The 144,179-nt window shown below is 30.9% G+C and overlaps 9 protein-coding genes across 13 annotated transcripts; 2 read left to right on the top strand and 7 right to left on the bottom strand.

Annotated features, from left to right (window-relative positions):
* Positions 1–9,734: 9,734 nt before the first annotated feature.
* On the bottom strand, positions 9,735–11,412 carry LOC113867068 (E3 ubiquitin-protein ligase CIP8-like). The gene has a single exon (XM_027502029.1). The coding sequence runs from the start codon at positions 11,255–11,257 to the stop codon at positions 10,193–10,195; it is 1,065 nt and encodes a 354-aa protein (XP_027357830.1). The 5' UTR covers positions 11,258–11,412; the 3' UTR covers positions 9,735–10,192.
* Positions 11,413–12,184: 772 nt separating this feature from the next.
* Positions 12,185–16,558, bottom strand: LOC113867066 (WPP domain-interacting tail-anchored protein 1-like). 3 transcript variants are annotated; one of them, XR_003505130.1, is made up of 5 exons: positions 15,900–16,558; positions 13,837–15,056; positions 13,218–13,323; positions 12,458–12,564; positions 12,185–12,343 (listed from the first exon to the last, which is right to left on the bottom strand). XR_003505130.1 is itself a non-coding variant. In XM_027502025.1 (4 exons), the coding sequence occupies exons 1-3, from the start codon at positions 16,444–16,446 to the stop codon at positions 13,243–13,245; spliced, it is 1,848 nt and encodes a 615-aa protein (XP_027357826.1). In that variant the 5' UTR covers positions 16,447–16,558; the 3' UTR covers positions 12,377–12,564; positions 13,218–13,242. The 3 variants fall into 3 exon arrangements, 2 of the variants coding, with proteins under 2 accessions (XP_027357826.1, XP_027357828.1); XM_027502025.1 differs by lacking the exon at positions 12,185–12,343 and having other exon boundaries at positions 12,377–12,564; XM_027502027.1 differs by lacking the exon at positions 12,185–12,343 and having other exon boundaries at positions 12,377–12,564; positions 13,837–15,041.
* A 12,106-nt stretch (positions 16,559–28,664) lies between these two features.
* LOC113867067 (ATP sulfurylase 2) lies at positions 28,665–34,085 on the bottom strand. The gene is made up of 5 exons (XM_027502028.1): positions 33,360–34,085; positions 30,371–30,776; positions 29,927–30,187; positions 29,499–29,585; positions 28,665–29,017 (listed from the first exon to the last, which is right to left on the bottom strand). The coding sequence occupies exons 1-5, from the start codon at positions 33,929–33,931 to the stop codon at positions 28,883–28,885; spliced, it is 1,461 nt and encodes a 486-aa protein (XP_027357829.1). The 5' UTR covers positions 33,932–34,085; the 3' UTR covers positions 28,665–28,882.
* A 15,481-nt stretch (positions 34,086–49,566) lies between these two features.
* On the top strand, positions 49,567–53,402 carry LOC113867547 (amino acid transporter AVT6A-like). Its single transcript, XM_027502938.1, has 6 exons — positions 49,567–49,609; positions 49,714–50,180; positions 50,343–50,495; positions 51,069–51,272; positions 51,808–52,273; positions 53,001–53,402. The coding sequence occupies exons 2-6, from the start codon at positions 49,751–49,753 to the stop codon at positions 53,128–53,130; spliced, it is 1,383 nt and encodes a 460-aa protein (XP_027358739.1). The 5' UTR covers positions 49,567–49,609; positions 49,714–49,750; the 3' UTR covers positions 53,131–53,402.
* Positions 53,403–56,207: 2,805 nt separating this feature from the next.
* LOC113867326 (amino acid transporter AVT6B-like) lies at positions 56,208–61,169 on the top strand. Of its 2 annotated transcripts, XM_027502582.1 has the most exons (6): positions 56,208–56,415; positions 56,780–57,230; positions 57,345–57,497; positions 58,225–58,428; positions 59,224–59,689; positions 60,735–61,149. In XM_027502582.1, exons 2-6 carry the CDS (start codon positions 56,798–56,800, stop codon positions 60,862–60,864), a joined length of 1,386 nt encoding a protein of 461 aa, XP_027358383.1. In that variant the 5' UTR covers positions 56,208–56,415; positions 56,780–56,797; the 3' UTR covers positions 60,865–61,149. The 2 variants fall into 2 exon arrangements, with proteins under 2 accessions (XP_027358383.1, XP_027358382.1); XM_027502581.1 differs by having other exon boundaries at positions 56,413–57,230; positions 60,735–61,169.
* Positions 61,170–61,717: 548 nt separating this feature from the next.
* On the bottom strand, positions 61,718–85,977 carry LOC113867060 (protein furry homolog). 2 transcript variants are annotated; one of them, XM_027502016.1, is made up of 17 exons: positions 85,694–85,977; positions 85,474–85,592; positions 85,259–85,304; positions 85,045–85,117; positions 84,864–84,921; positions 82,990–83,085; positions 81,645–81,762; positions 81,307–81,573; positions 81,122–81,223; positions 75,757–76,114; positions 75,534–75,647; positions 72,634–73,262; positions 72,273–72,469; positions 69,402–69,609; positions 68,604–68,728; positions 67,580–68,348; positions 61,718–66,376 (listed from the first exon to the last, which is right to left on the bottom strand). In XM_027502016.1, the coding sequence occupies exons 1-17, from the start codon at positions 85,787–85,789 to the stop codon at positions 63,317–63,319; spliced, it is 6,435 nt and encodes a 2,144-aa protein (XP_027357817.1). In that variant the 5' UTR covers positions 85,790–85,977; the 3' UTR covers positions 61,718–63,316. The 2 variants fall into 2 exon arrangements, with proteins under 2 accessions (XP_027357817.1, XP_027357816.1); XM_027502015.1 differs by having other exon boundaries at positions 67,580–68,350; positions 68,609–68,728; positions 75,787–76,114.
* A 7,824-nt stretch (positions 85,978–93,801) lies between these two features.
* On the bottom strand, positions 93,802–97,766 carry LOC113868003 (receptor-like protein EIX1). The gene is made up of 2 exons (XM_027503552.1): positions 94,411–97,766; positions 93,802–94,019 (listed from the first exon to the last, which is right to left on the bottom strand). The coding sequence occupies exon 1, from the start codon at positions 97,751–97,753 to the stop codon at positions 94,415–94,417; it is 3,339 nt and encodes a 1,112-aa protein (XP_027359353.1). The 5' UTR covers positions 97,754–97,766; the 3' UTR covers positions 93,802–94,019; positions 94,411–94,414.
* A 39,378-nt stretch (positions 97,767–137,144) lies between these two features.
* On the bottom strand, positions 137,145–138,392 carry LOC113868157 (receptor-like protein EIX2). The gene is made up of 2 exons (XM_027503731.1): positions 138,164–138,392; positions 137,145–138,094 (listed from the first exon to the last, which is right to left on the bottom strand). Exons 1-2 carry the CDS (start codon positions 138,390–138,392, stop codon positions 137,145–137,147), a joined length of 1,179 nt encoding a protein of 392 aa, XP_027359532.1.
* Positions 138,393–138,470: 78 nt separating this feature from the next.
* Positions 138,471–140,654, bottom strand: LOC113867670 (receptor-like protein EIX1; the record flags this gene model as incomplete). The annotated part of the gene is made up of 1 exon (XM_027503093.1): positions 138,471–140,654. A coding segment is annotated over exon 1 (2,184 nt), but the record flags the coding sequence as incomplete, so codon positions are not given.
* Between the last annotated feature and the right edge of the window lie 3,525 nt (positions 140,655–144,179).

Genomic DNA, 144,179 nt, shown 5'->3' with positions numbered 1-144,179 from the left:
ATGAAGTCCAAGAAAATTAGTGTTATCCGAGATGAAGGGATCTGGATAGCCCGTGATTAATATTCCTGAAAAACATAAATAGTTGGGTTAATTTATGATTAAGCTCAAATGTGAACATAAAAGCATCTATAGTAAGATATCTAAGAGAGGGGTACAACTAGGGTACCCACCCTCCGAAACCTTTATCAGCCATCCATAAACTATTTTGAACGTGAAAATTTTGACAAAATAAGACTTTCTTTCTATATTAATATTTTTTTTCCTCTAAAACTTCCACTGATATTATAATTAAATTACCCCAATAAATATTTTGACTCTGCCCGCACTACAATTATGATATTTCATTCGAGTTGACATAAAATTAAAATAAAGGATGAACTTGCATTGTTTAGTATTTAAAAATAAGTATTTATATGGGAAACCAAAAAGAGTAAGTATTTATTTTTACTCCTTCAAATTATAAGTATCCATTTTAATTATTGATTTTTTGAAAAGTTTACTTTAATATCTAATTTTATTAAATAACATTTATTTTAGTTATTTTTTATACAATAATAATGAATAAATAATAAAGTAAAATAGTAACTCTTTAAAAATTAAAAACTAAAATATAATTAAGAATTAAAATAATTAACGCATGAGGGAATAAAATAGATATTTATTCATTATATGGATATGCATATCAAAGACTAATGTGTCTGAAGTATATTTCCTCTCTTGAATAGGACAAATGGGTAGTGAGAACAAGTGAAGGTTAAGCTAAAGCAAAGGAGAAAGCTAAACAAAGGAGCATAAGCTTGAGAGACCCTACATGATTTTCAAACCCATAATGATTGATGAAATAATGATTCTCAGTCCCCACTTAGCCTTATAAAATATCATCTGTACTATAAGGGAAGCAGCGTTACTCGGTAGAAATTTTGAACCAAAGCCTCTCTCAAGAGCCACACACAAAGCAAGATTTCTAGAGGAATGAGAATGAGTGCTGTCCTTCACTGCCAATGGGACACTACTAAGGAATCAAAGGGCTCCTTCTCCATTAACGAAAATGACAACTTTGATTTGTTTCTTTCTCTTCCACTCTGTCTATTGCATGTTTTGCCAGTGATGTAACTCCAATTCATGATCATGGTAAAAATAAATAAAACTAGAAGATGCTTTTGCAAAGTAATTTCACCCAAAACATCTCTAAATATGTTATTCACTTTAGGTCATGACTTTATAAAAAAAAATTACTTTAATATATACTTGTATAAAATATTATAATATTTCATTCACTTTATTTTTTTTATTGCTATTAAAACAACAAAATGAAAAATGACTAAAGAAAATAAAATTTCACAATATTGTATAAAATTAAAGAAAGAACAACACTTGTATTCTCATATATCAATGCCACATTTATTTAAAATTTTATTTCACTTCTTTGTATAGATTGCCTATAAGGGTAGAGACAGTCATCAAGATTCCAGGGTTCACTGTAAAAAGCGACAGCCATTTCAATTTTAACCCTTTAAAGATACTTTTAGCATTATGAAACATAGCACGACCACAAAATTTATTCCCACCAATCATAGAGCGCAGGAAGGATCGATATTAACTTTAATTAGAAGCTCGAGTAAAAATTTAATCATGCAAATGTGACATAAATAACCAGGCATGCATGAAGTTTATGTTTTTAATATGGATACCATATATATTGGACGACTCTTTGAAATAATAAAATAAAACCACTTTAACATGAATAAGTTTAAATGAGGCAAATTACTGATTTTTCACCTATGACTCAACGACAAAAGCACATACCAACAAAATAAAAACTCAAAAAACGACGTATGCAATCAGTGGGTTCATTACGAATATTCTTGACACACTTCAGCATTGAGAGAGTAATAGTTTAGTAGCGAAGAAAGGAGAATATGATGTGATATTTTTCTTATCATATTTTAATTTTAGTGTTTGTTTAACTAATAAAATTATCTTTTTTTTAATTTTTTATTTTATTTTAGTGTAAATTTTATTATTTAAAGGATAAAAACTAAAAATAGACAACATATAATGTATATATATTTTTATTTTGTTATAGATCAAATATAAAATAAAATAAAAATATACTTTATTTTCATCTTATTATATCCAACTCTCATTTTATATCATTCTCTGTTTTATTCTCTTTAGTCTACCAAATAGCTCTTATTATTGTTCCTTACATGAACTTCCTTTATACTAAATTACACTTCTTTATTTTTTTTCTTTTTGCTATTAAAAGGGACTGAATATCCACCAAATAAAGACTACAAAGTCAATCTAGGAAAGGTAGAACTACAAGAATACAAACTCAAAACGAGAAAAAGAGAAGAGGGAGATAAAAAACTGAGATAGTAGAAAATAGAGATTTAAGCTTAATTTAACAAAAAAATCAAAGCAAGCATTAGTTTCTCTATAGATAATGGGATAAAAATAAATGGCATATAAAATGTTAATTAATTTTTACTGATTCAAGTAATAAAATTATAGTTTTAGATACAAAATTTGAAGGGTGCAACCGTGAAACTTGGCCCTTTCCTTTTATTTTCTTTTTAAAATTATATGTAGACTTTTAATTTTCTATAAAAGAAATATCATTCTTGCATTATATAATTATATATCATAGTTTTGGTACATTTAGTTCTTCCTAGATATCTTTTAGATTTATTTATATTTTCTTCCTAAAGAGATCGTTGAATTATATTACCTTTCTATCTAATTTTAAAAGTTATAATCATAACCCTCTAATTAAAAAATATCTCTCCTATCCAAAAAAAAAAATGCTAAATTTAAGTTTATTTTAATATAAATAAAAATTTTAATAGTAAGTAATTATATAAAGAACAGACAGTTCTTCTCTTTACAGCTTTCAAAGCCGCCAATTAATAGTTAACTTATTATTGATTTAAAACATAAGAAGATGAAATGAATTATTAAAAACACCCTTATTTTTTGTTAAAAATTAATCTTGTGGGCATAATAATACCAACTTGTTACTATCGAGAACATCTTAAATTTGTATCATATGATAATAAATGAATAAAAAGGAGTTTATTTGATAATATCAAATACGTTAAAAGCTTATAGAAGCAACTTATCAAAATAAATTAAAAAAGAACTTATAGAAGTAATTGAGCTATTTTTAAAGCTTAAATAAGTTTTTACAAGCTCTTTTAAACTCACTTCCAAAGTTGACAATGCCTTCAACCACCAATCCAATCGTACTTTTTAAAAATAAAAACACGTTATAATAAAAATGTATGATTAAGATCAATTTTAACACAGATTTTAATTTTACGAAACAGTTCAAAATTAATTCTATCGAAGTTAATTATACTAAACCTTAAAATTAACTTTCATGTTTTGTGACAAGCTGTCCTAAGCTCATAGCTTGAAGGAGTGTCAACTTATATTTGTTACCGTCTGTGTTATATTCAAAAGGGAAAACGTATCACACTTGAAAATAATATCAAGTTGGCTATCCTCACAGGCTAGAGAGATGATTGGAATGAAAATAACGCGTGATGATCAGGTTGAGTCCATTCAATTAAAATTATTGGATAAGGTCTATGGACCATGTTCCTTTGGTTACCATTGGCACTGAGTTCATAAAGGAGTGGATAGCCATTGTGATCATTTAAAGATATAGTTGACATACATACATCACTATGTTATTATTTTATGAAACAATATCGAATTGGTCCTTCAAAATAATTGAAATCATCATTTCCTCCTTTAAAAGTTAATCTAACAATCTTATTATAACCATTATTTGAAAGATATTAATTAGTAAAGGATTAGTAGTATTTTATTATAAAAATTACACCAAAAATATATTAAAAAATACAGTAAAAATGCATTAATATCCCTTTTTGATAAAGCTAGTTTTATTTTTAATTTGTTAACTAAGGTTCTTAAAGCATTAGCTAATATTTGTCTTAATTTAATATCACTTTAAGGACTAGTTTAACAGAAAAATGTGACAACCAGTTTGATTTATTTCACATTAGAATAAAATAGATAAGTTGAAATGATATACAAGTGATAAAATAATAATATTTTGAGTTAAATGTAATGTCTAACGCATATATTTTAGGCATTCCCATCATTTTGTGACAAAAAATAAAACATGATCATTCTTGTATGAATGAATCCGAATATCCAAGTTCATCCCTTTGTAGCCAACTCCTTCTAATTCAATTGTAGGTTATCCTTTGAGGTAAGGATTTTGTTGAGGTTGGTGGTGTATTCTCTGATCTGCCTTGGAATGGAAAGAATCTCCCCTTACCATAAACTTGTTATCTGAAAGAAAAGAAAAAGTGCATTGATGATGTTATTGTTAAGTATATCTTTGGAGTCCTAGATAACGTAGCTGCATGGGGTCAGAAAGTTGGGTTGCTGCTTTTGACTATCACAGAGCCAAATGGCCTCATGACTAAGAGGTTTAGCGGAGTGAGTTCAAGGCCTTTTTGTCTCCTCCTTTTTATTGCTCTTTATCACACGATCATTGCTCTCTTTTGCTTTGATTTGTCCTTCATCTTTCTCTTTTCTAATCTCAGCTCAGAAGATGATAAATTTGACCATCTAATCACTGATTCCATTCAAGCAAGAAAGAAAGAAGAAAAAAGTTGGCTCTTTTTCTCACTTATCAAGCACAATTTTGAGCTTTTGCTGAGGTATTAAGGTAGATTAACAACATTTATGAGTTTCACATTGACTTAAATAATATGTTTAATGTAATATCTTATTCTACTTAATGCGAAATATATATATATATATATATATATATATATGGTCCATTTAAAAGGCTTTCCTATGTCATTAAAGATCAAAAGATTAAATCCCCATAACTAAACAAAGTAGGAATGTTTCATGGTATCACATTGTCATTAAGAGCAACATTAACAGTGCAACATTGCTCAAAAAGCTTAACCTCACTAGCATTGCTTTTATTTTCTCTTAACTATCAGAGTTTATAAAAAAAATTCAAAACAATATTTACATCTCACTTCAGGTTTGTTTCTACACGCAACGGGAGTAAAACATGGATATACCCTTTTATAAATTTCAAAGTAAGCAATTTGAACAATATTCTAGTTAAAGTTGGTTTAAGCCTGCATGTTTCTCAATGAAAATACTAACAAAACATTATTATTAACAAAAAATAAAAATTATGGGAGTCATATTTTTAATTTAGGCATAATTTTGATAAACTTTTAGAAAATTCTTATATATAGAAAGAAAAAATTAGTATAAAAAATAAATAAAAATTCTTTCATAAATTTTATGCTTATCTATTTTGTTAAAAAGTTAACTTCTCTAAAATTTGAAAAAATATTTTATTTTTAACTTATAAAAAGATTTATTTATTTTTTATATTAATTTTTTTTCTCCTATAAAGACTTTTTTTAAAAATTTATATCAACTGAGCCTCAGTGATTTTCTCACATAAATTTTTTAATTTTTAATTAATATAAGATAACGTGTTAGAGATTATTCTTAGCACTCAAACATGAGAGATAACAAGTGGCATTATTGGCAATTATTGCTGGGGTAACACAGTACACTCTGATTCATTTAGCAGATCTTCTGTTCCCCTTTAAATTTTGACTGTTATCTGAATGCTTCCACCAAGAAGTGCAATTTGTTAGCAAAAGGTAATTAGTAAAGGGAGCACCATCTATCACATTTTTCATCTGCTTTTTAGTGTTGGATTTCTCTCTGCCACTACAGGGAACCTAAATGATTTGATTTGTACTTTTGTCTCCAACACAAATATACTTGAAATCATGGTTCCATTTCTTTTGTAATTCCAGAAACTTGAACTAAATTACCCATGTTTTGCTGCCCTGAATCACAGAATCAGACAAGTTCTCTCGTGCGGTAAATTTTGGAGATGTTTTATGCTATATTTGGATTTGCCTTTGCAGTATACGCTAAAGCATGCTCAGATATTATAAACATCAAAAAATTTTGTTTGATTGTTTTTAATCAAACATGATTTTTTTTTATCTGAAATGCATGTTTGTTAAGAAGTTAAAAAATGTAAGTAAAATTTATTTCATAAAATCAAAATCATATCAAAAAAATTTTACAAGCATTCATACAAAGACAAGGTATAGTAATGTTATAATAAATTAAATGGTTTCTCTGTGATTCAAAAATAGGAGGTAATGAGTAATAAAAAAAATTAAAACTTGTATAGAATACTAACTTCTATTGCCCAATTTATTGTTGAAAATTTATAAGTAATAACTAATTGACTGAACTAAAACTGTTTGGTTAAACTAGTTATGTAAATATAATTAGTTAAAATGTGTTCAATGACTAAAAAGAGATGTTAGGATTCTTTTGTGTGAATATAAATTATTTAAAATATTAAGAGTAAAACAATTATTGGAATAGCTTCTAATGAGTCAAAATATACTTAAACTAGCTTCTTTTAAAGTAGTTTTTAAAAGTTATAAACTCTATATAAGTTTCATTTTCTTTTACTAATCACACAACTTTAATTTACTAATTTATTGACAAGAAAAACTATAAGTTTGATTTACCAAAGACAACCTTAATTTATCAATATTTTTTACCTCTATTTTCAATAATAAAAAAATAGTGTATTAATGCCTTAACTAAATACTCTTAGGTGACAGAACTCATAATTTAAAAAATATGTAATGCAATTCTTTAGAAACAAGAATGTGAAAAGTGAACACTAAAAATAAAAGCAACAATTGACCAGTTCTTCTGGACATCCTGGCCTACCTCATAAATGATTGATTTTAAACTATAACGGTATTAACACCATGTTTAATTGGTGAGAGTCATTTCTAGTGAATGAAAATGGAATCTTCATTTTAAATTTTTTTTTGAGTACAGAAATAAGAGGATCACTTTATTTTACTTTTATGCCTATACACTTTATTAACCAATAACTAACAAAGTAAAATTAATATATACTTTTTTAAAATTAAATAGAATTAACTCAACCTGATTTTATTCATTAAATTAATTTTATTAATAAAAGTGTACTAAAACCAAATCCATAAGTTTTCTCTACCAAATAAAATCCATTGCTTTCGTCCCTATTTTTATCCCATGCATTAGGTCAAAAAGATTCTGAAATTAATTAAGTAAAAGTTGATAAAGTACACCACTAAAGGTTTGTGTGTATTTGTGTTTCAACATGCATTCATTGAAAATCGCTATGGGAGATAATCAATTTTATTGGAAGTGAAAAGAAAAATTGCTATCATCTAACGTACATTAGATTTCGAGATAAAAGCATAATGATCATTTAATTTACACATTTCACGCTCGTGTCAACATGTTATTGGGCCATCTTTGAGTGTCTTTTCAAAAAATAGACATCATCATGTCAGTTTGAGGGTAAGGATTGAAGGGTAACTTGTTTGGATGTTTAATATTAAAAGAGAAGGATAATAAGAAGTTTAAATATATAAATGATATTATTATATTTATATTTATATTTTTTTTAAAAATAAAAATAAAAAAAGTATCCGATGATATGTTTTTAACACACTCCGAAAGAATATACAGCTCTAGATATATTGTGTGCCCCCTTCCGTTGGATCAGAAACGGTTATATTGAATTTTTCAATGGGTTTTCCTGGAACGGACCACACAAATAGAAGAAACTACCAAGTACATCATCATTCTAGAAGAATGATTAAGCAGTTTCATACAGGATTCAGTAAATGGTTTCATTCCTTATCAACATATTTAAAACGTGAAAGTTTGAAACCTATGTGACAATAGAAAGAAGCCTTTGCTCAAATCAAAGATTGAGATTTGGCAACAGAGCACAAATAGAGACTAAAGTCCTCACATTGAGTCCCAAACACAAGAATAAACTCGGACAGCAAGATACATCCTAGCTGCACATTTGTTCATGCCTAACAGATTGTAAACTCCAACTTTCCAAAACTAAAACTAATTATTGTATAAGTTATGCGAAAAAAAAAAAAACTAGATAATATTGGAACAAATTATAAAACATCACCCCATCCTCTAGAATAATTCCAAAATTTTTTATGAACAGACATCTTATAGTAGCTTTGCCATCAACCAGAAATCAGCGAGAAAAGCCTTGGACTAAAAGGATCAATCTAACTATTTTCCCAGCATAATGAAGTGAAAACACTGGATAATCAGATGTAAAGCTGAGAGAAATTAAATAAAAAAAAAAAATGATTGAAAATGAAAGAATACAAAGCAAATCTCTCTTGAGAAGAATGCTGACAACCTGACATTCATGAATTAAAATATAACCAAACGAGCAGTATCTCAATGCCAAGCTCAGGGAAAATATCCATAAAATAAAGAAAGTTTGAGGATGAACAGGAACTGCAAAGGATTCTCTTTGTTGCTGAGAAAACTAGGGAAACAATTAATAAGAGCAACAGATAGTGCCACAAGAAAAAGAGAGTTTGAGCACATAACACACCTAGGGTGGAAATCAATATCATCATTTAGCACCCAAGTCTTCTATGCCTGTTCGACAATTAGGTCAGGATCCTATAACACTAATCAATAGGAAACTAAAGAATACCTCCTACAAAGTAAACATCACACATATTCTGTAGTTAGTCAGATGTTCAGAAAGCCTTTAAGCTGTAAAATTAGATAAAACCAAGTAAACCCCAAGCATTTCTCCTTCTATGTTAGTTAGACGTCCAAAAATATATGCCTAATACTGAATTTGAGTCACAACTGTGATATCAAACTACACATAAAAACAAAATATAAGAAGCCTTATAATGCGGAGAAGTCAACTCAACTAAGATTAAGGTCAAGTATTGAAAGAGTGTTAGATGTCAAGTGTTAATCTGATGTACAGATACAAGATACTACAAATTGACATACATAAAGATAAAATTCATCAAACTCTTGTGACATAAGCATTAAGGGTATGTTTGTTTGCATTTTAAAAAGAGTTTTCTCTTTTTAAAATCTAAAAATACATGTATTTTATATTTTTGTGCAGTATGTCTCCATTTTGTTTTCTCACTATTTTGATTTCTCTGTGCATGTGTTCAGATAGGTACTCTCATGTTGTTCTTTCTTGCTGTATTTTCTTTTTTCTTTGATGGTCCTTGACTTGACTTTTGTTATTGATTTGTGCAATTAGCTTTAAGCTATGACTTCAGATAACTGATTATGATTGTCTTTAATTTGAAGTAATCTTTTATTATTTTTGAGCATTCATATATGCGGTAAAAATATTAATCAGTATCAACATAGTGGCCATACAGCTTTCTGCTATCTCACTATAGCAGTTTTGGAGTTGGCCATTCTGCTTTGCTATCCAAGCTTGGTAACTATGGTACTACAATAATATGCATACATACAGCTTTTGGATGGAAAAAGAATAACGGCAAAACTCATGGTCCATGCATCTTGCAGGCCAGGAATAGATATCCAAATAATATGTATGCCCAGGATAATTAAGCAGGCTCAATAAAAAGAAAGTAAAATCTTTGTGAACATATTGAATAACATTTTTCATTATACAACATTCAACAACCAAACATTAAACCTTATCCCACTAAGTGAGGTCAACTACACGGATCACATGAGACACCGACTAGATTAGTCAAAAACCAAAAGTTAAAAATATTATTAATCAAAAGATAACATTTTTTTTTATACAAAACAGAAAAAAATAAAGGGAACATAAATGAATAAGAACCACATTAACTTATAAAAGAAATTATAATACCATTCAACTATGGAATAATAATATACATTTTTCCATTTCCAGAGAAAAATAACCCTTTAGGAAAAGGACATATGAAAAAACAAAACTACAGATATACAGATAGCCAACACTATATACATCATCATTCCTACCCCCAGAGATGCATAAATCCAATAATTATAACATGTTTATAAACGGAAAGTAGGAAACACTAAACCATTAACATGATCCTTCCTGTGGTACACTTTAATTTGTTGAATATAAACTGAGTATTGACAGGAATTCATCTTGAGTATATCCAGAGCATGTAATATGGTATGAAACTTATTCCAAAACCACCACAACATGAAAACTAATTAAAAAAGACTTGTTCTCATCATCAGTTGGATATGAGACAAAGCAAACAGCTATTTACATGAACCGGAGCGTATAACCTGAACCAACAAGTCAAAATTGCATCTGTGCTGCAAGCTCCAACAGATCATGAGCAGCCCTCCGGACCTTCCTCTGCTCATAATCCGGATCATCCGTGGGCAACTCAAACCGACAAACAGGACACGTATTGCGAATACTCAACCACGGCAAAATGCAGTCTCCATGATAACAGTGCGAGCAGGGCAACCTCCGCACCTTCTCCGCAGACAAAATCTCATCTTTGCAAATGGCGCATGCCACATTCTTCCCCTGCAACTCCTCCTTCGTCAATTCCACCAAGGGGAGATTCTCCACAACACTTTTCGCAGCGGGAGGACTACCCTTCAAGGCACTCTCATTCTCAAGAAACTGCCCGAAAAGAACATCGTACTCAGCTGTGTATATATAACCATCTGGTACCGCTAAATACGAATCGGCATTGCCCTCGTGTTCAACCCCACCATTCCTCTCCAAATTGTTAACAGCCAAGAGAATTTCCCATTCAAGGTATCTCAACGCTTCTTCGCCAGGCTCCAACTCCTCATCGTCATCCTCGCCACCATTTGTAAACCCCGACGCCACCGATTGGCCGTCAATTTCAACCTCATCAACCACCACGCTCAAATCTCCCCTCTCATTCACCCTCTCCTCTACCTCCTCCCACTCAAAACCCTCATTCAGGGTCCTCTGATCCTCCAAACAGAGACTATCCCAACACAATCGAACATCGAAATCATCAAACCCACCCCCAGCCCTATCATCATCACCACCAACATCAACCTCACCTTCCTCGCTACTCGAATCCGAATCGGAACCGAACCCAACAACCCTAAGCCCACCCGAATTATCACCCACCGAAAAATTAAAAGCCCTATCTTCGTTATTTTGGGTATTGGTCCGAAACCCTAACCCTAATTCCCCGTTGTGAAGATCGCAAACGACCCCAGAAAAGGGGTTTATGTTAGTGTCGTGGCAGCAACAAGAGCGAGAACGGTCGGAAGAGCGAGTTTCAAAGAGATCGGTGACGAAGCAACTCACTGAGTCGGAATCGGAATCAGAATGAGTGGATGCGAAGGGATTTGAGGAATGATGAGACATGTTTCAAATCGAATTCAATACGATTCTGTGAATCTTTTTCTTCTTCTTTTTCTCTTTGTGTGTGTGTGTAGTTTGTGAATTTTTCTTCTTTCTTGTTTGTGTGTGTGTGTGTGATGTTGCCTTTCACGTTGTTGCCTTTGTCGTGACCTGAGACTGAAGAGTTGCAGCAATTCAAATACTTTGAAAGTTGGGAAAGAAATGTTAGTAGGTGAGGTGAAACCTTTGGTGGGTAAATGCCAAACCCCACATGCTTCAATCATTTTTTTTTTAATTTCCAGTAAAAATTTTGAGTGGATTACACAATTTTTTTAGCTATAGTTCGATTTATTATTCTTTTACTCTGATTTAAAAATTGATAAATACAAGTTATAATTTGGTTAGTTTTATTACAGAAGAGTGTCTTAATAGCTGACAATTTCGGTTAATAAAATGAAGATTGTGTAAAATTTTATAGCTGACAATAAAAGTGTTTAAATTATTCTTTCGTTAAAATTGATATTATTATGTTGATACTTATAGTCGGTGATTTTAGACTTTTATCTGTTTTTTCTATCTCATATTAGTATTTTTTATTTTTCTTAAATTCTTTATCATTTTAGAATGTCAAGAAAATATTTTTTTAATTTTTTTAATCCTACCTTTATTGATTGAGAATAGTTTTTATCAATCTTAATGCTTGCTTGCTTAATATACTCGACCAATAACGCAACTTGTTTTTGTCAAACATACTAATTACTTAATCAGTTGGTCATGTGCTTCATTATGTTACTGATTCATCATTCATCCAAGTTCATTATGTATGAAATCCATTTGCTCGCAAACTAAATGAGCACAGTAACAAATTTACAACATTGCCACAAAATCCTCAAGGGAAAAGGAGGAAAAATTTTATAAACAAAATCAAATAATTCAGACACTTGATCCTACAGTACAACAAGTTTTAAAAAGACAGGTCTAGCCTGAAACCATTTGTTACAAGAGAATTGATCACATATTCTATCTACCACTAAAATCCATCATAATTCTTGAATCCCTTAGAGCTCAACACTTAAAATTTATAACTCCAAAATGCTTTGTATGAAATATCTATAAATAAATAGAAATAAAAAAATTCCGGTTAATAATTAATAATACATAAACAGACAACAAATTTCACATAATAGAAGTACAAATCAATTACAGATGAGGCGAAAACTTTACAATATTTGAGATGAAAAGTCAAGAACAGAATCTATTCTCTTCATACTTCTGGCGCAGAATAACTTCATTAACTATAACAGATAATTTGTTTTCGAAGTCCTGTTCACCTAAGAAAGAAAAGGTAGGAGTAATAATAAGAATTTCAATCTTTAGTTTATTTGAATATTTAAATCCTTTATCTTAATGCCATTGCTTGCATCTGTAAAATGTAATAAACGTATATCATAAATGATAATGTTATTTTATTATTTTGGTCTTTCATTTGACATAATATTAATATACATGTTAGCTGGTAATCTTTTACATGCAGTACTTAGTGTAGTAGAAAAGAAAAAAAAATTGAAAAGGAACTAACAGCATAGTCTAAAAACATTTGAATAAGTCTCTGGATTAGTCAGAATCAGGAACTAACATACATCTGGTGGGAAGAGAAAGCCATTATAACCCAAAATTAGAGTCAACATTTTTTTTAAAAAGTATATAACAACGAACATACAATTTTCCATTAATAGCATGCATCTGAACCTCTGATTAACCAATAACTAGGCTCCAGATAACAATTTTTTTGTTCTTTTGTATATACTATAAATAGTCAATATTGTCCTGATACTCATTTTAGAACACAATATTCCAGTAAAATGGAAACAGACTATTTTTTAAGCCAATTAATCTTTTAAATTTAATTGATTTAGAGATTCTTACCATTCAGTCATTTACATGATAAATCAAACTGCAAGTGAAAAAATTTCAAGGTTCCAACCTCATCGCCTGTGGTTGTAGTCTCACTAGCTTCTCAAGAAGGGTGCCTTATAAGTCTGCTTTAACTTCACTATCAAAATCTTGTTCTCACTTGCGAGGGAAGATAACTGTAGATAAAACAACGTTTTCAGCAGGCTAAATAAAAGCACAACTAAGTTTTTAACCTATTCATCAGTCTATCTTAGCTATGATTTTGAGTTCTAAATACTGAAAGGATCTTAAAAGAGAAAGTGGAAAATTCAAAGGAAAAAAATGCTTGGTCTAGTCAAGCATATACCGTGCTTATGCACATGAACACAAATACATGAAAGTAGTAAAATGACTAAAATCATTCACAAAGATATGGAAAAGTAGGCATGTAAACTATATGATTGATGCAGCCATCCTTACCAAGGCATCCATTTGTTTATAGAGGTGAGGATGTGTATGAATTTTTGTGAAATCTTAGTAATCAAAAAAGATCAAAGAGTGAAGACAAGTGACACACGCTTGAAACAGTATGACAAGGGATTTGAAGGAATTGAGTCCTAGAAGTCTATAAGCATGCTCAGATAGGACAGGTTAGGAAAGATTTATGATTCAATTAACCTGAAATAAATTTTCTCTATCTTAGTAATTACCTGCTGCTTAAGACGCTCTCTCTCAATGGCTAGCTGTTTCAACAATGTTTTCAAGACTTTGGTCTGCTTTCCAATGTCATTTGCCGTTGCCATTTTCGCTTCCTCTTCTCGATGCAGGGAACCCTCCAAGCTTTCTAATCTATTCTTCAAGAAGCTGAGTTCCTCATTTAGCTCAGCGTTAGATTCAGACAATATGATACAATTCTCCTCTGCACTGTCTACCCTATTCTCAGCTTTAGAAACCTTTGACTTAAGATCCTTTATTACATTTTCCATATCTCTAATTGTGGAATACAACATTCTCTGTTTCTCCTGACTAGCTTTAGCAGATGCCACAGTATTCTGCAATTGTAGATTAGATTCTTTTAGCTGCTTCTCGAGCAAATCCACTCTCGTAGATGATCCTCCACCACCTTTCAAAAGAGCCAGCTCTTCAGTGAGTTTTGAATTAGTCTCAGTCAATAACTTACACTTTTCTTCTGAACTATTAGCCCTACTTTCTGCATTAGACACAGATTCTTTCAGTTCACCAATAAGATTTCCCATGTCTCTTACTTCAGAACACATAACATTATACTGCTTTTGATATTCATCAGCACAGGCCTTCACATTCACCAGCTCAAATTCAGATTCTTTTAGCTGCTTCTCAAGTGAAGACACCTTATCACTTAAAGTGAACACATAAGAATTGGCAACAGTTAGTTTATCTTCGGCATCTTTCAGGTTAGCTTTTGCGTTATTTGTCTGACCTAGATGAGAGCCATTTATTTCAGCAGCGCTGCTTTCAATCTTGTCAATAATAATATCTCTAACTTTCAAGTTTTCTAAAACATTTTCAAGCTTGGCTCGAAGCTCAGATTCACGATGACTTAAACCAGTCAAATTGAACTGAGAAATCTGGAGTCTACCCAACAGGCCTTTTGAAATTCCCAACAGAATCTCACGTGCATTGTCTGCCTCAAACCATCTTTCCCAAACATCAATGGCTTCTTCCTCCATGTCAACAAGCTCTTGCTCTAAAAAGAACATCCTTAGTTTTAGAGTTTCCTGAACTTCTCTTGAATGATGGATATTTTTCTCAAGATCTATTTCTCTTGCCAAAGATTTCTCAAGCATTTGCAGAATATATCTTTGTTGCTCAACTGTTTGAAGTGTTAGCCCGGTATTTACATTCAAAAATTTATCATCCTCTTTGACGATTTCACCTGCTTCACAGTTATCTGTGGTCATCGAAAATGCACCAGTAAAATAAAAAGAAACCTTTTATAAAAAAAATGCAGACTTATTCACATAAATTTATTCTTAATCAAGGAACAGAAATTTTGAGCCAGACAGTTCAATGTCCTCCACAGAACTTACTTACTTACTTCCTTCCATTCTTTTTTATTTTTCAATTTTATAATAAAAGTAATCCTAAAGCAAAGTTCTGGCTGCTTTTATAGGATCAATTTCACATGGAAATAGACGAGAAACTCCAGATAATTTAGGACAGAAATAAAAGAACGCCCTTTTTTACAACTTCATGAAAACATAAAATTTGTAAAGAAATGTATTAGAAACTTGGAATATTATGAAAATATTCAATATTATCTAGTTAGTATCTCAGAATATCTACCTCCTAGGGTCAGTTTCCTATTTCCTCAATATCTCTTAAGATTGATTACCATATCTCCTTATTTCATGATTTGTTTCTATTTATTTGGGATCATGATTAGTATAAACAAGGGTTAGTGGTCTAACCTTTCATGAACATACCATCACATCATAGTTAGAATAATTATAAATCATCTTACCTATTACGCCAACAAATTCTCCTAATTACTAAATGGAGAAACTGTTAAATATTTTTTTATATTTTCAAGATATAAATGCATATAGTTGTTCATTTAATACTTAGTTTATAAAGGAGGAGGAGAATTATTAGGAAGATCTGTAGGAGGACATAGCAAAACTCATTTAATATCAAATTCATAGTATTTTATAACTATTCTTTCTACTATCTCCCTCTACACCTAAAACCTGATAATATCAACAAAATAAATAAAATGAGATCCCCAGCATACCGTTTTCTGCCTTCTTAAAAGAAGACAAAGCCCTCACAAAACTAGCTGATTGCATCTTAATTTCATTAAACTGCTCTTCAGACTGCTTCAACTTTTGTTCAGAATCAAGCAACTTGTCTTCCATTGTCATGAAAGCCTCTCCCAAGTGAGTGCAAGAACACACTCTCTCTCTAACTTCAGCAATCCAAGCTTGAAGACTGTCCAAGAATCCTCCCAACTCTCTTACCTCTGAATCCAACACCCCACGTAACAGATCAAATTCCACACCCTTTTCCAAAGAACCAAGCCCCGTGTGATTCTCCTCCAAATCCAAGGACTCAAATTCACTCTCCATGGTTGCAAGATGCATCACAAAAATGCTCAAGTTGGAAACTTTCTCTGAGAAACATGCCAAACTAAAATCCAGCTTTGTAAGTATTGTACTGCAAACAATGCCCAGATCTCCCACTGCATCTCTATTTGATAATGAAACAACACCTTCAAGATCAACATTGACATCACAAGTAGATGATGTAACTGCTTCAAGTTCTGCACTTTCAGTGCTCATTCTAACACCCCACTTACTATAAAATAAAAAATTTAAGATTTTTAGCAGTCACAAAGTGGATCCAATGAATTTGGGTGAAGGGATTGGGAAAAAGAGAAATTGAAACAAAGTTACAGAGTTTAGAATGTGGAGGCAGAATCAGAATCTTCCAAATTACAATGTGTTTTCGGAGAGAATAAGAAATTACATCCGTTGATCAGATCTATAACTTGTATTTCCATTGACAGTTACACTCCCCTTAACGCAACGTTTTGGGTCTCAAGAGTGTAATTAGTTTTTTTTATAACGGTTATTACTTCTTCCGCTTAGACATATGATTCAGTGTTTCAAAATATTTTAAATTTTAATGCTTATAAAATTAATTTTTTAAATTTTCACGTTTTTTAAAAATTTCTTCTATTTAAATATAGAGACTAAAATAGAAAAAATAATTTTATGGGAATCAAAATCAAAATATAATATATTTTGAAGAACAAAATATATATTTAATGCTACTTTTATTTACCGTTATAGTTTTTATTTATATGAGGATTGGTCAAAATATTTATTTAAACCATTTTAGCATGGTTTGCTTTCATTTTTAAGAAGAATTTTTTTTAAGTATTTTGGTAAAAACAACTATAAAAGAATATTTCTTTGCAGTAAAACAATACAATGATTCAATTCTAATAATTAATATAAATTTTGGATCTTTTTTTTTTCAAACTCATTTCTTCACACTTTCTTGTGTTATCTTTGGTTTATTTTGTAGAATTCCTTTAATAGCTTTATAAAAAATAAAAAAAATTGTTAATTTAATTAACAATTTTAAATTTGTCAATAATTTATATTTTTTTTTCAAAATTAGTCTTAAAATTACTGGAACTTATTTCTCTGAATCTCTTTCCACTAATTAATTCATCTTCACTTTATTTATATCAGTAACTTTTTTTTAGATTCACTTTTCTAAACTGAAATTTCAATTTTGAAAATAATAAGCCTCCACTTATTGGTACCTTAATATTTTTTAACAAAAGTCTGGCCAAAAGCATAAATAATATTGCAAAGAAATATTTTTTATTTTTATTTTTTATATTATTGAATATTCATATAAAATGATAAAAAAATAATTTCAACTACTTGTAAAATCACAATAAAATTTTTGACCTAAAGTAAGCATATTAGTTAGTTTTAATTATCAGTAATGTTTAAAAAATATGACACATAGAGAGAGAAATGAATTTGTTTTGTGTTTTTACTAGTACTTGAAATGATTTTTTTATCATTTTATATGAATATTTAATAATATAAAATAAAAAATAAAAAATATTTCCTTACAATATTATTTATGCTTTTGGCCGGACTTTTATTAAAAAATATTAAGGTACCAATCAGTGGAGGCTTATTATTTTCAAAATTGAAATTTCAGGATTAGAAAAGTGAATCTCAAAAAAATTACTGATATAAAAAAAGTGAAGATGAATTAATTAGTGGAAAGAGATTCAGAGAGAAGTAAGTTCCAGTAATTTTAAGACTAAATTTGGAAAAAATATATATAAATTATTGACAAATTTAATTTTAAGATTAATTTTAATTTCTTTTTTCTTAATCATTACTCGAAGTTGAAAGAGAAGAAAATTGTGAAAACCACATGGCCAACCAACCATGCATTGTCCTCTCCTTTTCTCTCCCATGTTCACTGTGTTTAAACCCAAAATGTTAACATTTACTCAATTTTAAATTAGGTTAAATATAAAATAATTCCAACATTAAATTATTTATTTTGTTTTTTACTTTGTTATATGTCCTATTTTTATTTTTTTATAAATATATTTTTTTAATCCATCTTACTAACATAGTTTACTAAATATTTGTCACATCAATTTTTTATTGGATTATATTATTGAGAGACAAGAATAAAAATTTGTAAAAATTTAAGAAATAAAATTAAAAAATTCAGAAACAAAAAAAAAAAGCATTTAAATATGTAGATGAATTTCATATTCAAGCCACTCAAAGTTTATTAGTATCTAGATCATAGTAATATAGAACTTGATTTCTTAATTCAGGTTAATTTGGTCAATATACATTAATGCGGCCTGCATGTTTGTACTGGAAGAATTATAGATGTTAAAAATTGATATAATAAAATTTACTATTTTATATTTATTTGTGTCTTTTTCTTGATATACATTACATGAGTGTATTTAGTGATGAGAAATAGAAAAGAAAGAAAGAAAGGTGAAAAATGTAACAAATAACATAGAGTGATGATAAAAATAGATTCTAATAGAAAAAATGAGACAAAAAGTGATATATATATATATATATATATATATATATATAATATAAACAAAATAAAATTGTGAGAAGGAAATTCAATAACAATAAGTTTGTATAAAAGATAATTAATTAACTTGATAAAAGTTTGACGAAATTAAATGTGTTAATTTTAGAGAGTAATATTATTTTACATTTAATTTAGATATGCACTCTACAAATTAAAAAGTAGTGATGTTATAATTATATAAGGCGTCTTACCTGAATACCCACAATATTAGAATAATATTACTCAATTTTAAATTAACTTAAATATAAAATAGTCTCAACATTTAATTATTTATTTAATTTTTGTCTTATTTTTAATTTTTTTATAAATATATATTTTTTAATCAATCTTCCTAACATAGTTCAATAAAAATTTATCACATTAATTTTTTATTAGATTATATTATTAATAGAGACAACAATAAAAATTTGTAAAAATTTAAGAAATAAGATTAAAAAAATCAGAAACCAAAGAAAACAGTATTTAAACATGTAGATGAATTTTATAATCAAGTTTTTCAAATTTTATTACTATCTAGATCATAGTAAAATTAGACTTGATTTCTTAATTCAGGTTAATTTGGTCGTTATATACTAATGCTTGTGTCATACATATTTATACTTGAGGAATTATAGATGTTAAAGACTGATATAATAAAATTTATATTTTTATTTTTGTCTGTGTCTTTCTCTTGATATACATCACACTAGTGTATTTAGTCATGAAAAACAGCAAAAAAAAGAAAGAGAAGTGAAAAATGTAATAAATAACATAGAGTGATGATAAAAGTAAATTCTAAGTGAAAAAATGAGGTAAAAAGTATATATATATAATTGTGACAAGAAAATTCAATTACGATAAATTTGTATAAAAGGTAAGTATTTAATCTGATAAAAGTTTGACTAAATTAAATGTGTTAATTTTAGAAAGTAATATTATTTTGCACTCAATTTGGATATGCACTCCACAGATTAAAAAGTTGTGATGTTATAATTATATAAGGTGTCTTACCTAAATATCCAAAACATTAGAATAATATTACTCAATTTTAAATTAGCTTAAATATAAAATAGTCACAACTTTTAATTACTTATTTTGTTTTTTTCTTATTTTTAATTTTCTTATAAATATATATTTTTTAATCCGTCTTCTTAAAAGAGTTCAATAAAAATTTATCACATCAATTTTTTATTGGATTATATTATTGATAGAGACAAGAATAAAAATTTGTAAAAATTTAAGAAATAAGATTAAAAAAATCATAAACCAAAGAAAAAACCACTTAAACATGTAGATGAATTTTATATTCAAGCCTTTCAAATTTTATTAGTATCTAAATCATAGTAATATGGAACTTGATTTCTTAATTCAAGTTAATTTGGTCGTTATATTCTAATGCTTGTGTCATGCATATTTGTGCTGAAAGAATTAAAGACTCATATAATAAAATTTATATTTGTATCTTTGCTTGTGTCTTTTTTTTTTATATACATCAGACTAGTGTATTTAGTGATGAAAAACAGTAAAGAAAGAAAGAGAAGTGAAAAATATAACAAATAACATAGAGTGATGATAAAAATAAATTCTAAGTGAAAAAATGAGGCAAAAAGTGATACACATATATATGGTTGAATATATATATATATATATATATATATATGTATATATATAATTGTGACAAGAAAATTTAATTACGATAAATTTGTATAAAAGGTAATTAATTAACTTGATAAAAGTTTGACTAAATTAAATGTGTTCATATTAGAAAGTAATATTATTTATGCACTCTACAAATTAAAAAGTGGTGATGTTATAATTATATAAAATGTATTACCTGAATACCCAAAATATTAAAAATATTACTCAATTTTAAATTAGCATAAATATAAAATAATCCTGACATTTAATTACTTATTTTGTTTTTTTGTCATATTTTTAATTTTTTTATAAATATATATTTTTTAATCCGTTTTCCTAAAATAATATTAAAATAACATTACTCAATTTTAAATTAGCTTAAATATAAAATAGTCCCAATATTTAATTACTTATTTTGTTTTTGGTCTGATTTTTAATTTTTTTATAAATATATATTTTTTAATCCGTCTTCCTAAAACAATTCAATCCAAATTTATCACATCAATTTTTTATTAGATTATATTATTGATAGGGACAAGAATAAAAATTTGTAAAAATTTAAGAAATAAGATTAAAAAAATCAGAAACTAAAGAAAAAAGCATTTAAACATGTAGATGAATTTTATATTCAAACCTTTCAAATTTTATTAGTATCTAAATCATAGTCATATGAGACTTGATTTCCTAATTTAGGTTAATTTAGTCGTTATATTCTAATGCTTGTGTCAGGCATATTTGTGTTGAAGGAATTAAAGACTGATATAATAAAATTTACATTTTTATTTTTGTTTGTGTCTTTCTCTTGATATATATCACATTAGTGTATTTAGTGATAAAAAATAGTAAAGAAAGAGAGAGAAGTGAAAAATGTAATAAATAACATAGTGTAATGATAAAAATAAATTCTAAGTGAAAAAATGAGAAAAAAAAATAATGTGCATATATATGGTTGAATATATATATATATATATATATATATATATATATATATATATATATAATTGTGACAAGAAAATCCAATTACGATAAATTTGTATAAAAGGTAATTAATTAACTTGATAAAAGTTTTACTAAACTAAAAGTGTTAATTTTAAAGAGTAATATTATTTTGCACTCAATTTGAATATATACTCTACAAATTAAAAAGTAGTGATGTTATAATTATATAAAGTGTTTTACCTAAATATCTAAAATATTAAAATAATATTACTCAATTTTAAATTAGCTTAAATATAAAATAGTCCCAACATTTAATTACTTATTTTGTTTTTGTCTGATTTTTTAGTTTTTTTATAAATATATATTTTTTAATCCGTCTTCTTAAAATAGTATTAAAATAATATTACTCAATTTTAAATTAGCTTAAATATAAAATAGTCCCAACATTTAATTACTTATTTTGTTTTTGGTCTGATTTTTAATTTTCTTATAAATATATATATTTTTTAATCTGTCTTCCTAAAAAAGTTTAATACAAATTTATCACATCAATTATTTATTAGATTATATTATTGATAGGGACAAGAATAAAAATTTGTAAAAATTTAAGAAATAAGATTAAAAAAATCAAAAACCAAAGAAAAAAGCATTTAAATATGTAGATGAATTTCATATTCAAACCTTTCAAATTTTATTAGTATCTAAATCATTGTAATATGGGACTTGATTTCTTAATTCAGGTTAATTTGGTCGTTGTATTCTAATGCTTATAACATGCATATTTGTGCTGAAGGAATTAAAGACTGATATAATAAAATTTACATTTTTATTTTTGTTTGTGTCTTTCTCTTGATATACATCACATTAGTATATTTAGTGATGAAAAACAGTAAAAAAAGAAAGAGAAGTGAAAAATGTAATTAATAACATAGTGTGATGATAAAAAAAAAAAATTTAAGTGAAAAAATGAGGCAAAAAATAATACGCATATATATGGTTGAATATATATATATATATATATATATATATATATATATATATAATTGTGACAAGAAAATCTAATTACGATAAATTTGTATAGAAGGTAATTAATTAACTTGATAAAAGTTTGACTAAACTAAATGTGTTCATATTAGAAAGTAATATTATTTATGCACTCTACAAATTAAAAAGTAGTGATGTTATAATTATATAAAGTGTCTCACCTGAATACTTAAAATATTAAAATAATATTTTTCAATTTTAAATTAACTTAAATATAAAATAGTCCCAACATTTAATTACTTATTTTATTTTTGGTCTGATTTTTTAATTTTTTTATAAATATATATTTTTTAATCCGTCTTGCTAAAACAGGTCCGTACAAATTTATCACATCAATTTTTTATTAGATTATATTATTGATAGGGACAAAAATAAAAATTTGTAAAAATTTAAGAAATAAGATTAAAAAAATCAGAAACAAAAAAAAAGCATTTAAACATATAGATGAATTTTATATTCAAAGCTTTCAAATTTTATTAGTATCTAAATCATAGTAATATGGAACTTGATTTCTTAATTCAGTTTAATTTGGTCGTTATATTCAAATGCTTGTGTCATGCATATTTGTGCTGAAGGAATTAAAGATTGATATAATAAAATTTACATTTTTATCTTTACTTGTGTCTTTCTCTTAATATATATCACATTAGTGTATTTAGTGATGAAAAACAGCATAAAAAGAAAGAGAAGTGAAAAATTTAATAAATAACATAGAGTGATGATAAAAATAAATTCTAAGTGAAAAAATGAAGCAAAAACTAATATGCATATATATGTATTGTGACAAGAAAATTTAATTACGATAAATTTGTATAAAAGGTAATTAATTAACTTGATAAAAGTTTGACTAAATTAAATGTGTTAATTTTAGAGAGTAATTTTATTTTGCACTTAATTTGGATATGCACTCTACAAGTTAAAAAGTCGTGATGTTATAATTATATAAAGTGTCTTATCTGAATACCCAAAATATTAGAATAATATTACTCAATTTTAAAGTAGCCTAAATATAATATAGTCCCAACATTGAATTACTTATTTTGTTTTTTGTCTTATTTTTAATTTTTTATAAATATATTTTTTAATCCGTCTTCCTAAAATAGTATTAAAATAATATTACTCAATTTTAAATTAGCTTAAATATAAAATAGTCCCAACATTTAATTACTTATTTTGTTTTTGGTCTGATTTTTAATTTTCTTATAAATATATATTTTTTAATCCGTCTTCCTAAAACAGTTCAATACAAATTTATCACATCAATTTTTTATTAGATTATATTATTGATAGGGACAAGAATAAAAATTTGTAAAAATTTAAGAAATAAGATTAAAAAAATCATAAACCAAAGAAAAAACATTTAAACATGTAGATGAATTTTATATTCAAACCTTTCAAAATTTATTAGTATCTAAATCACAGTAATATGGGACTTGATTTCTTAATTCAGGTTTATTTAGTCATTATATTCTAATGCTTGTGTCATGCATATTTGTGTTGAAGGAATTAAAGACTGATATAATAAAATTTATATTTTTTTATCTTTACTTGTGTCTTTTTTGGAGAGATAAGTGGGTAGGAGGGGTGCGATTGTGTGAAGCATTTCCGCGATTATTTGCAGTGGCGAGAAATGCTGAATCACGTGTATTGGAGAATGGTTTTCATGATGGCACTAGATGGGTTTGGAATGTTAGTTGGCGAAGAGGACTTTTTCAACATGAGATCTCGAGCTTTAATCTTTTGTTGGAGCTTGTGGATGGAGTTTCTGTTAAGTTACTACAAGAAGATAAATGGGTATGGAGGGCAGATTCTTCAGGTTGTTATTTAGTGCAATCTGCGTATTCATGGCTATTTGAACTTTTTGGTGGTCCTAATAGTGTAGATCAGTGTACGGCAGATGCCTTGCAAAGGCTATAGAGAGGGAAGGTCCCTCTTAAGTGTCTGGTTTTTTCTTGGCAATTGTTGTTGAATGCACTTCGTTGTAAAGGTTTATTGATTGACCGTGATGTTCAAATTGATGATATAACTTGTTGTTTCTGTCATGGTTTGGAGGAACTTCCAACTCATTTATTTTTAACGTGCTCAGTTTCATCTCAAATCTGGTACTTTACTACGCGTTGGCTTAGATTCTCATTGGTTTTGCCTTCAGATTTATCGACTCATTTGCTTTCTTGGGTTGGTGTTTGCTGTAGTAAAAGAGAAGGAATATGCTTATTAATTATTTGGGTAAGTACAGTGTGGTCTTTGTGGTTGCATAGAAATAGAATTATATTTTCCAATGGTGTTTTGGATGAGAGGGAAGTCCTAGATTCTATTATTCTGAGATCCTGGAAATGGTTATCACTTGTTGGTAAGGGAGAAGCTATTATGTTAGCTGATTGGTATTTGAACCCACGAAATTGCATCTGTCTTAATTTTGCATAAGTATATTTTTGCTTTTTATTTCTTTGAGTAAGTAATTTTTTGTGTATATGGGTTTTGAGTTCCCCTTGAACTCTTTTTAATAAGATTTGTTTTGCCTATAAAAAAAAACATCTAGTGTATTTAGTGATGAAAAATAGCATAGAAAGAAAGAGAAGTGAAAAATATGACAAATAACATAGAGTGATGATAAAAATAAATTCTAAGTAAAAAAATGAGGTAAAAAGTGACGTATATATATGGTTGAATATATATTTATATATATATATATATAATTATGATAAGAAAATTTAATTACAATAAATTTGTATAAAAGGTAATTAATTAACTTGATAAAAGTTTGACTAAATTAAATGTGTTAATGTTAGAGAGTAATATTATTTGCACTCAATTTGGATATGCACTCTACAAATTAAAAAGTAGTGATGTTATAGTTATATAAGGTGTCTTACATGAATACCCAAAATATTAGAATAATATTACTCAATTTTAAATTAGCCTAAATATAAAATAGTCTCGACATTTAATTACTTATTTTATTTTTTTGTCTGATTTTTAATTTTTTATAAATATATATTTTTTAATCCGTCTTCCTAAAATAGTTCAATAAAAATTTATCACATTAATTTTTTATTGGATTATATTATTGATAGAGACAAGAATAAAAATTTGTAAAAATTTAAGAAATAAGATTAAAAAAATCAGAAACCAAAGAAAAAATCATTTAAATATGTAGATGAATTTTATATTCAAGCCTTTCAAATTTTATTAGTATCTAGATCATAGTAATATGAGACTTGATTTCTTAATTCAGGTTAATTTGGTCATTATAAACTAATGCTTGTATCATACATATTTGTGCCGAAAGAATTATAGATGTTAAAAACTAATATAATAAAATTTACATTTTTATCTTTGTTTGTGTCTTTTTCTTGATATACATCAGACTAGTGAATTTAGTGATGAAAAACAACAAAGAAAAAAAAAAGAAGTGAAAAATGTAACAAATAACATATAGAGTGATGATAAAAATAAATTCTAAGTGAAAAAAAATGAGGCAAAAAGTGATATGCATATTTATGGTTGAATATATATATAAAATTGTGGCAAGAAAATTCAATTACGATAAATTGGTATAAAAGGTAATTAATTAACTTAATAAAAGTTTGACTAAATTAGATGTGTTAATTTTAAAGAGTAATATTATTTTGAGCTCAATTTGAATATGCACTCTACAAATTAAAATGTAGTGATATTATAATTATATAAAGTGTCTGACGTGAATACACAAAATGTTAAAATAATTTGTTAATTTTAAATTATATTAAATATAAGATAGTTCCGACATTTAATTACTTATTTTATTTTTTGTCATATCTTTATCTTTTTATAAATATATATTTTTTAATCCATCTTAATAACATAGTTCAATAAAAATTTATCACATTAATTTTTTTATTGAATTATTTTATTGACAGAGACAAAAATAAAAATTTGTAAAAATTTAAGAAATAAAATTAAAAACATCAAAAACTAAAGAGAAAAGCATTTAAACATATAGATGAATTTTATATTCAAACCTTTCAAATTTTATTAATATTTAGATCATAGTAATATAAGACTTAATTTCTTAATTCAAGTTAATTTACCTGCATGTTTATGCTAGAGAAATTATAGATGTTAAAAATTAATACAGTAAAATTTACTTTTTTTTACCTTTTCTTGTGTCTTTTTTATATACATCACTCGAATGAATTTGGATGTAGGAATTGGAAAAAAGAGGAACTTAAACAAAGTTACAGAATTTGAACAGTAAAATATGGAAGCAGAGTCAGAAATTTCCAAATTACAATGTTCAAGAGAGGTTAAGAAATTACGTAATACGGTTGATCCGATCATCTATCTATTATCACTTGCAGTTTCCTTTGACAGTTACACCCGACTTTAATGCAACGTTTTGGGTCCCAAGAGTGTAATTTTTGGGTCCCAAGAGTGTCATTAGTTTTTTATTTCATAATGGTTATAATATGATTCAGTGTTTCAAAATATATTAAATTTTAATGCTTATAAAATTAATTTTTAAAATTTTCACCTTTTTAAAAATTTCTTCTATTTAAATATAGAGACTAAAATAGAAAAAATAATTTTATAGGAATCAAAATCAAAATATAATATATTTTGAAGAACAAAATATATATTTAAAGCTATTTTTATTTATCTCTTATAGTTTTTATTTATATGTGGATTGATCAAAATATTTATTTATTTAAACCATTTTAGTATGGTTTGCTTTCATTTTTAAGAAGATTTTTTCAAAAAAGTATTTTGGTAAAAACAATTATAAAAGAATATTTCTTTGCAGCAAGACAATACAACAATTCAATTCTAATAATCAATTTAAATTTTAGAATTTTTTTTCAAACTCATTTCTTCACACTTCTTTGTGCTCCCTTTGGTCTGTTTCATAGGACCCCTTTAATAACTTTATAAAAAATAAATTTTTTTGTTAATTTAGTTGACAATATTAAATGTGTCAATAGTTTATATATTTTTTTCAAAATTAGTCTTAAAATTACTGGAACTTACTTCTTTGAATCTCTTTCCACTAATTAATTCATCTTCACTTTATTTATATCAGTATTTGAAATTTCTTTTTTTTTTTCCTTAATGACTACTTAAGATTGAAAGAGAAGGAAATTGTGAAATCACAGAACAACACTTCTAGTCCCTTTGAATGGCCGACCCCTTTGAATGGCCGACACCAGAACCACATGGCCAACCATACATTGTCCTCTCTTTTTTTTATGCAGTTCCAAACATTATCTATGTGGGTCATCATTCTCCTGCTATAATATCTCATTTTTCTTACTTAATTTTAATAAATTTTGTAAGTTTTGTTACAAAAATATAGTTACATAAACATAATTATGCATGACACATTAAGCGTTAGATCAATTAGAAAACTAACACCTTATATATTTATCAAACCTTATCTTATTTGCCTTTATACTATACAATGTCCTAAACATGACACAGTGAATATGAAATTTATGTAATATGAATAAATAAATGATTTGTCAAAAAAAAAAAACTTCCCAACTGCACACCTTATGTGGCTCTGCCAAGCAGAAGTAAGCATGGCTTAGAAAATCTATGGTAGAATCTAAGTGACAAAATCATATCAGCAAGCCATGTAGGGCCGTAGGGCTATGGAGAATTGCATTGTGTTATAAGGAGTAGGAACACAATTCACAACTTTTATATTTTATAGCAAATATCCAAATAAAGCATTTAAAATTTCCCTCACACAAAATAAAAAAATAAATATAAAAAAAATCAAACTATACCAATGTAAATGACACTCACTTTTACGCCATCAATAGCTACATAAAATATGATTTTCATTAATCCAACCATTCAATTATAATTATTTATTTCCTTGACTATCGGAGTTAAAGTTTATCAAAATTCAACAAAAAATATAGAATTAAATAGTCTTTATTTTTATATATTTTTAAAATATAAATTATGTTAATTTTAATGTATATGAAATAAGATATCAAATAATTTTGAATTGATTTAAAATGTTGCATATATAATTCATGTGATTAGAACTTTAAATCTAACAATTGATTTTAAGATTAAATTATCCAATAAAAAATTATTAAACAATGCAAGAATGGGTATAACTTATACTGGTGTAATATATATACACCTCACTATCTTGTCCTTGTTGTCTCCTCTTTGTCCTGTGTTCTCATGGCCACATTCTAGCCATAAACACCTTGGATTTGACAAATTTCTCTAAACCTTATATTGGACTGATCATACAGTGAAGTCTAATAGTAGATAAAGGATTTAATCTGCAATTATGCCTAACACACCACAACAAATTCTTTAGTCATGGTAATTTCACAAGAAAAAGACAAGATAATTCAATATGTTACAAAGAATTCAAATATGCTTACGCATTGCTTAAATCTTGATCATGAAGCTGGAAGACCATGCATAAAAATTGGCACTCCCAGAACTGTATTTTCAACACTATTTCTATGGAATCAATTAATGAAAAACTTCTAGTTCTTGTTAAGTAGATAGCACAGGTTGCTGTGATGGCTCTTCTGCTTGCAAGCTTTCATAATACTTGACAAGAACCTTCCATCCACTTGGGCACATAAAACCATCTGGTGGATTCTCCCCACTTCTTGCATAAGCCCGCATCTAGAAATATAAATCACCAAAGAAAACATAAAAATTTGCAAAGAACAGTTGTCCAATTGTCAAAGGAATTCGGAATCCAACTTGATGATGCATGTTATTCACTTTAGTTATGTCTCTTTTAGGCATATATATAATCATGTCGTTAGGAACCAACATCTTATTGATATTTTGTATTTAACATACTTTAATCATATATAAATTTGAAATCAAAAGCAAAATTTGAGTTAAATACAAATATTGCTGCCTTTCTTTAATTTTTCCAAGTTCCAACTCAGTAGCATACAGACAAATTACTTTTGTTTAAGTTGCAGCTAGCAAGAGTGTAAGATACAGGAACCAGGATACTGACATTGTAACCTAATATTATACACTGACTACAAAGCTATGTAATTAAAAACCAAGTATTGTTGACAAATGCCAAATTTAAGGTTGATGGAATTGGAATCTGAAACACCTGATTGAATGATAGTGAATCAAATACCTTGGTTCCAGATATAAAAAGGAAATCTTTAGCACGGGTTGGATCAAAAAATGCCATCTTACTTTCCTTAGTGTCATAAGCTGCCACCTGTATTTTAAAAATGCCAAACAAGGCAACAGATATCATTAGACTTAAGCGTGCTCTAAATAATCATAAAATGAAACAGTTCAGCAGCATAATTTTGGTAGTATATTAAACTTATGAGAAAAAATTTATGTAATAATGAACAAGTAATTTTAGTCATTTCCCTTCTCAAATAATAAGAGACATGGTATGCATCTCTAAGCAGCCAATTTGATCGACCAAATATTAACTTCAGTGAAACATTGCTTAAAATATGAAGCAAAGCATAGTGTAGAAGATACTGTTAAAAGAACGTATCTCATAGAGGAGCAAGAACAATCCATGGGTAAAGTAATACTACTTACCCTAAATGGCAAAATGTTAAGCTTCTCCAGACCAGGAGCCATGCTGAGCACCTTTTTCCCATGATCAGGGTCATACAAATCCCTTTTCTCAGTTGGGTGGCCCATACCAGCAGGATCGCGACCAACAATATAGAAGTTGGCACCTGCGTTTATCCGTGCCTTGGCATGCCACTGTACTTCAGTAGGACCTGCATAATGCATTGGTGATGGAAAAATTGCAACTATGGTAGTCTCAGGATCAAGAACTCCATCTTCTAGGACCTAAGAAGAAACAAAGAACATGATAGGATAAAATTCCATAGATTGTGCAATTACAAACGAATACATTGCTGAAATTGAATGACAGTTCAGTCATTTCCAAGGGCATTTCTGTGTGTGTGTATTGTTATAGCACATGCACATTATTATATTACTCAGCCTTATGAGAAGAACAATGGGAATTACCTTGCTATGTTGCTCCATCCTGACATCCAAGGGAACATCATCAGCCTTGGTGAAACCTCCAAGAGGATGAAGCAATAAAATTGGATTTTTGTAGCCCATTTCCAATAAGCGCTTACGAGTATCATTCATTAATAAGGCATGACCATTATGCACAGGGTTTCTTAACTGAAATGCAAAAACTGCATCTGCTTCACGTTTGTCAAATTCTTCACGAAGTTGTTTGGGAGAGAGTCTGTAGTTATCAAGACCATCATTATATTTGATAGGTTTTAGAACTTCCAAATCTCCTCCAATAAGCCAATTTCCAGCTGGAGTAATCACTTCCTCAACATATGGCAATCCTGGAGCAGTTGTACCCCAAGTTCTAGCTATTCTTTCTTCCTTGTTATGCTTGTAAATTTCAATACTGCATAACAGTTTAATGGTTAATGAAAGCCAAGAGACACCATGACAGAAATTTATTTAGATAGCCAGAGCACTTCAATAATCTTATTCTCAAAAGAATGTCCAAATGACATTAAGACTTTCAGCAACAGCAAAAGCCTTATCCTGCTAGGTGAGTTTGGATACATGAATTACACATAGCCATTAAGCTCAGTCAAGGACTGTAAAGTTTACAGTTAAAGAAAAACAGAAGACTGAAAACTGAAAGGAGGAACTTTGGTCGTCCAACTTCCAAGTAAGACCATGTGAGACATGTGAAAAGACATAATTTAAGATAGGTCAATAGTTTTTTTTTAACAATTTTACTTTACTCAGTATTTTACTTAGCCTTCAATCCAGGTTTCTAGCTGCATAAAATCAGTCTTGTACAATCATAACACACAGGTGACAATGCTTATTGTTCAGTTTTATCAAGTATCAGAGCAGCATGCTTGCTTTGCATATTCTCAAATTTATTTATCTAAGCTTAAATCATTTGCCGGGAATGATTCAGGCTTAAGAAACCCACCAAACATAATGACCCTTCATCACTTTTCAGTCACCTTATTCCCTTAATTCCTCATATAACCCCGGCACTCCTTTGTTTTTTGACCTGCTCAAAGGAGAAAATATGCCATTTATATGAGAGGAAAACATGAATAAACTGTGTGCCATAAACAAATATGGATTTGTAGATTAGATGCTTAAGGCTTTTTTTGAGTTTGGAAGGAGAAGGAAGGGAAGGATTTGAGGGGGAAGGGGAGGAGAGGAGAAGGAAGATTAACAAAAACTTCCCAATTTTTGGGAACTTAAAAGCATGAGTTTGTGGAGGTTTTGGAGGATTTATAAAACCCTCCCTCACATTTAAAAACTCCCAAACAAGGGTTATCATAAAATAGACCTTTCCCTTCCCTCGCTTCCTTTCCTAAAAGCAACTCGCCAACAAAGCCTAAAGAACCTGATGAAACTTCCGCAGACAAGCATGCCCAGTATAAATACAATTACATGGTAATCTCTTGGCCTCTTAATTTACTGTCAAAAGGTTTTCATGATAGTGTTTACTGTATAGACACATCTAGAAAATTGTTTATAGACCTCAAAGGCAAAGATTTAACAAGAGGGATCGAATGTAACACCATATTTCATAAAGATGAAGGCTTTGGGGGATGGTCATATTTGGTAATTTCCAATATAAACTTGTGGTGCAGCCAAGGAGTTCACTGGCAAGACAGGAAATAGAATCAACCAGTTCTTTATGAGAATTAAACATGCTTCGAGCCTTGGAGTGATGTGCCATTTCAAATTTGAACTTTGAGTCACACCCAAATCAGATCAAAGTTCATAACTTGGTAGCGAGAGAGGAAGCTCAATAACACTTTCTTGCCTCCCGAAATTTGAAAAATGAAGCCAAGACCTTTCATGTCAGCAAGGCAGTGAAAAACAAAGTGAATCAGTCAATGATTGACATTTTCTCTAAATGTGAGATTTGATCACACAGACCACAATGTTCATATTCCATCCATAGCCAGTATCATTCAAAGGAGCAATATGAGCAGCTCTCCAGCTCTTTTATTAAGTGCTGGAAAGTGGAAAGCCTCGCTCACAGCAATGCTGGTAAGACCCTTCAAACTCAAATCCATGTCTCTAAATAATGGATACTAAATAGTGATGTTTCAGATCACATGACAGCTACTAACTTAACTAGTGCCCATTTGAAATCATTCCGTAGCCATTTGGTTGTAAGTTGTAACTAAAGATTAAAATCTACTTCTGCTGTTTCAACTTCCATTTACATGCATTTTTTTTAAGAACCAATCAGCATTCCATATATCTTCCAAATCTTTCACAAACACACCAAACATACTATTTTGGCCTGCCATACTGTCTGCTAACAAGTGCAAACACGAGAGACACCTCCACAACACAATGCCACTTACATGCATTTCATCAATATCTTCACTAGAGGACTGAGATGGAAACCATTCCCATTCTTGCTCAGCAAGTTGGGCATTTTGAATCTATATGTTCCAACTAGAGGGACATATTAACATAAGAAAAATATGTGTAATTTGACAAAGATAGTTCAATAATTTTTGTGACCAAGAAAGTCCAACATATAATTTTTGTGAATTGTTCCATTGACTAAGCTTTTCACTCGGCCTTCCCTAAAGCTCACGGTTCAATTTTACAGTAGATAGTGGAGAAGGAAGCGAGCAGGAGGCGAGGCCACCCCATTCTAGTGGCAGGGCATGCCATAAGCCTCAGCCATGGTTACATTGATAATTAAAATAATCTACCAAAGCTAATTTCTGGCAGCAGAAACCAAACCTAAGTACTCTTAGCTACATTGATACAATAACCAACTGAACCAAGACCCTTTGCTGGGGGCTTCATAAATTTACTCAAATCAGCATATCAATGTTAATTTCTCATTAGGGATTCAAATGGAGGTACCATAAATCTAGTATTTGTTCCTTTTTACAACTGTAATCACTAAAATTCATACAGCAAAATAATTGATCAATCGACAAGAAAACACCAATCAGAAAAGAAAAAAAACACTAACCTTCGAAGAATAGCAACACGATCCCCATCAGGGCCAAGCAACCCCACATGTAAAGATGACCCAATTCTCTCTTTAGCCTCATCATCAATGGCCAACACAATGGGAAGTGACATGTTCGCCACAGAACCATCCTTCATCCTAAGGGAATTGAAATGCAAACTCTGCAGATACTCATCCTCCCTCATGAACCCCTTCAAGGGACTAGCCCAACCTTCCCCTATAACATGCACCCACTCAAGATCAATCCTCGTGAGCTGCACCGTGGGCAGTGACTCAGCCTCCAGTGTCTTAGAACCACTCAGACTCTTTGGCACCACAAGATCCACCAATGCCCCTCCATCAGGCTCAATCAAGGAACTCTTGATCACCATGTTACCACAAGAAGAACCACACTGCACTCTTGGCTTCACTTTACACGTGGTGATGATTAATGGGTTGGTGGCGTAAATGGGTTTAGGACGAATCTTGTTGTAGTTTAAACAAGTGTTGTTGTGGCTTAACTTGTCCTTGTTTGCATGGTTGTTGTTGAGGTTGAGGTGAGAAGCAAGGTGTAGTTTGATGGTTAGAGACATGCTATAGTGGGAAATGGGACGTTATTGGAGAGAGAAAGAAGTGATTTTTTGTGAAGAGAAGAAAGAGAGTGCTTAACAAAGGCGTGTAACGTGGGAAAGTGAGAAACAAAAGAACAAGAGTATGGTACACTGTTGTTTCACAACAACCACAACTATGAATGTGGCTAACATGTTGGAATGATGAGGCCACGCAAGTTGCTCTTTGAGTGTGTGGATGAGAAAAGAAAGGGTGCAAGTCCTTCCTCAAACTGGGGACCATAGTTTTTGTACCAAAAGCTTAAGCTTTGGTTGAACCGTTCATATGAGAGTTTTTATTTCTCTTAAATGTCATTTTACATAAATCGATACACTAGACTTTTTTAGTTAATCATGTCAATTAATAGTTACCAACACACAAAAAGTACTCAACTTGAAAAATTTTTGAGAACAAAATAAAAATATATTTTAATTCTAATAAATTTAAATAGTGCTTTTATCTTCTTCTTCTTCTTTTTACTTTTTCTTTATTCATATCACTGGCTACATTATTCTGTTCTCTCCTTCTCTTCTGTCTTTTGCTATACTTTGTATTTAAATTAGATTTCGTACACGTAAAATATAAGAATTTATAAAATAATATTTTTATATTATCGATTATTTAAAATGAGAGTTTAATTTTAAGATATCAATTAATTAGAACAATATAATTTTTAAATCAATTGTTATAAATGTTAATAATTATTACTTATATAATAATTCATGATCATTTGATAATAAAGTGAATAATTTTTACTTTGTCTGTATATTTAAATTAATTTTTTTAAAATATATTAATAATATTATTAAAAAAATTAAGTTGCATTATTTTCATGTTATAAATACAATTTTAAGTTTAAGAAAAATTAATGTACAAATCTTAAATATATACGTTAAAAATTAATAAACTTTAAAAGTCATGAAATTATAATTATATTTTTTAGTTTGTGCTAAAAAAATAATTTGAGTTTAATATAATAAAATTTTGGAAACTTTTATTATTTTATTGAAAAAGGTATACTTTATTTTATTCTCTAACTTTAAAAAGTTACAATTTATTCTTAATTTTGAAAAAAGTCATTTATCTTTTTTCTGTCATATATATTTATTCTTCCTTCACTAGTTCCTCTTCTTACCTTCACTTTATTATCTTCCTCCTCTTCCATCAGATCAGCACCAGACTTCATATGCTTCAAAACGACAGAATATCTACTTTTTGAACCAACCAATCCATGCTTCAAACGACAACGACAAAAGAATAATAGGAGGCACAACCCACAAATGTGTCGCATTCGCATTATACTCTTCAAAATCACTTCTAAACTGAACCTCTTCAAAGACACTGCCATGGTGCCTCTGAGTCTGTGCAAAGTTAAAGACATTAAACCAAAACTTGTAAAACATGAGCAAATTGCAGAGAGGAAGAAGAAGATACTGTGGAAGCCAAAACAATGAGACGTCATAGGCCAAAGAAGAGTAAGAAGAAGATACTGTGCTGGAAGAGAATTGCAAAAAAATGAAAAAATCTTTAACAGAAGTTAATAAAAAAATATTTAACATATTTGATAATTAAAGCATTAAAGTAAATTTTTAAAATAAAAATAAAAAATTTAAAGAATTAAAAAAATATTTTTTATTTTTATTCTTCATCAATAATTGAAGGATACCAATTAGCAGGTACACAATAGACAACCCTATATAATAAATCTTATAATATTTTTTATTTTATGATTTTAAGATAAATAAATTGAATGATTAACTTATAATAGATAAAATTTAATTAAATGTAATAAAAAATTCCCAAGGATACTAAATACTAAACTTTTTTCGTCTACTGCCAATGATAACAGATACTATATTGGATATATATACTTGATTAATTTGAATCAAACTGAATAAAATTATCATGACTGATAAAGCTTTTTAATAAAATTTTATTGTAACTGTATTTATACGAATTCGAATTCTGTCCCTTAATATTAACGTAAATATTAATATTAATTTACTACAAGAGAAAATATTTTCATAAAACTCCTCTTCTTTAAGAAAAAAGTTAAATACGTTGAAAATTAATTAAGTTAACAAGTTTGTTTTAAAAAAAAACTAATAACATATTTTTTTAACTAGCTCTTAATTATCGATTAAAATCTATTAAAATTACAAAAAAAATATTTGAATTTCATTTTTAATTTAATGATTTTTTTGTATTTTGTAATTTTAATAAATTGTAATTAATTATCAAAAGTATATTAAAAATGTATTAGAGAATAAATAATTATATTAAAATTATAAATTATTAAAAATAAGATTCATATATTCTTATTTTTTATAAATTTTAACTAATAATTAAAATTTTAAAAGAGATATCAAATAACAAAAGCATCATTAAATATGTACATTAATTAGTAAAGAGTTATTTTAACTTTTTAAAATTAAATTAAAAATATAATTTAATAAACACATTTATTACATTTAATTGTGATAAAAAACCAATTACTTATCTTAGAATTTTTTATATTTAAAATTAAATATTGCTAATACACCTTAAATTAAAAAAAATTATAAAAATATTTTATTTTAAATTATATAGAAGTCGATTATAATTGTAAAAGTTGATTATAATTGATTTTATTTTAATTTTTAAAATTCATTTGTACAAAAATTGATTATTAATTTTTAAATCGACTATGTATAAGAATATTTTAAAAATAAAAAATTTAATTATAATTACCTTCTTAACAAATAAATGTATAATTTTTCAATGCAATTTAGGACATATGTGTAATGTTTGATTTTAAAAACTGTATTTAGGTAAAAAAAAAAAAAAAAAACCGCTGTATAACATCTACACCGTCTTCTCCAGCGGGCTTTGAGTTTAGAAGGTTTGAACAAAATGAAAAATTTTGAGTTTGATTGCAAATTATGTAAAGAGGAATCAAATGAAAGGAACACTGTCACAAGTCAAAAACAAACCATTTCTTGTTTTCTTTTTATTTTTCCTTATTCTCTTTCACGGCTTTGTTTTATAGTTCCACCAGACTATGGCTTTTAATACGCAGTTTTTTTCAATGTGTGTTCAAAGATATAGGATAAAAATTTGATAAATAATATATCTTTATTTAAAGTTATAACATTCATTGTCATTAATGAACTAAATTTAGTAATGTATGTAAGTTTTATTATATAAATTCTTATATATAGAGTGGGCTCTTAGGTACACTAAAATATTTGTATAATACGAAGCTAGACATGTTAAATTTAAGGTGTTAATAATAAAAAAATATTAAAAATTTATATTTATTATATTTTTATAAATTTAATATAATTTTTTAATATAAATTATTGCATTTAAATATTTAAACTTAATCTTAAGGGTTAAAGTTAATAAAAACTCTTAATAATAACATTTTTTTTTAATTTGTGCATGTAACAAAAGTATCTTGTTGGAGGCACTTTGGTAGGTATAATTTGTTTCATTACTTTGTTAAAAATTAAATTGAAGTGCAATTTTATAAGTATTTTGTTGTTATCTTTTATTAATTAAATGTTTTATTTTGGTAACTCATATCATAAAAGTTGATATACATTGTTGAAATAAAATTTTAATTTTAGTTAAAAAAAATACAACACTAAAAGTATTTACAATATTACATTTAAATTTTATTTTCTATTAACCTTAACCCTAAAAAGATTAAACATTAAAATTAAATAATTTATTTTTTAATAAAAGTTTACTGCTTTTAAATATTTAAACTCAATCCTAAAGTTAAAGGTCAGTCAAACTTTTTTTTTTAAATTATGAATTTTAGGAATTATATTTTAGAGAAATCACAATTTTTTAGAATATTGTTGATGGTTTTTAGATGTTTAAAAGTTGTTTAAAATATTTTTATAAGATTTTTTTAAGATCACTATTTAAGGATCAATAAATAATAATTTTTAAAAAAAATTATTTTAAAATGCATTGACAATAATGGGTGTTAGTGTCTCTCTACGTTTTTTTTAATAAAAAGTTACATTTTAGTTCTTTAAGTAATGTTGTAAGGTACTTAGTTATCTATTTTCATCTTTATAAGTCTAACTAAAACTTGCATTTAGGTTTACTTGTTTTATATATCTCAAATATGACAAAATATATAATAAAAATAGACACATTTTTATTTACATGAAATGAAAAATCAACTACAATTTGTGAGAATATAGTTTGATTGAAAAACATTAATAATATATTAAGTGGCTAAACATTGTGTATTGAATAATGAATGAATCAAGAAGCACCCTATGCATACTCTCTCTTCAACATTTATTATACTTCTAAATTTGTCTATTTAACTTAATTATAAGCAAATGTCAAAATCATTTAACTCCAAACAATTAGTCAAGTAGATCATGTTCTCATTCATTTTATTTTATTTTATTTTTTGTGATGAGATAATTATAAATATTCTTTAAGCATGAGGGCCTCCTCTACCCTCAATTAGGTGGCATTTCCTCTGTCTATTTTTTTTAAAGGCAAGATCATTTAAGTTCATATATCTTATACTATTTTAAAAAGACACTGCTGATAACTCCCATAATTGCAGTTATTTGGGCATAATTTATAATATCATTTGCTCTATCAATGCTTAATTTAGTCCACTAATAATGCAAATGAGTTAAGTTTAACCACTACAATTGACATCATATATTATTTTTTTATTTTCATTTTTGAATATTTTCTGTATCTAAAAACACACTTCAAATATAAAAAGGGACACCTTAAGCTCCTAGTGATGCACAACATTTTCCTGAACTTGTATAAATATTTTTGGAATTTGACATACTATTATTTATATTTGAGATATTTTTATATATTGAATCGTATCCTGGACATACCAATTAGATCCAAACAAAGCTAAAGGACCCAACAAAAAAGAAAAATCAAGAAAGAAAAATAGAAGCAGATCAAGAGCAAATCAATGTTGTGATAAATGCTTTCACATGTCATGGCATAAAGTCATGATTAAAAAATAAAATGACTAAATAAATAATTAGATTGTTAATAGTATTATCCTATCTGAATTTAATTCCTTTAAAATGTGAAAGGTGCACTATAAAAGTGAAATTATAACTAATAATTTAAAAATTAGCAGTCAAAATTTTAACAAATTCACAATTTATGTTATACGTGTGTATTTTTTTATCATTTTAATCATTAAATTTTTAATTAAAAGATAACTATAGTTTAAACTCTAAAATTTACGCCCCTATTTAAAATAATCAAATCATTAATAATTTTCTTAATTTGGTTACAAATTATTGACAATATAAGTGGCAAATCAATCCTTCACCCCTACATGCAATAATGAAAAGATAAGAAGTGCTTGAAGGGAGAATAATGGGAAATAAAAACTAGACAACATAATATTAACTATATACAAATAATTAATTGATTTTTTAATAGTTAATGATATTAGATATTTAAAATACATTTAAAGATATCGTTTAAGTTATTGGTAACATGTGGCAATTTCACTTAATAAAATGCTTAATAAATATTATTTTATTCTATAATAATATACTCATTTTAATTATTCTTATGTTAATCAGATGATAAAAAAAAAAAGATATAACATTTTCATACGTCTTAAGAAATCATTGAAATAGATGACACAATAAACATAACCAAATATTATATATATATATATATATATATATATATTATGTTTATAATATTTTAATGTTATACTCTTTCAAATTTTAATTGAAAAAGAATTTTTTAAAATATAAATTATTAGAATAATTTTATCAAAAATTATATTGAGTCGTATTACTCATTGGATTTTATATTTAATTCCAATCAATATATATTGAGTTTTTATTTTTATATTCCGATACAGTAAATTTTATTTAGTAAATAAATAACTTATAAAATTAAAAATATAATTGTTTTATCTCTATTTTCTTATTTAAATTTTAGAATTTTCTGTAATTCTTTATTCTCATTTAAACAAAGGTAAATGTTGATATCAACCATTTTCATATTTATTTGAGTGGCACGTGATTCTCGCGGCTTTTCGGTACAGCGATTGATTGCGACTGCACTTTAAATTTGTGGGCCGCGGTGCCTTGTCAACTACAAGACATGAGATTAATTATAGGTTTTCTTTTAATATGCTTTTTAAAATAATATTTATCAAAACATTAGATAAATTTATGAAAATATAATAATTTAAAAATTACTTTATAAGTGGATAAAATTTTAAAGTATCAAAAATAGTTATTAGTGATTTAAAAATTATATTACAAATATTAAAATGTTAGTAGCAATTTTTTAAAAAATTATTAAAATTTTAAAATACTAATGCATTTAAATCTACCAGTTGCTAAAAAAAAAAAAAACATTACATTTCAAACATTGTCAAAATTCCTCATATTTTAGTAATTTATTTTTAAAATCCTATATGTTAGTAATTTTTTCCAAATTTTTCTATTTAAAAAAGACTCAATTATATCACTTTAATTAATATTATTCACTTACAACAACAAAAAAAAGTTATTTTAAATTATATAGCAGTTTTATTTGATGTGTATATGAAGATACATGATAAAATATTAATAAATAATTTCATTTTTATTTAATATTATAATATACTAAAATTTATAATATCTTGTAATTTTAATTAAAAATTATGTTGCATAATTTTTTTATCATGGATCTTTATACACATGCTAACAAATTAAACAATTAATTTGTTTGTTTCATCAAATAAATAAATTGGAGCTTTATTTTAAATTTAGTTGTTTATATGATAGATAACTGTTTCATGTGTATATATAAAATAATGGAAGAAGTAAATTATATATATATATATATATATACATTAAATTTTAAATTATATCTTTAAAAATTATTATTACACATTTTAAATTTAAATATTTTTATTATTTTATTCTTTAACTTTTTTTTAGAAGACTAATGTGATAACCTCTCAGGCCAATATTTTTAAATTATTTTTTACTGTTAAAAATATATTAATATCATTACAAGAAATATATTGAAATATAAAAAAAATATTCATATAAAAAATTAAATATAAATATTAATTATAGAAACTAATTTGTGAATAAATATAAACTAGAGGGACTAAATATACAAACTAAAATTAAAAAACTATAAACTTGTTTAGGAAAAAAAAAGTGATATATCAAATTAAAAAATCATAAAATTTTAAAAAATTTAAAGTAAAATTTTCAAATAAATTTATATGTAATATAGTTTGACATTTGAAAGATAGTAATTTTTCTTTAAAAAAATATTTTTAAATATTTTATACAAATAAAAATTATAATAAAAATATAAATGCTGATATTTTATTTTTATTTGAATGTATAATAAAAGATAAATATATAAACTAAAAATATTAATTTAAATTCTTGAGATGAGTTTGTTAATCTTATATTCAAAATATATAATTATTGACTAATACAAAAATTTAAATTATTTTATGATTTTATTTACCTCAATCCTTTAAATTGAGTTTAAACATATAAAATTAAGAAGTTTTTATTAAAATAAATAAATACTATTAAAGATAAAATTGTAAATAAATATTTTTTATTTTAATAAAAAATATTATAATTATTTGCTCAAATGTATTTTTAAGAGTTAGAATTAATATTTTTTTATTTTTATTTGGTTTTTAAAAATTTGCATATTAGAAAAGGAGTATACCTTGTGTGAAAATTATTATTTTTTTTACTGATGAAAGGAAATATTTTATTTTGAAAAGTATTAATTTCGTTTAAAAAATTGTTTTTTTGTGTCTTTTATCTTAAATTAAAAAAGACATTTTTTTTGAATAATTAACTTGAACAATGAAAGAAAATATTTTTAATTTTAAAGATATTAAATTTAAATTGAGAGAATTATTTAAAAATCATTTTTTTATTTTATAAATATATCTACTTTTATATTGTGTTTAAGTAAGTACATCACTAATTAATAAACTTTTAGGATTCAAATAACCTTAGAGATAAATCAACTCAATTAATATTACTTGGCCTCTTTTGTGTAAATTCAAAATTATTTTGAAATGAAATTAATTTTAAACTTATTATTTTAATTTTTAGATATAAATTTACTCTTTCATAAAATTAAGATTAATAATTGATTACTTAATAAATTCTTACTACCTAAATAATGTTCAAGATAGATCATCCACTAAATTAACATTACTTAGTTATGAGATGAATTTAAAAATAGTCTTTTAAATGTATATTTTTTAATTTTGATAATTTTTATTTTATTATTATTTTTTATTGTTAAGGTTTTGGTAAACATTTCAAGTTTCCGATGTAATATAAAAAAAGGTTTGTCATATCTATATATTGGTAGACATATCAATAATTTATACTATCGTATATAAATTTTTTAATTAAAAATAAATAAGTATTTTCAATTTGATTATAAATTAAAATATAATTAACTAAAAAATAAAGTAAATTTTAGTAGAGAAAGAATTATGAGTTGAGCTAAAATTAGATTTTATTATTATTTCCTTTCCATATTTTGAAGATCAAATATTTAGGTACGAATATATAAATGTAGATTGACTCTCTCAAAGTTCTTTGTATCAATTTTCGCATATAAGGTTTATAAAAGCATTAAATGAATAATAATTCCTTAACTACTCAATTAATCTTTTAACATTAAAAACAAGAGTTAATAAGCAATCAATATATTGAAACTTATTTCTAGAATCACAACACATTAAGTGAGTTTCATTAAATTTGATTTTAAAATTTGTTTTCCAACTAATCTTAAACCCTAAATCAAAAGACTGTTTCCTAGAATATAATCAAGTATTAAGAACTAATGAAACCACCAATATTTATATATATAAAAAAAGAGATATTATAAATAAATCATCAAAATACTTCAGAGTAGAAGATTTTATCCAATCCCACAAGGGTTCTAGCTATTCATGATAGCCACTACAATGCAATGAAAAGAGAAAAGAGATGAGGTCAATGGTTTCCACAATCTTTCTTGCCCTAAATCTCTCTTTTATGCTTGTTCTGCTCTTCTCGATGTCCTTTTCTTATGATTCTCCTTATTTAAATTTGGAATAAATGAATTTTTGCTCAAGTGAGGATTTTTTGCTACAACGAGCAGCTCTTGTTACAGCAGGATATCCTACAATTTACATAAATTAAACTCTCTTTATTTCAAATAACACACATAAACAACTAACATAAATTGTAATAATAACAAATAACAAAATAAGGGTGTTATAAGCGAAAACAAGGTAGAAACTCTACTCTGGTGTGTGCTTTCTCACTTGAGGGGGAAAGGATATGAATGTCATTTGCCTTCCTCCTAAATAAGCTCCTAAAAATCAATAAATCAACAAAAAGGAGATTAAAATGAATGTTTATCTCAATTTCTAATTCAACTAAGCTAACTAACTTAAATTTCTACAAATAAAAAGGGAATTGACATTTAAATTAATAATTTTAAAGCAATTAAGTGCTTAAATTTGTATAAACATTTACTCAAACTAGGCACTTATCATTCATGCACAGTAGACACAAAATTTATTAATAAAAAATATTATTTACAAGCAAACTTATACAACTATACCAACAATAACATACAATAATAATAGTATAAACACACACAACTTTATAACTTTTCACAAAATTTTATTTTATTTTATTTCTATTTTACTAACTTATTAAGATGAATATTATCCTTAAATGTTAGGAGTGAGCAAAAATAATATATTACATGTAACTGATAAGATTGAACCATAAAAAATATAGTAAAATCAAAGTTTTATACCTAATGGTTTTAGATGAGTAAATTTTATAGGGTTATTTGGTGAAATTTGGTTGGCTTCGGTTGCAAAAATATAAAATTGTCAGTACCCGAATTTAATTGACAAAGAAATATTCACATGTGGATATATATATAAATTTAAAGCCACCCTAATTACCATATATAAAAAGGGCAATTTTGTAATTTAGTCTGAGATAATTAATATTAATGAAACTCAACTTCCTTAAAACTCCAATCTTTATGGTCTTATCTTCTTACGTTTCCTCTTTGAATACATCATAGTTGTAACGCTTCGAGTTTTGTAATAGTATTTTAATTATTAATATAAATATATGAATTACTATTTGAATAAGCTTTTAACTTGTGTGGTAATGTGTATATGTGTGTAAATACATGTGGAAGCGTATATGTTTGTGTATTATGGTTGAAAGGTGAAAGTGGACTTGTGATTGGATTGGAATGTAGGCTAAGTGGGTACTGCAAGGGCATTCTCGATGTAGCAAGAAGGTCTTAGGCAAGGGGTGTGCATATGTTGCGTTCTCGTTGCGGTGAGAGTCTCCTCGCTATAGCGAGAGGGCAACAAAGGAGATGCACTTCTGGGATGTTATCTCATTGTAGCGAGATTATGCAAAAATTAGAGTGTAGTTTGGTCTGATATTTTCGCTATAGCGAGAGATGCCTTACTGTAGCTAGAATATCGCGACTTCTAGGGTAGTTGAGAGGTTTAGGATTTGGAAAAACACATTTTCTAGCCTTTCTCTTCATCCCTCTTTCGATTCTCTTGATTCTCAACCCTATTTCACTGATTAAATTACCTCAAAAGCCGTTTGGGTACAGAATTGAAGGTTACAATCACGTTTAAAATGTTTGGAAGTGAGTTTAAAGAGTTAGGGTTTATGTTTTTCATTCTTTCTCTGATCTCCTTGATTTCTCATGGAGTTTTTCCCTATACTTAGGACGAAAATCGGTGGGAAGTACTTCCATCGTTGAGTTCATATTGAGTCTTCGATTCGAGGTAAGGGAGACTTTACCCTATCTTATTTTGCTTGAAATCCATTTATTTTGCTATGAGTTGCAATGTGGTTGAGATAGAACATAGGAAAATGTGTATTTTAATGAAAATTTCGTAAGAAGCATAATATGGTAGTTATTGAGTGATGTGTATGATGGAATGAACTTGATTGACATAGAATTAGGATGAAAATTGTATGATTAATTATAATGTGATTGATATTGAGCATGATATGTGATGACATGGTGATGGAAATCGTATGGTTGGCTACAATGTGGTTGAAATATGTGTTGACATGCCATTGGTTGATGATGAATAATATGAAATGGGTGAGAATATGTGTGAATGTAATTGTGATTGTGAAATATTAGAAAAAATTATGAATGATTTAGCAATACACTGGGGTGCGGAAGATGGGGCGGTAGAAATATTTTGGGGAAGAGAGAGTGATGGTGACACTAACAGTGAGCGTGGGTGCATCTTTGCTTGGGGGCCAGGACTGCACACATTGATCTGTGGAGCGGGAGCTATCTGGCGACTATTCATGGTATGGAACTAAGTAAATCTCTAAGGTTGACGGCGTCACAAAACTGTGATCACGGTGCCACAATGAGCGTGGCTAATGTGTAGCAAGCGTATATGTGTTTGTGGATTGATTGAAGGTGTAGTAAGTGCATTCGTGTGTAATTTGATGTGCGTGTTAATATAATAAATTGACTTATGGTTGTTCAATAAATGAATTAAATTATATCATGAACTATGTTAGAAACATGCAGAATGTGCAAGATGAGTCTCTATGCTTATGTATGTGATAGTGTAGAGTACTCACTATTATATTTATTTTTCAGGTAATCAAGACGATCAGCACCAGATTCAGTGAAGAGATGTATGAAACTATTATAGGACTTAAGAAATTATTCTTTGAAATTTAAGAAATTATTCTTTGAAATTATGATATATTAATTAAGTCCTGTAGCAATGATTTGATTTAAATTTGTAATTCATCCTTATTTTGAAATACTTTAATGAAACTATGTGTTGGGAACTATTTGAAGAAAAATTTTATTATTCCTATTTATTGTGAAAATAATTTATTTAATTCGAAAATTAAATTAAAATGTTACAATAGTTCCTTTAGAAAATTATAACCATTGACTCATGACTTCAACTTCTTCTAAGAGGTGAGTTGGTGTCATACACGGGAGCAAAATAGGCATCACTAATGGAGTTTGTCACCGATGAATACCCGTCTGAAATTGTTTGATGCCTACTCCTAGTAAATTTTGATAACTTACCACACAATTTATTATTATTATTATTATTCATTGGTTTAAAAAGAAACAAAATAGAAATAAAATAAATAAAAAATCACTAAAAAAAATATTATTCCTTAATTATTTATAATTTATCACAATATTTGAACTTTTATTTTTTTATATGTATTATTGGTTTTTGAACACAAAGAATATAAAGAAAGAAACAAAAAAAAAAAAATTCTAGAAAAAATTGATTATAAAAATAAGCATAATGTGAATATTTTATTTAATCCAATAAATAAGATAAATTTGTTTTTATTTTTGTTTGTTTTTTTAACTTCTTTGTGATGATACAAGGTTTTTAATTAATTCACTCCCCTTCAACTCTTTAATAATATAATAATTTAGAGTTTTTAGACTTTGAGAATAAAGAGGTTTTATTTGTTAATGTTTTTGAAACTTTTGTTCTTTTCTTACTCTCTCCTCTCCATTGTATACATACATAAGAATAGGATTTATTGACACCAGGTGTAAGTTTAAAAAATTTATACTAAATCTCAACCGTACAAATCAATAATCTAACGATTAAAAAATTATCTCTTTTTGCGTACTTATATTTTATTACTTTGATCAAACAACAGATAATTTTTCAATCGTTAAATTATTGATTTGTACGTTTAAGAGACTTATACTTTGTGTCAATGAATCCTAACCCATATATATATATCATTCATCTTTCTCTTTAGATATCTCTCTCATATTTATACATTCTCTTTAATCATTTTTTTTTATATTTTTACTTTCTTAAAAATAAAAGACTTCCATCGTCTGTCTATACTTTATTTTTTATAATTATTGATATATTTTTTACCATCCTATCAACTCTCCATATCTACTAATTATTTTTTATCGTTTTAAATTTATTCAAATCAATTTTTATTTACTATCTACTTGTATAAACATAAAAAATATCTATCCATTTCTTTATTGGTAAGAATTTAAAAAAATTAAATTTTAATTTTTTTAAATGAATTTTTATCTATTGTCTTCTCCATTCACAAATCACAAGAAAGTTAAATCATTATCTTTAATTTTTATGTTTAAATTTTAAATATTTATTTTTATTTATGAATAATTCATATAAATTTGGTTATTTACAAATTTGCTTGAAAATATAAATTTATTATCTCTTAAATTTTTGTGAAATTTTCATTTGTTACTTCATTTATTTATTTTTAAATAAGTCCATAATTTATATTTATTTTTTTAAAATATATATTTAATTTTTATAGTTAACACTTATTCATAAATTAATTTATACAGTTAATATTTATATTTTAATCTTTATACAGATTCTTTTTTTTATGTTTGGATCCTTTTCATCTAAAATCGTTGACATATTTTTAATAATACGAACTAATTTATAAATATTTATTCAAGTAGAGATTAAATTGTAATTTTTTTACGTAAAAGAGTAAATTAAAAAAAATTAAATATTGAGACTAAATAACGTAATTAAATTATTATTATTATGAAATATACTTTTTTGGTTAGCTTTTCTTTTGATATTTGCATTTTTTTGTGTAATGGATCGATTTAGAAGGAGTAGTAATGGGCACAAACGCCACTCTGGTGTTATTTTACGACAATATCGTTAAATATATATATATATATATATATATATATATATTATTATTTATTGATAGCAATTCCTGTGACCATTTTCATATATTTTTTTATGTGACACCCTACCTGCTGGAGACAAAATCCACTCAAATTAATTATACAAAAAATAAACATCCAAATTAATAATAAATTCTAATCACCTTAATTTGGTAATTTGATTTAAAAAAATGCCTCCATTTGGTCAAAAATTCCTAAAATTAATTAAGGACAATTATAAAATAAATGGTCAAAGTTATGCATTGAATAATAAAAGTTATAAACTAAATAATAAGTGTCTATTATATTTATGAGACGGTTTTACTTTGGTTACATATTAATTATGAACAAATTTATGTTGACTGATTTACATAACTAAGTAGCAGAACAGTAATTATTCTTAAATGTTTATGTAAAATTTATATATTTTAAAGCATGCAAACACACTTTGATATTAGTTTTAAATTTTCATTATGATGATACACTATAGAATTGTTATTTCACATGTTTTTTTATACGTTTATTATTTCAAATTTTGAGCATATAATATTATGAATTTTGAGATTAATCAATCTGAAACACAAGTACTGTTTCTTGTTTTACATATACCTTTATTATACACAAATTTTATAAATTTATATTTAAAAAAAAACCTTTTTTAATGTATTTATGAGTGCATGTTAAAAATAAAAAATAAAAAAAATATGAAAAGTATTTGTCGTAACAAAATTATGAAACTCATTCAACATTTATTTTTTAAGTAATTTAAAATACTTAAAATGAATATGCTTTAAAATATTTTTCTACTATACTTCTAATTAACACATTCAACGACAATAAAAATAATTTTATTATCTATCGTCTTGAAATTCATCACTAACAAAATTGTTTTGCTAACTTTAATTTGTGAGAAAGTTGTTTTAAAAAGGTATGTTTTGCTTAAAGTGTAAATACAATTTATGTTAGGACAAAATTTAGACGTAATTTTATAAATATTTATAATATTATTTTTCAAATTATTTTATTAAATTATGACAAAATTAATACTAAAAATAAAAAAAAATTGTACCAAAATTTCATTTTTGTTTTATTTTAATAAGTACCTTTTATACTTGAAAACCGCTTAATAGTACAAAAAATACTGAGTAAAATAATAGAACACAAATGTTAAATGTTACGAAAATAATTCATCAATACAACTCGAACGTATTGTTTTTTATTATTTTATATGTATTTTATATTGTTCATGAATAAAATCTATTAAAAGCAAAAATTATGACGGGTTAAAATATAAAAGACACATAAAATAATAAAAAAGTGATTTATTTATATAGTATTTGCGAATTTTCCTTCTTGAGCACAATTATTTTCATGAAAGCTACGCACGTGGAAAATTGATTCAAAATGAAAAATATGACATGTGAAATAATATAAAATGATTCAATCTTGTCGTATTCGTGAATTGATCTTAATAAGCAGTTTTCTTATGTTTACTTTCATATTCAATTCAATTCAATTCAATTCGCCACAGCTTCACGACTTGGTCATACAATTGGCGATTCAGTCAATTTTATTTTGTATTCTTCACACTTACCAATTTGGCTACAACAATATCAAATTTCAATCAATTGTACGCCTGTTCCTTTCTTTTCTTCTTCTTTTTGGGTTATAAATAAAATAAGATGTAATAATCACATTATATTTCATTTTCTCTAGCTTCTAATTTCTTCTTGCTTCATTTTGCTTTTTGGTTCCATTTTTCATAGCTTTTTCCAACACACCCAAAATCTCTCTTGATCGTTGGGTTCGGTGCTTGTTTTGATAAGAGAGATTTGGGTTCTGAGTTTTGAGCCATTTAGTGATCTGGGTTTTGCTGAACCTTTCTTGGGTATATTTGAATTATCTTTCAGGTTTGTATCACTGAGATTGTAAACTTTGCTGAACTAATTGCTTCAAAGTTTGAATATTTTCTTCAACTTGAAAAATGGGTGTGTTATGTTTGTTTCTGGCAGAGAAAAGAAAGGAGAAAAAAGAAAAGTTGAAAACTGAAAATGACAAACCGTCTTGAACCAAAGTCAAAGAAGACAAAATCAAGAAAGAACAAGATAGTCATTGATGAGAACGCACCTTTGTTACCTAAGACTCAGGAGACTGATGCTGAAGGGTTTAATGATTTCAATGGAGCTTCATTTTCTGGGGCTGTTTTCAACTTATCCACAACAATTATTGGTGCTGGGATCATGGGGTTGCCAGCATGTGTGAAAAAGCTGGGGATGGTGCCTGGTCTTATTGCAATAATCTTAACAGCTTTGTTGACTGCAAAGTCAATTGAGTTCATGATTAGGATTTCCAAGGCAGGAAATATTTCTTCGTACGGAAATTTAGTGGGCGATGCCTTTGGCAAATTTGGAAAAGCTGTGTTGCAGATATGTGTCATAGTCAACAACATTGGAATGCTGATCATTTACATGATTATTATTGGTAAAGACCATATCTTAAGGCTAGTACGTAAAATGTTATTTGGGTGGACTTTCGTAGTTATTAGAATTCATAGGTTAAGGTTTTAGTTGAACTTGTTAGTTATTATTCTGTCCAGACAAGATCAAAAGAACTAAAGGCAGTTTTGTATTGTTCATGTTGAAGGTGATGTGATTTCTGGAACATCTTCAAGTGGAACTCACCATTCCGGTGTTCTTGAAGGATGGTTTGGAGTTCATTGGTGGACTGGACGTACATTTGTTCTCCTTTTTACAACACTTGCTGTGTTTGCACCTTTGGCCTGCTTCAAGCGAATTGGTTAGTGCTCTTTTCCTCCATTGTTTGAAGAAAAAAATAAAAGCAATATATGAGCAGACATTTGGCTTTTGACCACCCATTGTTCTGCTTGTGACAATGCTCCGTGTTGCTAATGTGGCTGTTGTCATCTTAAATTACTCAGAGCATTCATTGGAAGTGTTGACAACCAAGTTAAATTAGCATATGGTTTGATATAAATTGGGAATCCTTATTAATTGCTTTAATTTATATATTTCCTAGTTCTGTGATGGTTTGAGAAAATATATTTTATGACAGAAATTAAGGAAATGAAAATTTGAAATTTTCGAAAGATTTATGTTGTTTTGTTGCCATATATGCTATATATTATGAGTTTGACACATGAATGACATGTCATAGTAGAAATGTATTATAGTTTTCGGATCAATCTATTGCTTTGGTACTTTCCACATCTTTTTTCATACCAACAGAATCCTTCAAGAAATATATTTTTGTGATGGGACTGTGGGAGAGGTATTATCATGACATACTTAGGATTCTGATCATTTTTTTATGACAAAACCATGAAGATTTTTGTGCCTGTGGTTCTTGCAGATTCTTTGAGATACACTTCTGCATTATCATTTGGACTAGCAGTTGTTTTCCTTGTCATTGCTGTGGGAATTTCAATCTTCAAGATTGTAATTGGAGGCATTGAGATGCCTAGGCTCTTTCCAATCATTACTGATGTAACGTCCATTATTGAACTCTTCACTGTAGCACCTGTGGTTGTGACAGCGTATCTATGCCACTTCAATGGTATGAGTGTTTTTCAGACCTTTTTTTGGAACTTGTTACCCTTGTTTCAATGCTTTTATGCAGAACAGACGTATGTAACTATGTGAGTTGGTTATTAATTTGAATGAAAAAACTTGTCAGTTCAGTCTGACTTCCTTCCATAAGACTCATCCCTGTTCTTGTACAACTAATTTGAAAATAAATATCAATGAAGGTTAGATGGTTAGTAATTTGCATGTCAATTTATGACTGGCTAAAGTTAATTTGGCTCGTTCTGTGAGTGCAACGTGATACTAAACTGGGAACACTAAAAGTTCGTAATCGAACAAACCATATACTTTATTCTGAGTTAAGATCATGATGAAAGGAAGTATACATTTTGCATCCTATGGTTGGTTGCTTAAGAAGTTCATAGAAATTTTCAAGTGCTGTTACACTGTTGCAAAAGTTTCAGTTATGTGGGAGCATGAGATGATTGTAGTTAGCTATCTTCATCTGTGTTTGTTTCATGGATATATGGTCTGATGTTTTCATTGTGTGCGCCCTTTATTTGCAGTACACCCCATAGAAAATGAACTTGAGGACTCATCACAAATACATGGGATTGTGCGTACTTCCCTTGCTCTATGCTCTTCAGTGTACTTAATAACAAGCTTCTTTGGTTTCCTCCTATTTGGTGAAGAAACACTTGATGATGTGCTTGCCAATTTTGACACTGATCTTGGAATTCCTTTTGGTTATGTGCTTAATGATGCCGTTCGTTTTAGCTATGCTGGACATCTTCTGCTTGTATTTCCTGTTGTCTTCTATGCATTAAGAATCAACATAGATGATCTCATATTTTCTTCATCAAGGCCACTGGTTCTAGATAACTTCAGATTTGCATCAATTACCATTGCCCTTATTGGTGTTATCTTCCTGGGAGCAAATTTCATACCCAGCATTTGGGATATTTTCCAGTTCACTGGAGCAACAGCTGCTGCATTTTTAGCATTCATATTTCCAGCTGCCATCACTCTTAGGTGAGTTTGGTGTGGAATTCTCTTAGTTTGGTAATGAATGTTGTTTCCAACATGGTTTTTCTGGTGTCTGCTTGTAGGATTTTTCTCTTTGACTTACCAGAGAGAAAATAACTAGCAAGAGAAGTTGATCGTAACCTACTTTATGTGATAAATACTAACAATATTCTGAACTTTTTGGAATCCCTGATATAAAAAACTGCAGAAAATACTGGTAGTTGTGTAGTCGACTACAAGCATACAACTATAGTCAATATAGTCTATACAAAGAAATTAAGTGAGATTTTGAAACTATACTAAAGGGAGACTAATTATTTAAGGATTTTGAGATATAGTTCATTTCCTTGTGTAACAAGCAATTCTTGAATGAGCACAATGTCTATTAGATGCACTAGCCACACAAATAATGAAGAACTCAAGGTTCCTTAAAATAACAATTTTAAAAGACAACAAAAAAGGCTTTATTGGGGGAGTCTAACCTGTTTTGGTGACCTCTATGCATTGAATGAAGTAGTCTTTGGGTTGTCAACTAGGAAATACACAGAGTGCGCACCTAAAGAAGAAGAGAAAGAAAAATATAACAAAATCCTTGCTGAAGTTATTTTGTGTTTTACATTGATTGTGCCTAACTGCCACTTGGTCATGCATGAAAAATGCTTGCTGTTTATGCTTTTGCTTCTAATTAATTAACTCAACATCATCATTGAACTTTTTGTTTTTTCTTCTACAGGGATCGGTACAACATTGCAACCAAGAAAGACAAGATCCTATCTGTCTTTATGTTAGTTCTTGCAGTCTTTTCGAATGCTATGGCTATATACAGTAATGCCTCTGCCATTATCAAGAAGAATATAGCATAACACGAATGATTTCTTGAAAATTTCTTTAGAAGCTCTCATTTCAGGTAAGTTCGTACTTTCAGATGAAAGAGTGGCAGGGTTATTGGCCTACAAGAAAAATAATTTTTTCTAGAAGGGTCTGATGAGTTGATTGTAAAATAAACAAAGAAGCTACGCTCTGTACAGTTATGCTTCAGAAGTGTGTAAAGGCCTGCAATATGCTCAATCCCCTTGGTAACGTGTTGTTTGTAGCTTGCATCATAAATGTCCCTAGAAATAGACATTTTGGGCACTTTCTGATATTACAGTTATCTGTTTACATATTAACACTCTTAAGTTGCACAAATGGAGCGTGAATTTGTTAAGACAAAATATCTCCAAGTGGCACAACATCAAGATTAAGCTCTAATTCTATGTTGGAAATGGATTGAATCTAATTTAATACCAAAAGTTAGTTCAACGCGAAAGGATTGTTATACTTATAAAGAATATTTTGATCATATTTCTAGCATGTGATATCTTAATAATTATAAAATTTATTATTATTATTATTATTATTATGAAATTACAAACAAATGTTATGGAAGTTTTATTTAGTGAGAATTTATAGAATGTTAGTTTAGTTAAGAGCGCAGACATGAGATGTGTACTAATTTTGATTAGTTCAAATTTTTAAAACTAGATTTGATATATTTTGAGGATGAGTCTAGGTTGTCTCAACCTAGGCTTAGTGTTTATATATATTAAAATTTATACTTTTTAAGCAATCATGTATTTAGTAATACTATTTCAAAATTTAATCCATATCATATTTATATTAATATTAGTTTTAAAATATACTTTAATTTTAGTTTTATGCTTAACTAAATTTATAATTTTGTTATATATAATATCAAAACTGATATATTTTGTTTATAAGTTGGGTTGATCTGATCTGATCTGATCCCAGTATTATCAAGTCTTGGTTGGGTTTAGAAAAATGACTTTGAGAAATTCGGGTAAAGTAAGAATAAAGATAAATTCGTCTCAATCTGTCCCATGTACAGCCAAACTTGTGAATATCATAATTATGGTATATTATTGACAGGATGATTAAAAAGTTGAAATTTCTCAAAAAGTCACAGCAGTATAAAAAAATTTGGGCCTTTTGGTAAAGTCTATATTGGAGTTTGAAGATGTTTTTGGACACAATTTAATTAAGCATTTATTTAATAAAAATTTATTGAGCTTAATAAGGTAGAATATATCTCATTTTATTATAATATTAATATATTCTAAGCTATTTTACCTTATAAGGTAGTAATAATACACCATAAATAATTTCTATAAAATTATTTAAGAGGTAATATATATAAAGTGAAAAGGTGTATTATGTTATCTTAAATAAATAATAAAAAAAGAAAATCACTGTTTAGCTTAATTTTAGCTTAATGCTTTTTTTTTTTAAAACAATAAAGTCTTAACATCATAATATTTAAGTTTTATATTTGTAATATTTTTCAATACAACATGATTTGTAAATTAATTTTATTAATCTTGTAGTTTTATTTATACATATAAAATGTCGTAACTTAATTTATTTAATATATAAAAAATGATATAATTATGTTGTATAATATGTATACTTTTTATTTAATTATTTATGGTAAACCAATGCAATTTAACATAACTAAATGCATAAAACAAATGTACAATAAGAAAATAGTATTTGGATTAAATTGTTAACATATAGTAAAATTTTAAGTAATTTTAAAATTATATTGATGGGCGTTCCCATTTTTGTTACCTTACAATGTTTTATAAGCAATAATAGTTAAAAATTAAAAAATTATAAAAATATTTAACTTTAAAAAAACTCATAATACTTTATTTACAATAATAATTAGACAAATTTTTTTAAAAATAAATAATTATATATATTTATCAGTTTATATTTATTATATGTACACCCCACACACATATTTATCATTATATGTATATATATATATATATATATATATATTTTTATTAACGCATATGAGTTTTATTATGTTAAAATATGTTTGTAAATTAATTTTATTTTAAATAAATATAATAAAATTTTGTACATATGTTAATTAGTACATATTTTCAGCTATTAAATTTGTAAAAAAAAAATTGATAACACATTTCTAATAAATTTTATTATATAAAAATCAGTTATTTAATAAATATATTATAATTAATTATTAAATATTTTTAATTATATTCTTAATATTGAATAATAAATTTAATGATATATTATTTTCTATAAATATAACGTTGAATACTAATATACAATTAATTTATATGTACAAAAGAGGAAATGGAAGTTTGAAAAATAAATGTCAACGGAAATGTAAGTAACTCCTAACGCGGTGGCGAAGGTAATAGGTTGTTCGCCTCCCATTATTCCTTTGTACTTATTTTTTTTTTGGAACGACTATCATAAAATTACAGCTAAAGCAACTCTTTCAATTTTTTAATTATTAATTAATGAATGTTTAAAATAAAAACCACGTTTATTCACATTAATTTTTTTAACAATCTTATTAACATCAACCTTATAGATTGGTTTTTTAAATATCTAAAAATAGTAAATTTTTGTATTATTACATAAGAATATAAAAATGTAATAAGCATTTTAAATTTTCATTTTTTAAATTTAACATATTTAATCTTTCACACTATCACGACTACAAAAGATTAACATGTAATATAAAAATCGATTCATAATAATTTTTTTAGTTAATCTCGTTATCATTTAATAGTCATTAAAAATTTAAAATATCAAATTATGAAAAATATGAAACTAAAATAAAAAATTATAAAAATATAAGAATAAAAAACCTATTTGAACGAATTAAATAAAACTTTTAAATATTAAAAGTCTCAAGATCAAGCTATAATTTAGTCACTATTAGTATAAAAATTTGAAAGTCTTGTTAGTGTGAGAACTAAAAATATTTGTTAAGAAAATAAAAAAAAATCATTTAATGTGTATAATATTTAATATATTAAGAATTTATTTATTTTTTATGTATTCTTAACGACATTTTGTTAGTCAAGCTTTATAAGCTCGGAAAAATTAGAAAACATTTGTCCTGTAAATTTCGAAGTACATAATCATTGTTCCTCATCAAACGCTGTTTGAAGTTTTCTTCCAAAAAAAAAGTAGTTGTGATGTTGTTCAATGTCAATTCCATTTTCGACATCATCATAATTTGCTTACACGGTTGATGCTTACTTCAATCGTATCCTCAACACTTGTTCAATACACTACAACAATATCAATCAACACTTCAAACAGTAATAATCTTCACCTTACAGTCTCTGGCTTTTAATTTCTCCTCCGTTCTTAATTTTGTTAGGCTTTTGGGAACACACTCAAAATCTATCTGGATTTGGTGCTTATGTTGCTAGAGGTGTTTGTATCCTGAATTGTGACTCATTTGGTGATCTGGTTTCAAATTTTGAATCTTTATTATGTTTTAATTATTTTGTGGTTCTGGGGTGTCTTGAATTATTATTGTTAAGCTTTATGTCACTGAGCTTGTTAATTCACCTTAACTAATTGCTCCAAATATTGAGTCTTTTCTTCAGCTTAAAAAATGGGGGTGTTTTGTTTTTGACAAAGTTGCTAAGGTGACTGTAAATTTTCATGAAAAAGCAGAAAAATTAAAAGCTGAAGATGGGAAGTGGAAGTCTTGCACCTAAGGCAGAGAAGACAAAATTAAGAAAGAACAAGACAGTTGTTGATGAGAATGCTCCCTTGATACCAAAGACTCAGGACACTGATGCTGAAGGGTTTAATGATTTCAATGGAGCTTCATTTTCTGGAGCTGTTTTCAACTTATCCACTACAATTATTGGTGCTGGGATCATGGGGTTGCCAGCATGTGTGCAAAAGTTGGGGATGGTACCTGGTCTTCTTTCAATAATCTTAACAGCTTTGTTGACAGAGAAGTCAATTGAGTTTATGATTAAGATTTCAAGGGCAGGGAGTCTTTGTTCTTATGGAAGTCTCATGGGTGATGCTTTTGGGAAATATGGAAAAGCTTTGGTGCAGATATGTGTTATAGTCAATAACATTGGTGTTTTGATTATTTACATGATTATTATTGGTAAGAACTATATTCTTAAGCTTAGGACATCAAAATTTATTTGGTTGGACTTGCAATTATCATTATCTACCAATGAATGTTGTCTAATTCAATTTTGTATTGTTTATATTGCAGGTGATGTGATTTCTGGTACATCTTCTGGTGGAACTCACCATTCTGGTATCCTTGAAGGATGGTTAGGAGTTCACTGGTGGACTGGGCGTACGTTTGTTCTTTTGTTTACTACACTTGCTGTGTTTGCACCTTTGGTCAGCTTTAAGAGAATCGGTGAGTGTTCTTTTCTTTCAACAAATACTTTCAAGTATTTGTTGGAATTGTTGACGACCAAGTTATTTAACATAAGATATGCTATGTGTGGATATCGTTGGGTGTGGAATGGAATAAAGATTATCATGTTATTGTTTGGATATTTATCATGGAATGGGAATGAGTTTTCATTCCATTGTTCGGAAAGCGACCGGAACAAGGAGGAGATTTATAAACAAAATATTCGTCCCATTCGTACCCCAAATTGGAAAAGAAAATATAAATATTGGGTGGAATTTCCTTTCCATGGTATTTTAAAGAATCTATAAAATAACAACTAATGTCAATTCATTCTATTCCTCCCTTCATTTCATTGCTTTCCTTTAATCCAATCTAGTGTATGGCTTAACGTAAAGTAGGAATCTATATTAACTACACTTTGATTCTTCTAATTTCTATATTAGTCAGTTTTGTCATGGTTTGAAAATATATATTTTAGAGCAGAATATGATGTCTGAATGATGCAAAATAATAGGCATGTATTTATATTGTTAGGATCGTTCCATTGCTTTGATACTTAATAAATCTACCATCTTCATACCAACCAATTAAATCATTTGAGCAATATTTTTTGTGTATGTTGAAGTTATGTGATGGGATCATGGGATATTTCTTATCAAGATATATGCTCATTTTTTTTATAACAAATCTATGAAGATTTTACAGGCCTGCTCTATGGTTGTTGCAGATTCATTGAAATTCACATCTGCATTATCAGTTGGACTAGCAGTTGTTTTTCTCGTCATTGCTGTGGGAATATCAATCTTCAAGATTATAATTGGAGGCATTGGGATGCCCAGACTCTTCCCAATCATTACTGATCTATCATCAGTTTTTGAACTGTTCACTGTAGTTCCTGTGCTAGTGAATGCCTATATCTGCCACTACAATGGTATGAAGATTTCTTGGACCTTGTGCTGAATTAATTTCCCTTTTTAAATGTTTTTAAGCATAGATACTTATGTAACTATAAGTTGGTTAATGATTTGCATGAAAAATGTTGTGAGGTCAATCTATCAGCTCCATACTCAAGCCTTTCCCTGCCCATGTCAAACTAATTTGAAAATAAAATATCAATCAAGGTAAGATGATTTGTACCACACAGGTCAAGTTATAATAGGCTAAAGTTTATATTCATTTTATTTTGGTTTGCTACTAGCTTTAAACCATGAGTCCAACCAGGGCACGGTAAAATTCCATCTTCATGCTTGTCATATACTCCCTTGAGTCCTTTTATAAGAAACAAATAACTAATTCATCGAGACCAATAAGAAGTAGTTTTATGTTATAAATGTATATTGTATTCCAAAAATTATCAGTATTACATGGCCAAATTGGTGACCTATATATATATATATATATATATAAAATAAATAATTGAATATATTCACTTATATAGATAATGAGTGAGTGTCTCGTTAACATAAATATGACAATAAATAAGGGAATAAAAATACTTATCAATTACTAATTTTGAAAATGGATCTATGTTTTTTATAATTAGGACTAAAACAATACTGGTAGTTGTTCGTATAAAAAGGACTAGAGGAAAGACGGTATAGTTCATTCGTGTAAAAATTCAGTTATGAAGAAGCAAAACATGGCTGCAGTTAGCTATCTATATCTACCTGTTTGCATCATTGATAAATAGTCTGATGGTTGCAAAGTATGCACTCTTTATTTGCAGTTCACAGCATAGATAATGAACTTGAGGACTCTTCACAGATGCATGGGGTTGTAAGAACTTCCCTTGCTCTATGTGCTTCAGTGTACTTATTAACAAGCTTCTTTGGGTACCTTCTATTTGGTGAAGGAACTCTTGATGATGTTCTTGCCAATTTTGATGCTGATCTTGGAATTCCTTTTGGTTCTGTGCTCAATGATGCCGTTCGATTTAGCTATGCTGCACATATTGTGCTTGTATTTCCTGTAGTCTTCTATGCAGTGAGGATCAACCTTGATGGTCTCATATTTTCATCATCTAGGCCTTTGGTTCTAGATAAATTCAGATTTTCATCTATTACTATTTCCCTTATTGGTGTTATCTTCCTTGGAGCTAATTTCATACCCAGCATTTGGGATATTTTCCAGTTCACTGGAGCAACAGCTGCTGCTTGTGTAGGATTCATATTTCCGGCTGCCATCACTCTTAGGTGAGATTAGTCAACAAATTATTTTTATTTCAGCAATGAATTTGTGTTTCCACTATGGTTTTCTTCTTGTCTTTAGATAAGTGTCCCATAGTGGAGGGAAATAGTAAAAGTAAGTAGAAACATATATTTGATTGTAGGATTTTGCTCTATAAGTTACAGTGAGAGGAAATAGTCAGACTATTGCCAGGGATAATTAACCTACTTTATATGGTAAATGTTAATCGGATTTCTGAATTGTCAGAAACCCTGACATAGAAAAATGAACAAAAAGCTTGTAATTACATTTTGTCATGGTCTTCTACAAGCTTACCACCATAGAGTCCATAGATAGAAATTAAATGGAATATTTATGACAAATTATAACCAAGTGTTCTAAGAGCACTATTTAAGGAATAAAAATAATTTTTTTCTTAAAAATTGTTCTAAATATACTTTTACTGAGATTTGCAATGCATTTCTAACATGATTTTTAATAAAAAATTATTTATTAATTTTTTAACTAGTCCATGCCAAGACCCAATTGTTAAAAATTCACTAAAGAAAGGGGAAATAATGATTTAAGGATTTTGAATTTTGAGATAGGTATCATTCCCTTATGTGGTGAGCTATTCTAGAGTGAACAGTGTCCTTTAGGCATGAATAACAACAACACCAATGATCATAATAAAAGGCTTAATATATTAAAGTAAAAATGGTCTTGCTACCCAGCATTCTAAAAGCATTGGTTAAGAAATCAATAAATAGTAATTTTTTTATTAAAAATTATATTGAAATACAACAAAAAAAACATGGAATAAGTATATTTTTACATTTTCAACAAAATATTCTTACTTTTGATTCCTTAAGGCACTGGATAGCATTTTCCAAATAAAAATTATAAAAGACAACAAAACCCTTGCTAATGTTATCTGAATGTTACCGTTATTTTTCTATTTGCTGCCTAACAGAAACTTGCTCATGCAAGAAGAATTTCTGACTCATTATGCTTTTGCTGCTGATTAATTAACTCAACAATTATGATTAAGCATTTTCTTTTTAACTGCAGGGATAGACACAACATAGCAACTAAAACCGACAAGATTCTATCTGTCTTTATGTTAGTCCTGGCAGTCTTGTCAAATGCAGTGGCTATATACAGTGATGCCAATGCCTTGATCAAGAAGAATAAGACATAACATGAATTTTCTTTCAAAGCCCACGATACATGTATGTTCATACTTTGAGATGAAAGGAAGAGTATTGGTAGGGTTATAGGCCAACTAAAAAATCAGGGTATTATGATTCTAGAATAAACTTTACCCTATGTAGAAATATTATTTAAAAGCGTGTAAAGGCCTGCAATATGTTCACCCTTCTTTGTAATGTGATTTTTGCTGTTGTAATTGTAGAGGTTCTTGTTGATGTGCCTCTATCTATTTCATAGGCTTCATCTCCCAAAACTAATAGCAAGTCATATCTGGACCTTATATGTGAGCATTTGTACATAAAAAAAAAAAATTAACAAAATTTTGTTCAGCTGGTTTTATGAGATGTTTTGACCAGTGACCACGTTAATTTATCAAAATCAGCTGGTTTGGTATGATTTTTCAATCACTACATCCACAAGAATGCAACCACTGAAGACAAAGCGACAAGGAAAATGCTACAAGAATGCTTTGCAATCAATGTGGGACTCTCTTTTACCACATCATAACATGATGTAACAGCAAGAGTGATGTTATGTCACTTTTTTAATTTAATTAAGTAATTAGTCTCTCAAAACATCACCACTTTTGGTTTCAGTTATAAAAATTTTATTCAATTGTAGTCCAAAAAAGTATAAAAAAATACATTATTTTAGTGGTACGACTAAAACCACGTTTTTTTTTAAATCTAGGGACTAACATTGAATAATTTTTTTATCAATACTAAAATAAAAAATAATGATATTTTTAAGAACTAATATTAAGCTTTTTCAAGAACTAAATTGATTTAAGGGGCGTTTGGTATGTAAAATCTTTCTTTTTTTCTTCTAATTTTTGGGAATAATGTTATCTAGAAATGCTATGCATTTGGTATTCTTAAAAATATTTTCACGAGTATAGATAAAATCTTTTCTATCTTTACGCGGACATTAGATTTTTATCCTTGTTTTAGAATACTTATTGTAATACATGGTTAAAAAGAAGTTTGAAAAGAAGCGATTCATTGCTTATGGAAAGAGCAAATAAAAATGAGGGATCACTCAATTTAAGCAGAGAAAAGGGAATAAGGACCTATTAATGTGAATAGTTGGGAAATTACAAAGGGTGAGAAAAAGGTAGAGAACACCATGTGACACTCCAAGTGAGTTGTGTATTTACAAATACAATACACACAACATGCATTGCCTCACCAAGAAGTAGGACTGTGAAATAGCTTTGTAGTCACATGAACATGAACAGGCCCAACTCTGTTAGTTTGTCATGTGACATTTGCGTCAAGAAAATGTTTGCGTATTTGCACATAGCACCATGTCAAGTACACATATGCACATTTGTAGCAACAAAATAAAATAAAATAAATAGAATTGGCTAGATAGGTAACAAAATGGACCCAGAGTGATAAAATGAATTTTTTTTCTTTGTTGTTTTGCTAAATAATTTCTAAAAAATATCATCATGCTCAAGTCATGCAATAAGACAAAAAGTTCATGATCAATATATAGCACCACAGTTATCATCAAAATTTTAAAATACTTACATGTTATAATTTTAAATTGTGTTTAAATTTAATTCATTGCTTGTATAACATACTGAATATTCAAAACAAGAAAAAGCTTCTAAAATAGTAATTACAATTGTCAATGAATTATTGGCGAGAAGACACAAATATCAATGAATTCAAATTTCCTTTTTTCACTTGGTTTACTGCCACGACACTTGAGAACAATCTTCAATTACCTTATCAAAAGAAATAAAACTTAATTATATTTTAGGTTTTTATACTTCAAATTTAGTCCCTAGTCCCAAAATCTCATGCAATAAATTAACAAAATTATAATGAAGATGTGACATATTAATTAGTATAATTAGCAAAAAAAATGTATAAAATATTTAAGTAAAATGGTAAATAAACTATGTAAAATATTTTTTTATTGAATTAGTTTTTTATAATTTTTCATTGTAAATTTATATAAATCAATGATAAATAACATTGTTATATTTGTCAATTATTTGACAAAATTTTGAAGAGAAAAGCTGAATTTGAACAATTAAAAAGTAAAGAACACTAAATGTGAGTAATTAAAATTAGAGAAACTAAAATTGTACATAAAATTTAAAGTATAAGAACCAAAAATACAATTAAGTCAAGAAAAAATATTTTGTCCTTTTACAACCATTTTGTTCTATTTATAAAGAAAAGGAAAAAAAATAAATAGAACAAAATTTGTAAGATAGAGGGGCACAACTGAACAGTATAGCAATGTTACCATGGAAGTTAAATTATGCATGATATTTAACATCAAAAGGATATTGTCTACAACTATGAAAAGTTACAAAACTCATCCAAGTCTATAGATGCCTATGTACTATGTACAACCACTATCCTGTAGCAATCCCTACTTTATCTTTGGACAGAATATATACAGCAAATGGAATTATACAATCACGGGTTACCAATATTGGCCACAAAAGGGACTAACTTTTTCTGGTCCTTCCTCTTACCTATTGCACTTCTGTCCAATACCCGACCGAGAATCAGACGAGTATTCTGCAGAGCTACCTCTCTTGGCGAAGTTCCAGGCTCAGTTGACCCAAGCTGTCCTGGTGCAGAAACTGAGCCTAGTCCTGGTCCCAAACCATACTGCAGAGGGCCACTCCGGGCCTTGAACGAGGTCTGTGGGGCAAGCAACTTTTCTTCAGCACCACCAATTCCATTCTCAAATGAACCCAGTTCATGTGGATGAGAACCAGTCAATGAACTGCAACTTTGTAGAAGGGCTTCTAAAACACTTAGTGCTTCCCAACACAAAGTGCTTTCCACCAATTGGGATACAATTGCATAGATATGTGGACTCTGGGCAGCATCCATTGGTGTGTGCTGGAGGAGGGCTTTAAGCATGAGCAGAATGACGCGTTGATACTCAACTGGTCCCTTTTCTAGTAGCCTCAACAAGTGTCCGAAGGCCATAGTTGAATGTTTTGGAAACCATTCATTGCATAGGAGTGGTGAAACACATGCCAGAAAATTATCGATGCTTTTAATCTCACCTCGAGAGTAAATCATAAATACAGTGGCTAATTCATCCAAAGATTTTGCTCGACACCAAATCGCAATATTGGCAGCAACAGAGCAAGCCTTTTGGTATTGATGTTGAAGTGGTGAAGCAGGACCTATCACTAGGTCTTTGCTAAGTTGAAGACAGAGCCAAGGGAGTAACCCTATGATGTGCATCAGTAGTCTCGTATCAGAATCACCAAATATAGAATCACATGAATGCACTGTTATACGAGAGAGAACATCAATAGAGACGCCGTGACTGACACTTGACATAAGTCCTTTAAGAACAAGAGGCTGCACCCCTTCAAATGTTGGCAAACTCCCCTCTTGTAGAGGTTCATAGCCACTTTTAGATTCTGTACGTTGAAATTCTCCTAAATCACCAGTATCAAGTTCATCTCTAGGCATGCTTGAAAGGAGCACATTTTCCGTTGTGCGATCACGGAAAGATAAACGGTCAATCACATGAGAGAAGAGCTCTAGAACCTGGCGGTAGATATGAACAAAATCCGTGTGCATCATAGCAACGCACCCCCAAAATAGCTGAGGATAGAGTATAACCTTCTCTGGTTCCATATTCTCCACCATAACTTGTAATGTCATTAAAATTTCCATTACAAATCCCAAAACTTGAGGTACTGGATTTCCCAGACATCTATGGAGGCACCGAAGAAGGGATACACAAGCATCACTTGTTACACTTGGCCGAAGTGCTCGGTAGATCTGATGTGAGCGACAGGCAAGGTGTTTTGATGTACACTCCATAGCCCATCTAAGTGCTTCTTCTCCCCAAGTCTCCCGAAGGTCTCCTTGGAAGAAGATAGCATCCACCATACTCTGAACTAGGGCAGAAAGAAGTGCTGCACTTGGCAGTTCAGTTCTGATAAGGGTTGGATCCTCATTCTCCCACATCATGCTTCCTCGCTTTGATTGTACATATTTTATCAAGCTCACAACCTGCTGTTTATTCTCTCTATCATTATTTTCCACCTCATACTGCTCCAAATGGCGGCCTGCAAGGGAATATAGCAGATTAACAAGCAAATGCTGGCAATGCTCCAGTACAATGTCCTCTGAGCTATCCATTGAAACAAAGATAACATGAAAGAGTAGAGGCAAGTATTGGCGGAAATCTTCATCATTCTCATATGCAATTTCAGCAAGAAGAATCAGTGCTATATCAGCATGTGTAAGTGAATGCTGCTGATGACCCTGTAAAGCTGATTGAAGTTCTTTTGCATTCACAGCATGCATAGCACCCCCAGCATGCAGTCCATCTTCACCTGAGTTTGGAGTGTCAACAAGATAATCTCCACTATCCCGTGAAACATGGCGGCTACGCAAACTCCCTGTTGAGCTTCTAACACCCATCAAGGGTCCTGACATATTAACCAATGCTGGAAGGAGCTGTCCTGATCTTCCAGCACTAACTGGAACAATATTCAATTCTGGAGGCATTGGACTTAATGGGCCTGATACACTCCGCCCTGTCATACCTGCTGTTCTCCAGCTCAAGCTCCCACTAACATTTCTTAGCGGGCCATCAAGAGAACCTCTTACAAGCAATGGGGACATGTGCGGTTGATTATCCATGACAGAAGCCATTTGGGCCACAGCAGGACCTTGTGAGAATTCTAACACAAAATTTGCACTGGGATCACCCTTACTTGCACTTTGCCCAACTGGTTCAATGCTATCCTCTAGTAGTCGCTGAGACAACTGGAAAACTAGGTGATCTATAGTGCGTTGAGGGCATATTCGTGCTAAATATAGACTTACCCGTTTTGCAACACTGAAGTATGTAGCAAATGCACCACTTATTTCAGTTGATGCATTTGAGTCACAATCTTCAATGCCTTTTGTGATCAAGAAATCTAAAACAGGACTGATATTCCTATTTTTGCTAGCAATTGTGCTCCATAGTTTCTCAATTTCATCAGGAAATTGGTCTCCATGTCGCCATGTTACATAGTAAAGACTTTTCAACAACCTTTCACTCCATCCTTCCTTGAGTTTCCAGAAATTAAGGTTCTCAATCCATGGAGCCATGCATGTTAAGACCTGATGCTGAGCAATTATATCAACAGCATCTAACTGCCTCTGCATAATTTCCTCACAAAGAAGTTGACTTAGCACAGGATGATCTTTGGCAAGTTTACAGGAAAGCTTATATTGGAATTGTTGGTAGGAATCAGGAAGGTTACCAACAACAGCAGCTCGATAACTTCCTGAGCCCTCAATGCCATCCCCAGCCCATTCACGAACAGAAAGTGTCTCGAGCATCTGAAGGGCATCATCACGAATTTGTCTAGATGGATCTACCACCTTGTAAAGGATCAGACTCAACAGTCTCTGTATTTCACAGTTTGGTATCTCTTGGCGCATGTAGACCTCAGCCAGTACACTGAAGTACCCATCAGCTACAGAAGAATTAGAGTAGTAGCACTACAGAAAACAATAAAGTTGTATTAAGCTATAATGCCTGTATGACAAAACAGACAACTCCACATGAGAAATAATACAACGGAAGCATGATCTGAATGAAAAACAGGAAACATCAAGTAGATAAAATAAATAGCTCAGCCAAGGATCGGAAGGGTATGGATTAAGGAATTAGATCTGAAAAAATATTAAAAACAAAACTGCATATACAACAAAATAGTCTTTCCTCGCAATACATGTTCTGTGTTCCAAGTTTGTAGTTTCCTTAGGATCTCTCAATCTTTAACTTTCCACTTTTAAAATTTATATAATTATCAGCTAAAAAAAATCATGCACAGGTGAAGAATTGAGCATAGTGTCATATGGAGTCCACATACAAATGGGGCACTCTCCAGACCATTGATGACCAGAAGAGGAAGTATGATTGAGTTTGGTGACAAATGTTAAGACCTTTCAGATTAATGAAGTTGAGCATCCCTAGACCTTATAGAAAGAAAACAGAAACAAATACAAACATGCTTCAAATCCTGGTGTTCTTTCTGCATATATGTTCCATTTATCTGTTTGATTTCTTCATAACTATTGTGGCTTGTTGGTGGAACATACAGAGAATCTTGAATAATGACTTTATGTATTATATTCTAATAAAGGGATTACTTGTAATGCCACATTACACTTCCTGATTTCAAACAAGAAAAATCTTTCCCACTCAATTGTAGCCCAGCAGATTTTTGTTTTGTCTCGCACAAGAGCCCTCTAGACTTAAAAGTGTAGACAATGCACAGACCTATTTTAATTTTTTTAGCCTGTATACAGAGTCAATTTTTTTTGGAGAAGAACAATGATAAGATAACGAAGATCAAATTACTAAAACCATTTGGTCGTGAAGTTCAGATACCCTGTCAAGGACCAACAACTCTTAAAAAGGATCAAGTGCAAGTTTGTTTAATATTTTGGAGTTGGCAAACAGAATATGAGTGAAAGCAGAAAAGACAGCTTCAAATAACAGTGAGTTCACATTGGTAAATGTGCAAATGTAGGTTGGCATCATGAAAAATGTCAAAGAAACATGCTGTTAAGCTACTAGATGAAAGTTCAATAGCTCATAAATGAATTTTTGTGTCCTTCAACATTGTGAGGCAATATACTTCAGGAGAAGAACAATGTTTACATGTGATGCACAATACAGTCTGAAAAAAATATTACCTGATCAATGCAGGAAGGAAACAGGTCCAAATTTGTAAGCAAAAGATTCTTCAAAGCCAATTTTGCTAAAGATACACGGTGATGGCCTCCCCTAAGCCTGTCACGGCCAGCAGTTCCTCGGCCACCTTCCCCCTGATACTTTGTATATGATGGAGTTCTTGGATCGGCTGGTGAGAAACCAAATGGAGCTCTTGGTGTAGGCTCCAAAAATAAACCATTAATCCAAGATATCACACGCCCACTCATTTTCCTTGCATTGTCATCAAAACATGGTCCATATAAAAGTGACGCTATTGCATTCATGGATGCCCACTGGATTGCTTCAACTTGTTCATTCAATTCTTTGTCAAATGAGATTTTATCCACGGAATCTTTTGATCTCGCATGTTGAGAAGACTTGTAACGATCAACTTCACGTCTATAATCACTAACACCATCTTGACCCCATGTACTGCCTGTCTCATCACACCAGGAGAGAAGAAGATCAAATAAACGCTTCCTAGTTCTAACATCAAATTTTTCAGATTTTGAATCAACAAATTCTGGGGCTAAGGATCTTAGAACACAAGCAAGTGCATAGCGAAATGGTTGCATGTCTTGAAAACTTTCAGGAGATGTTGATATCAGTCTGGTTGTCTCATCAATGAATTTAAAATAATGGAGGCGAAACACTGGCTTGCGTGCTAGCATGCCAGGCCATATATTTTCTGCAACAGTACGAAAAATATTTGCAATGTGGACACGGAGTTCTTCCCGGCGAACCTTTTGACTCTATCAATAAATTATAATTGTAAGCGTCAAACTCTAGTTCAAAAATCAAGAAGCAGCAACAAAAAGAATACTGCAATAAAAGAATTAATCATTTCATGACTTCTAAGTTGACAGTTTACATATGCTGAAAAGGTATATGGATTTTTTTTTTAATTTCTTTCACTATGATACTATACCTTATCATTTATAATTTATGATTACTATCTATCTCAATGGCTGATAGAAATATAAACAAATTTTACAGATCCATAACAATACCTTCCACTTTGGTTTTCCTTCTGTCTCAGAAGAAACCTCATCAATAAAAGTCGCAAGTTCACTGAACATGATTTCACATGCTTCTAAGTGTGAGCGGCCAAGAGCCATGGTGGCTGCATGCTATATCAGAAACCTCCTTAGCATTAGATAGAGACATCAAAAGTGAAGGACAAAAGAATGACAGCAGAAACTTGGGAATTTAAATGCCTTTATATCAATAACACTGTAGTAATTAAAAGCCATCTATCCTACTAAGTCCTAATAACTCTACCACTATGCAAGATAATCAAAACTAGCAAATTTAAAAGGATCCCTTTCAATAGTAAAACCTCAAAAATAATAAACAGGCACAAATGCAAGAAATGGAATCAAAAGATTTCAATTAGAAAAATTATAAAGGAAATCAATGGGATCATGATATGTAAAATAAAGGATTATTGGATACTTAGTTGTAAAAATGTTTTTAAACCAGTGGCCAAAAAATTATATTTAGAAGTAAAATTTAAACACGACAGTGTAGCATATACTCTAAATAACTCACATCTAACTTCACCATGAATTTCTTTTTTCAAATGAGACTTGATTAGTGTTTCTTACCATTCAATCAAGAAAGGAACTAAAATTAGTTTAATCAAATGAAAGCAAAATTAGAATATAGTAAGACAGATAAATAAAATTCTCAGCTTCTGATGGCAATAAATACTAAACGATGTATCAAGTATGTGTGCAGCTCTTCATTAATGATATAGACTGTGAGCATAGACTTAAGATAAGATAAGTGAGGTGCACTTACAACATATGCATCAGATCCTGATTTTAGTGAAGGGAAAATAAGATGGTAAAGATCTTTGGTAGATTCTCGAGCAACCGGTGGACAAGAACAGACAAACATGGCATACATAAGCCACTGGTCCAGTTTATTATCAACATCCTGTGACTGATGAGCTTTTCCACCCAATTCAGCAGGTGTGATGTGAGCAAGACGTTGCATGACCTCTTTCCTGCCCAAATTTAAGAGATGTTACAAAATTTTGGCTAGCAATTATAAACAGACTGAGTGAAGGTTTTTTTTTTTTTTCTTGGGGGTGGGGAGGAAGCAATGCCAGTAAAAATCTATTTTTATTCACTTGCAATAATCATTCATCATTCAATGGAAGTTTCTCTTTTTCTTTTTTTCTTAAACTAGTTCATATGAAAATTATTGGTATAAAAACTAAGACCTTACTTTGTATTGTTAGCTTCAAGTATTCAAAACCACAATAAATTAAATAGGTTAAATTAATATTTTCTGATTATATGACAAGTGCCTTTTTTCCATTAGGCGGGATCAGCTACATGAATCAAGCGACAACATGTGTTCTATCAAAAAGTAAATATAAAAAAAATCAACAACAATCTTTATCCCTTGTGTTTATTTCAATAAGTGAAAGAAAAACGATTAAGGCAGAAGACAAAAAAAATTGTTTGTGTTACTGTCCATGCCTTTTTTTACCTTCTATCTATGTCCTTTACATTTTTGCTTTTTTCCCCCTTCTTGCAACCAAAAAATAAAAAAAATTTATTTGCTAATTTAATATTTTTTTAGCTTAAAAGTTACTTTAAGTTAAAAACTGTCAGGTTAGTATGTTAGGGGATCTTGGGATTTGGAGTAAAGAAAGCAAAGGTAAACAAAAGCTTCCAAAAATGAATTTTCAAAAAACACACATTTTGAAAAAAAAAAAAAAAAAGATGTTTTCTTAAAAAAAATCACTCCTTTTATTTTTTAGATCTTTTTCAAAAGATGATGAAAAAGTTTCGCTTAAAAAAAAGGGACTTACATATGGTTTTTATTGACTTGGAAAAAATATATAATCAGGAACCAAGCAAAGTGTTATGGAATACTTTCAAAAAGAAAGGACTGTATAACATATATTCGGACTATACAAGACATGTATAAGGAGATAACTACATGTATGAGAACTTCTAGAAGTGTATCTAAAGACTTCTTAACAGAGATAAATTTATATCAAGACTTTGCTTTGTGCTTTTGTTTAATTTAGGCTCAAATGTAAATACAAGTGACATGCAAAAGATTATCCCTAAGTGCATGCTCTTAGTGGATGACATAGTGTTGATTGAGAATTCAAAACAAGTGATTAATGCTAAACTTGAGTTATGGAAAGTGAATTTATAATCTAAAGATTTTTTCACTTGAGTATAAGTAAGATAGAGTATATGCATTGTAAGTTTGGGAAAAAACAAGATAAAAATCGTGTGGTGGAAATATTATATTAAAAGTGTTCAAGTTCAAGTACATGGGATCGATTCTCTAAAATAATGGAGAAATTAATGAAAATATTACTCATAATATATAAGTTGAGCGATTAAAGTGGAGAAAGACATCATTTGTTATTGTAAAATACTTATCAAACTGAAAAGAACATTTATCATTCTGTAATATGACTAGCTATCCTATATGGTAGTGAATGTTAGACCTTACAAGATGTCAAAGTGAGTGTGACAAAAACGAAAATATTAAAGTGAATGAGTGGTCGCATAAAAAAGAACAAGATAAGAAGTAATATTATGTTAGAATTTTTGGAGTAATATCTATAATAGAAAATATGACTGAAAACCATGTAAGATAATTTGGCCATGTGCAAAGAAAACTTTTAGAGAGAAGAGTGGACTGCATGACTTTTAATCTGGTAAAAAGGGATCGAAAGAGACCTAAAAGAACCTTATATGAATTAAAAGAGACAATTTAACTAATCAAACTTATAAAAATTTGAATTTTTGACCAATCTCAATGACATTGTGTGATTCATGTAGCCAACCTTACCTAGTAGAATAAGACTTGGTTGTTGTTCTTGTTGTTGTTGAATTGCATTTGGCCTAAATTCTCCTTTAAAGGAGAAGAGGAGCCAAAATATGTTGGTCCAAATTTTGTTGAAAGAACACTTCACCCTTGGGGAGCACTCTAACTTTGTTTACAAAGGGAATAAAATGCCAAGATAAGCATTCCTACAGTGTTTTCATGCTGTCTATAAATGTGATAAGGCAGTTTTGGTGAATGTTGAGTGTGCCTTGCGCCCTTCAACCCATTTTTTTCCCCACCTTCAGTGTTTTCAGCAGAAGGGGAGAGGCTAAATTTCCACGGCAATGTGCATTTATGCAGCTAAATCTGAGCATTCAGTTGAAGCATATTGCTCATATTTTAAAGGATGTCCCATTTGCAAAGCAGCTAACTTGAAACAAGATTAAGTCACTGGCTTCTATTTAGAGCAAGGGTCCATTGCTCTATGATTTTCTCTTTTGTCTGTCATTTATTTTCCCTTTTTCACTTTGGAGGATTCCTTATCCTCCAAATTCCTTATACTTTTCTTCTATTCATGTTTGTTATCTTCTTCTATTATAAAAAAAAAAGATTTATTTTAAGGGTTGACCTCGTTTTATTTGTTAGGCTCCTATGCTATGCAAAGAGATTTGACCGTTTTAACAGGATTATTGTTGGATCAGCAGACATAAATTTAGTATATTTTCTTGGCTGCTTAACCAAAAGACCAGTCTCCTTTTGATTGCTTCGTGGATATCTTTGCCCACTATTTTCCATTAAAATATATTTTAGTGCTATAGAGCTTGGATCTCAGTGAAGGCAGAAAAAGGAAAAAGAGCATGTACTTACTTTGCTTCCTGAACAGAGCTTGGACAAAGCTCAGCAGCGTATTTGATTAGCTCACTAAGACACCGAGCCCACCTGTTTTTGTCAGGGCTCTCAAATATTATAGATTGAAGAGTCACCTCAGGAGGAATGGCATCAGGTTCTCGTTTCAAATCAAATGGTCGCCCTGAGTCCCAATAGCAGTTCTGAACAATCTCATCCTGTAACACCCAGATATTTAACTCTTTTAAGGATAAAAAGCTTAATATGACAAATTAGAACCACAGAATAAAGGATAGAGTGAAGCCCATAATAAGACTACAAGGATCTTTGTGACAAAATTGAGTCCTAAAATAAAAAAAATAAAATAAAGGCAAGTGCATACCCCATGTTCTTCCAGAACATCAATAATAAATATTGGTTCAGCTTCATATTTCAAAATATGATTTGGTTGCTCATGTATTCTCAAGTCCCGAATATCATTCCTTAATGCACGAACACAACGCAACAATTCTAATGCTGTATGCCTAATTTGACTATCGACAGAACTAAGGAATATGAGGCCAACAGCATCAATTTCTGATGCACGAAATTCAATAGCTTCACTTGATTGTTGGAAGGAGGACTTTCTGAATCTCTCAGTTTCATGCCCTAGAGATTTTGCATCAGCATCAAGTTGTATCCTATCATCTATTAGACATGATCTCCAAAAGCGCATGAGTTCCAGCAGGCGCCCTAATGATGTTTGAATCAGAAGAGGGAATTCATCAGGTAGTCTTAATATGAAGTTGGCCATTCCCTTCATTACTGCAAAACGACGGTGGGGAAGGTATTTTACAATACGGTTTAGTACTTGCACTGCTTCTTCACGAACACCAGGGTCAATACTTATGCCATGTTGTGGTATTATTTCAGTAATTTTATCACTTCGCCCAACTTCTTCTATTAGATTTGGAATGCACTTAAGCACAGAGCGGAACAGATACCCTTGAGACTTTTCCTTGGTTACAGCATCTGCAAATGGTTACTTCTTATTGAGTCATGATAACAAGAAGAAATTCAATAGTCAACCAAACATAGAACATCCTAAATTTGGAAAAAGAAAAATGGAATTCCCCTTGCAAATAAGTAGTACTTTCCAACTTGCATCATTTTAATCCTATCATAATTTGTAATACCAACAAGCATAATTAAATTGAAAGGCAGACCAGTCTGCATCCACAGTTCCCATATATTTTACTCAAACTTTGAGGAAAGACTAAATGACTTCCAAGACCCCAAATCTAAACTACGTATTCTTCAACTTCTGCTTGCAGTTCATCTATTTCAGCTTAGTGTTCCAAAGCAACTAGCAAAGTAAACTTACATTGATAGAAATCAGTATGTGCAGGACAGAGAAGGAATATGAGACAAAGTCTAAATATATTCAATGAGAATTTGAAGAATTTGAGTGTGATCTATTAAAGTAACTGAATGAATTGACTTTCTTTGCAAGGAAGACCAGAAATACATCTATAGTTAGGGAATGCTAACTGTCTAAGTTTAACTGCTTCATAACTCAACAGCTGTAGCCTGTAACAACAACCTAGTTGACTCTGCATAAAGTCCAGTAACCAACTACAGTCACTAACTACCACACAAGTAATTACTACAACAAACATATAAATCAATTATTTCATTTTTAATTAGAAAAGAAACTTATTAAGAGAAAGGAAATATAAATGGAGAAGCAGATGATAAATATCACCCCTGCAAACCAGAAAACAAAGTAAACAAGTGGAAACAAAAGTAGACACTCAATGTTCTCCAATCTCTCTGTAGATCAATTAAAGGTGCATGCTCATACGCATTAGTTGTGATTGTTAAAATAGACAATGCAATTGTTTCAAATTTATGTTGTAAAGAACGTCTCTTTTCAGTATCAAAAGTACACATTTTTTTATACATTATTTCATGACACGCTGAAAAGAAAAAAAAAAAAAATTCTTAAAATACAAGATCAAGAGACTATCAAGGTAACATATATTATTATAATTCTAGATTTACAACTATCCATTTCACTTTAAAATTTTTAAAAAGCAATCAAATATAAAAGTAGAGATGTAGTAATATTTGTTATGGACCAAAAAGAATTGCTTTGATTTTTCTTTTCACTTTTCAGGGTTTTTAAAATGCATAGTCCAAATCTTATAAATTTTAGATTAAACATAAATTATTATGTGAACAAAATGTTCTTAAAGAGGTAGGCTTCTGATTCAAGAAACAAGGAGTATTAAACAAAATTGCCCCTAGATTTTCACACAGATCTGCTGTTTATAGTGTAGCTACAATCAGTCCGGGAGCTAATTGCAAGCTAATTTAAAGTGATCAAATAAATAAAGTTGACAAACTATTTACATGTGCAAAATAAGCTAAAATTCTAACAATAATGCCCTTAGCTTCATGATTTGTATAAAAAATTAAAAGAGCAAATCAATAACTACCAAAGTGGTGCACAATTATTAGTAATCAATCCTAATGCTTTTTCCATTGTGTGCGGGCATGTGAAAGGGTTATATCTCAAGCACTTCTCCTTCACACAAGATCCCATTAGGCTTGAAGTGTGGACAATACATAGGCTCACTTTATCTAGTGCTAAAATTAATTTGATTATGAAGAATGAGTGGCTAAATTGTTACAGTGAACGCAGTAGCAAGGATTTAACTCCTGACAATTTGATTATATACATATTACACTTTAAATACCATGTCAATAAATCAACTCTCCTAAAAGTTTCAGCTATTCAGTCTGTGGTTTTTGTCATGAATATACCACTTGAATGCTAGTCAAATAAATAGTTTGTGAGGTTTAAAGGTAATTGTAAAGTAAAATACTATATTTTTTCTTAAATATATTTAATTGATGATATATTTTTGGATAATTACATTCACCATTTTCTGTCCCCTTTATTCTCACTCTTCCTATTCCTTGTCTCCACTATCTTCTCTCCTTAATGCCTCCACCATCCTCCTTTTATATATTTACAAAACTAATCCATGAAATTATATTTTGGATGCTAAGGGAAATGCATTTGTACATAATAATATATATAAAGAGAAAATTTTGCAGAAGACTACAAATATAACGTGATCCAAGTGAAATTCTTTATTAATGAAACCTGTAAGTTATATATAAAGAAACAGGTTTGCCACAATATAATTTGAGGCTTGGTTCAGCATTTTTCACTGTAATGCTTCCACATAAAGTAGACCTTCAATCAAGCTGGCATATAACATAAGCAATTACCTATTGTGGTCCGTGAAGATGTCAAAAGTGCCTGACTATAAGTTTTATGACATGATCTTAATATTGACTCAATTGCAGCTTTTACTTTTGGAATGTAGTGGCCAATATCAGGACCTGCTCATTCAACAAAACTGTCAGTCTACTGCAGAAAATAGACCTCCAAACAATTGTTTCAATTAAATGTAACCATGTACAATTATTCTAGGTATATGACTAATTGTACCTTTAAATATATCCAAACCAAAATGCTTACTTGAAGGCGACATGACAATGGCAAGCAATGCACGTAGACCAATAACCTTTGCTTCACTAGGGCTGTCTTGCTTGAGCAATTCTAGTATCATATGGTTCATGGTAAAATCAAGATTATGTTCAGCTATTGTTACACAAAATTCAACAAGTTTATCATGTTGAACATCCTGAGTAAGCAATCCCTTCCTTAAAACTGTTAAAAGTTGTGAAGTTACACTGTCTAGGTTGTCCCATATACGATTTGGGGCCTGGTTAGCCGCATGGACACTCAAGTAAAACCTTAAAACTCGATGAAGACAATCCAAAGCCATGAAACGATGATTCTTATCCTGCATGGTCAAACAGGGAATAGATTCTTCACACTTAAAAAGAAAACATAATGGTGAGAAATAATGAAGAAACTATCAACTCCAGTGAACCACTTATACATATTAGAACCTAAAGTGTTAAGACAAATTATCTACATGCTTTCATCAGGGATTGACAAAGGACATTTTAGCACCCTTCTTTGAGTTGCCTGTTACTTGGAAGAAATGCATTTGGAGGCATCCTAACTAAGAGAGGATGATGGTGTATAGATTTGGAATATCACAATATACGTAAAATTTAGGAATATGAGTATCATTTTGGTAGTTTTGACAGTTTTTATAGTAGAGGCATCCATTGGTGTCTAATACAATTGTTGGCTTGTCTGTTTGAATACTACAATGTACTTACGTACTTTAGTATATGGCCTACGTTTTTTATGAACTGATAATTTTTTTACAATCAGTTAATTCTTTTCTCCTTCTCTCCTGCCAGATTCTCACTTGCACTGTCCCTGCCTCCCCACTTTTTCATTATTATTATGCTTGTACTATATCAAAAGGACTCAAATATGAATTTGCCTACATCCCTTGGGGACTCTAACAAAATAGTTAGGAATGCGAATCACTTAATCCATCTCTAAATGCTTAAAACCATATGATGGATCCAGAAGGATTTAATCACTAAACAAGTGAAAGTTCTTTGGGCTAAAAGCCTGAACAAAGAGCAACTATCTTTACCTTGAGTTTGAATTTAGAATAGGGATGTTAAGGGACAATCCCTTGACCAACAAACACCTTATATAGATATTCATATATTTAATGCATGACCCAACTTTATATATGTTAGGTAACCCCCCCATTCATGGTTAGTTATGATATGTTAGTTAGGGACATATTAGTAGTTATTTACAATATATTATGTAGTTAGCTTGAATTAGTTAGTAGTTGGGTAGGTTGAGATTTCAGAAGAAATAAATAATACTTCTATAAATAAGAGGGAGGAAGAGAGAGAGATCAACTTGTCAATTTTGAGAGTTAGGGCCTTTGGCTTAGGAGGCTCTAATACCAATTAATAAGAACTTTGGGAGAATCACATCAAAAAAGTTAGCCATTGTAGTTGGAGAGCTCAATACCTTATAAACTCAACATTAGAATCCCATACTTCCAATGTAGGACACCTTGCAATTGGATCCTAACAATATATTCATATATTTAATAGTTATTTAAAACAACAATAACAACAAACCAAGTCTTCTTACTAGGTGCAATCAACTACATAAATCAAATAACAACATAATGTTCTTATTGTAAATAATGTCTATAGACAAACTATTGACCAATAAATCTTTCCTAAACCCTTTGCCTCTAGTGATTGAACTATTGTCCATTTGATCATGCATGCCCAAACTACCTAAGGAAGCTCTATCATCTTTTCTATCATAGGTGCTACGCCAACTTTTTCTCTAAAGCATTCATTCCAAATTTCAATTTGTCTAATTTGTCCACTCATCCAATGTGACATTCTATATGTACTACATTGAGTTTATTGTCTTGTTAGTTTTTTTTTTACTATCCAACATTCAGTTCAATAAAAAATCATAGCTCTTGTGGCTGTGCAGTAAAGTTTCCTTTATGCTCGAGTGTCACCTTTTAGTCATATATAACACATAAAGCACCTTGTTTCCTCCATTGCGTCCATCCCACTTGAATCCTATGGTTTAGATCTCCCCTTATTTCTCTATCTTTATGTATATGGACTTAAGATACTTAAACCATATAACTTGTAGCGAAATAACTTCTCCTCCAAGTTTTACCTCTATACTAGGGTTATATACTCTATTTCACTTCTTAAACAAAAGTTACGAGCTTCCAAAATTTGTTTCTTGATGTGAGCAATTCATGCATTAGCTTTAGGATTTATTTCTATTTAATTATGCATAATATTTCATTTCGATTGAATTTTATTAAGTATTTTACTTGTTTTGTTCAAGTTACTTGTTTTATATGTTTTTTATGTAGAAGAGTGGATTTTGAAGATAGAATTTGGAGGTTGGAATGAAGAGAATGAAGCTTAGGAGATTTTTGGGGTTTAAAATTGAAATAATAAGTCTTAGACAACAAAGTGTACAACCTGCCTGTGTTAAGAAACATACCTGTGTTCTTATCTAATCTAAAGTAGCTGAAAAAGAGCAAGGCAACAGCGAACACAACCCAGTTATGTGACAGGACACACTTGTGTTCACACTTCACAGTATTGACAACACTTTTTAAAAGAGATTGAGTTTTCTTTCTAAAGGTCCAAAAGAAAAGCATTGAAAGCTTATCTATAAAATTCTAAAAAATGGAGTTTTCTTATTGAATTCGTTGAGTCCCCTATTTACATGATTTTAGATGTTAAGGGAATGACTGAAAAATGAACCTTATCGTTGACAATCCCAAGATTAAGCTCGAGATTTGTAACCACAAAAGTAGGCTAAATTTCTTGAGAAATTATGAATCGCTATAAAACTTGATGTATTTAATTAGATAAAATTATCATGAAAGTAGAAGTTAGTCTAAATAGATATGTTATTGTACTACAAAAGAAAACAATAATCACTTTAGGGTAATTCACCTGCAAGAAAAATAAAAAAATAATATAGGATCTATTTTAGTTTAGTTTGTATTCTAATTTACAATGAAACTAATCCCTAGAAGGCTAGAAGTTTGTTAGAGTTTTAATTAATTTCTTTTTTAATTATTTTCTCTTTCCTAATTTCTTTTTAATCCGTTTAATTAATTGGTTATATTAGGTATTTAAATTGTAATTTTTTAGTACTTAATAGCACAGTTTCTGTGAATATGATAACTCTTTATATTACTTGGTAATAACTGTACTCGGTTGTAGCTCTAACATTTCTACATCTCTAACTATGCTCCAAATAAAACTGTATCATCTACGCAAAAAAAATATAGGCATCATGGTGCCGCTTCTTGGATATGCTCAATAAGCATAATGAAGACCAAGGCAAAGAGATAAAAGATCAAAGCTAACCCTTGGAACAATCCCACAATTATAGGACTGTGGTCCCATCTTGTGTCTGAACCTATATTATGACCCCTTAATGCATATCCTTAATTGCTCAAATATATGCAACATAAATTCTTTTCTTCTCTCAGGCCCTTCACAATATGTCTTTTGGCACACTAATTTACACCTTTTCCAAATCAATAAACCACACGTAAATCTCTTTTCCTCCAATATTGCTCCATCAAAATTTGTCATAGGTATATTTCTTTCATGGTCAACCTGCACAGCATAAAACCAAACTAAATTTTAGTAATATGAGTCTTGTCTTATTCTTCGCTCCATAACCTTTTCCATAACTTCACATTTATAACTCATGAGTTTTGTCCCCTTATAATTTGAGCAATTCTGTATTCTCCATTGTTCTTATAGATAGGAATTAGAGTATCATTACTCTATTCATCCAACATTTTCTTAAACAACATTTTGAATCAGCCAATACCTTTCTCACCTAGACCCTTTCATAACTTAATGGGTACATTATCGAATCCATCCACTTTGACATTTGCCATCTTCTTCAATGCTGCTTTAACCTTAGGCTCTCACATTCTACAATAAAAGGTATAATTTTGGTCCTCATTCCCAGTGTTTGGTCCTCATTTTGCTTCTTTAATATCTTATTCTCTAACCAGGACTTTACCTTCTCCATCTTTAATGCATTTCACTTGATCCAAGTCTCTTGACTCTTTTTCCCAACTTTTAGCATGCCTATAAATACTTCTATCTCCATCTTTGGTGCCTAACTTACCCACCACTTTCTAAGTATTGTTCTAAGGTACATCCTATTTTTCCTGATTTTCACATTTTTACACAAGGACCATGCTTCATAATATTCCCTTTTAAACTTCACATATCATGCACACTAGCATTCCACCACCTTGATTCTTTACCTTCAAGTAAGAGCCCCTTGACTCACTAGTCACTTTTTGCACCCTTCCTAACCCTTCAAGTATTCCCACAAATCATTTTACACTTTCATGCCCCTCCAAAATATTCTTCCACCAAAATCTTTGCTGAAAGTTCCTTTGTTTTTCACCTTCAGTTGCCACCACTTGAACTTTTAAAGCCTACCTTGGTATTTCCTCCTTACTCTCTTGTCTGCTCTTACATCCACGACCAAGACTCTAAGTTGGGTGGTTAAGCTTTCCCTAAGTATGGCTTGAGATCATGCAACCCCACTTTTATAGATGACAAGATGCTCCTACCTCTTCATAAAACAAATGTTGGCTATTGCGAAACAAAATTATACAGTTAAAAAAGACAACCACAACTAGAAATTCAATAGAGCATATAAATATAGATGGCAATACTTTAATTTGTTTATTATAGGAAAGATTTTATGTCAATAAACCACAATCAAATAAAACCTTAATGTCAATAAAACAAACTTAAGTGAAGGATCCCCAAACCTAGAGAGAAGAGGAAGTAAGCAAATCAAAAGGAAACAAAAAATGAGAATTATATTTCTGGAAAATATATATTTTATATTTCTTTCTCATGCAAAAAGTAAGTTTAACAATGATGAGTACTACTTAGCTGAAACATGAGCATTTTCCCAAGAATACTATATGAGTGTCAAATCAAGGGGATTTTTAGAGAGAGATAGAGAGAGAACATAATATTTTCAAGAGAATTTATAAAATAAAAAGCATTTTGTTCTTGTATAATGGAGTACATAAGTTTAGCATATCATCCATATATATAAACTCTTGAAAGAGTTAGAGGAGACTATTCCCTAGGATAATAAAAAATTATGCAACTTCCCAAACACTAATATCCATGAACTTTAGATGCATTTTAGCAAGTGATACATGAACCACAAATACTTTCAATAGTGAGGTAACTGTTAATAAATTCATGCTCAAAGCTCATTTAACCTCCTATATAATAAACTCCATTCAGTTTATTGTTTTCCATGATTCAAATGTAAATTAGCATGTGCAAATTAAATTTGAACTTACCCTAAGATGTTTGTACAGTTGATCCATGTGAGGACTTAAGTTGTTGTGAAATATTTGAGGATCACCAAGACATAGAAGAAGCGTTACCAATGGGTACCCAACCTACATGACAACGTGAAATAAAACTTTAGCATAATTAGCAATAGACATTGAAAAATAATAAAATTGGTGTGAGAATCACTTACTGCAATGTGTTTGCTCTGTTTATCCATCCAATGCATGAGCTGACCTCTTATTCGTCCAACAGCTTCATACCACAATGTAAGTGCTGGCTCTACACCAGAAGGTGGCCACTGGTTTTTCCCACCATCTGCAAGAGGTGCTAGGATATTTGAAAGCATATTGCACAGAGCATGGTGAAGCTCACTTTTCCGTTTATGAGGAGCACGATTTAAAGGGTTTGCTTTTGCAACAAAGGAAGCAGATGCATTTAAACCACCCTCGGTTTTAACCTGAGAAGGAGTTTATATTTAAATTATACCAATTTTATGCTTTCCATGAAATATTTAATTTTTATACATACCCCAAGCTTCAGGTAGCGCATCCCATTTATGATACTAAGTGTTTCACTTCTAGCGGCACTGGTGTCAATTCGACGAGTGTTGAGTTCCATGAAAAACCGCTCAGTAACAGAACTAAACCTACAAGAACAAGAGAGGAATACCATGAAAAAACATAAAGATTCCATAGTTAAGACGCAAAGGAAGACAACAATGACTCAGCTTCATATTCTTAGCAATGACAAAACTGAACCGTAGTAAAAATGGACTGAAGCAGAAGCACCCCTAAAATTTTAAAATTTAATACACACAAACAAACCAAAAGTTAACCATGTAAAATTTGCAAAGCTTTAATATTTAAGGTCTGATAATATTTATATACACTTTTGCCGCCTTACTGCAACTAAGGTGATTCGGGGACTAAAAGAACAACAGTAATCCCAATACATAATGAAAGAGGCAGTAAATTATTAAGAAACTTAGGCCTAACTCACTCTCAAAAACTAACACATAGAAGGAAGACTGCTCTAACCCTTATAAAGAGTATTCTATCGCTATTCTTAACTAATGTGGGACATTTTAACACACATTTCTCATGCCCAAGACTAGACATCTGGTACGTGAAATTTGTAGGACTAGACATCTACACGGGTGGCCCAACAGGACTGGACATCTGTGAGTAGCTCAACATTCAAACTAGATAGGCTTTGATACCATATTAAGAAACTTAGGCCTAACTTACTCCCAAAAGCTAGCTCATAGAAGGAAAACTGCCCTAGCCGTTATAAAGAATATTCTATCTCTATTCCTAACCAATATGGAATATATTGACATAAATTAAGATTGAATTCTTTGAAGAAGTCAGTCCCACAGGCATCCAATGTAGCTTTCCTAACAAGGAAAGCCAGAACTAAGTGTGCCAAAGAGGACTCAAGTTACAAGAGAACATTTGTGTACTAGTGCTCTAGTACTTTGCATTTTCTAAATAATATATTGCCATTGCTTTATTCAAAATTAGTATAAAGGCATCAACAAGGAAATCAGAAAAAAACCAATACATATATCAAGAGCAGCATATGATGAAAGTTCACTAAATTTCCATACTACAAATCAATCAAGAATTAACATAAAAAGATTGAATTTCTCCCTAAGCCATGAAACTTTAAATTCCTAAAGAAGAAAACTACATATTATGAAAAAAAATAAAAGAAAGTTTAAGACCAATCAGATTTCAATGTATCTCAAAAACAAATGAATCTGATTGATATGAAGACATAATCATGAAATATGTATTAGCCTCATAATGGTAAAATAATTTTCGATCATGCAAGATAAGTTATAAATACAACTCTGTGATAAGTCAGCTACCTTATGCGGGACAGAGCACCTAAGAGTTGAGCAACTAAGTCCAGAAGAAGCCCCCTCAGATCAACCAGCGAGGGATATTCAACCTGGCTAACAACCCTGCAACAAGAGTTGACTAAGCTCACACAAAGTTTATGAAAGAATATGAGAATAAAAAAGTTTATTGATATTTTAATCATGATTCTTCATAATTGGTTTCTGAAATAAAATATTCTAGTCTGAATGAGAGTAATAATGATTTCAATTTAATCTTATCCATAATTCAGCTTAAATAAATTGAAAGTGAAACCAATGTTGAATACCCAAAAATCAAAATGAGAAGAAGAGCTGCTTGAGGATTACACAATTATTACAGGCTTTAAGACACCACGGGATATTCCAGCTATGTTTATGTTATGAGTAATCAGAGTAGTGGATAAATAATAATCTTTGTTATCGTTCTCAAGTTGCTCGGCTGATAAAGTTGGAGATTCACAGAAATGAAAGAGCTAGAGAAAACAGAGAATTCTGACATGCAACTGAACTGGTATTTGATTATTGGAAAAGTTATCTCTGAACTGAGAACAAATACAATATATACTTAGAGCTCTCTCTCTCTCTCTCTCTTGCTGACTAATAAGTAATAACAGAAGCCACAAGTGACTGCAGCTAACAGCATTAAGAGTTAGTTTTCAACTTTTCATTAAAGTATACCAATGTACCCAATAAGAGGAGCATTACACGAGTAGTAGACTAACTATTCAATGACTAATAGGTGCTTTGGCAATGGATTTTAACTATTTCTTAGGACAGTGGGTTTGGCAAAGCATGGTCAGAGTCAGACCATTTCTATATATTCATTTAGGAGGTATTGGTTAAAGAAATAGCACAATATCCATTAGAAATACAATATGTAGGTAACATCTCATAATATCGTTATTTTATGCTAGAATATATTAAAGTACCTTACATGATTTCTTAGGATTGGTTTCCACATGTTTCATTATTTGCTTCCTTAGTTTAGTGTTATGTCTTCCGTATCACATCTGATTGAATCTTATATCATCATATTATATCACATCCATCAAGTTGTTATACACAAGATAGTTTATTTTAAATGTCTATTCTCTTTCTTCCTCCTCCCCAGCCTAGATCCCTGCAATTTCAACAAGATCTTTTGAGGAAGTGTGCTGCTTTTTCAGGTTTGTGGTGGTTTCAGCTGAATTGAAATGCCAAAGCTTCTACTTTGAATAATAAGTTTTTCTATTAGCATTTTTTATTGGACAAAGTTGCCCTTTGATTTTGTTGTGAGATTCAACCAATGGATTTTTTAAAGGGGCTTTCTATTTCTCTAGTGCACATATAAAAAGATGCATGAGCTCTTTAAACATATAGGTCAGGGACACTGCAGAACTGATTGACTACCAAGTGGATTTGTCATTGATCTTAGGATAGAGTGTTTTAGAGTGACATCAACTATCAGTAATTACTATGTTAATGCTTGGAAAAACTTCACAGAAGCTACAATTAACAACCATTGGAGAGACCGAGAGACAATAGAAGTTTGAATTTTATTTTTCTTTCTTTCGCAGCTGAAGCACTCTACATTACAAAGAGTAATAATATAGGAAAAATGTATACCAGTTGTGAATTTAGATTGAAGTAACCAGAATACTGGTGACTTAAGCAATTAAGAGCCTAATATCAACTTCTACGGTGAGAACAAAAAAAGGTGGAACAGTATTTGAAAGGTGAACCCTATATAATATAATTTGGACATAATAAAATGCAAATGGCCCAATTGCTGCAGGAGTGATTACAGTTTTACTAAAAAAAAATTATTTTTCCTAACTACGAGCACACTACAGAGTTGCTTTTTCCATCTACAACAGCATTACCTGTCAGCATTTATTAACCAGTCGAAAACAAAATTTTCAAGTCCAGACCACAGCTTCTCTGTAGCAAATAACAAGTGAGGGCTATAAGTAGAAATAAAAAACTCACTGGACAATAACACACATAATATGTTATAAACCACACACGCACACACAATAATATAGTTACAAACGAAGTACAAACCGGTAAGCCCCTCTTGTGGACAACACTCCACAAAGCGGATGCAAGCTGAGCAAAAAATACACTCCACCGCAAGCTGAACTCGACATAAAACAAAAATCTATCATAAACCTAGGAATTAACTAACCGCAGTTTCGTAAACAAAACCGAAACATATGTGCTAAAATTCAAAATTTTCCAAACATTCAATAAAATTTCAAAACTCTTGCACACAAACCTTTCTTTGGAACGTAGACGCATCATTGGCACCCTTTGGAGATTCACTACAACAATTAAAAAAAGTAAAAAAATTCAGTTTTATTTATTTAACTACAACAGAGTCGGATATGTGCAAGCACAAGCAATACTTGGCAAAATAATAATAATAATAATGGTTAATTAATGATTAATTAAGATTGGGAGAGCGAAAGAGAAGAGGAAATGTAAATTAACCTCTCTCTCCATCTCAATAAGGCTTCCAACAGAGGAACTGGTGTGTGGCGTGCAACCATGGCGAGCGAATCAAGCACTTGCTCGTAGGCGGGATCAGATGGTCGGAGGTACTGCCCATCCTAGAGTGAACCCGCACGCCAATTACCAAATCCAAAGCATGAAATTGGAACTTCATTAAGATAAACACAGAGAATGAAAAAAGAGGCATCAATGTGTGTACCTGAGCTTGAGCGGTTTCGATACGACGTCGTGCGAGAGGGAGGAAGCGCTGAAGCAGAGCGTCCACAATCAACTTGGCAGCACTCCCTGCCTTCATTTCAATTCAATTAATAAACCATTCGTTTTTCTTCTTACTCTGATTCACTTCGTAAATGCGATAATAATTGAAAAATAAAAGGGGAATCAAATTGGGAACGAGAGAGGTTCAAAGGGGTTTGAGGATCTGAAATCGTTCGATACTCCAGCTTCCGCTTCCGTGACGTGACCATCGCCGTGAGATTACGCCCAAACTTTTGGTAATAAAACTGTTTTTTTTCTTTTCTCGTTTTATTTAATTATACATCAACCTTCTCTCTTGTGTTTTAACTGGGTAATTAAAAATATTAAAAAATTAAATTACATTATTTACTTTTTATTATTTAAAATATTTTTTGAATAGAATAATTGATTTTTTATTTTAAATATTTTTATTTAAATAAAATAATTAATTATTTATATTTAAAAAAAATAAAATTATCAGTATATTTAACAAAAATTAATTAAAAATATGATATTTAAATTAATAAATTAATTATAAATAAAAATTTGATTAGAATACACAACAAATAAAAAAATAATTTCAAACTCTTACGCTTTTATTAGAATTTAAAATTTGATTTTATTTATTCAAAATCTTCAATAGAGTTTTTAAAATTTAATTTTTTTAAAATTAAATATTCAAATAAAAAATTTTAATTCATAAAATTATAATTATTTAAAAATAATTACTCACTTAAAATATCTTATCCAAATATACTTTTAAAGTTAAATATTAACTATACCTAAATTATTTTTGATTTGGTAATTACACATAGTTTTGAAGAAAATGTTTATTCAGAAAAAAAAAGGGAAAATAAAGGAGAAATAAAATATGGACCTCAGTTAATTCATGATTTATAAAATTTAACTGAATTTTGAAAATTACTTTTTCACATTTTTGTTACTATTTACGCACTTTAATGTTTTTTGTGTTTTAATTCTTAAATATCCCTTACAGTTTCAAAACTCCCATGTTCTAAACAGAAAGTGAAACAAAGTATATTAAAAAAAAATAAAAATCAAAGTAATGTTATAAAATTAAAATAGAAAGAAACAAAGAAAGGCCTACTCCATAACCATCTTCTCTTCTTGGGCTTTGCTTTTTACACTCCCTAGTTTTTATTTGCACTTCTTGGACAACATTTCTTTTTTTTTTTTTCATTTAAAAAATATCCTTGTTAGTTTTAAAACTCCTTGCGACCTTTATTCGTTGCTGCTCCAACCTTCTTCTTCACTTTAATATTGTTTATTTTTTAATTCCTAAATATCCGTTACAATTTCATAACTACCATGTTCTATACAGAAAGTAAAACACAGTTTAATTAAGTTAAAATAATATATATTAAAAAAATCAAATTAATGTTGAATACATTCAATAATTTTGTGACATCTAAACGATACATATTTTTTACTCCATTTTTATTCTATTTTTTTCTCCTTTATTTATTTATTTATTCTCTACTTCAGTCCTTATCCAAATGCAACATTAGCACAAAAGGGTTTAATTTATTTTTAAAATGTGCATAATTTGCTTGAATAAAATTGGGTAGGCTGATTTTTTATTTTTTTGAATTAGGGTGAGCTGAATTAATTAATTACTTAAAATTTGAAATAAGTTATTTCTAACTTAAAAAAAGCTTTTTTCTATTTTTTTTTCTTGTATAATTTTTTGAAGAAGTTTCTAAACTAGACCTAAATCTTCTTCCGTTTACTTCATGAGCTCAATCACATGGGTTTTGTCTCCTATATCTCACCAGCTGCTCAACTGTTTGTGGATTGTAGAGTTGTGAGATGACCTACCACCCTTGTCTTTGTAGGAATTCCTGGATGCAAGAGTCTTCGTCCAATCGTCCCCTATGAGCTGCTGCAATGGCACGTACGTTGTCTTTGCATGTTTAGGCTCTTAACGAGTTCAGCTTTATTTTCCGTAGCGTTTTGATTATTTTCCTCCTGTACATCAAAATCACCTTCATGCAATGGCCAAATAACAAGCTTTCTATAAACTAGAATAGTATAAAGCTCATTCGTGCCCTTTAGATTTTGACAATAAAAAAAAAAAAAAATCCTTTGGGTCTCGACAAAAAATAATTAAATAAAATTGATAATGGGGTTACCACTACGTACCCTTCGGAACTAACCCAAGGAGTAAAAACTAGAATAGTATAAAGCTCATTCAAGTTCTCATTGCGTGTTGTAACCGCGTGACTAATAATATTAAACTCTTGCCTTCTCCAACACCTTTTCCTTCTCTACGACCAATCACACAACAAATGGTACTAAAATGAACATCAATCATACTGGTCATTATCTACCTCATATCTCAATCTTCGTGATATTTATTATATTCCAACTTTGGCACTCAATTTTATCTCTGTTGGTCAACTGTGAGAAAAAGGATTAAATGTTCTCTTTTCTCCTTCTAGTGTTCAGGCGTAGGATTCACCAACAAAACATATTCTTGGGACAGGTTGTAAGGTTGGTCGGCTTTTTGAGCTTCAATCACTCTATCTTCCTCAGCAATGTGTCTCTGTAGCTACATTTAGCTCCTATATTCACCAACGGCATCTCTGGCTTGGTTATGCCTCAAGTAGCAAAATTTAGTATGTATGTTCCTCATGGGTTGTTAGGACGGATAAAGATGGTATTTAAAATTGTAGGCTTACACTTTTTTCAGATTAGTCCTAAAATGAGTTAACTAATGTTTATTACTTGTGAGTGAATAATAATTATAGTAACTTATTTTAAATATTATTATTATTTTAATTATTTATTATATTATTATTGTCTTAAAATTTGAACTAGAGAGAAACAAGTCTTAAATTATATTTTGATCATGAGAAAGTTATTAGGACATGTATTTAATTTAATTATATGAATTTATTTAGAAAATTGTGAAAGAATTAGTTGTTTTAATTTTATTTGATAGTATTTATTTGTCAATGCACATAAAAGGATATCAATGAGGTCAAGTTGTCCCGGTTGAGATTAATTACAACATGATGTATGTCAAGAGAGGACTACCCATTAGCAACTCCTATGGGAGAAGCTACCCTTGGAAGGAGAGGATTATCAATAAGGTGGAATTGACTTAGAATTTGGTTCTCTCATGAGTGACCATTATAGCATTATATTGATGTCTATTTTGATGATATTTTTAGAAAACTAATATCATTTAATTTGGTATATGTGTATTTTATTATAGTATTTGTGATTGAAATAATATTTTTCTTAATGGTATAGATTTGTAAACTTTTGAGCACGATGAGGCTTTTGTTTGAGTAACTAGAATGATTTTTTGTTAAAAATGATATGCTTTAATTAATTCCTATGATTGCGAACTACTCGTGTGATATTTGTTTCCCTTTCATGTTTATTATTGTTATTATGTTCTCATTGAGTATGTGTGACTCATTCTTTATTTACTTAATATTTATAGATCATCAGACAGTAGAGTTGCAATTTTAATGGATCAAAAATCAATCCAACCTAGTAGAATCTCTATTGATAAGCCTTCGTTTGTTTTGATTACCTTGTTTTATATATATATATATATATATATATATATATATATATATATATATATATTGGACATTAATGAGTTAGACTTTTTATTTTGGACATGTATTAGATATTATAGTTTTGATATTATAATATGTTGGAGTTTGATTGACTTTGATTGAATTATAAATCAATCTTGACAAGTGTCCTTATTTTGAGATAATAAAAATACAAAAGAAAGTCTGCCAAAATTTTGGCAAAAATGTGGTATTACTTGATTAAAAATGTTTATTGTTTTGTTTGTTTGTTTCTAAATAGGCTTGTCAGGTTAAGTAGTGTTTCTAGGTAATTTAGTCTGTGCCAATTATTGACTCATTTTTTGGTTGTGACAATTCCATGAGCTAGCATTACTAATCTAGCTTTGATTCTGTCATTTCAAACCTTCATACTAGGGATGATAACGAGCAAAAACTCGATAGGTACCTGTAATTTTATTTTTCCTGCAACATGTAAGGTATTTATCCTTTAAACGAGTACGAGTATGAAAAAATATCTGTAAATTTTAATGGAAATAAGTATGATTATATGTACTTAAGTACTCTATCTTTCTCTCTCTCTCTCTCTCTTTTTCTTTCAATTTTAGGTTAAAAAATTAGAAAAAAAAAGTGTTATGTATTCACTCTTAGTCTTTGTAGAGTACTCATGAATCTACATTTTATTGAATTTTTACTTGTCATTTTGATGGTTCTTAATAGAAAAAGTAAACTTAAGAAGTGTAAATAACATAAAAACATCATTTTGGTCAAATATCATAGGTTTCTTATTTCTTGATTAATTTACATTGATTTACATGGATATAATTTGTAATTTTGATTATTTGAATAATTGTGTAGGAACTTCTAGACTTTTTCCATGAATTTTCACCATTTGAGAAAGTTTGAGATGAAAGTGACCACTTTGGGTCCCATAGTGAACACTATAGCAAGCTAAGTCTAGAAGGACAGACTAAAGTGATCACTATGAACCCATAGTAACAACTATAGAGACCCATTTTGAAGAATTGCTGCGCGTGCTTACTTTGAAACCATAGTAGACACTCTGGAGCAGCTAAAGTTATCACTCTGATACCAAAGTGACAACTCTAAAGAGGCCCAGATTACAGGACTTGCGCGTAACCACTATGGAGCGAGAGTAACTACTATGGAGCACTGCGTGTTATCACTATGAAACTATAGTAGTTACTTTAGGCAAAAATTTCTACACTATAAATAGGATTTAAGAAATTAGGGTATGAAGCTTTTTACATAACTTTAGATTCTTTTGCCACTTTGAGAGCATTTTGCAGAGCTTAGGATCCTTGGGTGACAGCCAAGGCCAATCTTAGGATTTGATTTACAATTTCTCTTCATTTTCCTTTAATTCTTGCATTGATGATGTTGAATTTTTCTTGTTTTCATCTTGAATTTGTAAGACCCATCCTTATGGAGAGCTAAACTTTTTTGTAATCCTTAGTGGGTTCATGGATTCTTGAATTTTTGGGTATAAATGTCAATATAATTCCCTTTCCTTCATGAATTTACATTTCCCAACTCTTTGAATTGAATTAATGGTTGAATGAGGGGGACATTGCTTAATTAACCCTAATTCGTTTAGTGAAATTCTTAATTTAGTTTGCTTAATCCTAAGTTAATTTCTAAGGTTGTGTAATTTTGGGGAAGAGCGTTGGAGCCCATGTAAATTGCTTAATTCGTATGAGACTTTAAGGTTAATTCTTGCTTTTTGAGTTACCCTAATTCAGAGGAAGAGGAAAAATATTGAATCTTGAGAGGGATAGAGATAGAATTACATGAACAAACTAAGAATTGTATATTTCATTGATTGGACTTATTAATTTCATTACTTGCCTTTACATTAAAAATTGAAATTATATAAAACCCCCTTATTTTAATTGCTTTTATAGTAAATGTTTATAACATATTCAATGTATGTTACAAACCAAAGTCATTAGAGACAACCTAGGCTTGCATCCTAGACTACATAAATTTTTCTGCATATTTTGATGAAGGTTGACGACAAATATTTTTGCAAACGAAAAAAAAATTCCGTTCATCAAGTATGAGCTTTTCTGCTCAACTCTTATTCTCTGGATCAGCGTCATTCAAACTTGTTGCAGCAATCATAAATCGTCGAAAAGTCCAATAAGATGGAAATGAATTTGAATATACTTAATGTTGACAATTTTCTAAGTGATTATGATTCATTTATTAATGTCACAAATGATATCCAATCAAAGTCTAATGGATCTCTACTTGGAAGAGAAGATCTTGCCTAAAGGTGTTAGTTTTGATATCCTTGAGTGATGGAAATCAAATGGGATCAAATATCTAATATTACGAAAAATTGTTAAGGATATTTTGACCATCCCAATTTTAATTGTCGCTTCAGAATCTACTTTTATCACAAGAGGTAGATTGTTGAGTTCTCATCATTCTCAACTTCATAAGGATACCTTGGAGGCACTTATATGTGTATAAAGTTAGTTGAAACTCTATTAATATATTTATTCAATTAAATGGTGTTAGTTTTAATTAGATAGCTTAATTACTAATTTTCTTGTTATGTAATTGTGTGATTTCTATTAGTATTACTAGACCAAAGCAACATGTAAACTTAAAAATCAACGTTTGTTGTCAGTTAGAGACTTTGATTCTAATGAAAAGGTAAAATAGCCTAACAATTTTTATTATTTTGACTTTATAATAAATAACTAACTAATGTCTTTTTAGTAGTCTTGAAGAGTGTAGTACAAAACTCTCAATTTTATAAGTTGTTTTAAAAGATTTTTGAATATTTATTTTTTATCTATATTTGAACTTTGTTAGTATATTTGAACTTTGTATTGAATTTTTGTATTATTATGCTATTTATGTGAAGTTATATAAACATATTTTTCTTTATAAGTGTTTTTTTTTATAGACAACCACAAATAATATGTGCAGACATAAATATGCGAGTACTCAGCTAATATAGGTATAAGAATTAAAATTATTATCAAAGCAAGTATGGGGTCAAGTACATGCATTTTTTTAAAATACTAATATGGTGATAGGTGCTATAGTATCTTATCTATTGCTATTCCTACTTCACACGCACATAAACTCCAAAAGAAAAAAGAGAGACATGAAACAAGGTTATGCACAACTATGAAAAGTTGGAAAAAGATCTAAGGAGAGTAGGAATTGCAAAATTAAAATGAAAATGAAGAAAAATGAGAAATATAAAAAAGCAGTTATTAATTTGAAATTGGATTATGAGAAGAGTATTGTTCATTGTTGATATACGAGATGATAGAAAAAAAGATCCTTTAAAATAAGAGAGAGAAAACAAGAATTGTCGTTAAAAACATTTTAGAGTACCAAAATAATGAAAAATAAATACATTGAAGGACAAAATTTAAATTAAAAATCTTTCTATTCTGTTTTATCTCTTTATTTGTCAATTGAAACCTTGATCGTAATAATTTACAAAAATTAATTTAAAATAAAAAAATCACTAAAAGAATGTTAGAATTTTTTTTTCATTTTCTTTTTTATAGGAGGATGTTTAGAGTGAATATGTAAAAAATAAAATTTAGGAAGATTATTCCTTTTCCTTCTACTTTTGTTAATGTTATCCCAACTTATAAGTGAATTTTTTTTACTAATTTTTCATTTTTTTTTTGCAAATTTTTTATTGTGACGTTAATTTTTTTATATGAATCAAAATATAATTAATTTCGTCACCCCAATTTAACGGAAAAATACTAAGTCTATATATATGTATATATTTTTTGGAAGGAAAAATAAAGACCAATGAAAACAAAAAACTAGCTATACTAAAAATGGCATTATAATGAAAAAATTTGTCGAAACGTTGAGATTAAATTTGTGCATGAAATTTGAATTGTAATTCAGAGTTTTAAATTTAATTATTACCATTAGAATCAGTTTAGAATCATAAATTTTATGTGTAGATTGAGTAAATAGTTACTGTAAATTATAATTTTAAGTTAAATTTTAATTCCATTTTAAAATCTTTAATTAAGGGTATACATTCCATGAACTCAAACATTAGACTTGTAATTTTAATTCTAAAGAAACTTACAAACACCACTTTAATTCAAGTATCATGCCTCAATTGCATGCAAAGGACATTTTTAATATGAAAATGCCAACAGCTATAAATTAACCGTGTCATAATAATTCTTTTTATTGACAAATAATTCAGTTTTTTTTTTATTGACAAAAAATATTCATTGTTTTTTCACTAGTCGCTGAAGGAGAACCAACAAACAGAGGAGGAAGAACATGAAGTTGGAGTTGAAAATGATGAGGAAAAAAATAACAAAACTTTTTGGGTTTCAAGTTCTAGTATTATATGAGAGTAGGTCCTGATGAAAAATGGGCAATGCTCGTTCCTAGTTTTTTTCACTTATATAGTTATAGCTTCACTTGGAAAACTCGTGAAATATACTCAACAATGAAACACAAATCACAAAGGAACATATAATCTTTTTACTTTTGATCAAAAAGGCAATTTCAAAAAGATCAAAAAACACAAAGTACAACATGGAAAAGTGAAGGAACATCCATCTAACTTGCAACCGTTATTACTCTCTGGGAATCCAAGACAATCTGAAATCCTGAGATCTATTGCTTAACTCTAATAGTTTTTCAACGACCAACCAGTAGATTTCAACAACGTGCTCCCTTCTGCAAAATAGTAATCATAACTCAGTGTCACGTTACTTTCCATTCTGCATGTAGGCTAGTATTAAAAATTTGAGTAATTTACATATTAATATAAAATAAAATAAAAAATATATAGACGATGACTCAAGAAAAAAAATTTATCACAAAATCACTTAGAAGTGGTGCATCTGCCAAATGAAACAATTTTCTCTACCAAATTAATCAAAGCATTATGACATATAACATTCTGAAATGGAGCTTCACCTACAAAATATTCAAGAAGAAAAAACATTATCTCCACTACCATTGTTGTATGCAAGCTATTAATTGATATTAATTTTATTTAGACAAAGTTGGCCTGTAGATCATAATTGACATTAGTGCACCACAGGAAATGAATCAAATACTTTACCTTTTTAGTCTTGAACTTGGAATTTCCGTTTCATTCGAGCCACAAAGACAGCGAGTGTCACACATATCCAGTCATTCAAGTTGTTAAAGAACTGAAAATAGGCGCGTCTCCATGAACTTTTTATAATTAAAGTTCCACAAACACTCCAGAATCCAACACAAAATCCAAACCCCAGGGTGATGTAAAAACCAATGGTTATGAGTTCATCTTCGTCTCCATCTTCTTCAACACTGTTTTCATCGATGCTTCCATTTGGTGAAACAGCGTCTAGACAACGATTTGGGAGTGGTGGACCACAAAGTCCACTATTTCCTTTATAAGCAGAGGCATCAAAGGTTTGTAACTGAGTGCTTTTAGGAATTTTCCCTGACAAGTTGTTGAAAGACAAGTCCATGTAACTGAGAAAAGTCAAATTTGAAAGGCTTGTTGGCATTCTTCCATAAAGATGGTTTCTTGACAAGTCAAGTGATTCCAACATTTTCATATGACCAATTTTGTCGGGAATGAATCCTGTGAGATTATTTCTTGAGAGATTCAAGCCAGCTAAAGCCGCAAGTGTTGTTATACTTTTTGGTATCTCTCCTGTTAATTGGTTGCAAGAAAGATCAATGATTGTCATAAGTCCTAGATTTTTCTCATATTCTTGGTCTTGTCCTTTCCATTCCAACATTGCTTTGTCAAGGAATCTGGAAATTTCTTCACCGAGGATGGCACCGAATCCTCCATGCGAAAAGGTTGGGGTTAAAAACATCACATTTGACAGAACAATTATGCGACTGAGACATTGTGGAATTTCCCCCGTAATATTATTGTTAGAGAGATCCAACACTTGAAGATATAAAAGATTACAGAGGCTTGTGGGTATGCTTCCATTGAATTTATTTGCCTCTAGACGCAGCACCATCAATTGGCGCAAGTTATGGCCTGCCCATGCCGGCAATGTTCCCTGGAGATTGTTATTCCCAAAATCAATAAATTGTAAACTGCTGCAGGAGGACATGGATGGAATTTCACCAGAGAAGTTGTTGCTATTTAAATTAATCGACTCAATTTGTCGTAAAGTGGCAAATGACTTGGGTATTCTCCCTGATAAATTATTTTTTGCCAGATTTAGAACAATTAAACTTTGAAATTTCCCCCAGCAATCTGGAAGTGTCCCCGCTAGTAAGTTACTAGACAAGTCGAGAATAGTTACCATCGTTGGTGGCGTTGCACAAAAAGAAGTAATGAACCCTGAAAACATATTATTCGAGAGTAACAGAGTATCTAGTTCTGGGAATGGAGCCAATGGACCGGACAAATTGTTGAAACTCAAATCCCATCTAAACCGGTCCATACTATTTCCTTTTGTACTTGGTAACGATAGGGGCAATGCTCCACTAATTTTGTTATGAGAAACATTCAAGTATGACAACCTTGAAGACAGGTTCCAAAACCAATTAGGAAATGAATCTGAAATACCACTGTTAGAGATATCCAAGTCACCGAGTTCTATTTGGTTTCTGAGCCATGTTGGAAATTTAGGACCCAAGATGCATGATGATGCAACTAATCCATGGAGTTGGAACGGTGGAACCCAATTTGAATTAAAATTGAATGTAAGTGCATTTCCAGCCACATTCAGATATTCCAATTGAGACAGGTTTGATAGATGTGATTCATTAACGACACCATTCAACTTATTTGAGGAGAGATACAACGTTGTCAGATTAGAAAGTCCCCCAATATTACATGGAAGTGTCCCATTTAACTGATTATTGGAAAGATACAATTCCTCTAGTGAGGCAAGTTTAATAATCTCGAATAATGTTTGTGATCCACTTAATTGGTTATCTGTGATGTCAAGGTATGATAAGTTCGACAAAAGCGACTCATGAATGACATCCACGCCAATTAACTTGTTTGAAGAGAGCGCCAATCTCCGAAGACTAGAAAGTTGCCAAATAGTAGAAGGAAGCGTCCCATTCAACTGATTATCGGAAAGATCCAATTCCTCTAACGAGGCAAGTTTACTAATCTCAAACAAGGGTTGTGATCCACTTAGTTGGTTATCACGGAGATATAGATGTGATAGATTTGACAGATGCGACTTGACATCGATACCATTTAACTCGTTTGAAGAGAGAACCAACGTCCTAAGACTAGAAAGTTGCCAAACAGCAGAAGGAAGTGTCCCATTCAAATGATTGTCGGAAAGATCCAATTCCTCTAGCAAGGCAAGTTTACTAAATGATTGTGATAATGACCCAGTAATATTGGAAGATTGAAGTGATAATGTCTTCAAGAATGAAAAACATGAAAAATCAGGAAATAGTGCACTACTAAACGGGTTATTGCCGAGAACCAAAACCTCTAAACCATCTTGTGCAGAGCACAACTGTCGTACGTAGTCAACGGGTTTGCCAGACAATTTGTTTCCATCCAATCGCAACTCTGTGAGCTGAAAAAAAGTCGGAACATACTTTAGTATGTTACCCTCAAGCTCGTTACCCGAGAGATATAGATATCGTAGATGGGAAAGAGAAACCATGTTTACAAATCCATCTGGAATATTATGCTGCAAAGAGTTAGAGGAGAGATCAAGATATGTGAGGACTTTGCTGACATTCAGCACCAGTGACAGAGTTGAAGAGTTTAACAGATTGTTCGAAAGACTGAGAGTTTTGAGAGAAGTGGAAGAATTAATATGGCGAATAGATTTAGGAATGACTTGACCAATCCCACAACCATCTAAACGAAGCTCCGACAGAGAAGGAATTTTACTCATTGATGATAGCCAATCAGCACTTTGACTAAGATGCACATGCGACAGATCAAGGTATTTCAAGGTAGAAAGACGAGAAACCCACTCAAGGTCATTCGCAAGCAAGAAATTATAGGGAAGATAAAGAGTTTCCAAGTTTGAAAGGTTCCCCAGAGTTGGAGGAATGCCACCAACTAGTTTATTATATCCAAGATTCAACTCTATCAATTGAACGAGTGAGCCAATGCAATTTGGGATCACTCCTTCTACTTCATTATCACTGAGATGAAAGAAAGTGAGATGTTTGAGTTCACATATTGAAGAATCCAGCTTACCTTTAAGCAAGGAATCAGAGAGATTCAAGTCGGTTACATAAGCAGTTAAATTATCGCATGAAATTCCTTTCCACTGGCAACAATCTTCACCATTCCATGAGTTAAGGGAGTTCAATTCATCAATGAAACCGTCTTTCAATTTAAGAAGAGCTAGCCTGTCCGTCTCAGCACACTTCTTTGCATGGAAATTTCCAACACACAAACAAATGCAGAGAAAGGTGACCAGAGAAAAGAGAGAGAGATTGCTGCTAAGCATGGTAATCATCTGTAACTCCCTAGGAAGTGTTTTTGGATATTGAAACTGAGGAATCTGTAAGAAATGTGTCTAAAATATCGCCGTGGACTTCTAGTCAACTGAGACATTTTATCAATGTTTTTGCTTATGAAAATAAGTGTTATTTATTTTTAATATTTAGAAAACAATAAATATCTATTAATAATAAACAGAAATCAAATAAATATTATTTTGTGTTAATACAATAATGTTCATAAAAATATTTTTTACACTCACACCGTGTAAGCATGAACATTTACTTCAATAGTTTTGTAAGACCAAGAAAAAGAATACATTTTAAACATAAAAAGCAATAAAATAAAAAAAAGTTACGCATTCTACTATAACCCATTGCAAATGATAAGAAATAAATAATAATGTTTCATAGTTACAATTTTCCCCAAATATAAAAGAAATTGAATCTACAAATTGATTAAAAATTAGAAAAATTTTCTTTATAAACTACTACATTTCTTCTCTGGGTGTGAAAACAGGTTGGAAGGACAAGCATGATAAGTGACTGTCGTTGACTTATGTTAATAAAACACAAACTGTTAGCCATTGACGATCATCCCTTGTGAATAGATGTCTCCTTATCAACCATGTTCAATATTTCAAGTCAGCTAAACCTAAAACTAGGTCAAGACTTGTGTGCTATAAAGAAATGTGTGATGTACATAATTCAAAGTCAACTAGACTTGAGCAAAGGGCAAGACTTGTATGCAACAAAATAATCCTTGATAAATCACTATGTCCCACTTTTTCTCATTTATAGTATCCTCGCCAGTAGTAGTATAAGCTACTTCCCTTGACAGATTTTTTTACTAGTTTCCTCCTCCCCCTACTTTTTCTCCAATTCTTGCTTACTTCTTAAATAATGTAAGTATGGTGAATAAAAAATCTTCGCAGTGTCACTTTGTGGTAAAGTACTTAAGTTTCTAGCGCACATGTACGTACTACAATTATACAAGTGATGCCACATGAAGTTTTGCCCCATTTTAAATGATTTAGTAAATATTTACATCAAGCAAGATTGTAAATCTATCTTTAGCACTTCATATAGTTGAGACATAATTAAGACAAAAATATCATATATATATATATATATATATATATATACACACAAATATTTAAATAAAGGACACAATAAGTATCAAATCAAATTAGATTTGCAGCTACATATGGTAGAATTTGCATGGTTACTTGCAAATAAAGATCGACAATAATCGTTAAATAATGCTTCACACAATTCATACGAACTTGAAGCCATAGAATTTAATGTCATTAGAAATAAAAAGATAACGCATGAATAATTTTTATGATGTATGTATATAATAATTCATTTGTGTACATAGACATTTTGAGAACCTAAGACTTTGTTTGAAAGTTTAGAGGAGGAGAGAAGTGAAGGGTTTGAAGGGAGAAAGAGTAGCGGGAAAGGGAGATTAAAACTTTTCCCTTATTTGAATGTTAAATATGGAAAGGAGAGGGTGATAAAGAGTTAATAATGTAAATAATATCATTGCATTTTATATTTTTTATTTATATTTTTTATTTTTAAAAAACATAAAAATTAAATATTTTTCTTCTTCTAGAAATTAATATTTTTAAAAACTAATATATTTTAAAACTAACACTCAAAATATATTTTAAAAATTATATTTCTAATTTTTATAATTTTTTTAAAAATATCACTCTAAAAATTAATATATTTTTAAAAAAAATTAATTTATTGTTATTATTTTTAATTATTTTAAAAAAAATACACAAATTATATATTTTCTCCTTTTAAAAATTAATATTTTTAAAATTCATATTTCTATTTTTTATATTTTAAAAAATTCTCACTCTAAAAATTAATATTTTTTTTAAAAATAATTTCTTATTATTTTTAAAATTAACATCAAATTTTTTAAAAATATTTATTTTTTCTATCTCATTCATTTAATAATTAATATAAAAAAATTCTAATAAACTAAAAAACCCTCTAAATGAGAAAATTTACACACCCTTCTCTTTTAAATTAATTAATTCCTAAACAACAATTAAATTCTCCTAACCTCTCCCTTTCCCTCTTAAATATAACTTCTAAATAAATCCTAAAAAATAATGCATGTCCCATCCTCTACATGTAAATAGCTTAGCTTCAATAAGAATTTCGTTTCAAAAATAACGAAAATATGTAACTTGATGAAAAAAAATATTTTTAGATTTAAAAAAATAGAAAATTTATTATAAATTAATTACTGCATATGAGTGTAAACCATTGATGGTTTGTCCCTTGGGAATAGATACCTCATAAACACATGGTTATGACGGAGATATAGATGTGATAGATTTGACAGATGTAATAAAAGGATTCAGTAAACTTGAGACTGAGAACCATGGTAATGTTTATCTTGTAAAGTAAAAGTTGTACATTTTAGTTTTGTTCGAAGATTGCACTCTTAATAACGAAGTCACACGTTTATCAAGCGTACAGACCACACCTTCAACAACTTGCTCCTCGATTTTATTTGGGGAAAAGTGTAACATGCATCAATGGCATTAGGGATATGCAATGTAATGATTGATCTATGTACATACTTGCAACACCTAAAGACACTGCAAGTCTAATCTTTACACACGAAAAATATGGTTTGGATCTTATAATTTGATTCAGGATATTTAGGGTTTATGATTTGGTTATGCAACGGATTGGACATGGGGAATTTGCTATATGATAGAATGACACCTTATTGTGGGGATTGGTACTGGAGACCATCGTCTGGTATCAACTTCTCCTTCCCTCTCTTGTTAGGTTGGGCTCCCAACTATATATCTAAAGAGTTTAAATTTGTTAAGTTTATTTTGTCTCTCTTAATTTAAGTAGAGAGGATCTTCTAAAATAAGAGAGGGTGTTAATTTTATAACTTTTGGAGAGAAAAAAAAAGAGAGAAAGAGGACAAAAAACTAATTTACATATTCACATACAAGCTTAAGTAAAATTGCGATTCCCGCTTTGTTCATTGTAAATTAGAAGTCTTTGATTAGAGAAATTAATTTTGTACAATTACTCTGATTTTAAAATTCTTCTTCTTTGATCTTTAAATTAGAAATTTTATTGCTTTGATGTATTAGCTAGTTGTAAGTACTTATTTGTGTGAAGCTTAGTAATGTATAAATGCAATAGAAATATAATCAAGAAAATAATATATAATAAATCTTAACTTTAAAATAAGTATATATATATATATTGGTATATTGGAAGAAAAAGAAGAAATAGAAGGAAAAAATAAAGAACAAAGAAAATGTAAAACAAGAAATATTAAAAATGGTAGTAAATATAGCTTTTATAATGAAAAAAAAAGTGTAAATGTTGATATTGATTTTGTGCATGAAATTTGAATTGTAATTCAGAGTTTTAATTTTAATTATTACAATTAGAATAAATTTAGAATGATAAATTAAAAGATATAAACAAATAATATAATCAATTTCTTTGGCAGTACTTTAATTATATGAAAATTATTTTTTATTTGTTTATGTACCAGATAAGACTCTCCTCGGTCTTACTTGTAGAAAGAGGAAACCGAATACCTACTCGGTATACGAAGGACGGGTACCTCGCAAAGCATGTTAATTATAAATTAATAAATAATAACCAAGAGTATTATTAGCCTAATTATCAGGATCAGGGCTGACCCATAAGGCCCGTTAGCCTATAATATTTCCTATAAAAAGAAGGTAAGAGGTAATGTAAAAGGTTAACTTTTAATTATTGAATAGTATTTACTGCTGAGAACCGAGACCTGACTTCAGCATCAGAGTGCTTTTTGCAGGTACCCTCTCCACGTCAGCAACGTATGGAAAGACGTCACTCTACCCAAGCAGAGATAAGAAAATTAGTGTTTCCCTAGCAGGAACAGTTTATTACATGTCAACTGTATCTATTCACCTAAGATACTTTTACCTGAGATAGACAAACGAATTACTCTATTATCGCTCAAAGAATAACAACATTCTTATATCTCTTTTTTTTCCCCTTAATTTCATTTCATGCTTTGTGCAATTTAATTACGCATAATGAATACATAGTTCAGTTAGTGTATGTTATTCTAGCTTAAATAGGTGGTTATAACAACGTCTAAAACATAGTCTTTTCACCTAATTTTTTTTTTCTAGCTTGACAGCTCAAATTAGTTAGATGCCCAATGTACAGTATTTGGATATTGGTAGTACTTTACCAAAAGAAATCATGCACAATCTTCTCAACTTTAGCTAATACACTTTTTAATATATTTTTTTTTCTGCATGTTAGCTAATGTTAAATACAATATAAATTATATCAATTATCCTTAACAACACTCACTCCCAACAATGAAGGTTGAAGAGGAACACGATATCACAATTCTATTCATGATATTCAATGTCATATACAAAGGGTCTTATATAGTCTCTCATTTTTATCTGCCTACAAATCATAATCATTATAACGGTTTTTTAATTTTGACTCATAAAATACTTTTATTTATTTTTTTACATATCAACCCCTTATTTTTATCTATTACAATTGTCCCTCCCTTCTACATTGGACTTGCCCTCAAGGTCATCCTTTAGCAACTCCAATCAAAGTTTGGGAATTGAATTTGCATGTCATGTAGCTCTCTCCACACAGCATCCTTTGGATTTGTCTCCCTCCATTGAATTAGAACCTCACTCACAACTTGATTATTTTTATTTTTAATTCTTATATGTCTAATACTGCTAGAGGTTATGGCAGGAACTCTCCTTCTTCAATCAGTAGGAGTAAGTGAGCAAATATTGGTTTGTTGCCTTGGTATTTCTTCAATAAAGACATGTGAAAGACATTATTAATCTTTGTTTCCATTGGTAGTTCCAATTTGTAGGCTACATCCCTAATTCTCTCTAACACTTTATAAGGACCATAATACCTTGCTGCTAATTTGTGAAAAGAGGTATTGGCCAATGTGTGCTGCTTGTAAGGTTGCATTTTCAAATACACCATGTCAGCACATTGATACACTTTATCCACTCTCTTTTGATCAGCATACCACTTCATTCATGTTTGAGCTTTGATTAAATTTTCCTGCAGCAGTTGAGAAATTTATTTCCTAGTTCTTACTGTGTAGTTCACTGCCTTCACCAATGAATTTGCAGTCCTAATCATGGTTAGGGGTGAAGGTAGGTACCCATATATGACTTCAAATGGGGTTAACTTAGTGGCTGTATGAAACTTAGTATTATACCACAATTCTGCCAAGGACAAGTAAGTAGTCCATTTCTTAGGCATTTTCCTAGAAACACATCTCAGATATGCTTGAATAGACTTGTTCAAGGCCTCAGTTTGGCCATCAATTTGAGGATGAAATGCAGTAGACTGCAATAACTTTACCCCATGTTTTCGCATAAGTTCTGACTAGAATTCACTCATAAATATTGAGTCCCTATCTGAGATGATCTCTATTGGCCATCTATGCAATTTTACCACATTGTCCATAAAGACTTATGCCACTTTCGTAGCCCCAAATGGATGAGCCAAAGGCAAAAAATGAGCATATTTAGTTAATCTATCTATTAATGCAAAAATAACAGTCATAGATTTGGATTTAGGAAGACCAACTATGAAATCTATATATATAGATTTCCATGCTCTATTAGGGATTGATAAAGGTTGTAGAAGACTAGTAGGTAATTGCAATAAGGGTTTATTCTGTTGGCAAGTGTTGCATTCTTGTACCCATTGTTTGACCTCCTTTTGCATGCCTTTCCAATGGAATTGTTCTTTGATTCTCCTGTAAGTTAGCTCATAACCTGAATGGCCACCAAAGGCTGAGTTGTGAAAGTGTTGTAGGATTTTAGTCTTCAAACCTAAATCATTGCCGACCACAAGCTTGCCTTAAGCTCCCTTAACCTTCATTTCTGGATAAAGCATTTACTGCAATATTTTCTTTTCTCTTCTTGTACTCAATACTGAAATCTAATCCCATTAATTTCTCTAGACCCCAATTTTACATAAGTGTAGTAGGAGGTTGTTCAAGGAGATGCTTAAGAGCCTTTTGGTCTATCTTTATAATGAAATGCTGATCTAAGAAGTAGTTTTTCCACCTTTTTTACTACAAATAGAATAGCAAAAAACTCCTTCTCATAAGCCGATAAAAGCTGATACTTTGGCCTATAGTCTTGCTTATATAAGCAATTGGGTGGTGTGATTGCATCAGTACTGATTAATGCCAATGCCTGAAGCATCTGTCTCTATTGTGAAAAGCTTTGTGAATTCAGGTAAGACCAAAACAGATACTGAAGTTAATGCTTGTTTTAACTTGTTGAATGCTTTATTTGCTGCTTTAGTCCATTTGTATTTTGCATCCTTCTGTAGAAGACTAGTTAAAGGTGTTGCAACTTTTCCATATCCTTGTATAAACCTTCTGTAATACCCTGATAATCCTAAGAAGCCTCTGAGTTTTTTAGATTTTTTGGCTGTGACCATTGTTGTACAGCTACAATTTTGTTAGGATCTGGTTGCACACCTGTTGTTGAGATTTGATGTCCCAAATAGTCCACTTGTGACTTGCCAAAGCTATATTTCTTCAGGTTTATTGCTAGGGAGTTGTCTTGTAGGATTTGTAGAGTTGTTTGCAAGCATTTTAGATGATCTTCCCAGGTCTTAGTGTAGACTAGGATATCATTAAAAAAAAAAAAAATACTAAAATGAATTTTCTTAAATGTTGCCGAAAGATATCATTCATTAAGTTCTGAAAAGTTGCAGGAGCATTGCTGAGGCCAAAGGGTAGAACCACCCATTTATAAAGTCCACCATGTGCTCTGAAGGCTATTTTGTAGATATCCTCCTCAGCCATCCTCACTTAATTGTAGCCACTTCTTAGATCCAACTTAGAAAAGTAGTTGGCACCATGTAATTCATCCAAGAGATCTTCAACTGAGGGTACTGGAAATTTGTTTTTGATAGTAAGAGCATTAAGTTTTCTGAAGTTTGTGTAGCATCTCTAGGAACCATCTTTCTTTTTGACTAAGACTAGAGGTGATGCATAGTAGCTTAAACTTTCTCTGATAAAGCCAGTGGATAGCCAAGTTTTGGCTTGCCTCTCAATTTCTACTTTTTGGTTATGTGGGTACCAGTATGGTTTTAAACAAACAGGGACGTTGCTTGTTAAGGTGATCTTATGGTCATACCTTTTATTTAGAGGCAATCGAGTTGGTTCTTGGAATAAATTCTAACATTAGTGTAGCAAAGTGTCCAATTGAGATTGTTGTGTTGCAGTTAATTCTGGTGCATTGTGATTAGTTGTAGCCTGGAAGCAAACTGCAACTTGTATAGCAAGTAACATGGTTTGAGACTGTGCTGTTTTTAGATTTCCTGAGATTTGTATGTGGTCACTTTGATGTTGTTCATCCTGTAATGTGACTATTTTATCTTGATGCTGAAACTTCATGGTCAAATGGGCACAATTCCAAGAAATTTCACCTAATGTCTTAAACCATTGCATGCCAAGAATTACTCCAAAATGGCTATTAGGAAATCAGCCATAAATGAAAGATTGTTGAATTTCCAGGTCACTTGAGGATATTTTCTTGTAATCATAAGTTGTTTATTTGATGTGACAATTATAGGAAAGTCTTTGAAGAAAGTGATTTTTAATTCTAAAAGCTTCATCCATTTTTCACTGATGAAATTGTGTATACTCCCTGTATCCATTAGGAAGGGAACCTCTTGTTTTTTTTATTAGTCCTTTCAATTGTAATGCTTGAATCTTTGACTAATTCTAGACTTTGTTCCACCAATTTATTATCTTGTTCTTTTTCTGAATCTGAATTGACACATTCATCAAACTCCTCTTATGCAGAAAAAATGGCATTTAATTTTTCCCAAACTTTACACTTAAGTCTATGGTTCTTATCCTATTTCTCACCACAAAAATGACATAATCCTTTAGAAATACACTCACTGACCTCTTTCCTAGAAATTGAGCTTGCAGTGGTAGTTTTTAAATCTGCAATAGAAGTTGAGTTTTGTGATGATGTTGTGTGATTTTGTTGTAGTGTAGTTATAGGTTGAATTTTGTTGTTTTGATTTGCATTAGACCAGGATCGTGAGTATCTGAATTGTGTCTCAGAGGTGGTCGATTTGTTCCCATTGAGTTTCTTTGTAATTTCTTGAAGCATCTCATCTCGTAAACGTGCCAACCTTACAGCTTCTTGGATTGTAGATGGTCTATGGACATGAACTGATTTCTCCAACTCCAAACGTAATCCTGAGAGGAAAAAGATTAATGTTATCTCCTTGGAGATCATAACACGAGCCAAAAAATTATCAAAATTTTCTAGATATTCGATTAAAGAACCGTCTTGCTTCAATCTTGTGAGTTCCATAATTGGGTCATCAAATGCTCCATCATCGAATCTGTTTCCAGCATCTTGCAAGATCTGAATCTATGTTTTGCTCTGAAAATCTAGTGACTTAATGTAATAGCGTTGCCATGAGAATGCCTTGCCATCCATGGAAAGAAGAAGTAGACGACCTCTTTGGTTTTCTGGTGTGCCTTCGAGCTTGAAGAATTGTTCTACTTTCGTGTGCTATTTACGGAAATTAGAGCCATCAAAAGATGGAAATTGCAGGTGGGTTCTATCAAGAACTGAGGAGGGAGTTTCTGACATCTTGTTGTGTGATTCATTCTCCAGTGTGATTTTTCGACCAACATTCAAGGCTGCTATTGGGGAAACTAATTCCTCGATTGATTTCTGCAATGTTTCCAAGGTCTTTTGCGTTAAATTTTGTGAATCCACCATTGTCTTCTCCATTGTGTCCATGCATGTCTCGAGTTCTTTTGTTGTCACCATCATCTTCGACTTAGTTGATACCAAATTGTCAAAGACAATATCAATTATCCTTAACAACACTCACTCACTCCCAACAATGAAGGTTGAAGAGGAATACAATATCACAATTCTATTCATGATGTTCAATGTCATACACAAAGGGTGTTATATAGTCTCCGCTTTTATCTGCTTACAAATTATAACCATTATAACGATTTTCTAATTTTGACTCCTAAAATACTTTTATTTATTTTTTTACATATCAACACCTTATTTTTATCTATTACAGCTAAACATGAAAAACTCGTGCAATATACTCAATAATGAAACCCAAATTACAAAGAAACATATAGGCTAATCTTTTTACTTTTTATCAAAACAGCAATTTAAAAAATATCAACAAACGCAAAGGACAACAAGGGGAAGTGGGGGAGCATCCATCTAACTTGCAAGATGATTCATTTTCACATTTTTCTCATCCCTGCCAAGAACCAGGCACCATTATTACTCTCTGTTGGCAAAACAGCTGAGAGATAAGTAAATGACATGAACTTTCATATTCTATTTCTTTCTTGTTTCATCATATGAATACAAATACTGAGTACATGCCTCTTGCATAATGCTAGTAATAAATAAAATTACTAAAAATTAGGAACATAAACACACGATCAGATTTGGTGTTAGAAATAACTGACTACTAAATAACTAATTGAAAAATAAGATTATCCTGAGACCCACTAATTGATAAACATAAAAACATACGGACAATAACATTTTGAATCATCTTTTCAACACTTCCCTCTTGATTCAAAATCACACACCCCTAACTGTGACTTAAAAAATTGATGCTCATTTGTGCTGCAAAATTTTAGAATTATCTTTTCATCAACTGCAAGTTTCTGAATAAAATGATGATATACATCAATATGCTTAGTTATGCCATGAAAGGCAAGATTCTTTTTCATAGCAATTGTGGATTGATTGTCATAAAATATCTCAGTTGCTTCCTTCTGCTTAAGACTGAAATCACTAAAAATCTTTTTGATCCACAAGACTTGTCGTGTCACTACTGTTGTTGTTGCATATTCAACTTTAGATGATGATAAAACTACTATTTCTTGCTTCTTTGAACTCCATGTTACTGCTCCCGAACCAAAGCTAAAAACATTGCCATAAGTGCTTTTCTGATCATCGAAACAACCTGCCCAATCACTATCAGTAAAATTAACTAATCTGAAATTTGATACTTTTGCAATACCAAATACCAAAATTGGCAGTTCCTATGACATAACGAAGAATTCTTTTTCTTGCTCCAAAATATTGTTTTGTAGGACTCTACATAAATCTAGACACAACACTAACACAGAAAGTAATATTAGGTCTAATGTGTCTTAGATAATTCAAACCACCAATTGATAAGTGCCTAATTTGAGTAAATGTTTGCACTAATTTGAGTACTTAATTGCTTCAAAGTTATGAATTTGAATGTCAATTCCCTTTTTATTTGTAGAAATTTAAGTTAGTTAGCCTACCTGATTTAACAATCGAGATGAAGATTCATTCTTATTTCCTTTTTGTTTAATTTTTTATTTTTAGAAGCTTATTGAAGAGGAAGGCAAATGGCAGCTAAATCATTTCTCGCTCAAGCGAGATATTTTTGCTTGAGCGAGAATGTGCACACCAGAGCAAAGCCTCTACCTTATTTTCGCTCAAGCGAGACACCTTCACTTGAACAATAATGCCTTTTTCGCTCAAGTGAGAATATTTCGCTTGAGTGAAAATTCATTTATTCTAGTTTAAACAAGAAGAATTGGAAGGGAAGAGCAACGACGAGAGTGGGGAACACAACATAGAGGAGAGATTTAGGGCAAGAAAGATTGGAGAACTATCCATATAATCTCTTTTCTCTTTTCATTGCTTTGTAATGACTACCATGAGTAGCTAGAACCCTTATGGGATTGGATGTAATCTTCTAATCTGAAGTATTTTGATGTTTTATTAATGATATTTCTTTCTTTTATATAAGTGTTGGTGGTGTCATTGGTTTTTAATGCTTGATTCTATTTTATGAAATAGTCTTTTGATTTAAGGTTTATGGTTAGTTGGAAAATAAATTTTAAACCCGGATTTAATGGAACTCACTTGATGTGTCGTGATTCTAGGGAAATGGTTCAATATATCAATTGATTAGTAACTCTTGTCTTTAATGCATGGATGATTAATTGAATAATTGAGGAATCATTATTCATTTACTGCTCTTAGGAATCTTGTGTGTGAGGAATCGATATAAGGAACTTTGAGAGAGTGCATCTAAATTTATATAATGGTACTTAAAGGTTTGATAATGAAAATGTGGAAAGGAAAGAACGACAAAATTCAATCCAAGCTCAACTCATAAACCTTTCTTCACTAAAATTTTACTTTATTTCCTAGTTAATTCCACTTTCAATTTAAAACCAAATTTGCAAACATTTAATTGTTTTTAATTAAGAGTTGTATATAGGATAGTAGAAAGTATTGATATATCTACCAATCCCTATAGATACGACAAACAATTTTTATACTACATCAAAAATTTGGTACACTTGCCAAATCCTTAACACTAATCAGACTTCTAAACAATTTTGAATTAACTCTGTTAGTCCCATTTTCATGTTGTAGCTTTTCATTGATGTTCATTAGTGTGGTTGCCTCCTCATAGTTTACCATGCTAAATTTTTTTAAAAGATCTACAACATATTTCTTTTGACATACAAAAATTCCATCATCACCCTGCATAACATGAAGTCCCAAAAAATACTACAACATGCCCAAGTCTGTCATCTCAAAATTTCTCACCATACATGACTTAAAATTATCAATTAATAACTTTGAAAAACCCATATAAATCATATCATCCACATAAAGACAGACTACCAAAAAATCTCCATTGCTTCTTTTCTTCAAATAAAGTGTTGGCTCATTTTCACTTCTAATGAACCCACTGTCCTGGAAGAATGAATCAATCTTGTTATACCAGGCATGTAGGGCTTGCTTCAACCTGTAAAGAGCTTTCTTAACCTGTAAACTTTAGTTTCATTACCACAGACAACAAAACTTGGTGGTTGTGATGAGACATAGACCTCCTTCATTAGATCACCATTCAGAAAAGCATATTTTACATCAAATTGATACACAAATAATTGCAATTGAGCAGCCAAGGCCAAAATAATTCTCACTGTTTCAAATCGAGCAATAGGAGAATATGTTTGTTTGAAATCAATACCTTATTGTTATGAGTAGCCTTTTGCCACAAGTCAAACTTTATGTTTTTGGATGCTTCCATCAGCATTATACTTTATTTGGATTACCCACTTCAATCCTATAACATTCTTGCCTTTGGAACATGAACCAACTCCCATGTTGAATTTCTTTCAATGGCATACATTTCCTCCTTCATTGCAATCTGCCATTCAGGTTGTTGTGCAACTTCTTCAAAAGAAGTTGGGTCAGTGACTAATAAGGCAAAATCATAGGACTCATAAACTTCTCTAAGAGATTTGAATATTCTTAGTGGTGTTTCGCTACTGCTGTTGGACGAGCTGGTTGCTAGAGAATTTGAACTAGAATTTGCAGTAGTATTAGGAGAGGAAAGAACTGGATTTGCAGGCTGTTCATCTTCAAAATCTGCTGGAACTTTATTCTCTATGCCTCCTTTGTCATAATTTAGTTTCAATTTTGCTTCTTTGTTGAATACAACATCCCTACTAATTATCACTTTGCCACTTATAGGATTATATAAACGATATGCTTTAGATTGAGGACTATAGCCAATGAAAATGCATTTTTCAGATTTTTCATGAAGCTTAGATTGAGAAGTAACCAAAGCTTACACAATACAACCAAAAGACTTTTAAGTAGCTTATTTGAGGCTTCTTACCCATCCAAGCTTCATAAGGTGTCTGATTAAGAATATCCTTTGTTAGTGAGATGTTCAAGAGGTAACTTCTGTTGCAACTGCTTCTCCTCAAAACTGATCAGGGAGCTTTTTGGCTTTCAACAAGCTTTTAGCCATTTTGACAATGGTATGATTTTTTCATTCTGCAACTCCATTCTGTTCTGGTGTGTATGATGCAATAAGTTCCCTGCAAATGCTATTCTCATAAAAAAAACATTGAAATCATTAGACAAAAATTCACCACCACGATCACTTCGAAGTGCTTTTAGGCTTCTCTCACTTTGCTTCTTCACTAACACCTTAAATTTCTTGAAATTATTAAAAGTTTTAGATTTAAATTTCATGAAATAAACCCAACTCATGCGGCTATAGTCATATATAAACAGCAAAAAATAACGACTTCCACTGAGTGACTCTGTTTTCATGGGCCCACATAAATCAGTATGCACAAGTTCAAGACAATGAGATGCCCTCCATGATTTTCCAACAGGAAATGGCTTTCTATTCTACTTCCCATAAACACACCCTTCAAAAAAATCAAGTTCACCAATTTTTGGCAAGCCAAAAAACCATTTCTTTTTTACTAAGAAGCTTTAAGACATTCAGATGCAAATGCCCATAACATAAATGCCACATGTTAGCCTTATTATTCCTCTTAACAATTAATGCCTTATTCATTATATTTGAAATATCAAGAGGAAACATCCTATTTTGAGTCATATGAACAGTCTCTATGGTTTGACCAGATTTTTTATCGCGAATAACATATGAATCATCATCAAACACAACAATATACCCACTAGTCATTAACTGTCCAATACTCAATAAGTTATGAGCTAAACTAGGCACAAATTGCACATTAAAAAAAGTTTGACATTCCCTTGCATAGTTTTAATGGCAATTGTACCTTTTCCTTCAACCTTCATTTGCTTGTTGTCTCCAAGTCAGACTTCACTTTTCTGTGATTCGTCTACCTCTTTGAATAAGGATTTGTTTCCAAACATGTGGTTAGAGCATCCACTATCTAAAAACCATACATCTTTGTTGTTGTTGTTGTTGTCATGCTGAGTTTGATAATTGGCCATGAACAACTTGCTTTCCTATTCTACATTCTCTGTAAAATTTGCCTATTTATGCTCTTATCTCTGTTTGGCCCAACAATCAGCTTCTTTGTGTCCCATTTTGCTACAATACCTCCACTGGATTGAGCTTTTGTATTGGCGAGATTCACCATATTGGCCTCTACCACTACCATATTGGCCTCTACCACTGCGTCCATGAAATTCACCCCAACCTTCGGAGGATTCTTCCTTCACTTTAAAAGCTTTTTACTCAGATTTTTCATGTGACTTGCCAATTATTCTAGCTTCATGGGCTATCAAGGAACTCATTAATTTATCAAAAGTATAAGTGGACAGGGCCTTAGTTTCTTCAATTGCAGCAACAACATGATCAAATTTTTACGTTAAGCTTCTTGACAACTTGCTCACAAAAATTTCACCATAACATCTTTTAATTGCTGATCGGGTTCTGTTGGTGTCAGATCTGGCTCTTCATACCCGTTTTCCACCAAATCCCATAGTTCTTGAGACTTGAGCATCGTCTTCGTTTTGAGACTCTAAAGATGATATTTTTCACCTTTGAAAATTGGAATTAGGGACTGTTACTGGGTTGGTTCCGTTACTTGCCATTATTCTCTCAATTTAGGATGTTTTTAGTGCTTCACTCGCTACACCCAAATATTATTTTGAATGACCAAAACCTACTTTATCTTTTTTAACTTTGATACACGTTGGTAAAACAGCCAAGAGATAAGTAAATAGAGATAAGTAAATGACATGAACTTCGTATTCTATTTCTTTCTTGCTTCATCATATGAATACCAAGTAGATGCCTTAAATAATGCTAGTAATAACTAAAATTACTAAAAATTAGGAACATAAACACAAGCAAATTTGGTGTCAGAAATAACTGACCACTGAATAACTGAATAACAAACAAAATTATTCTAAGACCCACTAAATAACTGAATAACAATGTTGAGATAGTATGAAATAGGCAATTTTACTTCTGATCAAACAGGCAATTTCAAAATGATCAAAAAACACAAAGGACAACAAGTGGAAGTGGAGGAACATCCATCTAACTTGCAAGAACTAGGCGCCATTATAACTCTCTGGTAATCCAAGATAGTTTGAAATCCTGATATTTATTGCTTAGCTCTAATAGTTTCTTAATGACCAACTAGTTGATTTTAACAAAGTGCTTCCTTCGGCAAAATAGTAATCATACCTCAGCGTCATTTTTCATTCTGCATGTAGACTAATATTGAAAATTTGAATAATTTACATGTTAATAAAAAATCAAATAAAAAAAATATAGACAATGCCTCAAGAGCAAAAAAAAAAAAAAAGCACAAAATTACTCAAAAGTGGTGCATCTGCCAAATGAAACAATTGTCTCTACCAAATTAATCAAAGCATTACAACATATCACTCTCTAAAATGGAGCTTCACCTACAAAATATTCAAGAAGAAAAGACATCATCTCCACTAGCATTGTTGTGTGCAAGCTGTTAATTAATTTTATTTAGACAAAGTGGCACGGTAAATCATAATTGACATGAGTGCACCACAGGCAATGAATCAAACGCTTTACCTTTTAATCTTGAACTTGAAATCTCCTTTTCATTCGAGCCATAAGGACAACGACTGTCACACATATGCAGTCATTCATGTTGTTGAAGAACTGAAAATAGGCATGTCTCCATGAACTTTTTATAATTAAAGTTCCACAAACACCCCAGAATCCAACACAAAATCAATGGCTATGAGTTCATCTTTTTCAACACTATTTGTATCGATGCTTCCATTTGGCGAAACAGCATCCCCTGGGCAATGATTTGGGAGTGGTGGGCCACTGTTGAAAGTGTGCCTGCAATAGCTGCATACCTGGATGTTTTATTCAGTTTTTAAATTTAATTTTCTGTTACTTAGGAGTTCTGATTCTGTTTTTATCAGATTAGAAATTGTTTTAGTCATGCCTGAAAATAAGGGATATTCTGTTTTTTTTTTATTTTTTATGTTTGACTCAAGCTCTATTTAAAGAGCAAATGAATAACAGCTATGCATCTTCCATAAAATATATCTGTTCTTCTTTTCTTAATATTTTCAAAACGACAAATTGGCATCAAGAGCCTTTATCTTTGAGGGATCTGTGAGTTGAGAAAAACATCAATGGAGGAAAACACATACACAGTAGGTTCACCACCAATTCTTGATGGTGAGGAGTGAGTTATGAGCTGCAAGGATGATTTGTCATCTTAAAGCATTGGATCTTTGGGAAGCAGTAGAAGAAAATTATGATGTTTTTGTTTTGCCTGAAAATCCAATGGTGGCTCAAATAAAGTATCACAAGGAGAGAAAGACAAAAAAGGCAAGGCAAAAAATTACCTTTTTATTGATGTGTCAAAAATTATTTTTACAAGAATTATGAATTTCAAATCTGTCAAAGAGATTTGGGATTATCTCAAGAAACAATATCCTAGTTATGAAAGAACCAAAGGCATACAAGTGCTCAACTTGGCTAGAGAATTCAAAATGCAGAACATGAAGGAGACAAAAACAATTAAAAGATATGCTGATCGATTGATGAGTATAGAAAATGAAATGCAGCTTCTCAGGAAAGACTTTTTCGATGAAAATATAGTTCAAAAAATTTTGGTTACTTTACCAGAAAAATATGAATCAAAGATATCAACATTGGAGGAGTCAAAAGACTTGTCAACTATCACCTTGGGAGAATTAGTAAATGCTTTACAAGCCTAAGAGCAAAGAAGAATGATGAGACAAAAGGAGACCTTACAAGGTACTTTTCGTGTAAAAGCACAAAATTCAAAAAGTGGCAAAAACAACAAATGGGAGAACAAAAAGCTAGAAGGCACCAACAAGCAGCAAGGTGAGAACTTTCCCCCTTTCCACATTGCAAAAAGACAAATCATCCAAAAGAAAAAATGTTGGTGGAGGCCAGATATCAAATGTAGAGAATGTGGTGATTTGGGACATGTAGAGCGAGTCTGCAAGTCTAAATCAGAAGAGACAAATGTGACTTTAGAGGAGCAAAAAGATGAGCAACTCTTTGTTGCAACATGTTTTGCTACAACTAACTGTTCCAGTGACTCATGGTTAATAGACAGCGGCTGCACAAACGACATGACCAACGACAAGAAGCTTTTTAAAGTGCTTGACAAAACCACCATCTCCAAAGTAAAAATTGGAAACGGTGATTTTATCTCAATTAAATGGAAAGGAACCATTGCTATTGAAAGCTTGACAAGTTTGAAGTACATTTCTAATGTTTTATATGTGTCTAACATTGACCAAAATTTTCTTAGTGTTGCACAACTTGTGAAAAAGAGCTTCAAAGTTATATATAAAGATAACTGATATTTGATCAAAGACAAGGCAAAGATATATTCAGAGTGAAAAAGAAATCTAATAGCTATGCTCTAAATCTAATAGAGGAGGACACCTACAATCCCAGTCATATCTCAGAAAAGTGAAAATGGATAACTTTGTGTAATGAAAGGAAACCTTAATCCTATCGATTGAATACAGTGCAATTCAAAGGAAAAGACAACAAAAATCAACAAAACAGTGAATGAGTTACAATGATTGATCCAACCTAATTAATTATGGGATATTACATTTGGCATTACCTTTTTTGGTATTTGCACCACTCTTTTTATTGTCACTTCTAGAATTTAAATTCTCAAATTGTCTTTAATATCTTTTAAAAATTAAATATGTAAGTTATTTACAAATCACTTTTGAAATTTAATTTCTTGAAGTGATATACAAATGACTATTGGAATTTATTTTTCAGAAGGTATCAAATTAATTTCAGAAATTAAATTTTGAAAGTCATTTATAAATCACTTCTAAAATTTAATTTATTAATTAAAATTTAGAAAATTAACTTCCAAAAATGACAATAAAAGGATTAGTATGAATAACAAAATAGGGTAGTGTAAAAAGTAATATCTTTTCATTAATAAATTTATATTCTGGTCATAACCACGTTAAATTTAGAGTAAACTCTCAATTTTAGTTAAGCTGGCAAAGGTTTGCAAAATCTTCCTATATCCACATATCACTAGAAACGAACTGGGTTTGATGCTTATTCAAATAAACATTCATATAAAAGTGCACGTTGAGTACTGTTATGTTGACATTATAATGGGTTTAAATACAAACCAATTGTTTATAATCTAGCTCAATTAACTATGAGCTCTTGCTCTTAAACGAAAGCATCTTAAGAAGCTATGTTGACTGAGAGCATTTTTAAAAGTTATTTTCTTTCTCGTTCATGTGACTTCTCTTGTATTTAGTAATTAGTTTTTTTTTTTTAATTCAGTATTCATTTAAATTTTAAATATACTTTTGCATATTAAATGTGAGTGATCATTCTTAAATGAGTGTGTTTTTAAGAACTTTCTTAAATGAGACTTTATAGGAGTTGTTCTCTTTCTCATTATATCATGCGGAGGTTCTACTGCATTTAACATTTATTTCTTAGTTTAAAAAATTCTCATCTCTTGGATTTTATATTCCAATTCAATGCAATCACTAAATCACTGGCTTCCTTTCCCACCACAAGCTCAGAGAACCAAACCAATTAAAATTAACAAGGTGATTTACAAATGAACGGATAAATTAACAAAAAATCATTTCAATAAATCTTACCAAGAACAAAAGTGGATTACAGTGTGAATAGTAAGAAGAAGAGTCATAAATGAACACATCAAAAAGCTTAATTCTCATCAGCTTAATACACAGCAATTGCAAGGATAAGGTAGAAAAACATGAGTTATACTATTTTTACATCAATTTAGTGTTGCAACGCTGTCAAGAACATTGATTCTCTAAAAATTTATCTGAGGAATATTGAAGTCACATTGATTCAATAAAAATTCTCAACAAACCAACATGCTTCCAAAGACTTCTTCAAGTTCCATGTCTTCTACTTCTTCCAAGTAATCATAGTATTCTCTTAAAGATGGGAAATCATTTTCACGTTTTTTTTATCAATAAATTTACAATCGAAGGAGAATAATTAGACAATTAAATGAATTTGATATAACATGGCCCCAAACAACAAGAATTGAAATGCTAAAATAAAGGCATGACCATGATACAATTTTTTTTTTTAGACTGTCTGTTATAAAGGCCTTAAAAGTAATGAAAAAAATCCATATTCTTAATATATCTATTCAATTATGAACTCAAAATAAAGTTTATTTTATGATTGGGAGGCTTAGATCTTGGAAGAAAGACATTATACATATCATGCTAATTTTCCTGCTACTCATTTCCCAGCCACTTAACTAACTAAAGTAACTAAGTAGAATGTCCTATGTGTTGAACGAGTAGACCCTTCAGCAATAAGTCAACATGTACTCTAAATTTGTACATATTATCTGTTATAATTGATAAAATTATTTAAAATTTATTTATGTGAAATATGGTAGTGAAGAAGTAACTAATGAAAAACTACACACCAATTATCTATTATTTTTCCTAAAACATATCAGGTAATTTATTACACAGATTATTGTAGCATAAATTAAAAGCATATTATTATTCTTTTACTACAAGTTGAGAACCAGAGAGACATATCATGCACATACAAGGAGGATACAACGTAAAAAAGGGGAAAATAGTTACATGCTAGCAATCCTCCTTCATATGGCTATCTCCTTATTGTGGGCATTAGTACTGGAGACCACCATTCTACTGCTATCAACTTCTCCTTCCCTCTTTGCTTCTTCTCACAAGAATTTTAAGCATTACAAGAGTTACAACTGAAATAAGAAATACTTTTTTTTTTTTTCTGTTCACTAGTACAGAAATAGCTTTTAACATCGGTTAAAAAGAGTTTTTTACATCAGTTATTACGCCGATGTAGATATAGCTGATGTAGTAAGTGACGATATTCCACATCGGTTAACAACCAATGTAAAAAAAATATATTTTACATCGGTTATACATGAAACCGATGCAGTAAATACACCTTCTACATCGCCTTTTCAGAGTAACCGATGTAGAATATGTTTTATTTCTACATTGGTTGTGACCATAACCGATGTAGAAAGTGTATTTACTACGTCGGTTGTGACCATAACCGATACAGAAAGTGTATTTACTATATCGATTATGGTCATGACCGATGTGGAAATAACTTTCTACATCAGTTAGAGTCAACCAATGTAAAAGATGTTCATTTATTTTGAAATATACGATTCAATTAATGCATTTCTACCAACTTGAAATATAGAAAAATATCACACTATTTTCGTTTGAGAACATTCACAATTCAATATATAAAAAATGAATACGTACATATATAAATCAATACATATTGTCTTAATCGATCATTAAAAGGTTACAAAGAAATTGAACTGATATCTAGAATAAATTGTGCCCAAGTGTTCTGATTTTAATTTTTTTTTTAGGTATTGGATCAGAATCTGCAAACATCTACAAAATCAAATAACAAATAAGCATTAGCTTTGTAATTATAAACAAACAAATATTCTATGGTCTTATATTCAATTATATCATACTTACCAAAGTCGAAGATTCTGTAATGCTGGCTGTGATGACAGTTAGCATATGCCTCATGACATAATACCCACACTCCTAACTCCCTTTTTGTTTGTGTGACTAAAAGAATAAAAAATATTTAATATCAAATAAGAAAAACAAATGAAGAAAATATATAAAAAAAAAATTGTAAGGTGAACATACACGTGGACAGATCCATATAGGCTTCTTTTTATTCACATGCTTACCCTCCAATAGGTTACATGCTTCCATAGATCTAATGATGATGAACATTACTATAAAGGAGTGAGTTAGGTAAATGTTTATGCTAATGTAAATAAGTTAAACAAATTGAATACATGTGAAGATGACTTACAAATCAATTATGGCCTTCATTTCTTTTTTGGGCTTATTCCATAATGAACATAGGAAAATGACTTCGTTACTTTTTGGATAGAGTATAAAAAATTGCCAATGTTGCCTATAAATAGTAACTATAAAGCTAATTATATAACAAGACTAATTTGCAATTACATACTCATAATGGAAGGGTGCAAGGTAGCAATGCTTCTTTCCTTCACACAACCTCTTCTGAATATATGACTAAATAGATTCAGGCTTGTTTCCCAAGCCTTGAATTTGAAAAGGGTCAAGGCACCCAAACAAATGATCCACACCCTTTGTAAGTGCATGTTGATGTAGATAACTACAATATGGTACAATAAAAATAAATATTAGTCATTAAACATAGTACATATTAACAAATCCTGAAAAAGTAACAAGAATGAACTTACATTAACCATGCTTAAATAATTGAAATGCAAAGAATCTCCTCACTCATTGCAACCTCCATGATGTCCTTTTGTGTGAGGTACAATGGTATTGAAGAACCATTTCCCCTTACTGCAGCATCAAAGTCCAATTGCAAAGGTTCTTTGCCTAGCTTCATTGCCATTAGGCATGAACGTTGAAGCACGTCAAGTTCGTGCTCCTTTTTTTTTTTTTTTTCAAGTACAGGGGCCTTTGCAGTTTCAACAATATCCTATACAATTACCAATGTTACTAATAATTAGGTACATAGGCAAATTTTCAAATAATAATTATGTAGAGAATAAATGAAATGAAGTATACCTCATCAGAAGGAAATTGCATGAGGTGTTTAGGCCATAGAATGAAATGATTAGGGGCTTCCCCCACTGTCCTAACCTCCTTAGTTGACAATGGGACAGGTGCATTAGCAATTTCAACCCGTTCAACCACTACTCTTAACATACCATCATCTATTTTATGATTGTGTATGGTTGGACCTAGGTTGTGCACTGTTCCACATGCCAATAGTTGCAGAGGACCCTCCATAAATAATTTGCATTGATCGACTGGGGCATCATCATTATTGAAGTCCACTAGGGCACAACTACACTTTGTGCTAACACGGTCCTCAGGACGAGAGGCTTGAAGAAGGGTGCAAGGATTTGTCTTATCTTAAGAAATACCTAAAAAGGCAAGTTCTTGCCTAATCTCAGCTCTTACTTGCTGTCTAATCTCCTCCCTGATTGCCTCTATTTCGTCACCTATGAGTATTCCTTTCTTTTTGGTATTGCTTGCGCCAAAGTACTGACGAATGCCCACACCCCATCCAATAGTACGAACATGGCCAGGGTGTTCTTATGAACCAATAGCAACAGACAATGTCTTCACGTCCAACAAGTGTGAAGGTGCCCTGTGAACTCTGCTCTACTAAAGAATCCTACGAAAGAATAAATATTGATTTATTAATTAAGGATAGACTTTTTTGAACGAAATGAGATTAAGTGTAAAAGGTAAAGGATTTAATATTCACAATTTTTTCGCCCGCTAACGACTTTGATTAGAAATGTACTGTCCTAATATCGTTTGTCGTACTTGATGAATCCACATTTTACTACATTTTTATACATCATTTATTACTTTTTATAGAAAAGAATAGACTTAGATAGTGTAAATAAGATGATACTCCCCAAAGTCAACTCCAGCATCCTGGCAAGCATAGTAATGATGGAGAGAAAATCCATGGAGTCCTTCTTCCTAGCTAGGATCTCCATGATGGCATTGCTGATAACATCGCCAACATGGATGGGCATCCCTATGAACATGGTCTGCAAAACAGCATACGTCATATAGTGAATCATGGTCTGCAAAAGAGGTTCTTTTGATGGTCTGAAAAATTTAAACACAGTGTGCATTTGGATCCAATCAAATGAATTCTCAACTTCTGAATCAGGCTGTGAAAATGCAGAGAGCATAGGAAAATGCAGAGAACATATATAAAATGCAGAGGATGAATTCCACTAGATCAGCTAAGGTAAAAAGCATATGCAGCAAGATGGGTCTAATTTCAAATAAAATTTCCAGAATTCAAAGCAAGTAGTAAGTGAAAATGTAATTACATGGTAGTGCAACTGAATCAGATCAGGAATGAGTGTATGAAATGAGCAGACACAATATATTCACAGAGAGTAGTTACTATGAATGTTGATAGTAACTACTCCAGAGCAAAAACACTTCAAATTCAGAAAGGGAAAATGCAATTTGATTTCTAACCATGAGAATTTGAATTTTTAATGCATAGAAATCACATTCCAGACTAAAACGAACCTAGGGGAAGCAAAATTTCAGCATTACCTACATAGTAATCACTACGAATTATGAAAGTAGCTACCCTAGGGTTCAAACATGACAATTTGCACACACAGGATCAAATTAATCACCCTATTAACTTTAAATCATGTAGTTATCCTTGCAGAAACTGATTCTAACCAGTAATTTCAACTCAAATTGGTTCTAATTAAAAATCCCTAATTGAAAAATGAAGAACCCTAACGCAGAGAGTGAGGAAGAGGAAATTACCTGGATTGGAGTTCAAATGCAGTGCAAAAGTGTAGGGAGTTGACGTTCAGATGCAAGGAATTTAATTCGAGGGAGTGGGCGCTCAGGAAATTAGAAGAAGAGTGAAAAATTTCTCAGAAATGAAGAGTGAGAGTGAACGTGAAACAGGTCCTATTTATATAAAAATGTTGGGCATAGTTACTCTCAATAATCATAGTAGCCACGCGCAAGGGTTTCAACAAAAATGGGGTGCGCGTGGTTACTATGAATTTTCATAGTAATCACTCCAGAGGCGCCTTTCTCAGTTGTTTTAAAAGGGGTTGCGCGTGGTTACTATGAATATTCATAGTAACTACGCGCATTAAATGTTCAAAAATTGGTTTCTGTAGTGGTTACTATGAATATTCAAAGTAATCACCACAGAGGCGCCCTTCATGTGTATTTTCCCAGGGTGCTGCGCGTGGCTACTATGAATTTTCATAGTAGTTATGCGCAGACCAATGAATTCAAAAGCCCTCAAAAAGTGGTCACTATGAAAATTGAAAGTGAGAACTACAGAGAGCAAAGTCACATACCTTGGTGGAAAGTGACCACTATGGCTTGGGAAAGTGATTACCTTCATGGCAAACTTCAAAATTCTTTTTAGAGTGAATGCTTGGTGCCATGGAAATGATTATTTCTCCCTCTCTACTTGGACTTCCATGAATATATGCACAAATTAAGTCCAAATACAACAATTTTTTTTTCTCTACAAAAATTATGAACAAATCGTCAATCAAATAATGAGTCAAGTGTTTAACAAAATGTTTGTGCAAAATGAACTAAGCAACAAGACTAGTAACACAGCTCAAATGAAAGAATGTTTATTGAAATTAAAAGAGAACTAGAAAGTGCTATAAAATTGTGAGTTGCCTCTCACAAAGCGCTTCTTTAACGTCACTAGCTTGACGTTTAATGGAGCTTTCACTCCAAAATAGTTAAAGAATCAAGATCAGCTGGAGGTTGATCTAGGAAAACTTCCTCCACATTGGTCTCAAGTGTAGGATTCCCATGGAAAGGCTTTAGGCGATGTCCATTCACTTTAAAAACTTTGTTTGTAGATTCACTTTTTACCTCCATTGCTCCATAGGGAGAAATGGAAGTCACAATGAAAGGTCCGATCCACCTAGATCTGAGTTTTCCAGGCATGAGCTTCAAATGGGAATTGAACAATAAAATCTTTTGACCTATGAAAAACTCCTTTCTTGCTATTTTTCCATCATGAAAGGCCTTTGTCTTCTCCTTATAAATTCTGGAGTTGGCGAAGTTCTTCTAATTCTTGCAAGTGCAATTTCCTTTGTTCTCCAGCTTTGTCTATGTCCATATTACAGGCTCGCACTGCCCAATAAGCACGATGTTTTACTTCTACTGGAAGGTGGCAGGCTTTTCCATAGACAATTCTGTATGGTGACATTTCCAAAGGAGCCTTATATGCTGTTCTACATTTTAAACACATGGATTATGGACTTCATTTTGGAACTGTTATTGCTGTCATAGTAGCTACCTGTAACACATAGTGGTCACTTTACTGAACCTAATTTGTTGCTTGAATTTGCAAGTGTATGTGTCTATATGTTATTTTCTTGCTGCTGAACTTCACTGAAAGTGTCCACTTTCATAGTGGTCACTTTTATCATTTCAATATTGAAAAAACTGACATAATTCACATATAGTGATCACTCTGCATGTGTTTAACTGTCTGATCTTTCACTGTTAAAGTAGTTACTACCAACTAGCATAGTAGTTACTTTTGCATGCAGAACTACTCTGATTTGTCTTAATTTTCTCTGATTTCTGCACATTTGCTGTGAAATTATATCCACATAATACCTCTGCATTCTGTCATGCTTTACTGCCAAAGTAACTGCTTTCATTCATCACAGTAGCTACTTTCTGCTGCAACAATGCTGTAAATTGCCTGCATTTTCTCTCCTTCATTTCCAAATGGTGTGAAATTCTTGCTACAGGGTTAATTATGCACTATCACTCATTTATTCCTTTTTCTATGTGCAGATTAATGGCAAACACTCCCAGAAAGAACGCACCCAGAGCCAAGACAGCTGCTGCCTCTTCATCTAGGCCTCAGCCTGCACATGATCCCAAATTTCGGTCCCTAGCTCATGAGAATTTCTTCAAAGCCAATAGTCTCAGGCGACACATTATGCAGGACAGGAATTTTGACCTGCAAAAAGGGACCTACCCCCAATTTGAGCAGGAAATCCAGAAAAGGGGGTGGGATTTGTTCACCACATGTGCTGGGCATGGGTGGAAAGACATCACCCAAGAGTTCTATGCAAATGCCTTCAGGGTTAAGGGAGATGATTTCCCCTACAGGTATTCCATGGTTAGAGGCAAGGTGATAGACTTCAACCCTGTCAACATCCAGAGGATCCTCAACATCCCTCTTCCTGAAAAGAGGCCTGGACAGCTGGACTACACTACTTTCAGCTACTTGGAGGAGAAGGACTACAAGCCAATCCTTCAAGCAATATGCAAGGCTGGAGAGAACTGGGAGTTTGACATGAAGCTCCAGCCCAAGAACCTAACTACAAAGCACCTCCTTCCACCTGCCAAAGTCTGGAGCATCTTCATCCTTAGCTCCTTCATGCCAGTCATGCACTCATCTACCTTGGCAGTGAAGAGGGCAGACCTAGTTTATGCCATCATGACAGGGATGCCCATCTATGTTGGTGATGTTATCAGCAATGGCATCATGGAGATCCTAGCTAGGAAGAAGGACTCCATGGGTTTTCCCTCCATCATTACTATGCTCTGCCAGGATGCTGGAGTTGACTTTGGGGAGTATCAGCAGAAAATCAGAGCACCTCCCTGCATCACCACAGCTATGGTGAAGGAGTTGTTTAAAGCTAAGAAGAGTTCAGCCCCAGAGATACCTCCCCAAGCTGCAGGGAAGAAAGGCCTTCCTTCTAAAATGAAAGACCAGCTGAAGGAAATAGCTCTGCGACAAGATGCTATACATATTGGTCAGAAGGCTGCTCTGACCCTTATAGAGACCATGTTACTCAATATGGGGAAGAAGATGGGGATGACTGCTGACCAGATCTACTATGGCCCCACCTTCCCAGCCCCTTATCTTTGAGCAGCAGTTCAAAATGATCTTCCACCTTTCACACCTACAGCAGAAGAGGAGGAGGAAGAGGAAGATAACAGCTCTGAGGGTGAGCCAGTACCAAACCCAATTGCAGCAGCAGAGGGGCAGGATGATGAGGACACCAACACTGATGCAGCTGATGATGATGACCTCTCCTCCAGCTTTGATGAGGATGCAATATAGTTTTAAATTTTTATTTCTGTAATTAGTACACTTTTCTTTTTATTTTTCCTGCCTTTAACTTCCCTTTATTGCTTCTACTCTGAACAATAACTTAACTCTTTCATGCTATATATATATATTATCTGAGTTTGAGTTATTTTGTTCTGCTGGTGCTGAATTTATTGTCTCTTTGTGCAGAGAATGCCCTCAGTTTCGTCAAGAGGAGCATCATTTTTTTTTTGCCCATGAGTTGAGGCACTATCATTCATAAAAGGGGGGTGAAGTTCTTTGCCTCTATTTCATATACTCTTAACCTCATTTTTCCTGCACGATTATACATTAAAATACAAAAATATATCTTTATTCTTTTTCTTTTTCATTGAACCCAATTTTGTAATTCCAATCTTAGACTCTTATTGCAATTTTCATTCAATTCATGAACACACTCTACTTTTGTAAATAATTTTCTCTCCATGCCATGCTGAATATCTTTTCTTGCAAGGTGATTTATCCTCACATGATATTAAGTAATTATCACCATTTTTACCATGGTAGAGAATTGAGCTCCTAATTATCTTTCTATATGTATATTCCATGTCATTTTGCATCTATTCTCCAGAACTTGCCCTGTTTCTTAATTGAATATGCATTATCCAATTTTATCTAGATGATTGAGGCCTCCTTTACACACACACACCCACTCACCATTGCCCACATTTGCACCTTATTGCATTACATCCTCTTCTTTTGCCAAAACTTAGTTTGCCAAAACTTTTTTTTCCTTCTATCAAGAACGTATTTCTTTTGAGTAACATTAAGAGTGAATGCAAATACCAAGTTTGGAGTGTTAATTTTGATGGTAGTTGCTTGAGGACAAGCAACCTCTCAAGTTTGGGGTGGTGAACATTATACATGTTAAAATACATGTAAAAAAAAAAAAAGTGGTTGCCAAAGTCCAAGAAATCATAAAAGAAAGAATGAAAAAGGAAAGAAAATAAAATGAAGCAAGATCCAAGAGATTGAAGAGATCTTCACATAATGAAAAATGATGAAAAACAAGGTGAAAAATGCTTGAACCTCTTAGGCTACCTCATTTGATGCATTTCATTCTAATTGATGTATTCACTCACTCAAAAGGATTCCCTTATCTTGAAAACCCACTTGAGCTTTTGACCCTCCTTGATCAAATTGAACCTTACCTATCCCTATTTGTGGCCAACCAAGTCCTTTTGATAGGTAAATCATTGTATTAAGGAAAAGGAGATTGAGAATATGGGCAAGCATATGGTAGGGTAGAGCAATTTGCATGTGTTGAGGGAAAATACCTAGCTTGAAACACTGACGAGTGAAGAGTGAAACACCACCTTGTGAGCTAGATAATTTCTTGGCATTGTGTGAAGTATGATGAACCTTGTTGAATTTTTGTTTCACTTGTATGGGATTTTGCATAAAATTGATTGATATGAGTGTGCTTTCTTTGTTGAATAACTCCATGATTTTGAAATGGAGGAAATGCATATTAGAGTTGAAAAATTGGAACAGAAAATTTTGAGAAATTTTTTTGGGTAAGTCTAACCCTTTTTACTTAAGTCCTTGAATTTTGGTTTGCTTGAGGACAAGAAAAAGTTTAAGTTTGGGGTTGTGATGAATCCACATTTTACTAAATTTTTATACATAATTTATTACTCTTTATAGAAAAGAATAGACTTAGATAGTGAAAATAAGATGAATATTCCAATTAGGCTAAATAATATAGGTTTTTTAGTTTTTGGTTAATTTACATTGATTTAGATAGTTTATTTTACATGTTTTGATCATTTGAATAATGTGGCAGGAATCCCCATGCTTATTTTGAAGAATTATTGGATTTTGAGGAATTTGAGGTGAAAGTAACTACTTTCAAAATTGATAGTGACAACTATAGTAAGCCATTTCCAGCAAAGGGACCAAAGTGATCACTTTCAAAGCTTAAAGTGACAACTACAGCAACCTAGAATCCACTAAACCTGCGTGTGGTTACTATGAATATTCATAGTAGTCACTCCAGAGCATGCAGAATTGAAGGTGCTGCGCGTAGTTACTATCAAAATTCATAGTGACAACTCTAGAGAGTCCAAAATGTCCCAGTGCTGCGCGTGATTACTATGAATATTCATAGTAATCACTCCAGAGAGGCAAAACCCAACTGATGCTGCGTGTGTTTACTATGAAAGAATGAGAGTAACTACTTTGGAGGGTGCCAGCTTTAGTATAAATAGATTTTTATCAAATTAGGGTAGGAGTTCTTACACTTTTTGAACCTTTTCTCTTCTTTACTCAATTTAGGATATTTTCCAGAGCTTAGGGCAACCTTGGGTGACAGCCAAGGGTCCAACCTGGGGTTTGGTTTCTCATTTCTCTTGCTTTTACATTAATGTTAATGAGTTTTCTGCATTTTCCAACTGCATTTTTGACCCCCATTTCCATGGAGGGCTAAATTTTGTGTAATCCTTAGTAAGTTCGTATAGATTCTTGAGTTCCTTGAATTTAATGATAATATAATTCCTTTCTTTTCATGAATTACTTCTTCCTTGTCTCTTGAATTGAATTAATGGTGAATGAGGGGGGTATTGCTCAATTAATCCTAATTTCATTTTAAGGAGATTCTAAACTAGGGATTGCTTAATCCTAGGTTTAATTCTAAGGTTGCGTAATTTTGGGATGAGAGATTAGAGCCTAACAAATTGCGTAATTTCGTTGGGACTATAAGGTTGATTTTCGCTTGTTAAATCTTGTTAAATTAACCTAATTCATGGAAGAGAGGATGAATGTTAAATCTTGAGTGGAATGAGGATAGAATCTTTGTGGATGAACTAAGGATTGCTGCTTTCTATTGTTCGAACTAATTAAACTCGTTTGTTTGTGACTCTTTATTTTGATTTGAAACCACAAACCCCCCCTCCAATTTTAATTGCTTGTTCAATTAATGCCTTCAACATGTTTAATGAATATTAATAGCCAATGTTCACGGGAGACAATCTAGGGTAACCCTAGTACTACATTAAATTGTTTAAATTTTGATGAGGATTTGCGACAAATCTTTTAAACACCTCAAAATAAACCATCATTAGTACTCTCTTCTCTGCTCTACTAAAGAATCCTACGAAAGAATAAATATTGATTTATTAATTAAGGATAGACTTTTTTGAACGAAATAAGATTAAGTGTAAAAGGTAAAGGATTTAATACTTACAATTTTTTCGCCCGCTATACGACTTTGATTAGAAATGTAATGTCCTGATACCGTTTGTCATGCTCTCTTCTCTGCTCTACTAAAGAATCCTACGAAAGAGTAAATATTGATTTATTAATTAAGGATAGACTTTTTTGAACGAAATAAAAGGTAAAGGATTTAATACTCACAATTTTTTCACCCGCTATATGACTTTGATTAGAAATGTACTGTCCTGATACCATTTGTCGTGCTCTCTTCCATTTTTGGTGACGTGAAGGTGGTGATGGAGGAGAGACAACCACAAAGGGGTCTGTTTGAGAAGCTTGGGTATTTTTGGGTTTCTCTTTCATTATCTTCTTCTGAAATAACTCATAACTCCCACATGACAACCTTTGCGGGTGGCAATTCTTTGCTTGAATTGCCTGAGCTTTCTTCCTTTTCTCCTATAAATATAGGACAAAAACACATTTAAGCATATTGGTCAATGAAGTAAGTATCAGCAAAAATATTTCACACATTACACTAACCTGAAAACCAGATTCGAGTCGGGTTTCCACAAACTTCTTCCATGTGTCCTCCTCAATGAAAGATTATTCTTGACAATAAGAGACATTTATATGGCTTCCAAACACAAACTTAGAACTTAAGTGTGTTTTGAATGCCCTCCAACGTTCTCTCGCAAACGACAACTACTTTCTCTTAAGAGATTCAGTGTTAGGAACATCATAAGTGAGCTACAGTGGAAGCATCACAATGTATCAGTTCATAATAAATACACAAAATGAATCAGTTAAAAATGATTGCAATAACCATGATTTTTACCATTATGCTTTGCCATATTTTTTCCTTCACATGCATCTCCACTTGATCCCAATCTTTCGTCAAAATGCTCACTTTACTACGTGCAACATAGCTCTTGAACTTTGTTCCATTGGGTCTGATTGGACTACCCGTTGAGTTGTCAAACTCAATGGGTATCTTTTGCTCTCCAGTACAACTAAGAGTAAAATCTCTTAGTTGTATTGCACGTCTACCCTTCTTTGGTGCACCTAAATCAGACATATCTCATCTACATAAGAGTAAAATAGTTAGAAAAACACATTAAAATATAAGTACAAATATGAATGTAAAAGTTATTCAACTAACTTGTATATTATATTTTTTAGTTATTTTCCCATATCTCTTCTTCATGATCATGTCTTGTGGCATATACGTCATCTACTTCATTGTCTTCATTTGAAGTAGGACAATTTAAGGAGAAAGATAGATCATCAAATGGTTGATCATCAGAAAGTTGAAGATCATCTTTCCCAGAAATAGGTTTGCTTTTAAGCACTATTGACCAATTGCTGTTAGCAGGATCAATAACGTAAAAAACTTGCCTAGCTTGACTTGCCAGGATAAAAAGTTCATCCTTATAAGCCAATAAGTTTAGGTTCACTATTGTAAATCCAAGCTCATCAATCATAACACCATTATTATTATCAATCCAATTACATTTGAAAACAGGTACTCGAAATTTATTGTAATCAATCTCCCAAATATCTTCAATCACCCCAAAATAAGAAAGGAAAGCCACAATAGGAGATTTATCTTTTGAACTGGAGAAGTGAAATGACTCAGCATCTATCATAACACCACTATTTTGCACTACACTCTTATATCTTGACGCTTAGTATAAAAGAAAAAATTATTAATATCATATCCACTCCAACATACCACATCAAAGTTTGGACTATGTGCAAGCCACTTTAAAGTTTCAGATGCGGCATCATCCTTAAGAATAACACTTTCAAACCATTTCAAGAAAGTCTTATTGTGCTCATTCAACAACGACCTTTCGTCCATCTGAGGGTTATTTTCCTTCAATATGTTCTTGTGGGAAGATAAATAAGGTAAAACTTCATCAGTGTTATTCAAAATATATAAATGTGCTTGCAACACTTCTGTTGCACAAATGCTTTTCACATTTAAACCTCGTGTACCCTTTCCTGTTGACCGTGAATCATGCTGATAATGAGGAAGCCCTATAGGTCTTACTTTTGACAAATACTCTGTACAAAACTCAATGGCCTCTTCTGAAATGTATCTTTCAACTATTGATGCTTCTGGACGTCGGGGATTCTTTACGTATGCTTTTAATATTTTCATCTATCGTTCAATTGGATACATCCACCTTAAATAAATAGGGCCACATAAGCTAATCTCTCTCACAAGATCAACAATTAAATGCACCATGATGTCAAAAAATGATGGAGGAAAATACATCTCCAATTTATACAGTATCAAAACAGCTTCAGATTCTAGCTCATCTAACTTTTCAACTTCAATGACTTTAGTATATATTTTATGAAAGAAAAAAAATAGTTGTGTTATGGTGTCTCTCACCTTTTTCGGCGATATATAACGAATGGCAACTGGTAAAAAATGTTGCATCAATACATGAAAATCGTGAGACTTCAACCCAACTAACTTGAGGTCTTTTATTGACACAAGTCTTTTCATATTTGAAGAAAAACCTTATGGAACTTTTATTCCTCGTAAACAATGACATAGGCTTTTTTTTCCCCCTTTTTTGGACAGAGTATGACAAGCTGGTGGTAAATATGTCCTCTTACCAACCGACCGTGATGCTAATTTCTCTCGTATACCCATCTTAAGTAAATCTAAGCGGGAGTTTAGATTGTCTTTCGTCTTCCCTATTATATTAACGAGTGTTCCGATTAGGCTATCACACACATTTTTTTCAACATGCATGACATCGATATTGTGTCTTACATCAAGGATACACCAATATGGAAGATCAAAGAATATAGATTTTTTCTTCCAAACTCCTTTATTTGAGCTTTGCTTTTGGTTCTTTCCAAACACAACAGCAATGTCCATCACCTTCGAGTATACTTTCTATCCTGTTAAGGGTATAGGACCAATATTAGTCTCATGACATCCATTAAAAGCCTTTTTTAGTCTTCGATACGGGTGATTTGGATTCATAAATCTTTGATGTCCCATGTACACTGTTTTCTTTCCATGTTTTAGTTGTTGATAATAAGTGTCTTCCATATAAATTGGGCATGCCGTGTGGCCTTTAACACAGTATCTAAAATTTTCATATGCTGGAAAGTCATTAATGGTACAAAAGACCATAGCATGCAAATTAAAGTATTGCTGGCTGTAAGCATCAAATACCTCAACACCTTTTTCCCACAATGTTTTCAAGTCTTCAATCAAGGGCTTCAGATAGATGTCAATGTCATTTCTTGGCTATTTTGGTCCAGAAATAATCACAGACAACATAATGTGTTTGCGTTTCATGCACAACCGAGGAGACAAATTGTAAATCACCAGCAAAATAGGCCATGAACTATGTATACTACTTAAGTTACCATAAGGATTCATTCCATCTGTAGTAAGTCCAAACCTAAGGTTTCTTGACTCATTACCAAACTCTGGAAACAATTGATCAGTTTTCTTCCATTGCAAAGAATCAGCTAGATGACGCAACTTTTAATCACGTACCCTTTCATTTGAATGCCATGTAATGTTCTCTGCATCCTTTGGACTAGCAAATAATTGCTTCAACTTAGGTGTAACATCCTGCACTTCGATTTAAATAAAATGAGGTTTGTTAAAGTATAATTGGAATAGATTTGGATAGGATTTATATTTAAAAAAATAAAAATAACAATAAAAAAATAAAAAAAATTGAATAGTAAAACTGTCTATGAACAATGTCAATGAACAATAAAACCGCCTATGAACAGTAAAATCGCGTACAAACAGTGAAACCGCCTATGTATAGTGACCGATGATGTCATCAGTGACATCATCATGACGTCATGACTAACGTCACATACACGTACAGTACGTGTACAGTACGCGTGTACAGTATTTTCCGTATGAACAGTGACTGCTAACAGTGTTTCCAGCATGAACAGTAAGGCGGTGAACAGTTTTTCTGACGATGAACAGTAATCCGGCGGTGAACAATAAATTTTGAAAATTTTCTATAAAAAAAGGGGTTTCATACGAAATTTTCATTTCTTTACTCCTATCCAAGGTTCTCAAAGGTTCTAAGGCTATATCTCACCATTTTCTCTCATACTAAACCCTTCTAAACTTAGATTTCTTTTCAGATCTGTGATTCTACGTCCGTTCTAAAGGATTTCAAGAAAGTTTCTCTAAGTTTGAAGTTAGATTTACTGTTCGTTTCTCTTCTTCTTCTTTTTCTTATAGATGTTTATGGTGTTCTTAGAAAAAACTTCGTTCTAGAGTTAAATCTTCGGTTAAATCTTTGTAAAAGCTCTGTTTTGAGGTAAAGAGGGCTCTACTTTATCATTTTGTTATGTTTATTACTTGTATTCTCATAAATCTTATCATGTAAGTGATTATATATGGAATAATCCTTGTTTTATGAAAAAAATCGGTGAAAAGTGAGAATAATTAGTTGTTTATGTGATTTTATGATGAATACATGGTGAAAATGTGATATTATGTTCAAATAAGGCATAATAAGGTATATTGAGGATGGTTGATATGATGTTATGATTTTGTGATATGAAATATACAAAGAGATGGATGTTTCATGTTTGAATATATTGTGTTTCATGTGAAAATTATGTGTATTGTGAATATGTCATGGTTTGATGTATATGATGAAAAATATGTGGAAATATAATGAAAAATATGTGTGAACATGAGAAATGGCATATGTGAACATGTGAATATACTTGAAAGAATATGAGATGGAAAATGATATGATGTAAATAGTTACAGAGATATATTGGGGGAGTGGAAGATGGAGACGATATGGGATATCTTGGGAAAATGTAGGGTGGTGAGTGATATTCGAGATTGTGCACAGAATATTGTGTACAAATGCACCAATGGCTGCACACTCGTTTTTTGACTTGACTCCTGACCAATACCTTTGCTAAGGGGCTGTCTATTGCATGCATTGTATTCGTATTACATTGGGCTATCCGGCAACTATTTACATGGATGTGTAAGACCTCGGGATAGAGGCATTAGATAACTGTGGCCACAGGGCGCGGTAAGCGCGGGTAAAAGAAAAAGAAATTGTGAATCTATGGAATATAATGTGTTTATGAGTTGAGACGAGAACTTGCTTTATAAAGCAATGTGATATGTAATACCATGATGTTTTCTTTAATCGTGATAAGATGTGTTTTGTGATGAATATGTGTTATGTATGAGTGGTAGGGTAGAGACTCACCCTTACACAACATTTTTCAAGAGACTAGGACAAATAGTACCAGACTCACAGCGCATAGATGGATAAGAACTGCTATAGGACTTAGTTATTTTGAGTTATGTAATGGGTATTTTCAGTTCTATAACATTCTTTTGAAACAGTTGTAAAACTACTATTTCTTTTTGTTATTAATGAAAATTTTAGAATCTTTGTTTTTCTAAAGTACTTATAAATCAATGAAATTTTACTTTATGAACCTTATATCATTTCATTGTTTCTTTTTCATTAGAGAATTTTTGAAAGAAAATTTACTTTACCATTTAAATATTTATGAAAATTTATCATATATTGAGGAAAGAAATATAAGGCATTACACTAGGAATTATTAGAAGGTACCATAAAACCTTGGCAGGTGGTCCTTTTGTTCTCACATCACAATTTTCATCAAAGTTCTTTACTTTGTAGTGTGAAATCCCACACAAAGGGCGCTTATGCAACCCTGCATACTCTTTTCTATAGAAAATGCAATCATTCGGACAGGCGTGTATCTTCTTATACTCCATACCCATTGGACACAAGATCTTCTTTGCATCATAATAACGATGTGGAAGAGTATTACCTTCTGGAAGCATCTCTTTCAATAATTCAAGCAATTCAGTAAAACTTTTGTCAGTCCACCCATGTCTTGCTTTCAAGTTAATTAATTTTAACACTCTTGACAACTGTGTGAAATTGGGACACCTTGGATACAAAGGCTTATTCCTTCACATATGTTTTCAAAAACATGTTGTCTCTGAAAATACTTTCCCAATATCACGTATCATATCTTCCAATTGATCGTCCATTTCTACATCAACCTCAATTGTTTGGGACAAGTTTGACATATTTCTTAATTCACCGTGCCATATCCATGTTGTATAACTCTTGCAAAATCCATCACAGAACACATGTTCTCTTATATCTTTAACACTCAATTGCCTTAAATTTAAACACTTCACACAAGGACAATAAAATCTTCCGGTATTATTAGCCACATTTCTTTGCACAAATTGTAAAAATTGTTTGACCCCATTCTCATACTCCTCGTTTGTACGTCTACAATTTATCCAACTGCGATCCAATGCTACATAAAGAATTAACAATTGAAGGGTGGTTAAACAAATGAACAAATCAAGCTATGAACCCTAAAGAAGCAAAGGCACATTAAGAGGTGTCCTTTAAAGCGAATTCAAATGTTATTTTTGTCTGACGCAACTATTATAAAGCAGTGTCCTATGTTATGTTTTGATTGGATGTGCGTATTATTCTCATAATACAGTTAATCTTTTTAGAGTAAAGGCTTGTGAACTTTTTTAACTTGACAGCAGACACATTCTAAATACTTACACTATAATTGTTAATAATATGTTAATACGAGATATGTAGCGTGCATGTGTAGACACTGCATAGAAAAAGTAAAAAAAAAAAAAAAAAAGAGAGGATCCATACACACAAGTTCCTTGCCGTCACTTTAATTCCCTTACCTAGTTTTGATAGCCTCTTTTCGAGGCCATTTTAACCTTAACCATCATTCTTTTTGTTCATGTTTGGAATTGTTCTTTTTTTGCAAAGAAATTAATGAATGACAACGTTCGAAGTAATCTTCACAAAGAAATTAATGGTAAAAACACTTACTTCAAATGTAGCCGCGACAAAGTTTGAAGTAATCTTCACAAAAATGAGATTGTTGTTGTCGCTGAGGTTGTACGAGGGGAAAACAATAAATCCTAAACATGAAACTTGTGTGAGAAGAACGCGTATATGAGGTTAAAACATATAAAATCAAATTTGAGAGCGATTTACATACCTTGAATGACGCAAAAGGAAGTTTAAGTTGTAAAAACAAGCTTATGTACCTTGCGCGAGAGGGAAGAAACAAAAGCTGATGTGTTCTGTGTATTGAACATGTGAAAAGTGATTGTTTGTAAGCGGCAAGGTGAAGTTTAAAACACTCTTCTACATTAGTTATATGTAACAACCGATGTAGAAAACATATAACATCAGTTGTAAATTTAAACTGATGTAGTAAAATCATTTAATATCGATTGTAAATTGCAATCGATGTAGTAAAAATATTTAACACCGATTTTGACCAAACCGATGTAGAAATGTTCGTTAAAATTTTAAAAATGTCACCACCTTTTTTTTCGCATCGGTTTTTTATTAACTAATGTAGATTCATGTTGTAGAATGTCATTTTTGCACTAGTGGTTTATGAATCTTTAAGCTTAGTGATGTATAAATGCAACGGAAACATAATAAAAAAAATAATATATAATAAATCTTAGCTCTGAAACAAGTCTACATATATTGGAAGGAAAAGAAGAAATAGAAGGAAAAAATAAAGATCAAAGAAAATATGTAAACGTTGAGATTGATTTTGTTCATGAAATTTGAATTGTAATACAGAGTTTTAATTTTAATTATTACAATTAGAATAAATTTAGAAGGATAAATTAAAAGATATTAACAAATTTATTTACTAGTTTTTCCCCCCACTTTGTCTCCAATTCTTGCTTATTTTTTAAGAGTGAAAGTATACTGAATAAAAAGTCTTCCCAGTGTCACTTTGTGGTAAAGTTCTTTAAGTTTCTAGCGGCATATGTACGTACTACAGGTATACAAGTGATGCCACGTGAAGTTTTGCCCTATTTTAAATAATTTAGTAAATATTTACATCAAGCAAGATGCAAAATCTACCTTTAGCAATTCATTTACATAAGACAGAATTAAGACAAATATATCATATATACACAAATATCCAAATAAAGGACACAATAAGTATCATATTAGATTTGCAGCTACATATGGCAGAATTTGCATGGTTACTTGCAAATAAAGAGAGACAATAATTGTTAAATAATGCCTCACAATTCATACGAACTTGCACCCGTAGAATTTAATGTCACTATAAAAAAAACACATAACACCTGAATAATTTTTATGATGTATGTCCATAATAATTCATTTATGTACAAAGATATTTTGAGAACCCGAAAAGATAAAACATGTCCCATCCTCTGCACGTAATAGCTTAGCTTCAATAATAATTTCGTTTCAAAAATAACGAAAATATGTAACTTGATGAGAAAAATATATTTTTAGATTTTAAAAAAATTCATTATAAATTAATTACTGCATATCATTGTAAACCATTAATGGGTGTCCCTTGGGAATAGATGCCTCGTGAACAATCGATATGTTAACTACAGTTATGTGAAGGGCAAGACTTTGAGCAAATAAGCAGTGTGTGAAAGATCCACTGAAATAAGAGAGAGGAAACAAAAATTGCCTTTAAAAACATTTAAGTTAGAGTACCAAAATAATAAAAAATAAATAAATTGAAGGACGAAATTTAAGTTAAAAACATTTTTATTTTGTTTTATTTCTTTATTTGTCAATTGAAAATTGATCGTAATAATTTATAAAATTAATTTAAAATAAAAAATTAGTAAAAAAAATAAGTTTTTCAAATGTTAGTAATTTCTTTTTTCATTTTCTAATTTTTTTATAGCAGGATGTTTAGAGTGAATATGTAAAATATAAAATTTAGGAAAAGTATTCCTTTTCCTTCTACTTCTGTTAATGTTATGTATGAGAGTAGGTCCCGATGAAAAATGGGCAATGCTTGTTCCTAGTTATAGCTTCACTTATATAACACAAAAGGGGAGTTTTTTTTTTCACTTTTAGCTTCACTCGGAAAATTCGTGAAATATACTCTCAACAATGAAACACAAATTACAAAGGAACATATAAGCTAATCATTTTACTTTTGATCTAAAAGGAAATTTCAAAATGATCAAAAAACACAAAGGACAAGAAGTGTAAATGGAGGAACATCCATCTAACTTGCAAGAACCAAGCACCATTATAACTCTCCGGGAATTCAAGATAGTCTGAAATTCTGAAATTTATTGCTTAACTCTAATAGTTTCTTAATGATCAACCAGTAGATTTTAACAAAGTGCTTCCTTCTTCAAAATAGTAATCATACCTCAGCGTCACTTTCCATTCTGCATGTACGATTATATGAAAATTTGAGTAATTTACATGTTAATAAAAAATCAAATAAAAAATATATAGAAGATGCCTTAAGAGAAAAAAAAATAGAACCAAATCACTCAGAAGTGGTGCATCTGCCAAATGAAACAATAGTCCCTACCAAATTAATCAAAGCTTTACAACAAATCACTTTCTGAAATGGAACTTCACCTACAAAATATTCAAGAAGAAAAGACATCATCTCCACTAGCATTGTTGTGTGCAAGCTGTTAATTAATTTTATTTAGACAAAGTGGCACGGTAAATCATAATTTACATAAGTGCACCACAGGCAATGAATCAAATGCTTTACCTTTTAATCTTGAACTTGAAATCTCCTTTTCATTCGAGCCATAAGGACAACGAGTGTCACACATATGCAGTCATTCATGTTGTTGAAGAACTGAAAATAGGCACGTCTCCATGAACTTTTTATAATTAAAGTTCCACAAACACTCCAGAATCCAACACAAAATCCAAACCCCAGGGTGATGTAAAAACCAATGGTTATGAGTTCATCTTCGTCTCCATCTTCTTCAACACTGTTTTTATCTACCCTTCCATTTGGCGAAACAGCATCCCCTGGGCAATGATTTGGGAGTGGTGGACCACAAAGCCCAGTATTTCCTTTATAGGCAGAGGCATCAAAGGTTTGTATCTGAGTGCTTTGTGGAATTTTTCCTGACAAGTTGTTGAAAGACAAGTCCATGTAACTGAGAAAAGTCAAATTTGAAAAGCTTGCTGGCATTCTTCCATAAAGATGATTTCTTGACAAGTCAAGTGATTCCAACATTTTCATATGACCAATGTTGTAGGGAATGAAACCTGTGAGATTATTTCTTGAGAGATTCAAGCCAGCTAATGCCGCAAGTATTGATATACTTTTGGGTATCTCTCCTATTAATTGGTTGCAAGAAAGATCTATGATTGTCATAAATCCTAGATTTTCCTCATATTCTTGGTTTTGCCCTTTCCATTCCAACATGGCTTTGTCATTGAAACTTTGAATTGGATCAGGATCCGTTAACCCAACATCATGTATTGGATAAACCATTGTCTGTCTTGAAAACGTCGTATTTGACAAAGCAATTATGCCACTCAGACACACTGGAATTCTCCCACTAATATTATTTTTAGAGAGATCTAACACTTGAAGAAATAGAAGATTACATAGGCTTGTAGGTATGTTTCCATTGAATTTATTTGCCTCTAGACGCAACACCATCAATTGTCGCAAGTTATGGCCTACCCATGCTGGTAATGTTCCTTGGAGATTGTTATTCCCAAAATCAATAAATCGTAATCGGCTACAGAAGGTTAAAGATGGAATTTCACCCGAGAAGTTGTTGCTATTTAAATTAATAGACTCAATTTCTTGTAAAGTGGCAAATGACTTGGGTATGCTACCTGATAAATTATTTTTTGCCAGATTTAGAATAACTAAACTTTGAAATCTCCCCCAACAATCTGGAAGTGTCCCCGCTAGTAAATTACTAGACAAGTCGAGAATAGTTAACATCGTTGATGGCGTTGCACAAAAAGAAGTAATGAACCCTGAAAACATATTATTCGAGAGTAACAGTGTATGTAGTTTTGGGGGTTGAGGCAATAGACCGGACAAATTGTTGAAACTCAAATCCCACACATTCCGGTCCATACTATTTCCTTTTGTACTTGGTAACGACAGTGGAAATGCTCCACTAATTTTGTTATGTGAAACATTCAAGTACGACAAACTTGAAGACAGGTTCCAAAACCAATTAGGCAATGAATCTGAAATACCACTCCGAGAGATATCCAAGACCCTAAGTTCTCTTTGGTTCTTGAGCCATGTTGGAAATATAGGACCCAAGATGCATGATGATGCTAGTAATATTTGGAGTTGGAACGGTGGAACCCAATTTGAATTAAAATTGAATGTGAGTGCATTTCCAGCTAAATTTAAATCTTCCAATTGAGACAGGTTTGATAAATGTGATTCATCAACGACACCATTCAATTTATTTGAGAAGAGAGACAAACTTGTTAGATTAGAAAGTCCCCAAAGATTATACGGAAGTGTCCCGTTCAACTGATTATTGGAAAGATCCAGCGTTTCTAGCGAGGCAATTTTACTAATCTCGAATAATGGTTGTGATCCACTTAATTGGTTATATGCGATGTCAAGCTCTGATAAGTTTGACAAATGCCCCTCACGAATGACATCCACACCAGTCAACTTGTTTGAAGAGAGCACCATTCTCCGAAGACTAGAAAGTTGCCAAATAGTAGAAGGAAGTGTCCCATTCAACTGATTATTGGAAAGATCCAATTCCTCTAACGAGGCAAGTTTACCAATCTCAAACAAATGCCCTTCACGAAGGACACCAGTCAACTTGTTTGAATAGAGCACCAATCTCCGAAGACTAGAAAGTTGCCAAATAGTGGAAGGAAGTGTCCCATTCAGCTGATTATAGGAAAGATCCAACTCCTCTAGCGAGGCAAGTTTACTAATCTCAAACAACGGTTGTGATCCACTTAGTTGGTTGTCACGGAGATCTAGATGTGATAGATTTGACAGATGCGACTCACGAATGACGTCTGCACCGTTCAACTCGTTTGAAGAGAGAACCAGTGTCGTAAGACTAGAAAGTTGCCAAACAGTGGAAGGAAGTGTCCCATTCAACTGATTATTGGAAAGATCCAATTCCTCTAACGAGGCAAGTTTACTAACTGATTGTGGTAACGACTCAACAATATTGGCAAAACGAAGTGATAATGTCTTCAAGAAAGAAAGACATGAAAAATCAGGAAATGGTGCACTACTAAACGGGTTATAGCTGAGATCCAAAACCTCTAAACCATCTTGTGCAGAGCACAACTGTCGTATGTAGTCAACGGGTTTGCCAGACAATTCGTTTCCTTCCAATCGTAACTCTTTAAGCTGAAACAAACTCGGAATATATTTTAGTATGTTACCCTCAAGCTCATTACGCGAGAGATATAGAGATCGTAGATGGGAAAGAGAAACCATGTTTACAAATCCATCTGGAATATTATGCTGCAAAGAGTTAGAGGAGAGATCAAGATATGTGAGGACTTTGCTGACATTCAGCACCAATGACAGGGTTGAAGAGTCTAACTGATTGTTCGAAAGACTGAGTGTGTTGAGAGAAGTGGAAGAATTATTATGGGGAATAGATTTAGGAATGACTTGACCAATCCCACAATCATCTAAACGAAGCTCCGACAGAGAAGAGATTTTGCTCATTGATGATAGCCAATTAGCACTTTGACTAAGATCCAGATGCGACAGATCAAGGTATTTCAAGGTAGAAAGACGAGAAACCCACTCAAGGTCATTCGCAAGCAAGAAATTATAGGCAAGATCAAGAGTTTGCAAGTTGGAAAGGTTCCGCAGAGTTGGAGGAATGCCACCAAGCAGATGATTCCACGCAAGATTCAACTCTATCAATTGAGCAAGTGAGCCGATGCACTTTGGGATCATTCCTTCTAATTCATTATGACTGAGATAAAAGAAAGTGAGATGTTTCAGTTCACATATTGAAGAATCCATCTGACCTTTGAGCGAGAAATGACGGAGATCCAAGCTGGTTACATGAGCAGTTAAATTATCGCATGAAATTCCTTCCCACTTGCAGCAATCTTCACCTTTCCATGAGTCAAGAGAGTTCCATTTATCAATGAAACCGTCTTTCAATTTAAGAAGAGCTTGCCTGTCCGTCTCAGCACACTTATTTGCATGGGAACTTCCAACGTAGAAACAAATGCAGAGAAAGGTGACCAGAGAAAAGAGAGAGAGATTGCTGCTAAGCATGGTGATCATCTCAAACTCTCTGGGGAATGTTGTTGGATATTGAAACTGACGAATGTGTACGAAATGTGTCTAGTCAATTATGAACTCAAAACCATGTTAGGTCCATAATTTATAGACAGCAATTAAAACGTTAAATTTGGGACATTCTATGACATAATTTTCCATAAAACAGATTTTGGACACCAAAAGCATTTCTTTATATATTTAGTTTATTATTATTGTAGCGTGTGTCCCATGACATGCGTTTCCAGGAGGATTCTTTGGTTATTTGTTTATTAAAAAAATGTGTTATTTATTTTTAATATTTAGAAAAAAATAAATATCTATTAATTATAAACAGAAATCAAATAAATACTATTTAGTGTTAATAAAATAATGTTCATAATAATATTTTTTACATTCACACCGTGTAAGTTTTGTAAGACCAAGAAAAGAAAAACATTTTAAACATAAAAAGCAATAAAGTAAAAACAAACTTATGTATTCTACCTATAACCTACTGCAAATGATAAGAAATAAATAATTATGTTTCAGTCACAATTTTCCCTAAATTAATCAAATATTGGAAAAAAAATTATTTTGTCCACAGGTGAAAACTGGTCTTGGATGGAAGAGGCCAGCATGAAATAGTTACTATCCTTGACTTCTGTTAATAGACATTGCAAAACACAAACGTATAGGAAATTGCCTCTGTCGATGGTGGCCATTGATGATCATCCCCAGTGTGATGTACAGTACCCTCCAAGTCAGCTAAACCTATATGTGTGATGCAACAAAGCAATGTGCAATGTACATTAATTCAATGTCAACTAAACTTGAGCAAAGGGCAAGACTTGTACGCAACAAACCAATTTTTCTCCAATTCTTGCTTATTTTCTAAAGAATGAAAGTCTGGTCAATAAAAGTCTTCCCAGTGTCACTTTGTGGTAAAGTATTTAAATTTCTAGCGGCATATGTACGTACTACAATTATACAAGTGATGCCACATGAATTTTTGCCCCATTTTAAATGATTTAGTAAATATTTACATCAAACAAGATTGTAAATCTACCTTTAGCACTTCATATAGTTGAGACAGAATTAAGACAAATATATCATATACACAAATATTCAAATAAAGGACAAAATAAGTATCAAATTAGATTTGCAGCTACATAAGGTAGAATTTGCATGGTTACTTGCAAATAAAGATCGACAATAATTGTTAAATAATGCGTCACACAATTTATACGAAGTTGCACCCATAGAATTTAATGTCACTAGAAAAAAAAAAGCATAATGCGTGAATAATTTTTATGATGTATGTACATAATGATTCATTTGTGTACAAAGACATTTTGATAACCCTAAAAGATAATGCATGACCCATCCTCTACATGTAAATAGCTTAGCTTCAATCATAATTTCGTTCCAAAAATAACAAAAATATGTATGTTGATGAGAAAAATATATTTTTAGATTTAAAAAAAAAGAAAAGAAATTCATTATAAATTAATTACTGCATATCACTGTAAATTAACCATTGATGGTTGTCCCTTGGGAATAGATGTTCTCAAACAATCATGTTCAATATGTCAAGTAAATCTTATGAGAGGGCAAGACTTTGAGCAAATAAGCAATGTGTGGACCATAACAGCTCCAAGTAAACTAAATTTGAACGTTGGGGCAAGACTTGTGTTCAATATCTTACTGTGTGATGTATCATGTTATGTCTCTTTTTATCTAGCATAAAAATAAAATTATATTTTAAGTTCAAATTTCAATAAAACTGAGTTCATAACAGAATGAAATAGTTTACAATAATCAGAATTACCTATAAAATAAAGAGTGAAAAAGAAGGAAAAAAAAAAAGGCAAACCCAATATAAAAGTCATGGAAAATCAGACAATTGATTCAATATAAATTTTTCACCTTTTCTAAATGCAGATCAATCAAGATTGGTAAATAAGGATTCAGTAAACTTGAGACTGAGAACCATGTAATGTTTATCTTGTAAAGTAAAATTTGTACATTTTAGTTTTGTTCAAAGATTGCACTCCTAATAACAAAGTCACATTTATCAAGCATAGAGACCACAACTTCGTATTCAACAACTTGCTCCTCGATTTTATTTGGGGAGAAGTGTATCATGCCAATTGCACGATGGCATTAGGGATATGCAATGTAATGATTGATTTGTGTACATACTTGCAACACCTAGAGAGACTGCAAGTCTAATCTTTACACATGAAGAACATGGTTTTGATCTTATAATTTGATTCAGGATATTTAAGATTTATGATTTGGTTATGCAACGGATTCGACATGGGGATTCTGCTATGATAAAATAACACGTGACAACCAAAATTAAATAAAACAAGAGTAAAATATAAGGAGAATGAAAGGGGATAATAGAATAGGAGCATATAAATTTGAGTAGAATCCATATCTAATGATATCCGATGGTAAATTTGGACACTTATACTGTTTAATATCTTCTTATATAATGTAAAATTGATCAATCCAATCATTAATTTAAAGATTCTTATAAGTAAATCAAATTCATAAAATTTTACAAGAAAAAAACAAAATTAATATGTACTTCTTTGTATATTTTATTTAAGGGGTTTTGTGTTTTAAAATATAAATAAATATTAAATTTCAAATTACATATTAATGTTCAAATTATTTAAAATTTGATATAAATAATCATAAAGATAATATAAGATGATTCAACTATTAGATTAGTCAATCTTATATTTTATGACAAATTATTAAGAGATGTAATAATTTAAGTTTGACACTTAGTGTCAATGAATCTGAACTCATTTGAGTATACAAAAAATATTAAATTAATTCACTTTCAGAATATATATAAGACCACGAGCACCACAGCTACAACATTTTGTTGAAATTCAATCCATTAGCAAATTACATTCAGGAAAAAAATGAACGAGAGATATACTATTGAAAAAGAAAAATGAGACAAAGCTCCTTGCTATAAAATTTACATTGGAACATCCATGAAAAAATAGATTGTGACATTGAAATTTGCACGTCCTTGAAAATGATGCTTCCAAAGGCTTATTGAAGAGCCCATTTCTGACTAATTTCAAGACTCTATCCTCCAATCCTTGATCCTCTCTTAGCTCTTATACTCATTGTTTCCTCGTCAGCTGCATAGCCATGCATCTCACGCCCTCCTAGTGGTATAGGTTGTGGGGCCATGCTTGAGAGCCTTGGCTGTCCTCCAGGAAATGTATATTGTCCTTAAGGAACACCACCAAAATAATCCTTGTAAATCACTATGTCCCACTTTTTATCATTTAAAGTGTACGGTCCTCGCCAATAGTATAAGCTATTTGTAACGCCTTAAATTTAATTTTAATTAAATAATAATTTCACAAATTGGATAATCAGATTTTTATAAAAGATTTTGAAATAAGTGAAGGGTTACAAATTAATATCACGCAACTGCTACAAGATTAGTTCAATTACAACAAATTTCAAAACAAAATCTAAATCCTATAGCAGTCCATCCGTTCCTTCACTGAG

The sequence above is a fragment of the Abrus precatorius genome, unplaced genomic scaffold, assembly GCF_003935025.1.
Source record: "Abrus precatorius isolate BTA unplaced genomic scaffold, Abrus_2018 Scaffold5, whole genome shotgun sequence".
In the NCBI taxonomy this organism is placed as follows: domain Eukaryota; kingdom Viridiplantae; phylum Streptophyta; class Magnoliopsida; order Fabales; family Fabaceae; genus Abrus; species Abrus precatorius.
Note: the sequence above shows the minus strand (reverse complement) of the source record. Positions and strands in the feature narration are given on the sequence as shown.

Bases quoted from the DNA above. Each gene is read 5' to 3' on its own strand.
- LOC113867066 (XM_027502025.1), bottom strand. From the start codon at position 16,446: ATGAGCACTGAAAGTGCAGAACTTGAAGCAGTTACATCATCTACTTGT. The intron at 15,057-15,899 runs GTATGCTGGGGA...CGATGACCACAG, and splicing joins TTTTAAGAAGGCAGAAAACG to ATAACTGTGAAGCAGGTGAA. The intron at 13,324-13,836 runs GTAATTACTAAG...TTTTATCTACAG, and splicing joins GAGAGCGTCTTAAGCAGCAG to TTATCTTCCCTCGCAAGTGA.
- LOC113867068 (XM_027502029.1), bottom strand. From the start codon at position 11,257: ATGTCTCATCATTCCTCAAATCCCTTCGCATCCACTCATTCTGATTCC.
- LOC113868157 (XM_027503731.1), bottom strand. From the start codon at position 138,392: ATGTTTTCAGGGTTCATTACTTCTTTTTGTGCAACGCCATCAACGATG. The intron at 138,095-138,163 runs GTGAAATTCCAT...ACAATCTCCAAG, and splicing joins AAATAGCAACAACTTCTCGG to GAACATTACCAGCATGGGTA.
- LOC113867326 (XM_027502581.1), top strand. From the start codon at position 56,798: ATGGGAAGTGGAAGTCTTGCACCTAAGGCAGAGAAGACAAAATTAAGA. The intron at 57,231-57,344 runs GTAAGAACTATA...TTTATATTGCAG, and splicing joins TATTTACATGATTATTATTG to GTGATGTGATTTCTGGTACA. The intron at 58,429-59,223 runs GTATGAAGATTT...CTTTATTTGCAG, and splicing joins CTATATCTGCCACTACAATG to TTCACAGCATAGATAATGAA.
- LOC113867060 (XM_027502016.1), bottom strand. From the start codon at position 85,789: ATGAAGGCAGGGAGTGCTGCCAAGTTGATTGTGGACGCTCTGCTTCAG. The intron at 85,118-85,258 runs GTTTGTGTGCAA...TGTCGAGTTCAG, and splicing joins CGTCTACGTTCCAAAGAAAG to CTTGCGGTGGAGTGTATTTT. The intron at 76,115-81,121 runs GTAAGTTCAAAT...TTGACCATGCAG, and splicing joins AACTGTACAAACATCTTAGG to GATAAGAATCATCGTTTCAT.
- LOC113867547 (XM_027502938.1), top strand. From the start codon at position 49,751: ATGACAAACCGTCTTGAACCAAAGTCAAAGAAGACAAAATCAAGAAAG. The intron at 50,181-50,342 runs GTAAAGACCATA...TTCATGTTGAAG, and splicing joins CATTTACATGATTATTATTG to GTGATGTGATTTCTGGAACA. The intron at 51,273-51,807 runs GTATGAGTGTTT...CTTTATTTGCAG, and splicing joins GTATCTATGCCACTTCAATG to TACACCCCATAGAAAATGAA.
- LOC113868003 (XM_027503552.1), bottom strand. From the start codon at position 97,753: ATGATTACCATGCTTAGCAGCAATCTCTCTCTCTTTTCTCTGGTCACC.
- LOC113867067 (XM_027502028.1), bottom strand. From the start codon at position 33,931: ATGTCTCTAACCATCAAACTACACCTTGCTTCTCACCTCAACCTCAAC. The intron at 30,777-33,359 runs GTTAGTGTTTTT...ACTGTTATGCAG, and splicing joins CGTGTTGCTATTCTTCGAAG to TATTGAAATTTACAAGCATA. The intron at 30,188-30,370 runs GTAATTCCCATT...GTTTCTTCTTAG, and splicing joins GGATGGAGCAACATAGCAAG to GTCCTAGAAGATGGAGTTCT.